The sequence below is a fragment of the Oncorhynchus nerka genome, unplaced genomic scaffold (assembly GCF_034236695.1).
Source record: "Oncorhynchus nerka isolate Pitt River unplaced genomic scaffold, Oner_Uvic_2.0 unplaced_scaffold_1146, whole genome shotgun sequence".
Lineage (NCBI taxonomy): Eukaryota > Metazoa > Chordata > Actinopteri > Salmoniformes > Salmonidae > Oncorhynchus > Oncorhynchus nerka.
The window spans coordinates 31,339-168,458 of record NW_027040179.1 but is presented as its reverse complement, the minus strand read 5'-3'; the positions used below and the strand labels follow the sequence as shown (position 1 = coordinate 168,458).

The window sequence follows — 137,120 nt, the reverse complement described above, 5'->3', positions numbered from 1 at the left end:
ACACAGACACGCCTGGCTCAGGCCGAGAGACAGAAAGGCCGGGTACAGCAGCACGCCTGGCCATCAGTCGTATATACTGTGATGTCCGGCATAGTGTAATGTGCCTACTACAAAATACAGAGACAGAGTACCGGGCGCAGCGGTGTGCATCGCCTCCATCACTCAGGCCGTGAGAGACAGAGATACCCGCATGGGGTAAGCACGCCTGGTCGGGCTCGCATAGAGCGTCCAGGCAAGGTAAGCACGCCTGCCATCAGTCGTGTCTCGAAATCCGAGGCAAACAAGCAGAAACTGGGAATACAGCACGAATCAGGCGGACGACGTCATCATACAGTGTAAACACCGTAATGAGGAGAGTCACACAGACACCAGATAAGAGCTCATAAATATAGATGGTAGACTGATTTTAAGACATGTGGATCGTTGCAGCATGTTTTGAATGAGCCGGGTTAGTCTTGGTCATGGAGTTGTAGTAGAGCAAGATAGCGGTAGAACCTGAGTCATACTGCAGATATAGGTTTTTACCAAGATTTGAAGAGGTTGTCGTTCGGCGACTTCCCCATAAGTCTGCTCGGCCTGGTTGTGAGGTTTGGTTCGCCCTGGCACTGGGTATACTCTATCTTGCCGCGGCGTAGTAAGGGAGAAAATAACATAATCGTGTTCATTATGGTGGCTTTCTATTCTTCGTACTCCCTAAATACTAATCTGTCGCTCACGCTGATCGCTCCCAACTCAACATCGCTTCGCGATCGACACGGGTGGTGCGGCTTGATTACATAACGATTTGCGATGCAAAGCCTTTGCTGTGGTGCTCTCCTGAGCGGCATCGCCACCTCACATCAACAGCGATGATCGCGACTCAGGAGCAGAGGAGCACTCCGCCATCCACGGTTTGGTAGTGAGTATACGCGCATCACGACAAACCGGGAATTGTCCACCTATCGCTGCCAGTTTGAGCAGCATCTCTCTCCAAGCCTCAGAGGCCGAAGAAATTCGCCCACACAAAGACTACGTCTCTATTAGATGCATGGTCGGCATTTGATCCTGCCTGAAATGTGACATCGCTCGGCTCTGCTCGCTCGCCACCGCATGTTTCCAGAAAGGTAATATAGTTCGCACAACGACACCGGGGAGGTTCTCCAGACAGCCTATTGATTACCCGCATGCCCTTGGTGAAGGCCATAAATATCATCAAGGATAAATTCAATTGTTAATTACCATCATCTACATCATCCAGAATATATAATAAAATATAAATGTTGATCGAGTTCGAAAAATGTTTGTTCCAAGTGTTAAATTGTTTCACAATTAACATTGAGATTGCGCTGCTAACACATTCGCTCATTGACATTCCAATTTCCAGCCAATTTAATAATGGGAAATGATGTAAAATGTGAATACTCAGCCACTTTAAACAATGCTGCTCTAATGTTTCATACTTGATATTACTTCAATTCCTATAATACTCTATATCATCTGTTAAATTTGCCATCTCTTTATAATACATAAATAATTAGCCACTTTAATTATGCCACTTTATACTTACATTACATCATTTCTTCATATGTGTTATATTGCTGGTACATCTACTGCATCTGCTCTATGCCGATTTGCTCTTATCATTCATTCATTATATTTTTATATGTACATATTCTTTTGTTCTCATAATTTGTGCGTATGCGTAAATAGTGGAAACTGCGATTGTCATCTTCGCTAACTATATGCGACTCACAAGCCACCATGCGTGCGTGACACACATCTGCTGATGTGTATGACAAATAACATTCGTTGACCATGTATGTGACACATATCTACACCATGTAGACATTGTCATACTACTGACCATGTATGTGATTAAATAATATCTGTATGTGACTCATAATACTATAACTATGTGTAGTGACAAATAATATCTGGCAGACAAATAATATTTTGATTTGATTTTTTTTGATTTGCGTAGGAGATGTTTATGTCCCAATATACTGTCATATCTAGATTCTTCTGATTTCTTCATATTGTTGTTATTTATTTCTGTGTCGGATAAATTGTTTTTTCTGATTTCAATCTAATAATACTTATATCGACATCACAATACTTTCATAATGACATCAATACCTCATAATGATATCACAAATTTCATAATTATTCATAAATAGCCTCATACGACATCACAATACTCACTAGCAAAAATAGTTTGCGTATTAAATCTGCAGAATGGAGCTCGCAGACATCGTCAGACATGTCAATTATCGAGCATGTTTGGGATGCCTGGACAAATAATGTAATGCATAGTTGTTCCAGTTCCCACGATCTTCATAGTCTCTCATTGAAGAGAGCATTCACAGACAGCTGCATCATAAGCTGATCACCCCAGTGAGTGACGCGTCACTCGTACGGTGTCACACAGATACCGGTTTTCATCACTTCCGCTTCCTACGTATCTGCATCAACAGATTTACAGCCCATATTCTTCCATGAAATTCATATTAGCCTAATTTATTTATTCTCAATTGATTCCCCTGATTTCAATATGAAATTGTAATTCAAAATCTTGAAATTGCTTTGCCGCTGCGCTTATATTTGCTCAGCTTATCTTGCTTTCCTGGTGCACAGTTGTTGAACCGCTAGAATCGTATTAAAGAGGGATTTTCCCCGTTACTTCAAGAGCCTTTCGTTGCGATGGCTTTGCCATGAAGGCCTAATCACTTGTGCGGCCAAATAAATGACTCTTCGATTTTACCCGGCATCATCCTTACCTGCCGCGATGCATGGTACCATTACCAGAGATGCTGTGGTATGGTTCTGCCTGATGTTTGTCCTATTTTCAGAGTTGTCGGCTGGTGAGCGATCAGACCTCACAAATTGCTGCGCGGACATAAGTCGTCCTCACTGCCCGCATTATTGCAGCGCCCCGGTCAAATGGCAATCTGGCATAAAAGGATTACTATATCCATGCGGAGGCCATTCCAGCGATGCGCTGCTTCAGCCAGGTGTATTCACAGGTATATTAGCTGATCTAAATCTGTCTGATTCTGCGCACAGCGTATCCTAAACAGTAACGACGTCAGTAGCAAAATTCATTACATGCTGGTTTGTCGAAACCGAGATTTTGCCATCTCTCCTCTCATTGTCATGGAGAGCCCACTCACAGAGTTTGTCTTCTTTGCACCGCGAACCCGGCGAGACTTATTCTAAGTCGTAAATTATATAGAATAGGCTCCTGCCCCAAAGTGAGTACAATATAGAATAGGGCCTTTGTTCGTGCAGGTACTATATAGGGAATAGGGCCTGGTTTTAAAGTAGTACATTCATATAGAATAGGCCTGCCCAAAGCGGTGCACTTTGAATAAAACGAGCGGCACTTAAACAGGCCTGGCCCAGCGGCGCACTTATAGGAATAGTTGCGCACTGCTAGAATCGTATTCCCGGTCTGTTAAAAGACCATAGAATAGCCTGCCCGTGCTTAGCGACCACATAGGAATAAATTTTGGCACCATACAGAACAGGCCTCCGGTGTCTATACACCCTGTCTATACACACCATGATATACTGTCTATACACACCATGATATACTGTCTATACACACCATGATATACTGTCTATACACACCATGATATACTGTCTATACACACCATGATATACTGTCTATACACCCTGTCTATACACACCATGATATACTGTCTATACACACTGGGTGAATCTAGTTGCCTTCCCCTGGTTGGCCACCAGAAAGTAGTTCAGTGTTTTCACTGTAGGCCATCAACGACCAGAGCCCTATTCCCTATATAGTGCACTACTTTAGTCCAGAGCCCTATTCCCTATATAGTGTACTACTTTAAACCAGAGCCCTATTCCCTATATAGTGTACTACTTTAGACCAGAGCCCTATTCCCTATATAGTGGACTACTTTAGACCAGAGCCCTATTCCCTATATAGTGCACTACTTTAGATCAGAGCCCTATTCCCTATATAGTGCACTACTTTAGTCCAGAGCCCTATTCCCTATATAGTGCACTACTTTAGACCAGAGCCCTATTACCTATATAGTGCACTACTTTAGACCAGAGCCCTATTCCCTATATAGTGCACTACTTTAGACCAGAGCCCTATTCCCTATATAGTGCACTACTTTAGACCCGAGCCCTATTCCCTATATAGTGCACTACTTTAGACCAGAGCCCGATTCCCTATAAAGTGCACCACTTTAGACCAGAGCCCTATTCCCTATAAAGTGCACCACTTTAGACCAGAGCCCTATTCCCTATAAAGTGCACCACTTTAGACCAGAGCCCTATTCCCTATAAAGTGCACCACTTTAGACCAGAGCCCTATTCCCTATATAGTGTACTACTTTAAACCAGAGCCCTATTCCCTATATAGTACACTACTTTAGACCAGAGCCCTATTCCCTATATTGTGCACTACTTTAGACCAGAGCCCTATTCCCTATATAGTGCACGACTTCAGAATAGCGTCTCATGGGTCCTGGTCTAAAGTAGTGTGGGAATAGGCTGCTGTCCCCAGATATGAGAGGTTACTAATCTGTCGACATTTTACATCAAATTAAAACACAGCCTTTGCCCACATTTCTACTAGGATCCTTGTTGCACAACTGTTTGCAAATGTGGTGATGAATAAACATGCCGGAGTCCTCTATTGTCCCAAATGGCTTCCTAAATAGTGCAGTAAATTGACCAAAGCTCTGTGGGGATTGGATGCCATTTGGACGAAGTCTCCATGATAAATGAGGGAGGGATCGTAAATCTCAGTTTGACTATTCGCATGCGTAATGGATTTTTCTTACTGGAGCCGGGCAAGGTTGCTGTTTCGGGATAAAACTGGTGACTAACGCAAGTCAGTTAGGTTTGAATCAGCTGCTTTCATACTGTGGATCAATACACCCTGGCTGAGCCAGCAGTAGCCATATCACTGGAATAACCTCCCACATGGTGCCATAGTCCTTTATATAGGGTACTACATTTGACCAGGGCCTGGTAGTAGTGCAGAATATACAGTGGGGCAACCCATGTCCCTTTATGGTTGTGAGGTCTGGAGTCCGCTCACCAACCAATAACTCACAAAAAATGGGACAAACACCAAATTGCAGAATTCTGCAACATCCTCTGTGTGAAACACCAAATAATGCATGCAGAGCAGAATTGGGATGATACCCGCGAATTATAAAATCCAGAAAGAGAGTCATTCAATTTTACAACCACCTAAAAGGAAGTGATTCCCAAACCTTCCATAACAAAGCCATCACCAACAGAAAGATGAACCTAGAGAAGAGATAACCTGGAGAAGAGTCCCCTCAGCCATCTGATTCCCCACAAAGCCCCAGGACAGCAACACAATTAGACCCAACCAATCTATTGGGAAAGCAAAAAGATAAACTGAGCAAAAATATAAAACGCAACGAGCAACAATTTCAAAGATTTTACTGAATTACAGTTCATATTAGGAAATCAGTCAATTGAAATAAATAAATTAGGCCCTAATCTATGGATTTCACATGACTGGGAATATAGATATGCATCTGTTGGTCACAGATACCTTAGAAAAAGGTAGGGAGTGGATCAGAAAACCAGTCAGTATCTGGTGTGACCACCATTTGTCTCATGCAGGGTGACACGTCTCCTTCACATAGAGTTGATCAGGCTGCTGATTGTGTCCTGTGGAATGTTGTCCCACTCCTCTTCAATGGCTGTGGGAAGTTGCTGAATATTGGTGGGAACTGGAACACGCTGTCGTACATGTTGATCCAGAGCATCCCAAACATGCTCAATGGGTGACATGTCTGGTGAGTGTGCACGGCTCCATGTCACAAGGATTTGTACACAAAACTTGTTTTTGCTTCGTCTTTATGGGGTATTGTGATGTCATTATGGGGTATTGTGATGTCATTATGGGGTATTGTGATGTCATTATGGGGTATTGTGATGTCATTATGGGGTATTGTGTGTAGATTGATCAGGAAAAAAACAATTTAATCCATTTTAGAATAAGGCTGTAACAACAATATGTGGAAAAAGTCAAGAGGTCTGAATATGTTTCAAATGCACAGTATGTTGAACCTAATAAACATCTCCCTACACTCAAATCAAAAATCAAATCAAATGTTATTTGTCACATACACATGGTCAGCAGATGTTATTTGTCACATACACATGGTTAGCAGATGTTATTGGTCACATACACATGGTCAGCAGATGTTATTTGTCACATACACATGGTCAGCAGATGTTAATGGTCACATACACATGGTTGGCAGATGTTATTGGTCACATACACATGGTCAGCAGATGTTATTTGTCACATACACATGGTCAGCAGATGTTATTGGTCACATACACATGGTTGGCAGATGTTATTGGTCACATACACATGGTTAGCAGATGTTAATGCGAGTTTCCACAACTACTACCTTATACACACAAGTGTAAAGGGATAAAGAATATGTACATATAAATATATGAATGAGTGATGGTACAGAGCGGCATAGGCAAGATGCAGTAGATGGTATCGAGTACAGTATATACATATGAGATGATGTAATGTAGGGTATGTAAACATAAAGTGGCATAATTTAAAGTGGCTAGTGATACATGTATTACATAAAGATGGCAAAATGCTGTAGATGATATAGAGTACAGTATATACATATGAGGTGAGTAATGTAGGGTATGTAAACATATTAGGTAGCATTGTTTAAAGTGGCTAGTGATACATTTTTTACATCATTTCCCATTATTAAAGTGGCTGGAGTTGGGTCAGTGTCAATGACAGTGTGTTGGCAGCAGCCGCTCAATGTTAGTGGTGGCTGTTTAACAGTCTGATGGCCTTGAGATAGAAGCTGTTTTTCAGACTCTCGGTCCCAGCTTTGATGCACCTGTACTGACCTCGCCTTCTGGATGATAGCGGGGTGATCAGGCAGTGGCTCGGGTGGTTTTTGTCCTTGATGATCTTTATGGCCTTCCTGGGACATCGGGTGGTGTAGGTGTCCTGGAGGGCAGGTAGTTTTCCCCCGGTGATGCGTTGTGCAGACCTCATTACCCTCTGGAGAGCCTTACGGTTGTGGGCGGAGCAGTTGCCGTACCAGGCGGTGATACAGCTCGACAGGATGCTCTCGATTGTGCATCTGTAGAAGTTTGTGAGTGCTTTTGGTGACAAGCCGAATTTCTTCAGCCTCCTGAGGTAGAAGAGGTGCTGCTGCGCCTTCTTCACAACGCTGTCTATGTGGGTGGACCAATTCAGTTTGTCCGTGATGTGTACGCCGAGAAACTCAAAAAACGTACTACTCTCTCCACTACTGTCCCGTCGATGTGGATAGACGGGTGCTCCCTCTGCTGTTTCCTGAAGTCCACGATCATCTCCTTTGTTTTGTTGACGTTGAGTGTGAGGTTATTTTCCTGATACCACACTCCGAGGGCTCTCACCTCCTCCCTGTAGGCCGTCTCGTCGTTGTTGGTAATCAAGCCCACTACTGTTGTGTCGTCCGCAAACTTGATGATTGAGTTGGAGGCGTGCGTGGCCACGCCGTCGTGGGTGAACAGGGAGTACAGGAGAGGGCTCAGAAAGCACCCTTGTGGGGCCACAGTGTTGAGGATCAGCGGGGTGGAGATGTTGTTACCTACCCTTACCACCTGGGGGCGGCCCGTCAGGAAGTCCAGTACCCAGTTGCACAGGGCGGGGTTGAGACCAAGGGACATCCCTGCCGGCCAAACCCTCCCCTAACCCGGACGAAGCTGGGCCAATTGCACCCCACCCCATGAGTCTCCCGGGCGCGGCCGGTTGCGACAAAGCCTGGACTCGAACTCAGCGGCTGCTAGAATCTTGACGAAAACTCCCCAAAATGTATCTCTACACTGGCTCCCTGTTGAGGCTAGTGCTGATTTCAAGGTTCTACTGCTAACCTATAAAGCATTACACTTGCTCCTACCTACACTCCATGACCAAAAGTATGGACACCTAACCCTAGAACAGCTCATTCCAAACTATGCTGCAACAGTCCATGTGCCAGGGTCAGTCTGTCCTATGTTGTGAAAGTCTTATCTGGTGTCCTGTGTGAACTTCTCTCTCAGCCCTAGGATCATGCCTCAGGACTACCTGGCCTGATGACTCCTGGCTGTCCCCGTTCCCAGTCCACCTGGTCGTGCTGCTGATACAGTTTCTGCTGTTCTGCCTGCGGCTATTGAACCCTGACCTGTTGACCAGACGTGCTACCTTGTACCGGACACTCTGTCTCTCTGACCTGTTGACCAGACGTGCTACCTTGTACCGGACACTCTGTCTCTCTGACCTGTTGACCAGACACTCTGTCTCTCTGACCTGTTGACCAGACGTGCTACCTTGTACCGGACACTCTGTCTCTCTGACCTGTTGACCAGACGTGCTGCTACCTTGTACCGGACACTCTGTCTCTCTGACCTGTTGACCAGACGTGCTACCTTGTACCGGACACTCTGTCTCTCTGACCTGTTGACCAGACGTGCTACCTTGTACCGGACACTCTGTCTCTCTGACCTGTTGACCAGACGTGCTACCTTGTACCGGACACTCTGTCTCTCTGACCTGTTGACCAGACGTGCTACCTTGTACCGGACACTCTGTCTCTCTGACCTGTTGACCAGACGTGCTACCTTGTACCGGACACTCTGTCTCTCTGACCTGTTGACCAGACGTGCTACCTTGTACCGGACACTCTGTCTCTCTGACCTGTTGACCAGACGTGCTACCTTGTACCGGACACTCTGTCTCTCTGACCTGTTGACCAGACGTGCTACCTTGTACCGGTCACTCTGTCTCTCTGACCTGTTGACCAGACGTGCTACCTTGTACCAGACACTCTGTCTCTCTCCCACCCCTCCTCCCAGACACCCTGTCTCTCTCCCACCCCTCCTCCCAGACACTCTGTCTCTCTCTCTCCTCCCAGACACGCTTTCTAATTGATATTGACTTGGTATAGTTTAGAATTTACATGGTATAGTTTATATGGACTTGGTATAGTTGACTTGCTACAGTTGATATGGACATGGCCCAGTTGATATGGACATGGCCCAGTTGACATGGACATGGCCCAGTTGATATGGACATGGCCCAGTTGATATGGACATGGCCCAGTTGATATGGACATGGCCCAGTTGACATGGACATGGCCCAGTTGATATGGACATGGCCCAGTTGATATGGACATGGCCCAGTTGATATGGACATGGCCCAGTTGATATGGACATGGCCCAGTTGATATGGACATGGCCCAGTTGACATGGACATGGCCCAGTTGATATGGACATGGCCCAGTTGACATGGACATGGCCCAGTTGATATGGACATGGCCCAGTTGACATGGACATGGCCCAGTTGACTATGTTCCAGCCTCAATTAGAAAAGGGGGCCATCTTAAACAGCTAAACCAAAGTGAAAGTTTTGGGATGTACAAACTACAGGCCACTAAGTACCCTGGTTTAAATTAAGATATGGATGTACAAACTACAGGCCACTAAATACCCTGGTTTAAATGGAGATATGGATGTACAAACTACAGGCCACTAAATACCCTGGTTTAAATGAAGATATGGATGTACAAACTACAGGCCACTACGTACCCTGGTTTAAATGGAGATATGGATATACAAACTACAGGCCACTAAGTACCCTGGTTTAAATGAAGATATGGATGTACAAACTACAGGCCACTACGTACCCTGGTTTAAATGGAGATATGGATATACAATCTACAGGCCACTAAATACCCTGGTTTAAATGGAGATCTGGATATACAATCTACAGGCCACTAAGTACCCTGGTTTAAATGAAGATATGGATGAACAAACTACAGGCCACTAAATACCCTGGTTTAAATGCCACTAAGTACCCTGGTTTAAATGGAGATATGGATGTACAATCTACAGGCCACTACGTACCCTGGTTTAAATGAAGATATGAATGTACAAACTACAGGCCACTAAATACCCTGGTTTAAATGGAGATATGGATATACAAACTACAGGCCACTAAGTACCCTGGTTTAAATGGGGATATGGACATACAACTACAGGCCACTAAATACCCTGGTTTAAATGGGGATATGGATATACAACTACAGGCCACTAAATACCCTGGTTTAAATGGGGATATGGACATACAACTACAGGCCACTAAATACCCTGGTTTAAATGGGGATATGGACATACAACTACAGGCCACTAAGTACCCTGGTTTAAATGGAGATATGGATATACAACTACAGGCCACTAAATACCCTGGTTTAAATGAAGATATGGATTTAAAACTACAGGCCACTAAATACCCTGGTTTAAATGGGGATATGGACATTGTATTATCATATCTTTGTACTCTCTGACGAAGGCCATGCAGCTGAAACGCAGAGTTTTTAAACTTTGTTTCCATTGAACATACCATACAAATAAAGGCATTTTAATGAAATATATTAAGAGTACCTTGGTCCTTCTTTCGTGTTGATGGTCTAGTATCTGTTGACATGTGTGGTGGTAATTCTAACCAAAAGGGAGAGACTATTCTGCAAAAACAACTTTTTTATTATAAGATTTGCCAAAATGAAGCAGTCAATAGTAAGCACTAAATCAGTGCATCGTTAGGAAAGATCAACGAACAGAATTGTCTCTCTCCACTTATAGAAAAGTACAACCTCTTTTTTTGTCTACGCGGCAGTTTAGCAGATGGTTGGAAACAGGGACGGACCATGGTGTGTAAAAGCTGATTTAGCTGGTCACCCCTACCTACCTGTACAACCTGACCTCTGACCTGTACCACCGTACACGGACTCGGTACATATAGCCTCGCGATTGTGTTACATTTTACTTTTAGTTTATTTGGTAAATATTTTCTTAACTCTTCTTGAACTGCACTGTTGGTTAAGGGCTTGTAAAGTAAGCATTTCAAATGTAAACACTTGTTGTATTCGGCGCATGTGACTGAAAGTTTGATTTGTTCAGATTAAGATGGCAGACGTTGCCACCATTGTCTGTTCCTTTCTGCATGTTTCCACATATCTAAGTTCCTGTAGATTGTGAAAACAGGACTTCACATACTGCGGTCGCACCCAAACATCTGTACGACTGATGACTGTCACACAAGACCATCCTGTATTACATTTACATTTACATTTAAGTCATTTAGCAGACGCTCTTATCCAGAGCGACTTACAAATTGGTGCATTCACCTTATGACATCCAGTGGAGCAGCCACTTTACAATAGTGCATCTAAATCTTTTAAGGGGAGGGGGTGAGAAGGATTACTTTATCCTATCCTAGGTATTCCTTAAAGAGGTGGGGTTTCAGGTGTCTCCGGAAGGTGGTGATTGACTCCGCTGTCCTGGCGTCGTGAGGGAGTTTGTTCCACCATTGGGGGGCCAGAGCAGCGAACAGTTTTGACTGGGCTGAGCGGGAACTGTACTTCCTCAGTGGTAGGGAGGCGAGCAGGCCAGAGGTGGATGAACGCAGTGCCCTTGTTTGGGTGTAGGGCCTGATCAGAGCCTGGAGGTACTGAGGTGCCGTTCCCCTCACAGCTCCGTAGGCAAGCACCATGGTCTTGTAGCGGATGCGAGCTTCAACTGGAAGCCAGTGGAGAGAGCGGAGGAGCGGGGTGATGTGAGAGAACTTGGGAAGGTTGAACACCAGACGGGCTGCGGCGTTCTGGATGAGTTGTAGGGGTTTAATGGCACAGGCAGGGAGCCCAGCCAACAGCGAGTTGCAGTAATCCAGACGGGAGATGACAAGTGCCTGGATTAGGACCTGCGCCGCTTCCTGTGTGAGGCAGGGTCGTACTCTGCGGATGTTGTAGAGCATGAACCTACAGGAACGGGCCACCGCCTTGATGTTAGTTGAGAACGACAGGGTGTTGTCCAGGATCACGCCAAGGTTCTTAGCGCTCTGGGAGGAGGACACAGTGGAGTTGTCAACCGTGATGGCGAGATCATGGAACGGGCAGTCCTTCCCCGGGAGGAAGAGCAGCTCCGTCTTGCCGAGGTTCAGCTTGAGGTGGTGATCCGTCATCCACACTGATATGTCTGCCAGACATGCAGAGATGCGATTCGCCACCTGGTCATCAGAAGGGGGAAAGGAGAAGATTAATTGTGTGTCATCTGCATAGCAATGACCATGTGAGGGCACTGCGTTCATCCACCTCTGGCCTGCTCGCCTCCCTACCACCTCTGGCCTGCTCGCCTCCCTACCACTGAGGAAGTACAGTTCCCGCTCAGCCCAGTCAAAACTGTTCGCTGCTCTGGCCCCCCAATGGTGGAACAAACTCCCTCACGACGCCAGGACAGCGGAGTCAATCACCACCTTCCGAGACAGCTGAAACCCCACCTCTTTAAGGAATACCTAGGATAGGATAAAGTAATCCCTCTCACCCCCCTTAAAAGATTTAGATGCACTACTGTTCCACTGGATGTCATAAGGTGAATGCACCAATTTGTAATTCGCTCTGGATAAGAGCGTCTGCTAAATGACTTAAATGTAAATGTAAATGTATGACAGAGCCAAGTGACTTGGTGTATAGCGAGAATAGGAGAGGGCCTAGAACAGAGCCCTGGGGGACACCAGTGGTGAGAGCACGTGGTGAGGAGACGGATTCTCGCCACGCCACCTGGTAGGAGCGACCTGTCAGGTAGGACGCAATCCAAGCGTGGGCCGCGCCGGAGATGCCCAACTCGGAGAGGGTGGAGAGGAGGATCTGATGGTTCACAGTATCGAAGGCAGCCGATAGGTCTAGAAGGATGAGAGCAGAGGAGAGAGAGTTAGCTTTAGCAGTGCGGAGCGCCTCCGTGATACAGAGAAGAGCAGTCTCAGTTGAATGACTAGTCTTGAAACCTGACTGATTTGGATCAAGAAGGTCATTCTGAGAGAGATAGCGGGAGAGCTGGCCAAGGACGGCACGTTCAAGGGTTTTGGAGAGAATAGAAAGAAGGGATACTGGTCTGTAGTTGTTGACATCGGAGGGATCGAGTGTAGGTTTTTCAGAAGGGGTGCAACTCTCGCTCTCTTGAAGACGGAAGGGACGTAGCCAGCGGTCAGGGATGAGTTGATGAGCGAGGTGAGGTAAGGAGAAGGTCTCCGGAAATGGTCTGGAGAAGAGAGGAGGGGATAGGGTCAAGCGGGCAGGTTGTTGGGCGGCCGGCCGTCACAAGACGCGAGATTTCATCTGGAGAGAGAGGGGAGAAAGAGGTCAGAGCACAGGGTAGGGCAGTGTGAGCAGAACCAGCGGTGTCGTTTGACTTAGCAAACGAGGATCGGATGTCGTCGACCTTCTTTTCAAAATGGTTGACGAAGTCATCTGCAGAGAGGGAGGAGGGGGGAGGAGGATTCAGGAGGGAGGAGAAGGTGGCAAAGAGCTTCCTAGGGTTAGAGGCAGATGCTTGGAATTTAGAGTGGTAGAAAGTGGCTTTAGCAGCAGCGACAGAAGAGGAAAATGTAGAGAGGAGGGAGTGAAAGGATGCCAGGTCCGCAGGGAGGCGAGTTTTCCTCCATTTCCGCTCGGCTGCCCGGAGCCCTGTTCTGTGAGCTCGCAATGAGTCGTCGAGCCACAGAGCAGGAGGGGAGGACCGAGCCGGCCTGGAGGATAGGGGACATAGAGAGTCAAAGGATGCAGAAAGGGAGGAGAGGAGGGTTGAGGAGGCAGAATCAGGATATAGGTTGGAGAAGGTTTGAGCAGAGGGAAGAGATGATAGGATGGAAGAGGAGAGAGTAGCGGGGGAGAGAGAGCGAAGGTTGGGACGGCGCGATACCATCCGAGTAGGGGCAGTGTGGGAAGTGTTGGATGAGAGCGAGAGGGAAAATGATACAAGGTAGTGGTCGGAGACTTGGAGGGGAGTTGCAATGAGGTTAGTGGAAGAACAGCATCTAGTAAAGATGAGGTCGAGCGTATTGCCTGCCTTGTGAGTAGGGGGGATGGTGAGAGGGAGAGGTCAAAAGAGGAGAGGAGTGGAAAGAAGGAGGCAGAGAGGAATGAGTCAAAGGTAGACGTGGGGAGGTTAAAGTCGCCCAGAACTGTGAGAGGTGAGCCGTCCTCAGGAAAGGAGCTTATCAAGGCATCAAGCTCATTGATGAACTCTCCGAGGGAACCTGGAGGGCGATAAATGATAAGGATGTTAAGCTTGAAAGGGCTGGTAACTGTGACAGCATGGAATTCAAAGGAGGCGATAGACAGATGGGTAAGGGGAGAAAGAGAGAATGACCACTTGGGAGAGATGAGGATCCCGGTGCCACCACCCCGCTGACCAGAAGCTCTCGGGGTGTGCGAGAACACGTGGGCGGACGAAGAGAGAGCAGTAGGAGTAGCAGTGTTATCTGTGGTGATCCATGTTTCCGTCAGTGCCAAGAAGTCGAGGGACTGGAGGGAAGCATAGGCTGAGATGAACTCTGCCTTGTTGGCCGCAGATCGGCAGTTCCAGAGGCTACCGGAGACCTGGAACTCCACGTGGGTCGTGCGCGCTGGGACCACCAGATTAGGTGGCGCGGCCACGCGGTGTGGAGCGTTTGTATGGTCTGTGCAGAGAGGAGAGAACAGGGATAGACAGACACATAGTTGACAGGCTACAGAAGAGGCTACGCTAATGCAAAGGAGATTGGAATGACAAGTGGACTACACGTCTCGAATGTTCAGAAAGTTGAGCTTACGTAGCAAGAATCTTATTGACTAAAATGATTAAAAATGATACAGTACTGCTGAAGTAGGCTAGCGGGCAGTGGCTGCGTTGTTGACTTTGTAGGCTAGCTGGCAGTGGCTGCGTTGTTGATTCGGGGGCTAGCTGGCTAGCTAGCAGTGTTGATTACGTTACGTTGCGTTAAAAGAACGACAATAGCTGGCTAGGTAACCTAGAAAATCGCTCTAGACTACACAATTATCTTTGATACAGAGACGGCTATGTAGCTAGCTATGTAGCTAGCTACGATCAAACAAATCAAACCGTTGTACTGTAATGAAATGAAATGAAAATGTGATACTACCTGTGGAGCGAGGCGGAATGCGACCCGGTTGTTGAGTTCTAATCGGTAGACGTTGGCTAGCTGTTGGCTAGCTAGCAGTGTCTCCTACGTTAAGGACGACAAATAGCTGGCTAGCTAACCTCGGTAAATTAAGATAATCACTCTAAAAACTACACACTCTAAACTACACAATTATCTTGGATACGAAGACAGCAAAGACAACTATGTAGCTAGCTAACACTACACTAATCAAGTCATTCAGTTGAGGGTAATAGTTTCTACAGTGCTGCTATTCTTATTGACTAAAATGATTAAAAATGATACAGTACTGCTGAAGTAGGCTAGCTGGCAGTGGCTGCGTTGTTGACTTTGTAGGCTAGCTGGCAGTGGCTGCGTTGTTGATTCAGGGGCTAGCTGGCTAGCTAGCAGTGTTGATTACGTTACGTTGCGTTAAAAGAACGACAATAGCTGGCTAGGTAACCTAGAAAATCGCTCTAGACTACACAATTATCTACACAATTATCTTTGATACAGAGACGGCTATGTAGCTAGCTATGTAGACGGTGGGCGTTAGCTAGCTGGCTAGCTGCTGGGCAGATAGCAGTGTAGACTACGTTAGGACGACGAAATACGATAATTACGCAATTATCTTTGATACAAAGACGGCTATGTAGCTAGCTAAGAAGAAATTGCTAAGATTAGACAAATCAAACCGTTGTACTATAATGAAATGTAATGAAAAGTTATACTACCTGCAGACCGAAGTGCAGACCGAAGTGCGGATGCGACTGCTCGCTCCAACCCGGAAGTTAGGGTTGAATGATGTAATTTATTGGAGGGCTGGAAGACGCACTCTCGAGGTTGTTTACTCAAAATATCAGATATTAAGATGATTTTTATAATGAATGTATACTGAAGTTGAGGTTCTGACTAGTGATTATTTACCCGGGGTTCAATACCTGCTATTGAGGCGCCCTGAAAATAATATTCAAAAGTTCGGTCCTTGGACACAGAGGGTTTAAACACTAAAGAAACAACCGGGGAGCTCCATCGGTCCACAAGAAATGCAGACAGCCGGTGATGATGTAGTGGTAGCTATGGTAACTAGGATGCTGCTGGTAGAGTACCTAGCTAACTTACCGAGCTGTACCGACTAGCTAGGATAACTAGGATGCTGCTGGTAGAGTAGCTAGCTAGCTTACCGAGCTATACCGACTAGCTAGGATAAATAGGATGCTGCTGGTAGAGTAGCTAGCTGGCTTACCGAGCTGTACCGACTAGCTAGGATAACTAGGATGCTGCTGGTAGAGTAGCGAGCTAGCTTACCGAGCTGTACCGACTAGCTAGGATAACTAGGATGCTGCTGGTAGAGTAGCTAGCTAGTTTACCGAGCTGTACCGACTAGCTAGCAGGTCGTTCGTCTGTCCCTCGTCTCGATGATGAATCCGGTGAACCACAAAATGAAACGAGGATAGAGAGTGAAAAGGATCTGGCTACACTCATAATGTCCCTGACCGTAAAGAAAAAAGCAAATTGAACAATAAACTTCGGTGTCTCAACACTAAAACAAACTCTGTCGTTATTCCCCAACATCACCTCAGAAGACAATTCTCAGAAGACAAAAAGACAATTCTCTACGTAGAACTGCATAGTAGGTCTGATTAAACACTAGAGTATGTAATTAATATTTCATTACCACCACACGTGTTATAGTTTACACCGACCTGGTCTATCTAGTTTACACCGACCTGGTCTAGTTTACACCGACCTGGTCTAGTTTACACCGACCTGGTCTAGTTTACACCGACCTGGTCTAGTTTACACCGACCTGGTCTATCTAGTTTACACCGACCTGGTCTAGTTTACACCGACCTGGTCTAGTTTACACCGACCTGGTCCTTCTAGTTTACACCGACCTGGTCTAGTTTACACCGACCTGGTCTAGTTTACACCGACCTGGTCCTTCTAGTTTACACCGACCTGGTCCTTCTAGTTTACACCGACCTGGTATAGTTTACACCGACCTGGTCTAGTTTACACCGACCTGGTCCTTCTAGTTTACACCGACCTGGTCCTTCTAGTTTACACCGACCTGGTCCTTTAGTTTACACCGACCTGGTATAGTTTACACCGACCTGGTATAGTTTACACCGACCTGGTCCTTCTAGTTTACACCGACCTGGTTTAGTTTACACCGACCTGGTTCTTCTAGTTTACACCGACCTGGTCCTTCTAGTTTACACCGACCTGGTCCTTCTAGTTTACACCGACCTGGTCCTTCTAGTTTACACCAACCTGGTCCTTCTAGTTTACACCAACCTGGTCTAGTTTACACCGACCTGGTCCTTCTAGTTTACACCGACCTGGTATAGTTTACACCGACCTGGTCCTTCTAGTTTACACCGACCTGGTCCTTCTAGTTTACACCGACCTGGTCCTTCTAGTTTACACCGACCTGGTCCTTCTAGTTTACACCGACCTGGTCCTTCTAGTTTACACCGACCTGGTCCTTCTAGTTTACACCGACCTGGTCCTTCTAGTTTACACCGACCTGGTCCTTCTAGTTTACACCGACCTGGTCTAGTTTACACCGACCTGGTCCTTCTAGTTTACACCGACCTGGTCCTTCTAGTTTACACCGACCTGGTATAGTTTACACCGACCTGGTCCTTCTAGTTTACACCGACCTGGTCCTTCTAGTTTACACCGACCTGGTCCTTCTAGTTTACACCGACCTGGTCCTTCTAGTTTACACCGACCTGGTCTAGTTTACACCGACCTGGTCTAGTTTACACCGACCGTTTACACCGACCTGGTCTAGTTTACACCGACCGTTTACACCGACCTGGTCTAGTTTACACCGACCTGGTCTAGTTTACACCGACCTGGTCTAGTTTACACCGACCTGGTCCTTCTAGTTTACACCGACCTGGTCCTTCTAGTTTACACCGACCTGGTCTAGTTTACACCGACTTGGTCCTTCTAGTTTACACCGACCTGGTCCTTCTAGTTTACACCGACCTGGTCTAGTTTACACCGACCTGGTCTAGTTTACACCGACTTGGTCTACTTTACACCGACCTGGTCTAGTTTACACCGACCTGGTCCTTCTAGTTTACACCGACCTGGTCCTTCTAGTTTACACCGACCTGGTCCTTCTAGTTTACACCGACCTGGTCTAGTTTACATCGACTTGGTCTAGTTTACACCGACCTGGTCCTTCTAGTTTACACCGACCTGGTCTAGTTTACACCGACCTGGTCCTTCTAGTTTACACCGACCTGGTTTAGTTTACACCGACCTGGTCCTTCTAGTTTACACCGACCTGGTCTAGTTTACACCGACCTGGTCTTTCTAGTTTACACCGACCTGGTCCTTCTAGTTTACACCGACCTGGTCTAGTTTACACCGATCTGGTCTAGTTTACACCGACTAGTTTACACCGACCTGGTCTAGTTTACACCGACCTGGTCCTTCTAGTTTACACCGACCTGGTCCTTCTAGTTTACACCGACCTGGTCCTTCTAGTTTACACCGACCTGGTCTAGTTTACACCGACCTGGTCTAGTTTACACCGACTTGGTCTACTTTACACCGACCTGGTCTAGTTTACACCGACCTGGTCCTTCTAGTTTACACCGACCTGGTCTAGTTTACACCGACCTGGTCCTTCTAGTTTACACCGACCTGGTCCTTCTAGTTTACACCGACCTGGTATAGTTTACACCGACCTGGTCTAGTTTACACCGACCTGGTCCTTCTAGTTTACACCGACCTGGTCCTTCTAGTTTACACCGACCTGGTCCTTTAGTTTACACCCCACCTGGTTAGTTTACACCGACCTGGTATAGTTTACACCGACCTGGTCCTTCTAGTTTACACCGACCTGGTTTAGTTTACACCGACCTGGTTCTTCTAGTTTACACCGACCTGGTCCTTCTAGTTTACACCGACCTGGTCTAGTTTACACCGACCTGGTCCTTCTAGTTTACACCGACCTGGTCCTTCTAGTTTACACCGACCTGGTATAGTTTACACCGACCTGGTCTAGTTTACACCGACCTGGTCCTTCTAGTTTACACCGACCTGGTCCTTCTAGTTTACACCGACCTGGTCCTTTAGTTTACACCGACCTGGTATAGTTTACACCGACCTGGTATAGTTTACACCGACCTGGTCCTTCTAGTTTACACCGACCTGGTTTAGTTTACACCGACCTGGTTCTTCTAGTTTACACCGACCTGGTCCTTCTAGTTTACACCGACCTGGTCCTTCTAGTTTACACCGACCTGGTCTAGTTTACACCGACCTGGTCCTTCTAGTTTACACCGACCTGGTCCTTCTAGTTTACACCGACCTGGTATAGTTTACACCGACCTGGTCCTTCTAGTTTACACCGACCTGGTCCTTCTAGTTTACACCGACCTGGTCCTTCTAGTTTACACCGACCTGGTCTAGTTTACACCGACCTGGTCTAGTTTACACCGACCGTTTACACCGACCTGGTCTAGTTTACACCGACCGTTTACACCGACCTGGTCTAGTTTACACCGACCTGGTCTAGTTTACACCGACCTGGTCTAGTTTACACCGACCTGGTCCTTCTAGTTTACACCGACCTGGTCCTTCTAGTTTACACCGACCTGGTCTAGTTTACACCGACTTGGTCCTTCTAGTTTACACCGACCTGGTCCTTCTAGTTTACACCGACCTGGTCTAGTTTACACCGACCTGGTCTAGTTTACACCGACTTGGTCTACTTTACACCGACCTGGTCTAGTTTACACCGACCTGGTCCTTCTAGTTTACACCGACCTGGTCCTTCTAGTTTACACCGACCTGGTCCTTCTAGTTTACACCGACCTGGTCTAGTTTACATCGACTTGGTCTAGTTTACACCGACCTGGTCCTTCTAGTTTACACCAACCTGGTCTAGTTTACACCGACCTGGTCCTTCTAGTTTACACCGACCTGGTTTAGTTTACACCGACCTGGTCCTTCTAGTTTACACCGACCTGGTCTAGTTTACACCGACCTGGTCTTTCTAGTTTACACCGACCTGGTCCTTCTAGTTTACACCGACCTGGTCTAGTTTACACCGATCTGGTCTAGTTTACACCGACTAGTTTACACTGACCTGGTCTAGTTTACACCGACCTGGTCCTTCTAGTTTACACCGACCTGGTCCTTCTAGTTTACACCGACCTGGTCCTTCTAGTTTACACCGACCTGGTCTAGTTTACACCGACCTGGTCTAGTTTACACCGACTTGGTCTACTTTACACCGACCTGGTCTAGTTTACACCGACCTGGTCCTTCTAGTTTACACCGACCTGGTCCTTCTAGTTTACACCGACCTGGTCCTTCTAGTTTACACCGACCTGGTCTAGTTTACACCGACTTGGTCTAGTTTACACCGACCTGGTCCTTCTAGTTTACACCGACCTGGTCCTTCTAGTTTACACCGACCTGGTCTAGTTTACATCGACTTGGTCTAGTTTACACCGACCTGGTCCTTCTAGTTTACACCGACCTGGTCTAGTTTACACCGACCTGGTCCTTCTAGTTTACACCGACCTGGTTTAGTTTACACCGACCTGGTCCTTCTAGTTTACACCGACCTGGTCTAGTTTACACCGACCTGGTCTTTCTAGTTTACACCGACCTGGTCCTTCTAGTTTACACCGACCTGGTCTAGTTTACACCGACTAGTTTACACCGACCTGGTCTAGTTTACACCGACCTGGTCCTTCTAGTTTACACCGACCTGGTCCTTCTAGTTTACACCGACCTGGTCCTTCTAGTTTACACCGACCTGGTCCTTCTAGTTTACACCGACCTGGTCTAGTTTACACCGACCTGGTCTAGTTTACACCGACCTGGTCTAGTTTACACCGACTTGGTCTACTTTACACCGACCTGGTCTAGTTTACACCGACCTGGTCCTTCTAGTTTACACCGACCTGGTCCTTCTAGTTTACACCGACCTGGTCTAGTTTACACCGACTTGGTCTAGTTTACACCGACCTGGTCCTTCTAGTTTACACCGACCTGGTCCTTCTAGTTTACACCGACCTGGTCTAGTTTACACCGACCTGGTCCTTCTAGTTTACACCGACCTGGTCTAGTTTACACCGACCTGGTCCTTCTAGTTTACACCGACCTGGTCTAGTTTACGCGGTTGTTGGTCCACGCGTTCACGGTGTGACGGCCCTGAAATTTTCTGAACCGTGTCAGTGCAGCTCCTTCCAATAGGGCGCTTTCCCTTTAATTCCCAATTAAATAGCCAGCATCAGCTGCGCAAAAGTGGGGTTGTGATGGAGACGTGAATGAGGATGTGTTCAACCCTCAGTTCCGAAGCTTCTCTATTCCGTTTGTTTTGTTGCTGTTAAACGTGTGTTTTGTAGCCTAATAGAGTTTACCCAGGATCGGATCCACTCTTTGAGTCCGTGGACTACACCTCTCCGTTCTTCCCGGCCTTTCTCCGCTGGAGATCTATTGGCTGATTGGATTGTCTGACTGACCGACAGACTGACTACAACCTTTTTGTATACGGTATTTCATTTGTTTTGATGTGAGGTATACTGTGATGATTTATGTAGGTAGTTGTAGTTGAGGACTTAGTAAGAGTTGATATGCTTTAAAGTTCTGTGGTAAAATAATTGTTATATTGATGGTATGTTTAATACTGGGTTTACGCTACACGGAATGAACGGACAAACATTGCGTGACAAAAGTCACTGGAGTTCCCTGAACTCCTTTACCGGGCTGGACTCTTTCTAGGCCCGAGGTACAGGACATTTCTGGAGGAACCAGATCTCATTGTGATATTATTATATGTGTGTGTAATCATTGATGTTGCTAATACAACCCACGCAAAAGAATATAGTTGTTTTGAAGTGATTTCCAATGTTAAGGGTTTATGAAAAGTTTATTTCCATCCTGACTTTTACATGAGTCCTTTGTATTGGTGTAGACTTGACGGACCAGATGGGACTCATTCCCTCCCAAACCAAAAGGAGAAACTAATGTTTTCTCTGGTAGGCACAACCTACCTGGCACCCCTATCAATAATAACCTCAAGTCAAAACCGTTACAACGGGTACATAATTCCTAGCTGCAGACTAGTAATTAGTATTGAAGATTTACTCTTATTCTGTCGGTATCGATAGTCTCAGAGTTTAACAACCATTACAACAGCTTATACTGAAGGTCCGCATGGGCTCTACTCAAACCTTAGCCCTCTTGGTAATCGAGGTACGCATGGGCTCTACTCAAACCTTAGCCCTCTTGGTAATCGAGGTACGCTTGGGCTCTACTCAAACCTTAGCCCTCTTGGTAATCGAGGTACGCATGGGCTCTACTCAAACCTTAGCCCTCTTGGTAATCGAGGTACGCATGGGCTCTACTCAAACCTTAGCCCTCTTGGTAATCGAGGTACGCATGGGCTCTACTCAAACCTTAGCCCTCTTGGTAATCGAGGTACGCATGGGCTCTACTCAAACCTTAGCCCTCTTGGCAATCGAGGTACGCATGGGCTCTACTCAAACCTTAGCCCTCTTGGTAATCGAGGTACGTTTGGTCTGAAGTGGGATTCTCCAGGTGGGGGTTATATTTCGAACAGCAGAAAAGGCTGACCCATGACGCCAGATCGATGCCTGTGCTCATGGGGGCGGGCCAATGACTTAGTGAAACTTTAAAGGGAATTGGATTCTCTTTCATTAAACAGTTTAAAATCACATGACATAATTTCACAAATAGTTTAATCTTTACTCATTCATTTTATACAATAATTAGATGCAAGCCTCAAAACAGAGGCTCCTGTATAAACAGAGTTATGGAAATGTCACAATCATAAAACAAAATGGCCCGGGTCGTAGCTGGATTCGCCACCGACCGTTTACACATTCTCCAAAACATGGACATTGTTCAGTTCTCCAGTTCTGTGAGGTAGAAGAAGGTCCTTTGTTCTACTGTGAACCCTCTCTCTGTACTGCATGGCCGGGAAGAGAATTTCCGACCTGAGATTTCAGAGCCTGGGTGTAGGGGGAAGAGAGAGAAAGTTGGTGCTTGTTATAGGCAAAGAGGGCCACGTCATGACGACGTTACCCAAACAAGCTGTTGCATGGAAACCTTTAGCCTATCATATGTACTTCACACTGGGCTGTGACTAGTTATAGTGGAGGTTATAGTGGAGGCCAGTAAGGAAGAGGACTGGGCTGTGACTGGTTATAGTGGAGGTCAGTAGGAAGGAGGAGGACTGGGCTGTGACTAGTTATAGTGGAGGTTATAGTGGAGGTCAGTAGGAAGGAGGAGGGACTGGGCTGTGACTGGTTATAGTGGAGGTCAGTAGGAAGGAGGAGGACTGGGCTGTGACTAGTTATAGTGGAGGTCAGTAGGAAGGAGGACTGGGCTGTGACTGGTTATAGTGGAGGTCAGTAGGAAAGAGGACTGGGCTGTGACTAGTTATAGTGGAGGTCAGTAGGAAGGAGGAGGGACTGGGCTGTGACTGGTTATAGTGGAGGTCAGTAGGAAGGAGGAGGGACTGGGCTGTGACTGGTTCTAGTGGAGGTCAGTAGGAAGGAGGAGGGACTGGGCTGTGACTGGTTATAGTGGAGGCCAGTAGGAAGGAGGAGGGACTGGGATGTGACTGGTTATAGTGGAGGTCAGTAGGAAGGAGGACTGGGCTGTGACTAGTTATAGTGGAGGTTATAGTGGAGGTCAGTAGGAAAGAGGACTGGGCTGTGACTGGTTATAGTGGAGGTCAGTAGGAAGGAGGAGGGACTGGGCTGTGACTGGTTATAGTGGAGGTCAGTAGGAAGGAGGAGGGACTGGGCTGTGACTGGTTATAGTGGAGGCCAGTAGGAAGGAGGAGGGACTGGGATGTGACTGGTTATAGTGGAGGTCAGTAGGAAGGAGGACTGGGCTGTGACTAGTTATAGTGGAGGCCAGTAGGAAAGAGGACTGGGCTGTGACTGGTTATAGTGGAGGTCAGTAGGAAGGAGGACTGGGCTGTGACTGGTTATAGTGGAGGTTATAGTGGAGGCCAGTAGGAAGGAGGAGGGACTGGGCTGTGACTGGTTATAGTGGAGGCCAGTAGGAAGGAGGAGGGACTGGGCTGTGACTGGTTATAGTGGAGGCCAGTAGGAAGGAGGAGGGACTGGGATGTGACTGGTTATAGTGGAGGTCAGTAGGAAGGAGGACTGGGCTGTGACTAGTTATAGTGGAGGCCAGTAGGAAAGAGGACTGGGCTGTGACTGGTTATAGTGGAGGTCAGTAGGAAGGAGGACTGGGCTGTGACTGGTTATAGTGGAGGTTATAGTGGAGGCCAGTAGGAAGGAGGAGGGACTGGGCTGTGACTGGTTATAGTGGAGGCCAGTAGGAAGGAGGAGGGACTGGGCTGTGACTGGTTATAGTGGAGGCCAGTAGGAAGGAGGAGGGACTGGGATGTGACTGGTTATAGTGGAGGCCAGTAGGAAAGAGGACTGGGCTGTGACTGGTTATAGTGGAGGCCAGTAGGAAGGAGGACTGGGCTGTGACTAGTTATAGTGGAGGTTATAGTGGAGGTCAGTAGGAAAGAGGACTGGGCTGTGACTAGTTATAGTGGAGGTTATAGTGGAGGTCAGTAGGAAAGAGGACTGGGCTGTGACTGGTTATAGTGGATGTTATAGTGGAGGTCAGTAGGAAAGAGGACTGGGCTGTGACTAGTTATAGTGGAGGTCAGTAGGAAAGAGGACTGGGATGTGACTAGTTATAGTGGAGGTTATAGTGGAGGTCAGTAGGAAAGAGGACTGGGCTGTGACTAGTTATAGTGGAGGTTATAGTGGAGGTCAGTAGGAAAGAGGACTGGGCTGTGACTGGTTATAGTGGATGTTATAGTGGAGGTCAGTAGGAAAGAGGACTGGGCTGTGACTAGTTATAGTGGAGGTTATAGTGGAGGTCAGTAGGAAAGAGGACTGGGCTGTGACTAGTTATAGTGGATGTTATAGTGGAGGTCAGTAGGAAAGAGGACTGGGATGTGACTGGTTATAGTGGATGTTATAGTGGAGGCCAGTAGGAAGGAGGAGGGACTGGGCTGTGACTAGTTATAGTGGATGTTATAGTGGAGGTCAGTAGGAAAGAGGACTGGGCTGTGACTAGTTATAGTAGGAGAGGACTTATGGTTATAGTGGAGGCCAGTAGGAAAGAGGACTGGGGTGTGACTGGTTATAGTGGAGGCCAGTAGGAAAGAGGACTGGGGTGTGACTGGTTATAGTGGAGGCCAGTAGGAACGAGGACTGGGCTGTGACTGGTTATAGTGGAGGCCAGTAGGAACGAGGACTGGGCTGTGACTGGTTATAGTGGAGGCCAGTAGGAAAGAGGACTGGGGTGTGACTGGTTATAGTGGAGGCCAGTAGGAAAGAGGACTGGGATGTGACTGGTTATAGTGGAGGTTATAGTGGAGGCCAGTAGGAAAGAGGACTGGGATGTGACTGGTTATAGTGGAGGTCAGTAGGAAGGAGGACTGGGCTGTGACTAGTTATAGTGGAGGTTATAGTGGAGGCCAGTAGGAAAGAGGACTGGGCTGTGACTGGTTATAGTGGAGGTCAGTAGGAAAGAGGACTGGGCTGTGACTAGTTATAGTGGAGGTTATAGTGGAGGTCAGTAGGAAAGAGGACTGGGCTGTGACTGGTTATAGTGGATGTTGTGACTGTGGGAGGTCAGTAGGAAAGAGGACTGGGCTGTGACTAGTTATAGTGGAGGTTATAGTGGAGGTCAGTAGGAAAGAGGACTGGGCTGTGACTGGTTATAGTGGATGTTATAGTGGAGGTCAGTAGGAAAGAGGACTGGGATGTGACTGGTTATAGTGGATGTTATAGTGGAGGCCAGTAGGAAGGAGGAGGGACTGGGCTGTGACTAGTTATAGTGGATGTTATAGTGGAGGTCAGTAGGAAAGAGGACTGGGCTGTGACTAGTTATAGTGGAAGTTATAGTGGAGGCCAGTAGGAAAGAGGACTGGGGTGTGACTGGCTATAGTGGAGGCCAGTAGGAAAGAGGACTGGGGTGTGACTGGTTATAGTGGAGGCCAGTAGGAACGAGGACTGGGCTGTGACTGGTTATAGTGGAGGCCAGTAGGAAAGAGGACTGGGGTGTGACTGGTTATAGTGGAGGCCAGTAGGAAAGAGGACTGGGATGTGACTGGTTATAGTGGAGGTTATAGTGGAGGCCAGTAGGAAAGAGGACTGGGATGTGACTGGTTATAGTGGAGGTCAGTAGGAAGGAGGACTAGGCTGTGACTAGTTATAGTGGAGGTTATAGTGGAGGCCAGTAGGAAAGAGGACTGGGCTGTGACTGGTTATAGTGGAGGTCAGTAGGAAGGAGGACTGGGCTGTGACTAGTTATAGTGGAGGTTATAGTGGAGGCCAGTAGGAAAGAGGACTGGGCTGTGACTGGTTATAGTGGAGGCCAGTAGGAAAGAGGACTGGGATGTGACTGGTTATAGTGGAGATCAGTAGGAAGGAGGACTGGGCTGTGACTAGTTATAGTGGAGGTTATAGTGGAGGCCAGTAGGAAAGAGGACTGGGCTGTGACTGGTTATAGTGGAGGTCAGTAGGAAGGAGGAGGGACTGGGCTGTGACTGGTTATAGTGGAGGTTATAGTGGAGGTCAGTAGGAAGGAGGACTGGGCTGTGACTAGTTATAGTGGAGGTTATAGTGGAGGTCAGTAGGAAGGAGGACTGGGCTGTGACTGGTTATAGTGGAGGTCAGTAGGAAGGAGGAGGACTGGGCTGTGACTGGTTATAGTGGAGGCCAGTAGGAAGGAGGAGGGACTGGGCTGTGACTGGTTATAGTGGAGGTTATAGTGGAGGCCAGTAAGGAAAGAGGACTGGGCTGTGACTGGTTATAGTGGAGGCCAGTAGGAAGGAGGACTGGGTTGTGACTGGTTATAGTGGATGTTATAGTGGAGGCCAGTAGGAAGGAGGAGGGACTGGGCTGTGACTAGTTATAGTGGATGTTATAGTGGAGGTCAGTAGGAAAGAGGACTGGGCTGTGACTAGTTATAGTGGAGGTTATAGTGGAGGCCAGTAGGAAAGAGGACTGGGGTGTGACTGGTTATAGTGGAGGCCAGTAGGAAAGAGGACTGGGGTGTGACTGGTTATAGTGGAGGCCAGTAGGAACGAGGACTGGGCTGTGACTGGTTATAGTGGAGGCCAGTAGGAAAGAGGACTGGGGTGTGACTGGTTATAGTGGAGGCCAGTAGGAAAGAGGACTGGGATGTGACTGGTTATAGTGGAGGTTATAGTGGAGGCCAGTAGGAAAGAGGACTGGGATGTGACTGGTTATAGTGGAGGTTATAGGAAGGAGGACTGGGCTGTGACTAGTTATAGTGGAGGTTATAGTGGAGGCCAGTAGGAAAGAGGACTGGGCTGTGACTGGTTATAGTGGAGGCCAGTAGGAAAGAGGACTGGGATGTGACTAAGGAGGACTTATAGTGGAGATCAGTAGGAAGGAGGAGGACTGGGCTGTGACTGGTTATAGTGGAGGCCAGTAAGGAAGGAGGACTGGGCTGTGACTAGTTATAGTGGAGGCCAGTAGGAAAGAGGACTGGGCTGTGACTGGTTATAGTGGAGGCCAGTAGGAAGGAGGAGGGACTGGGGAGGCTGTGACTGGTTACTGGTTATAGTGGAGGTTATAGTGGAGGTCAGTAGGAAGGAGGACTGGGCTGTGACTAGTTATAGTGGAGGTTATAGTGGAGGCCAGTAGGAAAGAGGACTGGGCTGTGACTGGTTATAGTGGAGGTCAGTAGGAAGGAGGAGGGACTGGGCTGTGACTGGTTATAGTGGAGGTTATAGTGGAGGTCAGTAGGAAGGAGGACTGGGCTGTGACTAGTTATAGTGGAGGTTATAGTGGAGGTCAGTAGGAAGGAGGACTGGGCTGTGACTGGTTATAGTGGAGGTCAGTAGGAAGGAGGAGGACTGGGCTGTGACTGGTTATAGTGGAGGCCAGTAGGAAGGAGGAGGGACTGGGCTGTGACTGGTTATAGTGGAGGCCAGTAAGGAAGGAGGAGGGACTGGGCTGTGACTGGTTATAGTGGAGGTTATAGTGGAGGCCAGTAGGAAAGAGGACTGGGCTGTGACTGGTTATAGTGGAGGTTATAGTGGAGGCCAGTAAGGAAGGAGGACTGGGCTGTGACTGGTTATAGTGGAGGCCAGTAGGAAGGAGGAGGGACTGGGCTGTGACTGGTTATAGTGGAGGTTATAGTGGAGGCCAGTAAGGAAGGAGGACTGGGCTGTGACTGGTTATAGTGGAGGTTATAGTGGAGGCCAGTAAGGAAAGAGGACTGGGCTGTGACTGGTTATAGTGGAGGCCAGTAGGAAGGAGGACTGGGTTGTGACTAGTTATAGTGGAGGCCAGTAGGACAGAGGAGGGACTGGGCTGTGACTGGTTATAGTGGAGGTTATAGTGGATGTTATAGTGGAGGCCAGTAGGAAAGAGGACTGGGCTGTGACTGGTTATAGTGGAGGCCAGTAAGGAAGGAGGACTGGGCTGTGACTGGTTATAGTGGAGGCCAGTAGGAAGGAGGAGGACTGGGATGTGACTGGTTATAGTGGAGGCCAGTAAGAAAGAGGACTGGGCTGTGACTGGTTATAGTGGAGGCCAGTAGGAAGGAGGACTGGGATGTGACTGGTTATAGTGGAGGTCAGTAGGAAGGAGGGACTGGGCTGTGACTGGTTATAGTGGAGGTTATAGTGGAGGTCAGTAGGAAGGAGGACTGGGCTGTGACTAGTTATAGTGGAGGTTATAGTGGAGGCCAGTAGGAAAGAGGACTTGGCTGTGACTAGTTATAGTGGAGGTTATAGTGGAGGCCAGTAGGAAAGAGGACTGGGCTGTGACTGGTTATAGTGGAGGTCAGTAGGAAAGAGGACTGGGCTGTGACTAGTTATAGTGGAGGTTATAGTGGAGGCCAGTAGGAAGGAGGAGGACTGGGCTGTGACTGGTTATAGTGGAGGCCAGTAGGAAGGAGGAGGGACTGGGCTGTGACTGGTTATAGTGGAGGTTATAGTGGAGGTCAGTAGGAAGGAGGACTGGGCTGTGACTAGTTATAGTGGAGGCCAGTAGGAAGGAGGACTGGGCTGTGACTAGTTATAGTGGAGGCCAGTAGGAAGGAGGACTGGGCTGTGACTGGTTATAGTGGAGGTTATAGTGGAGGCCAGTAAGGAAAGAGGACTGGGCTGTGACTGGTTATAGTGGAGGCCAGTAGGAAGGAGGAGGACTGGGCTGTGACTGGTTATAGTGGAGGCCAGTAAGGAAGGAGGACTGGGCTGTGACTAGTTATAGTGGAGGCCAGTAGGAAAGAGGACTGGGCTGTGACTGGTTATAGTGGAGGCCAGTAGGAAAGAGGACTGGGCTGTGACTGGTTATAGTAGAGGCCAGTAGGAAGGAGGAGGGACTGGGCTGTGACTGGTTATAGTGGAGGTTATAGTGGAGGCCAGTAGGAAGGAGGAGGACTGGGCTGTGACTAGTTATAGTGGAGGCCAGTAGGAAGGAGGAGGGACTGGGCTGTGACTGGTTATAGTGGAGGCCAGTAGGAAGGAGGAGGGACTGGGTTGTGACTGGTTATAGTGGAGGCCAGTAGGAAAGAGGACTGGGCTGTGACTGGTTATAGTGGAGGCCAGTAGGAAGGAGGAGGGACTGGGCTGTGACTGGTTATAGTGGAGGTTATAGTGGAGGTCAGTAGGAAAGAGGACTGGGCTGTGACTGGTTATAGTGGATGTTATAGTGGAGGTCAGTAGGAAAGAGGACTGGGCTGTGACTAGTTATAGTGGAGGTTATAGTGGAGGTCAGTAGGAAAGAGGACTGGGCTGTGACTGGTTATAGTGGATGTTATAGTGGAGGTCAGTAGGAAAGAGGACTGAGCTGTGACTAGTTATAGTGGAGGTTATAGTGGAGGTCAGTAGGAAAGAGGACTGGGCTGTGACTAGTTATAGTGGATGTTATAGTGGAGGTCAGTAGGAAAGAGGACTGGGATGTGACTGGTTATAGTGGATGTTATAGTGGAGGCCAGTAGGAAGGAGGAGGGACTGGGCTGTGACTAGTTATAGTGGATGTTATAGTGGAGGTCAGTAGGAAAGAGGACTGGGCTGTGACTAGTTATAGTGGAGGTTATAGTGGAGGCCAGTAGGAAAGAGGACTGGGGTGTGACTGGTTATAGTGGAGGCCAGTAGGAAAGAGGACTGGGGTGTGACTGGTTATAGTGGAGGCCAGTAGGAACGAGGACTGGGCTGTGACTGGTTATAGTGGAGGCCAGTAGGAACGAGGACTGGGGTGTGACTGGTTATAGTGGAGGCCAGTAGGAAAGAGGACTGGGATGTGACTGGTTATAGTGGAGGTTATAGTGGAGGCCAGTAGGAAAGAGGACTGGGATGTGACTGGTTATAGTGGAGGTCAGTAGGAAGGAGGACTGGGCTGTGACTAGTTATAGTGGAGGTTATAGTGGAGGCCAGTAGGAAAGAGGACTGGGCTGTGACTGGTTGTAGTGGAGGTCAGTAGGAAGGAGGACTGGGCTGTGACTAGTTATAGTGGAGGTTATAGTGGAGGCCAGTAGGAAAGAGGACTGGGCTGTGACTGGTTATAGTGGAGGCCAGTAGGAAAGAGGACTGGGATGTGACTGGTTATAGTGGAGGTCAGTAGGAAGGAGGACTGGGCTGTGACTAGTTATAGTGGAGGTTATAGTGGAGGCCAGTAGGAAAGAGGACTGGGCTGTGACTGGTTATAGTGGAGGTCAGTAGGAAGGAGGAGGACTGGGCTGTGACTGGTTATAGTGGAGGTCAGTAGGAAGGAGGACTGGGCTGTGACTAGTTATAGTGGAGGTTGTAGTGGAGGTCAGTAGGAAGGAGGACTGGGCTGTGACTGGTTATAGTGGAGGTCAGTAGGAAGGAGGAGGACTGGGCTGTGACTGGTTATAGTGGATGTTATAGTGGAGGCCAGTAGGAAGGAGGAGGGACTGGGATGTGACTGGTTATAGTGGAGGTTATAGTGGAGGTCAGTAGGAAGGAGGACTGGGCTGTGACTAGTTATAGTGGAGGTTATAGTGGAGGTCAGTAGGAAAGAGGACTGGGCTGTGACTAGTTATAGTGGATGTTATAGTGGAGGTCAGTAGGAAAGAGGACTGGGATGTGACTGGTTATAGTGGAGGTTATAGTGGAGGTCAGTAGGAAGGAGGACTGGGCTGTGACTAGTTATAGTGGAGGTTATAGTGGAGGTCAGTAGGAAGGAGGACTGGGCTGTGACTGGTTATAGTGGAGGTCAGTAGGAAGGAGGAGGACTGGGCTGTGACTGGTTATAGTGGAGGCCAGTAGGAAGGAGGAGGGACTGGGCTGTGACTGGTTATAGTGGAGGTTATAGTGGAGGCCAGTAGGAAAGAGGACTGGGCTGTGACTGGTTATAGTGGAGGTCAGTAGGAAGGAGGAGAGACTGGGCTGTGACTGGTTATAGTGGAGGTTATAGTGGAGGTCAGTAGGAAGGAGGACTGGGCTGTGACTAGTTATAGTGGAGGTTATAGTGGAGGTCAGTAGGAAGGAGGACTGGGCTGTGACTGGTTATAGTGGAGGTCAGTAGGAAGGAGGAGGACTGGGCTGTGACTGGTTATAGTGGAGGCCAGTAGGAAGGAGGAGGGACTGGGCTGTGACTGGTTATAGTGGAGGTTATAGTGGAGGCCAGTAGGAAAGAGGACTGGGCTGTGACTGGTTATAGTGGAGGTTATAGTGGAGGCCAGTAAGGAAGGAGGACTGGGCTGTGACTGGTTATAGTGGAGGCCAGTAGGAAGGAGGAGGGACTGGGCTGTGACTGGTTATAGTGGAGGTTATAGTGGAGGCCAGTAAGGAAGGAGGACTGGGCTGTGACTGGTTATAGTGGAGGTTATAGTGGAGGCCAGTAAGGAAAGAGGACTGGGCTGTGACTGGTTATAGTGGAGGCCAGTAGGAAGGAGGACTGGGTTGTGACTAGTTATAGTGGAGGCCAGTAGGAAGGAGGAGGGACTGGGCTGTGACTGGTTATAGTGGAGGTTATAGTGGATGTTATAGTGGAGGCCAGTAGGAAAGAGGACTGGGCTGTGACTGGTTATAGTGGAGGCCAGTAAGGAAGGAGGACTGGGCTGTGACTGGTTATAGTGGAAGCCAGTAGGAAGGAGGACTGGGCTGTGACTGGTTATAGTGGAGGCCAGTAGGAAGGAGGACTGGGCTGTGACTGGTTATAGTGGAGGCCAGTAGGAAGGAGGAGGACTGGGCTGTGACTGGTTATAGTGGAGGCCAGTAGGAAGAAGGAGGACTGGGCTGTGACTAGTTATAGTGGAGGTTATAGTGGAGGCCAGTAAGGAAGGAGGACTGGGCTGTGACTGGTTATAGTGGAGGCCAGTAGGAAGGAGGACTGGGCTGTGACTAGTTATAGTGGAGGCCAGTAGGAAGGAGGAGGGACTGGGCTGTGACTGGTTATAGTGGAGGTTATAGTGGAGGCCAGTAAGGAAGGAGGACTGGGCTGTGACTGGTTATAGTGGAGGTTATAGTGGAGGCCAGTAGGAAAGAGGACTGGGCTGTGACTGGTTATAGTGGAGGTTATAGTGGAGGCCAGTAGGAAAGAGGACTGGGCTGTGACTGGTTATAGTGGAGGCCAGTAGGAAAGAGGACTGGGCTGTGACTGGTTATAGTGGAGGCCAGTAGGAAAGAGGACTGGGCTGTGACTGGTTATAGTGGAGGCCAGTAGGAAAGAGGACTGGGCTGTGACTGGTTATAGTGGAGGCCAGTAGGAAGGAGGACTGGGATGTGACTGGTTATAGTGGAGGTCAGTAGGAAGGAGGGACTGGGCTGTGACTGGTTATAGTGGAGGTTATAGTGGAGGTCAGTAGGAAGGAGGACTGGGCTGTGACTAGTTATAGTGGAGGTTATAGTGGAGGCCAGTAGGAAAGAGGACTTGGCTGTGACTAGTTATAGTGGAGGTTATAGTGGAGGCCAGTAGGAAAGAGGACTGGGCTGTGACTGGTTATAGTGGAGGTCAGTAGGAAAGAGGACTGGGCTGTGACTAGTTATAGTGGAGGCCAGTAGGAAGGAGGAGGACTGGGCTGTGACTGGTTATAGTGGAGGCCAGTAGGAAGGAGGAGGGACTGGGCTGTGACTGGTTATAGTGGAGGTTATAGTGGAGGTCAGTAGGAAGGAGGACTGGGCTGTGACTAGTTATAGTGGAGGCCAGTAGGAAGGAGGACTGGGCTGTGACTAGTTATAGTGGAGGCCAGTAGGAAGGAGGACTGGGCTGTGACTGGTTATAGTGGAGGTTATAGTGGAGGCCAGTAAGGAAAGAGGACTGGGCTGTGACTGGTTATAGTGGAGGCCAGTAGGAAGGAGGAGGACTGGGCTGTGACTGGTTATAGTGGAGGCCAGTAAGGAAGGAGGACTGGGCTGTGACTAGTTATAGTGGAGGCCAGTAGGAAAGAGGACTGGGCTGACTGGTTATAGTGGAGGCCAGTAGGAAAGAGGACTGGGCTGTGACTGGTTATAGTGGAGGTTATAGTGGAGGCCAGTAGGAAGGAGGAGGACTGGGCTGTGACTAGTTATAGTGGAGGCCAGTAGGAAGGAGGAGGGACTGGGCTGTGACTGGTTATAGTGGAGGCCAGTAGGAAGGAGGAGGGACTGGGCTGTGACTGGTTATAGTGGAGGTTATAGTGGAGGCCAGTAGGAAAGAGGACTGGGCTGTGACTGGTTATAGTGGAGGTTATAGTGGAGGCCAGTAGGAAGGAGGAGGACTGGGCTGTGACTGGTTATAGTGGAGATTATAGTGGAGGCCAGTAGGAAGGAGGAGGACTGGGCTGTGACTGGTTATAGTGGAGGCCAGTAGGAAAGAGGACTGGGCTGTGACTGGTTATAGTGGAGGCCAGTAGGAAGGGGGACTGGGCTGTGACTAGTTATAGTGGAGGCCAGTAGGAAGGAGGAGGGACTGGGCTGTGACTGGTTATAGTGGAGGCCAGTAGGAAGGAGGGACTGGGCTGTGACTGGTTATAGTGGAGGCCAGTAGGAAAGAGGACTGGGCTGTGACTGGTTATAGTGGAGGCCAGTAGGAAGGGGGACTGGGCTGTGACTAGTTTTAGTGGAGGCCAGTAGGAAGGAGGGGGGACTGGGCTGTGACTGGTTATAGTGGAGGTTATAGTGGAGGCCAGTAAGGAAGGAGGACTGGGCTGTGACTGGTTATAGTGGAGGCCAGTAGGAAGGAGGAGGGACTGGGCTGTGACTGGTTATAGTGGAGGCCAGTAAGGAAGGAGGAGGACTGGGCTGTGACTGGTTATAGAGGAGGTTATAGTGGAGGTCAGTAGGAAGGAGGACTGGGCTGTGACTAGTTATAGTGGAGGCCAGTAGGAAAGAGGACTGGGCTGTGACTGGTTATAGTGGAGGCCAGTAGGAAAGAGGACTGGGCTGTGACTGGTTATAGTGGAGGCCAGTAGGAAGGAGGAGGACTGGGCTGTGACTGGTTATAGTGGAGGCCAGTAGGAAAGAGGACTGGGCTGTGACTGGTTATAGTGGAGGCCAGTAGGAAAGAGGACTGGGATGTGACTGGTTATAGTGGAGGCCAGTAGGAAGGAGGAGGGACTGGGCTGTGACTGGTTATAGTGGAGGTTATAGTGGAGGCCAGTAAGGAAGGAGGACTGGGCTGTGACTGGTTATAGTGGAGGCCAGTAGGAAGGAGGACTGGGCTGTGACTGGTTATAGTCAGACCCTCCACCACCACCACCACTACCAGTCAGATCCTCCTCCACCCCCACCACCCTCCACCACTACCAGTCAGACCCTCCACCACCATCCACCCCACCACCAGTCAGACCCTCCACCCCCACCAGTCAGACCCTCCACCCCCACCAGTCAGAACATACACCCCCACCAGTCAGACCCTCCACCCCCACCAGTCAGAACATACATCCCCACCAGTCAGACCCTCCACCCCCACCAGTCAGAACATACACCCCCACCAGTCAGACCCTCCATCCCCACCAGTCAGAACATACACCCCCACCAGTCAGACCCTCCACCCCACCAGTCAGACCCTCCACCCCCACCAGTCAGAACATACACCCCCACCAGTCAGACCCTCCACCCCCACCAGTCAGAACATACATCCCCACCAGTCAGACCCTCCACCCCCACCAGTCAGAACATACACCCCCACCAGTCAGACCCTCCACCCCCACCAGTCAGACCCTCCACCCCCACCAGTCAGACCCTCCACCCCCACCAGTCAGAACATACACCCCCACCAGTCAGACCCTCCACCCCCACCAGTCAGAACATACATCCCCACCAGTCAGACCCTCCACCCCCACCAGTCAGAACATACACCCCCACCAGTCAGACCCTCCATCCCCACCAGTCAGAACACACACCCCCACCAGTCAGAACATACACCCCCACCAGTCAGACCCTCCACCCCCACCAGTCAGACCCTCCACCCCCACCACCCAGACCATCCACCCCCACCAGTCAGACCATCCACCCCACCACCAGTCAGACCCTCCACCCCCACCAGTCAGACCCTCCACCCCCACCAGTCAGACCCTCCACCCCCACCAGTCAGACCCTCCACCCCCACCAGTCAGACCCTCCACCCCCACCAGTCGTACACCATAGCATCAGGTTCCATAACCCAGCAGCTCTTCTGTTCCAGGGGTCAAAAATGTCACCAAATATCGAATTTGATTAAATATACTATTTATTCCCTAGTAAAAAGGATACAAAATCACACCAATACACAGTCAGTGAATTTCATATTCACACATATCAAAAACATGGGCGCTATTGAACACAATGATTCACTTAAAGAGACTCCCTCTGTCCAACTCTGGAAATGGAGACGAACGGAAGAACTGACTGTTGAACGACAGTCTCCTCATCTGAAATGATGTGAAAGGATAGGTAGCAGTTCAAGAGATGCTAATGCTAGCAGTTCAAGAGATGCTAATGCTAGCAGTTCAGGAGATGCTAATGCTAGCAGTTCAGGAGATGCTAATGCTAGCAGTTCAAGAGATGCTAATGCTGGCAGTTCAAGAGATGCTAATGCTGGCAGTTCAAGAGATGCTAATGCTGGCAGTTCAAGAGATGCTAATGCTGGCAGTTCAAGAGATGCTAATGCTGGCAGTTCAAGAGATGCTAATGCTAGCAGTTCAAGAGATGCTAATGCTGGCAGTTCAAGAGATGCTAATGCTGGCAGTTCAAGAGATGCTAATGCTAGCAGTTCAAGAGATGCTAATGCTAGCAGTTCAAGAGATGCTAATGCTAGCAGTTCAAGAGATGCTAATGCTGGCAGTTCAAGAGATGCTAATGCTAGCAGTTCAAGAGATGCTAATGCTAGCAGTTCAAGAGATGCTAATGCTAGCAGTTCAAGAGATGCTAATGCTGGCAGTTCAAGAGATGCTAATGCTAGCAGTTCAAGAGATGCTAATGCTAGCAGTTCAAGAGATGCTAATGCTAGCAGTTCAAGAGATGCTAATGCTAGCAGTTCAAGAGATGCTAATGCTAGCAGTTCAAGAGATGCTAATGCTAGCAGTTCAAGAGATGCTAATGCTGGCAGTTCAAGAGATGCTAATGCTAGCAGTTCAAGAGATGCTAATGCTAGCAGTTCAAGAGATGCTAATGCTAGCAGTTCAAGAGATGCTAATGCTGGCAGTTCAAGAGATGCTAATGCTAGCAGTTCAAGAGATGCTAATGCTAGCAGTTCAAGAGATGCTAATGCTAGCAGTTCAAGAGATGCTAATGCTAGCAGTTCAAGAGATGCTAATGCTAGCAGTTCAAGAGATCGCGAAAGAGCGAGAGAAAAGGAGAGGGAGGTTTGAGTAGATTCACCTATTATGTAGATGTTAACCTAGATAGGGAGGTTGAGTACAGAACAGAAAATCATTTATAGAGCACGACCGATAGGATGAAAATCGACATTTGAAACATATTTTATTGGACAATTGCTAATTTTGGATGGCAATTTACGAGACTTCAGTGTGGAAAAATTACATCTTAATTTCTCCGATGTAAAACACTCAAATCAACATCAGTAAGTTGTGTGTTCCCCCCCCCCCCCCCAAAAGAAACCCCCATCATTCAGGCTCTAATCATTTCTAGCCAGAGCAAAGACAGAAATAAACAGACAAGTTGTTTCATCAGGAGACAGTCATTCCGTTCACACCGAGCATAGAGGGAGAGAGAACAAAAAGACATTAAAGAAGACATGTGGCTTAGAGTCCCACTGAGGTGATGATGAGGACGCCTGGGTCAGGACGCCTGGGTCAGGACGCCTGGGTCAGGACGCCTGTCATGCAGCAGTCCTGTGCTCCTGTCCCTGTGTACAATAGATAAGATTGCCCAGCCATTGTAGGGGCTCTGGCTCTGCCCCATGACCAGAGAGCTGCTCGCTCAGACAGAGCCGGGGCCAAGGTCATGTCATGGCTGTCACCTCTGTACTGAGGTCCTACTGGACCCCCCCAGGCTCTGCTTTACCCTACCCTGCCTCAACCTCTGACCTTTAGCCTCTGGCTCTGAGTCACTGAGTTCCAGGTCAGGGCAGTATCCATCCGTCTCCTTGTAGGGTGGTGATCTGGTACCACCGAGTCCCTGGGGGACTCCGGGAACTGGTTTGGCCCAGGGTCGGTCCTTGGCTGATCTGGTACCACCGAGTCCCTGGGGGCCTCCGGGAACTGGTTTGGCCCAGGGTCGGTCCTGGGCTGATCTGGAGCCTTTACCCCCCTGGGGGCCTCCAGGAGCTGGTTTGGCCCAGGGTCGGTCCTGGGCTGATCTGGAGCCTTTACCCCCCTGGGACACCTTGTCCCCCCGCAGGTCCTCCGTGGTCCGCACCAAACTGACCGTCGCCTCCTTGAACGACCGGCTGAAATGCTCCATGGTGGAATCACTGAAGCTGCCTGATTGGCTGGCCTTGACCCCTGAGCCCTCGCTGGTTTCCTGTTCGCTGGGGGTCTGACAAGAGCTGTCCTTCTGGGCCACGCCCACCACCTTCTCCATCACGCCGTTGGATCTAGGGACGGGGCCTGTCCGCTCTTGGTCCAGTTTGGATCTAGGGACGGGGCCTGTCCGCTCTTGGTCCAGTTTGGATCTAGGGACGGGGCCTGTCCGCTCTTGGTCCAGTTTGGATCTAGGGACGGGGCCTGTCCGCTCTTGGTCCAGTTTGCCGTTTCCATTGGAAGGGTGGCCATGTAGGGCAGGGTGGAGCGTCAACGGTTGACCCATTAGAGGCTTGCCAGTCTGTTTAATGGTCAGGGCTGAGCCCCTGGCAGAACGGTTAGTCAGTGTTGGTCCAGTGGCATTACTTCCCTCCCTACGTGACTGACCTGAAGCAGACAGCAGGCTGCCATTGGAGCACTCCTCTCTCTTGCCTCGCCCATGGAGCTGAGGCTTCCCTCCTCCTTTACCTAACCCTCCCCCCTTCCCCTTCCCCAGCCCCCCACCCTTCCCTAGCCCCTTCCCTCCCCCACTTCGTTGGTGAACGTTCCCGCTGTTATCTGGACACAGGGGGCCGTTGCCTGACTTGGAGCCAGTCTTCCCGTTACCCAGCGACACTTTGGGCATCTTCAGCGTCAGGGTGATTCTGGGAGGAGGCCGGAACAACATGCTGTCCACCGGCAGACCTGGAGAGAAAAGACCATGAGGGCCAATCAGAATGATGGGTTAGTCCCCATCTCCTCCCACACCATGAGGGCCAATCAGAATGATGGGTTAGTCCCCATCTCCTCCCACACCATGAGGGCCAATCAGAATGATGGGTTAGTCCCCATCTCCTCCCACACCATGAGGGCTAATCAGAATTATGGGTTAGTCCCCAACTCCTCCCACACCATGAGGGCCAATCAGAATGATGGGTTAGTCCCCAACTCCTCCCACACCATGAGGGCCAATCAGAATGATGGGTTAGTCCCCAACTCCTCCCACACCATGAGGGCCAATCAGAATGATGGGTTAGTCCCCATCTCCTCCCACACCATGAGGGCCAATCAGAATGATGGGTTAGTCCCCATCTCCTCCCATACCATGAGGGCCAATCAGAATGATGGGTTAGTCCCCATCTCCTCCCACACCATGAGGGCCAATCAGAATGATGGGTTAGTCCCCAACTCCTCCCACACCATGAGGGCCAATCAGAATGATGGGTTAGTCCCCAACTCCTCCCACACCATGAGGGCCAATCAGAATGATGGGTTAGTCCCCAACTCCTCCCACACCATGAGGGCCAATCAGAATGATGGGTTAGTCCCCAACTCCTCCCACACCATGAGGGCCAATCAGAATGATGGGTTAGTCCCCAACTCCTCCCACACCATGAGGGCCAATCAGAATGATGGGTTAGTCCCCATCTCCTCCCACACCATGAGGGCCAATCAGAATGATGGGTTAGTCCCCATCTCCTCCCATACCATGAGGGCCAATCAGAATGATGGGTTAGTCCCCAACTCCTCCCACACCATGAGGGCCAATCAGAATTATGGGTTAGTCCCCATCTCCTCCCACACCATGAGGGCCAATCAGAATGATGGGTTAGTCCCCAACTCCTCCCACACCATGAGGGCCAATCAGAATGATGGGTTAGTCCCCAACTCCTCCCACACCATGAGGGCCAATCAGAATGATGGGTTAGTCCCCATCTCCTCCCACACCATGAGGGCCAATCAGAATGATGGGTTAGTCCCCATCTCCTCCCATACCATGAGGGCCAATCAGAATGATGGGTTAGTCCCCAACTCCTCCCACACCATGAGGGCCAATCAGAATTATGGGTTAGTCCCCATCTCCTCCCACACGAGGGCCAATCAGAAAGAAATGCAGTGGCCATGACTGACTACAAATGAGAGTCAATTAGAGTAGCCTAGCTCTGGGGCTAGTTAGGGGCCGTCAATAAATTACACAATGGGAAGATATTTTTCATGTTGCACATCTTTTACTTGTCTTGTTAATATTATTTTTTTACTATTTATAGTTGGTTTGAAGTTAAGTCATTTTAAATTTGGAGCTATTGACATGTTATAACATTGTCCCATGTACTTTCATTTACTGATGGTCACTAACTATATCGCTCCCGAGTAGCGCAGCGGTCTAAGGCACTGCGTCTCAGTGCAAGAGGCGTAAATACAGTCCCTGGTTCGAATCCAGGCTGTATCACATCCGGCCGTGATTGGGTGCCCCATAGGGTGGCTCACAATTGGCCCAGCGTCGTCCAGGTTTGGCCGGGGTAGGCCGTCATTGTAAATAAGAATTTGTTCTTAACCGACTTGCCTAGTTAAAAAATATATATAATTTTTAAATGCCTAAATGAGTATGCCATCCTGGCCTTTAAACTAATTTCACATACTATAAAACGTTATTTTTTTCACATATCCAAAATACCTATTCTTTACAATGCAAGTATGGTTGTTCGGATACGGCCCCACACAAATCTTACCAGCGGAGATCTCCTGGCTGAGCAGTTTGACGTGGAGGTTGAAGATCTGCTCCTGGGCCTTGCTCTGAGACAGTTTCAGCTTCTCCCTCCGACTCACCATGTAACACAGGTTCCTCACCTGTAGGGGACACAACATGGCCGTCGGGTGAGCTAACAAACACTCACCCTAAGACACCCAGCAATCTGTCTCCATCTGGTGGCTGTTTTATAGTTTCCATCTCCCCTGGGATAAATTCATTGATTTAGAGGTCAAGCTACAGATCTATTGTACCCGTCATGATTATTATTGTCTTTTTGGATCCTTGTATAATTATTTTTACATTTGATTACTTGTGTGGATTTAGTAAAACTTGTGTGATGGAAACAATTCTTCATATGCCTATTTTAGCTTACATTTGAGGGAATATCTACAGGAACTGAATTTGTTTTCTTCCCTCAAGAGATTTGAGCTCTTCTGATTTGCACTCATTCCCCACCCCCAATTCCTGCTTTTTGAAGCACTTTTATATACCCTAACCTCTTTGGCCCCCAGGCCTGACCTCTAACCTCTTTGGCCCCAGGCCTGACCCCTAACCTCTTTGGCCCCCAGGCCTGACCCCTAACCTCTTTGGCCCCCAGGCCTGACCCCTAACCTCTTTGGCCCCCAGGCCTGACCCCTAACCTCTTTTGGCCCCCAGGCCTGACCCCTAACCATTCCAGAGACCTGAGCCCTAACCTCTGTCACCCTCCCCTCCCCTCCGTAACCCTCCCCCTCCCCAACACCGTAACCCTCCCCACCCCCTCCCCACCGTAACCCTCCCCTCCCCTCCCCACCCTCCCCTCCCTGTTACGGTGGCAGGTAGCCTACACCCATTCCTTGCTTAACTTTTTACATTCTGAAGGGAAGGTTACATTATGTACGGGCCCATAACCCAAATACCTTTTACATTCTGAAGGGAAGGTTACATTATGTACAGGCCCATAACCCGAATACCTTTTACATTCTGAAGGGAAGGTTACATTATGTACGGGCCCATAACCGAATACCTTTTACATTCTGAAGGGAAGGTTACATTATGTACAGGCCCATAACCCGAATACCTTTTACATTCTGAAGGGAAGGTTACATTATGTACAGGCCCATAACCCGAATACCTTTTACATTCTGAAGGGAAGGTTACATTATGTACGGGCCCATAACCGAATACCTTTTACATTCTGAAGGGAAGGTTGCATTATGTACGGGCCCATAACCGAATACCTTTTACATTCTGAAGGGAAGGTTACATTATGTACGGGCCCATAACCGAATACTTTTTACATTCTGAAGGGAACAACACGGTGACAGATTCGTCCTCTAAGACCCTGGATTGGAACCGGCAACCCCTGGCTACCTGCCATCCCATAGAAACACCCAACTCAGATCTTGATATGACAGAGCTCGGAGTTCATAGAACTATACTGAACAAAAATAGAAACTCAACATGGTAACAATTTTACAATTCATTCTGAAAGTATTCAGACCCCTTTTCTTTTTCCACATTTTGTTACATTACAGCCTTATTCTAAAATGGATTAAAATACAATGTTTTCCCCTTGTCAATCTACACACAACACCCCATAATGACAAAGCAAATACAGGTAAACATCGATTGCAAATTTATTCAATATAAAATACTGAAATATGACATTGACAGAAGTATTCAGACCCTTTACTCAGTACTTTGTGGAAGCACTTTTGGCAGTGATTACAGCCTCGAGTCTTCTTGTATGATGCTACAAGCTTGACACACCTGTATTTGGGAGTTTCTCCCATTTTTCCCTGCAGATCCTCTCAAGCTCTGTCAGGTTGGATGGGGAGCGTCGCTGGACAGTGATTTTCAGGTCTCTCCAGAGATGTTTGATCAGATTCAAGTCTGGGCTCTGGCGGGGCAACTCAAGGACATTCAGAGACTTTTCCCGAAGCCACTCCTGCTTTGTCCTGGTTGTGTGCTTAGGGTTGTTGTCCTGTTGGAAGGTGAACCTTCACCCCAGTCTGTGGTCCTGAGTGCTCTGGAGCAGGTTTTCATCAAGGACCTCTGTACTTTGCTCCATTCATCTTTCCCTCGATCCTGACTTGTCTCTCAGTCCCTGCCGCTGAAAAACATCCCCACAGCATGATGCTGCCACCACCATGTTTTCATCATAGGGATGGTGCCAGGGTTCCTCCAGACATGACGCTTGGCATTCAGGCCAAATAGTTCAATCTTGGTTTCAGACCAGAGAATCTCGTTTCTCATAATCTGAGAGTCCTTTAGGTGCCTTTTGGCAAACTCCAAGTGGGCTGTCATGTGCCTTTTACCGAGTGGCTTCCATCTGACCAGTCTACCATAAAAGCCTGATTGGGGGACTACTGCAGAGATGGTTGTCCTTCTGGAAGGTTCTCCCATTTCCACAGATAAACTCTGGAGCTGTCCGAGAGACCATTGGGGTTCTTGCTCACCTCCCTGACCAAGGCCCTTCTCCCCTGATTTGGTGACTCGGTGGTTCCAAACTTCTTCTATTTAAGAATGGAGGCCACTGTGTTCTTGGGGACCTTCAATGCTGAAATGCACTGTCAACTGTGGGTCATTACATAGACAGGTGTGTGCCTTTCCAAATCATGTCCAATCAATTGAATTTACCACAGGTGGACTCCAGTGAAGTAATAGAAACATCTCAAGGATGATCAATGGAAACAGGAGGCACCTGAGCTCCATTTCGAGTCTCGTAGCAAAGGGTCTGAATACTTATTTAAATGCCGTTTCTGTTTTTTAAGATAATTTTACACAAATGTCTAAAAACCTGTTTTTGCTTTGTCATTATGGGGTATTGTGATGTCATTATGGGGTATTGTGATGTCATTATGGGGTATTGTGATGTCATTATGGGGTATTGTGATGTCATTATGGGGTATTGTGATGTCATTATGGGGTGTAGATTGATGAGGATGCTTTGTCATTATGGGGTGTAGATTGATGAGGATGCTTTGTCATTATGGGGTGTAGATTGATGAGGATGCTTTGTCATTATGGGGTGTAGATTGATGAGGATGCTTTGTCATTATGGGGTGTAGATTGATGAGGATGCTTTGTCATTATGGGGTGTAGATTGATGAGGATGCTTTGTCATTATGGGGTGTAGATTGATGAGGATGCTTTGTCATTATGGGGTGTAGATTGATGAGGATGCTTTGTCATTATGGGGTGTAGATTGATGAGGATAAAAAAAAATGTGAATAAAGTCTGTAACGTAACAAAATGTGGAAAAAGGGGAAGGGGTCTGAATAATTTAGAACGTACTGTATATGGATATCAGTCCATTGAAATAAATATGGCTCTAATCTATGGATTTCACATGGGTGGGTAGGGGGGCCTGGGAAGGCATAGGCCCACCCACTGGGGAGCCAGGCCCAGCCAATCAGAATTAGTTTTTCCATCACAAAAGGGCTTTATTACAGACAGAAATACTCCTGAGTTTCATCAGCTGTCTGGGTGGCTGGTCTCAGACGATCCCGCAGGTGAAGAAGCCGGATGTGGAAGTCCTGGGGTTGAGGCCGGTTGGACATACTGCCAAATTCTCTAAAATGACGTTGGGAGGCGGCTTATGGTAGAGAAATGAACATTCAATTCTCTGGCAACAGCTCTGGTGGACATTCCTGCAGTCAGAATGTCAATTGCACGCTCCCTAAAAACTTGAGACATCTGTGGCATTGTGTTGTGTGATAAAACTGCCCATTTTAGAGAGTGTTCTTTATTGTCCCCAGCATAAGGTGCACCTATGTAAATGATCATGCTGTTAAATCAGCTTCTTGATATGCCACACCTGTCAGGTGAATGGATTATCTTGGCAAAAGGAGAAATGCTCACTGACAGGGATGTAAACGAAGTCATCCACAACATTTTAGCGACATTTTTTTGTGCGTGTGGAACATTTCTGGTATCTTTTAATTCCAACACTTTACATGTTGCGTTTATATTTGGGTTCAGTGTAGTATAATTTACAACGTATATAAAAGTATAGTCTGGGGTGCATGACCATCCATCCGTATGTGGATAACGTCTTCTAAAAAAAATAGAGTTGACCCCCCCCCCCCATTAGCCCTCAGAAGAGCCTCAATTCGTCGGGGCATGGACTCCACAAGGCGGTAAAGCGTTACACAGGATGTTGACTCCAACGCTTCCCACAGTTGTGTCCAGTTGGTTTGATTTCCTTTGGGTGGTGGACCATTCTTGATACACACGGGAAAGGGTTGAGTGTGAAAAACCCAGCAGCAGTGCAGTTCTAGACACAAACCAGTGCGCCTGGCGCCTGCAACCATTCCATTCACCCATATAGCACACATACTCTACCGTTCAAAAGTTTGGGGGTCACTTACAAATGTCCAAAATGTCCTTTTGAAAGAAAAGCGTATTTTTGGTCCATTAAAATAACTATTGTTGTTGGAAACGGCTGATTTTTAATGGAATATCTACATAGATATAGATAGATATAGATGTACATACATGTCCGCAACCATAACTCCTGTGTTCCAATGGCACGTTGTTAGCTAATCCACATTTCTGACATGAAACAGCCTTCATTTCTCAGAACAAGAATAGACTGACGAGTTTCAGAAGAAAGGTCCTTGTTTCAGGGCCATTTTGAGCCTGTAAGCGAACCCACAAATGCTGATGCTCCAGATACTCAACTAGTCTAAAGGCCAGTTTTATTGCTTCTTTAATCAGAACAACAGTTTTCAGCTGTGTTAACATAATTGCAAAAGGGTTTTCTAATGATCAATTAGCCTTTTAAAATGGTAAACTTAGATTAGCTAACACAACGTGCCATTGGAACACAGGAGTGATGGTTGCTGATAATGGGGCCATTTAGGAACACAGGAGTGATGGTTGCTGATAATGGGGCCTCTGTACTTGGATTAGCTAACACAACGTGCCATTGGATCACAGGAGTGATGGTTGCTGATAATGGGGCCTCTGTACTTGGATTAGCTAACACAACGTGCCATTGGATCACAGGAGTGATGGTTGCTGATAATGGGGCCTCTGTACGTGGATTAGCCAACACAACGTACCATTGGAACACAGGAGTGATGGTTGCTGATAATGGGGCCTCTGTACGTGGATTAGCCAACACAACGTGCCATTGGAACACAGGAGTGATGGTTGCTGATAATGGGCCTCTGTACTTGGATTAGCTAACACAACGTGCCATTGGAACACAGGAGTGGTGGTTGCTGATAATGGGCCTCTGTACTCCTATGTAGATATCCATTAAAAATCAGCCGTTTCCAGCTACAATAGTCATTTACAACATTGATGCTCCTGTATGGATGGAAAATACATCTACTATTGTTACTAATGCTACATTAACAATGTCTACACTGTATTTCTGATCAATTTGATGTTATTTTAATGGACAATTTGCTTTTCTTTCAAAAACAATTCCATTTATAAGTGACCAAACTTTAGAACGGTAGTGTACCCAAACCATGTTTCAACTGTCTCAAAGCTTAAACATCCTTCTTCAACCCGTCTCCTCTCCTTCATCTACATGTCTCCTCCCCTTCATCTACATGTCTCCTCCCCTTCATCTACATGTCTCCTCTCCTTCATCTACATGTCTCCTCCCCTTCATCTACACTGAAGTGGAATTAACAAGTGACATCAATAAGGGATCATAGCTTTCACCTGGATTGACCTGGTCGGTCTGTCATGGAAAGAGCAGGTGTTCTTTATGCTTGTATACTCAGTGTATATCTATATTAAATACAATATAAGTAATACTAACCCTCTCTAAGTCCTGTCGGAGGTGCATGAACATCCTCATCCGTGTGTGGATGCTGTCTTCATGAGGCAACAGCAGCAGGTTACCCTCCTCCTCACTAGGGGGCAGCAGAGCACGGTTGAAGTTGCTCTTCCTCTTCAGTTTCCAGTATTGGTAGATGAAGTCCAGCAGGCTGGGAGGGAGGCCCAGGTTCAGGGCCAGCTCCTCAGGGTGAATCAGAGTAGAAAACTCCTCCTCTAGTTCTAGCAACCTCTGGGCCCTCAGGCCTCCCCTCTCTGGGTCTACGGGGGGTTTGGGCCGGGCTGGACTGAGACCGGAGCCTGGCTCCCCTGCCTTGGACTGCTTGCTGTGGGCTGGCTGACAGGGGCTGAGGCCGGGGGCTGGTGGGTCGGAGGAGGCCTGGTTCTTGGGCTTGCTGTGCTTCAGGCAGTAGGACCTGAACTTCACCTCATCTCCTTCATCCAGGACAGTCTTCATCTCCAGGCTGTGCTCGAAGGCACACGTCACATGGAACGGAATGGTGCAGTTCTTCACTGAGCACTGAGGGATGCAGGAGGACAAGGTTCATTAACTCAGGGGTTGTCAAAGTGGGTGGGGTCCTGCAGGAGGTCAAGGTTCATTAACTCAGGGGTTGTCAAAGTGGGGTCCTGCAGGAGGACAAGGTTCATTAACTCAGGGGTTGTCAAAGTGGGGTCCTGCAGGAGGACAAGGTTCATTAACTCAGGGGTTGTCAAAGTGGGGTCCTGCAGGAGGTCAAGGTTCATTAACTCAGGGGTTGTCAAAGTGGGGTCCTGCAGGAGGTCAAGGTTCATTAACTCAGGGGTTGTCAAAGTGGGGTCCTGCAGGAGGTCAAGGTTCATTAACTCAGGGGTTGTCAAAGTGGGGTCCTGCAGGAGGTCAAGGTTCATTAACTCAGGGGTTGTCAAAGTGGGGTCCTGCAGGAGGTCAAGGTTCATTAACTCAGGGGTTGTCAAAGTGAGCTCCTGCAGGAGGTCAAGGTTCATTAACTCAGGGGTTGTCAAAGTGAGCTCCTGCAGGAGGACAAGGTTCATTAACTCAGGGGTTGTCAAAGTGAGCTCCTGCAGGAGGTCCGCAGGCAGATTTCAAAATATATATAACTTTTTTTTTTTTGCATGTAATTTTTTATGAATATTACTAAAAAATGAAACTCATTTTGGCCGAGGTTAGAGGTTGTGATACAATGGCATATTATTCAACTATAATGTCTGTTCTTACCCCAGAGCAACATGGGCCTTGGGGGCTCACACAGATATTGATATCCACAGTACCACAACAATGACACATTTTTCAACTCAATAGTTCTCGCCATGCACTGCCAGTGACACTCCTTATCTTATTTCTATCTCACTGCAGTTGTGTTCTCATTACGAGGGGGATCCCTGATTAATTAACTATCACAAAAGGGGTCTCTAAAAGTTTGAGAACCCCCCTGTGTTAATACACACTTCACGAGCCAATAGAAAAGTTAAACCACACAATACTACAAACTAAGACACTACGAGTGTGAACAAACCAAGAGACGTGTGATATCTAGTCACCTACATATGTTCAGAAATACACAGTCCAACCACCATACTCACCTGTATACAGGCTCCAGTCTTCAGTTTACAGAGGCTGCAGATGAGAGACCAGCGGGAGGGGGGGATGTGAGACACCTTGGTGATGGGCTCCATCCTCTCTGGACACGCGATGCTCACCTAGAGACACACGGGACCGTCAGTCAGCTAGAGACACACGGGACCGTCAGTCAGCTAGAGACACACGGGACCGTCAGTCAGCTAGAGACACACGGGACCGTCAGTCAGTCAGCTAGAGACACACGGGACCGTCAGTCAGTCAGCTAGAGAAACACGGGACAGTCAGTCAGCTAGAGACACACGGGACCGTCAGTCAGCTAGAGACACACGGGACCGTCAGTCAGCTAGAGACACACGGGACCGTCAGTCAGCTAGAGAAACACGGGACCGTCAGTCAGCTAGAGACACACGGGACCGTCAGTCAGTCAGCTAGAGACACACGGGACCGTCAGTCAGCTAGAGACACACGGGACCGTCAGTCAGCTAGAGACACACGGGACCGTCAGTCAGCTAGAGACACACGGGACCGTCAGTCAGCTAGAGACACACCGGACCGTCAGTCAGCTAGAGACACACGGGACCGTCAGTCAGCTAGAGACACACGGGACCGTCAGTCAGCTAGACACACGGGACCGTCAGTCAGTCAGCTAGAGACACACGGGACCGTCAGTCAGCTAGAGACACACGGGACCGTCAGTCAGCTAGAGACACACGGGACCGTCAGTCAGTCAGCTAGACACACGGGACCGTCAGTCAGTCAGCTAGAGAAACACGGGACCGTCAGTCAGCTAGAGACACACGGGACCGTCAGTCAGCTAGAGAAACACGGGACCGTCAGTCAGTCAGCTAGAGACACACGGGACCGTCAGTCAGCTAGAGACACACGGGACCGTCAGTCAGCTAGAGACACACGGGACCGTCAGTCAGCTAGAGACACACGGGTCAGTCAGTCAGCTAGACACACGGGACCGTCAGTCAGTCAGCTAGAGACACACGGGACCGTCAGTCAGCTAGAGACACGTGGGACCGTCAGTCAGCTAGAGACACGCGGGACCGTCAGTCAGCTAGAGACACACGGGACCGTCAGTCAGCTAGAGATACACGGGACCGTCAGTCAGCTAGAGACACACGGGACCGTCAGTCAGCTAGAGACACACGGGACCGTCAGTCAGCTAGAGACACACGGGACCGTCAGTCAGCTAGAGACACACGGGACCGTCAGTCAGCTAGAGACACACGGGACAGTCAGTCAGCTAGAGACACACGGGACCGTCAGTCAGTCAGCTAGAGACACACGGGACCGTCAGTCAGCTAGAGACACACGGGACAGTCAGTCAGCTAGAGACACACGGGACCGTCAGTCAGCTAGAGACACACGGGACCGTCAGTCAGCTAGAGACACACGGGACCGTCAGTCAGCTAGAGACACACGGGACCGTCAGTCAGCTAGAGACACACGTGACCGTCAGTCAGTCAGCTAGAGACACACGGGACCGTCAGTCAGCTAGAGACACACGTGACCGCCAGTCAGTCAGCTAGAGACACACGGGACCGTCAGTCAGTCAGCTAGAGAAACACGGGACCGTCAGTCAGCTAGAGACACACGGGACCGTCAGTCAGCTAGAGAAACACGGGACCGTCAGTCAGTCAGCTAGAGACACACGGGACCGTCAGTCAGCTAGAGACACACGGGACCGTCAGTCAGCTAGAGACACACGGGACCGTCAGTCAGCTAGAGACACACGGGTCAGTCAGTCAGACACACGGGACCGTGCCAGTCAGTCAGCTAGAGACACACGGACCGTCAGTCAGTCACCGTCAGTCAGCTAGAGACACGAGCTAGAGACACACGGGACCGTCAGTCAGCTAGAGATACACGGGACCGTCAGTCAGCTAGAGACACACGGACCGTCAGTCAGCTAGAGACACACGGGACCGTCTCAGTCAGCTAGAGACACACGGGACCGTCAGTCAGCTAGAGACACACGGGACCGTCAGTCAGCTAGAGACACACGGGACAGTCAGTCAGCTAGAGACACACGGGACCGTCAGTCAGTCAGCTAGAGACACACGGGACCGTCAGTCAGCTAGAGACACACGGGACAGTCAGTCAGCTAGAGACACACGGGACCGTCAGTCAGCTAGAGACACACGGGACCGTCAGTCAGCACCCCTAGAGACACACGGGACCGTCAGTCAGCTAGAGACACACGGGACCGTCAGTCAGCTAGAGACACACGTGACCGTCAGTCAGTCAGCTAGAGACACACGGGACCGTCAGTCAGCTAGAGACACACGTGACCGCCAGTCAGTCAGCTAGAGACACACGGGACCGTCAGTCAGCTAGAGACACAAGGGACCGTCAGTCAGTCAGCTAGAGACACACGGGACCGTCAGTCAGCTAGACACACGGGACCGTCAGTCAGCTAGAGACAGACAGATGAATGCATAAAAAGGTGTTAATTTTTACCTCAGGGATCCACAGAGCACAGCTGGTGCCCACTTGGTGCCCGCCCTTTATGGTTGTGAAGTCTGGGGTCCGCCTTCATCGAACCCCCCTTGATGGGGCACACCTGACACTGGGGAAGTCGGGGTGCCCAGGACACACGTCCTGCACAGCCAGTTACCATCTGGTACCTTCACTATACCATTGTCACGGTTGGGCGGGGGTTAGGATTACACATGGTACCTGGGGTCACTATACCATAACACGCCTGGGCAGGGGGGGTTAGGATTACACATGGTACCTTCACTATACCATAACACGCCTGGGCAGGAGAGACAGTAGGTTAACAGGGAGAGGAGACCTGAGGATGGGGGGAATCACTAAAACAATACTGAAATACACTTTTATGGGTGAGGAGGAACACCACGTCAGAAATCAGCTCAATGTAATTGAAGAATCCATAGACTACCACTTCTGGGAAAATTGGAAAACACTAAAACACGAAGAGTTATCTATCCAAAACATAGACGTATGGATAAACCACTTCTCCATTTTTTGGGCCCCTATAACAAAGAACAAACAGCAAAAACATAGACATGATCAAATACAAATCTTAGAAGAATCAACTATTATAGACGACCAGAACCAACTGGATTCTCTAATTACATTGAAATGAACTACAGGACACAATTACAAACCCTCCAACCCAAAAAGGCCTGTGGTGTTGATGGTATCCTCAATGAAATGATCAAATATACAGACCACAAATTCCAATTGGCTAAACTTAAACTCCTTAACATCATCCTCAGCTCTGGCATCTTCTCCAATATTTGGAACCAAGGACTGATCACCCCAATCCACAAAAGTGGAGACAAATTTGACCCCAATAACTACCGTGGGAATATATGCGTCAACAGCAACCTTGGGAAAATCCTCTGCATTATCATTAACAGCAGACTTGTACATTTCCTCAGTGAAAACAATGTACTGAGCAAATGTCAAATCAAAGAAACAAACCAAACCAAAACAAAGGCATTCTCATACATTGCTGATCTCAAAAAAGCTTTTGACTAGACTAGAACTGCAGCCTCCGGCCTCACCCTACTCCAACCTCCGGCCTCACCCTACTCCAACTGCAGCCTCCGGCCTCACCCTACTCCAACCTCCGGCCTCACCCGACTCCAACTGCAGCCTCCGGCCTCACCCGACTCCAACTGCAGCCTCCGGCCTCACCCTACTCCAACTGCAGCCCCCGGCCTCACCCTACTAGAACTGCAGCCCCCTGGCCTCACCCTACTAGAACTGCAGCCCCCCGGCCTCACCCTACTAGAACTGCAGCCCCCCGGCCTCACTCTACTAGAACTGCAGCCCCCCGGCCTCACTCTACTAGAACTGCAGCCCCCCGGCCTCACTCTACTAGAACTGCAGCCCCCCGGCCTCACTCTACTAGAACTGCAGCCCCGGGCCTCACTCTACTAGAACTGCAGCCCCTGGCCTCACTCTACTAGAACTGCAGCCCCTGGCCTCACTCTACTAGAACTGCAGCCCCCGGCCTCACTCTACTAGAACTGCAGCCCCCCGGCCTCACTCTACTAGAACTGCAGCCCCCTGGCCTCACCCTACTAGAACTGCAGCCCCCTGGCCTCACTCTACTAGAACTGCAGCCCCTGGCCTCACTCTACTAGAACTGCAGCCCCCCGGCCTCACCCTACTAGAACTGCAGCCCCCAGGCCTCACCCTACTAGAACTGCAGCCCCGGCCTCACCCTACTAGAACTGCAGCCCCCAGGCCCACTCTACTAGAACTGCAGCCCCCGGCCTCACCCTACTAGAACTGCAGCCCCCGGCCTCACTGCTACTAGAACTGCAGCCCCCTGGCCTCACTCTACTAGAACTGCAGCCCCTGGCCTCACTCTACTAGAACTGCAGCCCCCGGCCTCACCCTACTAGAACTGCAGCCCCCTGGTCTCACCCTACTAGAACTGCAGCCCCCCAGCCTCACCCTACTTTTAGAACTGCAGCCCCCGGCCTCACTGTCTACTAGAACTGCAGCCCCCTGGCCTCACTCTACTAGAACTGCAGCCCCCAGGCCTCACTCTACTAGAACTGCAGCCCCTGGCCTCACTCTACTAGAACTGCAGCCCCTGGCCTCACTCTACTAGAACTGCAGCCCCCTGGCCTCACTCTACTAGAACTGCAGCCCCCTGGCCTCACTTACTAGAACTGCAGCCCCCTGGCCTCACTCTTATAGAACCCATACTAGAACTGCAGCCCCTTGGCCTCACTCTACTAGAACTGCAGTCCCCGACCTCACCCTACTAGAACTGCAGCCCATGGCCTCACTCTACTAGAACTGCAGTCCCCGACCTCACCCTACTAGAACTGCAGTCCCCGACCTCACCCTACTAGAACTGCAGCCCCCTGGCCTCACCCTACTAGAACTGCAGCCCCTGGCCTCACCCTACTAGAACTGCAGCCCCCTTTTATGGTTGTGAAGTCTGGCCTCACCCTACTAGAACTGCAGCCCCCTGGCCTCACCCTACTAGAACTGCAGCCCCCTGGCCTCACCCTACTAGAACTGCAGCCCCCTGGCCTCACCCTACTAGAATCTGAAGTCAAACGTTTGCTGATGATCTGGTGCTTCTGTCTCCAACCAAGGAGGACCTACAGCAGCACCTAGATCTTCTGCACAGATTCTGTCAGACCTGGGCCCTGACAGACCTGGGCCCTGACAGACCTGGGCCCTGACAGTAAATCTCAGGACGACAAAAATAATGGTGTTCCAAAAAAGGGTAGCTGCCAAGACAACAAATACAAATTCCATCTGGACACCGTTGCCCTAGAGCACACAACAAACTATACATACCTGGGCCTAAACATCAGCGCCACAGGTAACTATACATACCTGGGCCTAAACATCAGCGCCACAGGTAACTATACATACCTGGGCCTAAACATCAGCGCCACAGGTAACTATACATACCTGGGCCTAAACATCAGCGCCACAGGTAACTATACATACCTGGGCCTAAACATCAGCGCCACAGGTAACTTCCACAAAGCTGTGAACCATCTGAGAGACAAGGCAAGAAGGGCCTCCTACTCCATCAAAAGGAACAACATTTCGACATACTAATTAGGATCTGGCTAAAAATACTTGAATCAGAACCCATTGTCTTTTATGGTTGTGAAGTCTGGGGTCCGCTCACCCAGTTATAGAACCCATTGCCTTTTATGGTTGTGAAGTCTGGGGTCCGCTCACCCAGTTATAGAACCCATTGCCTTTTATGGTTGTGAAGTCTGGGGTCCGCTCACCCAGTTATAGAACCCAGTTATAGAACCCATTGAACCCATTGTCTTTTATGGTTGTGAAGTCTGGGGTCCGCTTTTATGGTTGTGAAGTCTGGGGTCCGCTCACCCAGTTATAGAACCCATTGCCTTTTATGGTTGTGAAGTCTGGGGTCCGCTCACCCAGTTATAGAACCCATTGCCTTTTATGGTTGTGAAGTCTGGGGTCCGCTCACCCAGTTATAGAACCCATTGCCTTTTATGGTTGTGAGGTCTGGGGTCCGCTCACCAATCAAGAATTCACCAAATTGATATTCTGCAAAAATATCCTCTGTGTACAACGGAAAACACAAAATAATTCAGAGCAGGATTAGGCCGATACCCACTAATTATCAAAATCCAGAAGAGAGCAGTTAAATTCTACAACCACTTAAAAAGAAAGCGATTCCCAAACCTTCCATAACAAAGCCATCACCAACAGAGAGATGAACCTGGAGAAGAGTCCCCTAAGCAAGCTGGTCCTGGGGCTCTGTTCACAAACACACCCCACAGAGCCCCAGGACAACAGCACAATTAGACCCGACCAAATCATGAGAAAACAAAACGATAATTACTTTGACACATTGGAAAGAATTTACCAAAGAAACAGAGCAAACTAGAATGCTATTTGGCCCTACACAGAGAGTACACAGTGGCAGAATACCCGACCATTGTGACTGACCCAAAATTAAGGAAAGCTTTGACTATGTACAGACTCAGTGACCATAGCCTTGCTATTAAGAAAGGCTGCCGTAGCCTGTCTTCTCTTGAGAGCCAGGTCTGCCTATGTACCCACTGCCCACAAAATGAGGTGGAAACTGAGCTGCACTTCCTAACCTCCTGCCCAATGTATGACCATATTAGAGAGACATATTTCCCCTCAGATTACACAGATCCACAAAGAATTTGAATAACAAACCCAATTTTGATAAACTCCCATATCTACTGGGTGAAATACCACAGTGTTGCATCACAGCAGCAAGATTTGTGACCTGTTGCCACAAGAAAAGGGCAACCAGTGAAGAACAAACACCATTGTAAATTACAACCCATATTTATTTTCCCTTTTGTTACAACACTGTATATATAAATATGACATTTGTAATGTCTCTATTATTTTGGATCTTGTGTGAGTGTAATGTTTACTGTTCATTTTTTATAGTTTATTATCCATTTCACTTGCTGTGGCAATGTAAACATAAGTTTCCCATATGCCAATAAAGCCCTTAACTTGAATTGACAGTGGGTTAGATGTATTTATGATGAAGAAGGGTTCAACTGAGGGATGAGAGATGGTCAGAGAACTGGGTACGTGTAGAAAAAAAGTATTAATTAAGAGTTAATTAGCACTTAATCAAGAGCGACTTATAACCAGTGCATTTAACTAATGTATATAAAAACAACCACATGACTCTCATTGCAAGTAAAGCCTTCTTCAAAATAGCCGCTATGCGCAAAAATCAGTGCTTGTAGGTTCCTACCTGGTGAACACAGATGTTACATTTGTCACAGAAGACCATGTCGTTGCCTTCCTCGCTGTCGGGGGAGCGACACACGTCACAGATGACATCCTCGTCGTACTCGATGCCCAGCCCTTCTACCGTGTCGATGGCGTGGTTCATGTTGTCATGGCACTGACGCTCCAACGCCTCCATGGTACGCTCCAGCGTCAACTCGTCCACAGGCCCCTCCCCTGGGAGACAGAATAATACACCAATCAAAACATAGCTCCTCTACAGGTCTTGGGAATAGACCCAGTCAGAACACTGTTGCGAGAGCTCCAAGCCTCCCTCTTTTCTCTAAGGCCATACAGTGCATCTGGAAAGTATTCAGACCACTTGACCTTTTCCACATTTTGTTACATTACAGCCTCATATAGACAGGCCTTATTCTAAATGTATTAAATGTTTTCCGTCAATCAACACACAATAGCACATAATGACATCACAATAGCCCATAATGACATCACAATAGCCCATAATGACATCACAATAGCCCATAATGACATCACAATAGCCCATAATAGCCCATAATGACATCACAATAGCCCATAATGACATCACAATAGCCCATAATGACATTGCCAATGACATTTTATTTTTAATACATTTGTAACATTTTCTAATAACCTGTTTTAGGTTATTAGAAAATGTTACAAATGTATTAAAAATAAAATAAACAAATGACTTATTTCCATAAGTATTTAGACCATTTGATATGAGACTCAAAACTGAGCTCAGGTGCATCCTGTTTCCATTGATCATCCTTGAGATGTTTCTACAACTTGGAGTCCACCTGTGGTAAATGCAATTGATTGGACATGATTGGTGACCTAAATTGGGACATGCTTAAACTACCTGACCAAGTCCTAAACCAATGGGACTCCCTAAATCTTTCTCAGATTATCACCAATCCCACAAGGTCTGACTCCAAACACCCAGAAAAGGCTACTCTCCTTGATGTTATCCTCACAAATAATCCTGATCGGAGTCCTTACCCATGTGTTCCAGCTCAGCGTTGAGTCCTTACCCATGTGTTCCAGCTCAGCATTGAGTCCTTACCCATGTGTTCCAGCTCAGCGTTGTGTTCCTTACCCATGTGTTCCAGCTCAGCGTTGAGTCCTTACCCATGTGTTCCAGCTCAGCGTTGAGTCCTTACCCAGCTCAGCGTTGTGTTCCTTACCCATGTGTCCCAGCTCAGCGTTGAGTCCTTACCCATGTGTTCCAGCTCAGCGTTGTGTTCCTTACCCATGTGTCTTAGCTCTTACCCATGTGTTCCAGCTCAGCGTTGTGTTCCTTACCTATGTGTTCCAGCTCAGCGTTGTGTTCCTTACCCATGTGTCTTAGCTCTTACCCATGTGTTCCAGCTCAGCGTTGAGTCCTTACCCATGTGTCCTAGCTCTTACCCATGTGTCCCAGCTCAGCGTTGAGTTCCTTACCCATGTGTTCCAGCTCAGCGTTGAGTCCTTACCCATGTGTTCCAGCTCAGCGTTGTGTTCCTTACCCATGTGTTCCAGCTCAGCGTTGTGTTCCTTACCCATGTGTTCCAGCTCAGCGTTGTGTTCCTTACCCATGTGTTCCAGCTCAGCGTTGTGTTCCTTACCCATGTGTTCCAGCTCAGCGTTGAGTTCCTTACCCATGTGTCCCAGCTCAGCGTTGTGTTCCTTACCCATGTGTTCCAGCTCAGCGTTGAGTGCCTGCAGCCAGTAGAGGTCCATGTTATCCAGGTCATAAGAGCACATGGCCTCAGCCAGCTCCTTGATGTTAACGTAACCCGTCTCTGCCGAGGCCTGGCTCCAACACTGGATATACCTCTTCTGTAGGGTGAACAACACCTCCTTAGGCTTCTCCGCTATGTTCCTACAGACAGACGCACGCAGACACAATGAGAGGCTAGCAGTGGCTATTACTCAGAGAAATCGGCATCCTGAGGTACAGAGACTAGCGGAGGCGTGGTTACCTGATGGAGGGCTGTGGGATGGTTTCAGGGAAGGCCGGCACCTGCACCCCCTTCTCCCACTCCTGTCTCCAGGTGTCCCCCAACAGGTAATAGTCTTCAGGGGAGACATGGTGAGAGTCTGGCAGCTTCATGGCACTGATCAGGTCTTTCCTGAACACCTAGAGAGGGAGGAGAGGAGACACAAATACACGCATTACATTGTCTGTGTCCCAATTGATAACCTATTCCCTACATAGTCCACTACTTTTGACCAGAGCCCTGTGGGGAATAGGGTGTCATTTGGGACAAAACACACTGAGGTGTGCAGGACAGGAACGGCAGCATGGCGTACCTCTGCTGGTTTCTTGGGCACGGAGGCAGGGGTTCCAGGTTTACTTCCATACTTGTTAGAGGAGCAGAAGGAGGTGGAAGGACCTGGGGAGTACAAGGTAGAGGGGGGTTAGAGAGAGGTAGAAGAGGGTGTAGAAGGGTTATAGAGAGAGATAGAACGAGGTGGTAGAGAGAGGTGGTAGAACGAGGTGGTAGAGAGAGGTGGTAGAACGAGGTGGTAGAGAGAGGTGGTAGAACGAGGTGGTAGAGAGAGGTGGTAGAACGAGGTGGTAGAGAGAGGTGGTAGAACGAGGTAGAGGGGAGGGGGGTAGAGAGAGGTGGTAGAACGAGGTAGAGGGGAGGGGGGTAGAGAGAGGCAGAGGAGGGAGGGGGGGCAGAGAGAGGTTTAAGGCATTTGCCTTCTTCCCATCTGGAACAGTTCGTACAAATATTATGACATTGTGATGTTTTTATTCGATTTGGTCTTCAGCAAAGTTTTTCCCCCAGCCTGTATCCAAAGTCTACACCACCTTGTGATTGGTTAACAGGAGAGATTCTCCAATGAAGTGGGTGGTCATTCAACGAGACTCTAATCGTTTCCACTTGAGAAATACTGAACCAAACATCTGATGACTAAGAGCTCCTCGGCAACAACTTCAAAATGAATGACAGATTTCTTGAGATATCTTAGATTAATTCGGATTATTTTGAGAATTTGTATACTGGATACGGCGTCCCAAGATGGACAATTAGTACTATTGCAGTTTAATATCATTTTTCAAGCGAAGGTCTTTTAAAAGGGAGTATGTGACTGGTTCAGTTCACTCCGAACTCGGCGACATAAAGTACGCGGAAGGCTTTAGCGAGAGGAAGAGCGGTTCATGTTAAAAAAACATTGTTTACAGACAGCATGTTATTCTCAATGACTGTCGTGGGTTTCATCATGTCATGGACTGGTGAGAGCTGAAGGGAGGTGATTCTGGGGGCTGGACTGGTGAACAGAGGTGTTTCTGGGGGCTGGACTGGTGAACAGAGGTGTTTCTGGGGGCTGGACTGGACGTAAAGACAGTTGGAACTCACTCTCATTGTCAGAACTGTCACTGCTGCTTGAAGACCTGAGCCGTTTCATCCTGACGGATCCTACAGGGAGAAGAGGAGGGAGAAGAGGAGACATCAGAGGTAGAAGACATGACAGAGCTAAGAGCCAGAATAGCTTGCAGAAGGGGGCCTTTGTACTAGCGTCAACTTAGAAACATTCAGGGGAGCATTAGGCCTCCATCAGATCCGCAGCGTAAAATTCTGCAGTCAAACTTTCTTCATTATGTAATCAAACATAATGGATATGTGCAACTAAAGTTCAACATTCACCTTCTGATTCTATTTCTGTCAAGTCTACACATACAGTTTGATGCATAGGTTGGATTTATGCAACGTGGGCACCACACAGAACATACTGCAACTGCCTCTGAAAGGCACACGCTACAAGGCACACGCTACAGGACACACGCTACAGGACACACGCTACAGGACACACGCTACAGGGCACACGCTACAGGACACACGCTACAGGACACACGCTACAGGGCACACGCTGCAGGACACACGCTACACGACACACGCTACAGGACACACGACACACGCTACAGGACACACGACACACTCTACATTACGTTACATTACATTACTCTACTCTACGTTACGTTAAACCCCTACAACTCATCCAGAACGCCGCAGCCCGTCTGGTGTTCAACCTTCCCAAGTTCTCTCACGTCACCCCGCTCCTCCGCTCTCTCCACTGGCTTCCAGTTGAAGCTCGCATCCGCTACAAGACCATGGTGCTTGCCTACGGAGCTGTGAGGGGAACGGCACCTCAGTACCTCCAGGCTCTGATCAGGCCCTACACCCAAACAAGGGCACTGCGTTCATCCACCTCTGGCCTGCTCGCCTCCCTACCACTGAGGAAGTACAGTTCCCGCGCAGCCCAGTCAAAACTGTTCGCTGCTCTGGCCCCCCAATGGTGGAACAAACTCCCTAACGACGCCAGGACAGCGGAGTCAATCACCACCTTCCGGAGACACCTGAAACCCCACCTCTTTAAGGAATACCTAGGATAGGATAAAGTAATCCTTCTCACCCCCCTTGAAAGATTTAGATGCACTATTGTAAAGTGGCTGTTCCACTGGATGTCATAAGGTGAATGCACCAATTTGTAAGTCGCTCTGGATAAGAGCGTCTGCTAAATGACTTAAATGTAAATGTTAAATGTTACAGGACACACGCTACAAGGCACACGCTACAGGGCACACGCTACAGGGCACACGCTACAGGATACACGCTACAGGATACACGCTACAGGATACACGCTACAGGATACACGCTACAGGGCACGCTACAGGACACACGCTACAGGACACACGCTACAGGACACACGCTGCAGGGCACGCTACAGGATACACGCTGCAGGGCACGCTACAGGGCACGCTACAGGACACACGTTACAGGACACACGCTACAGGGCACGCTGCAGGGCACGCTGCAGGGCACGCTGCAGGGCACGCTACAGGACACACGTTACAGGACACACGCTACAGGGCACGCTGCAGGGCACGCTGCAGGGCACGCTACAGGGCACGCTACAGGGCACGCTACAGGACACACGTTACAGGACACACGCTACAGGGCACGCTGCAAGGCACGCTACAGGGCACGCTGCAGGGGAAGCTGCAGGGCACGCTACAGGGCACGCTACAGGACACACGTTACAGGACACACGCTACAGGACACACGCTACAGGACACACGCTACAGGGCACGCTACAGGACACACGTTACAGGACACACGCTACAGGGCACGCTACAGGACACACGCTACAGGACACACGCTGCAGGGCACGCTACAGGACACACGTTACAGGGCACACGCTACAGGGCACGCTGCAGGGCACGCTGCAGGGCACGCTGCAGGGCACGCTGCAGGGCACGCTACAGGGCACGCTACAGGGCACGCTACAGGACACACGTTACAGGACACACGCTACAGGGCACGCTGCAAGGCACGCTGCAGGGCACGCTGCAGGGCACGCTACAGGGCACACGTTACAGGACACACGCTACAGGACACACGCTACAGGACACACGCTACAGGACACACGCTACAGGGCACACGCTACAGGGCACGCTACAGGACACACGCTACAGGACACACGCTACAGGACACACGCTACAGGGCACGCTGCAGGGCACGCTACAGGGCACGCTACAGGGCACGCTACAGGACACACGCTACAGGACACACGCTACAGGACACACGCTACAAGGCACACGCTACAGGGCACACGCTACAGGACACACGCTACAGGACACACGCTACAGGACACACGCTACACGCTACAGGACACACGCTACAGGACACACGCTACACGCTACAGGACACACGCTACAGGGCACGCTACACGCTACAGGACACACGCTACACGCTACAGGGCACACGCTACACGCTACAGGACACACGCTGCAGGACACACGCTGCAGGACACACGCTACAGGACACACGCTACAGGGCACACGCTACAGGGCACACGCTACAGGACACACGCTACAGGACACACGCTGCAGGACACAAGCTACAGGACACACGCTACAGGACACACGCTGCAGGACACACGCTACAGGACACACGCTACAGGGCACGCTACAGGACACACGCTACAGGACACACGCTACAGGACACACGCTACAGGACACACGCTACAGGGCACGCTACAGGACACACGCTACACGCTACAGGACACGCTACACGCTACAGGACACACGCTACACGCTACAGGGCACACGCTACACGCTACAGGACACACGCTACAGGACACACGCTACAGGACACACGCTACACGCTGCAGGACACACGCTACAGGACACACGCTACAGGACACACGCTACACGCTACAGGACACACGCTACAGGACACACGCTACAGGACACACGCTACACGCTACAGGACACACGCTACACGCTACAGGACACACGCTACAGGACACACGCTACAGGACACACGCTACAGGACACACGCTACACGCTACAGGACACACGCTACAGGACACACGCTACACGCTACAGGACACACGCTACAGGACACACGCTACAGGACACACGCTACACGCTACAGGACACACGCTACAGGACACACGCTACAGGACACACGCTACAGGACACACGCTACATTCCATTGTAAATGTATTTACTTCCAGTGTACCAAAATGCAGTGACTCTGTCGGTGTCATCGAGGCGTTTGTCTACATAACGTATGTCTGAAATGAGATACAGTCCCTTCAGAATGTTGCACCCCTCGACTTTGAACACATTCTGTTGTTACAAGGTGGAATTAAAATGAATTTAAATTTGTAATTTTTCGTCAACGATCTACACAAAACACTATAATGTCAAAGTGGAAGAAAAAAGCTAAAATATTAAAAAACAAATATATCTTGATTAGGGAAGTAGTCAACCCCGAGTCACCATGTTGGAATCACCTTTGGCAGTGATACATCAGAGTGTTTCTGGGTAAGTTTAAGAGCTTTGCACACCTGGATTGTACAATATTTGCACATTATTCGTTACATTCCTCAAGCTCTGTAAAGTTGCTTGTTGACCATTGCTAGACCGCCCTTTTCAAGCCAACTAACAGGAACATTCGATGTCCAAAGTGCAATTAATAACTCTGTCATCATGAAGTGCTTTGAGAGACTAGTCAAGGATCATATCACCTCCACCCTACCTGACACTCTAGACCCACTTCAATTTGCTTTCCGCCCCAATAGATCCACAGACAACACAATTGCCATCACACTGCACAGTGCTCTGTCCCATTCGACATAAGGCACATCTATGTAACAAAGATTTTCATTGACTATAGCTCAGCATTCAACACCATAGTACCCTCCAAGCTCATCATTAAGCTTGAGTCCCTGGGTCTGAACCAGCCCTGTGCAACTGGGTACTGGACTTCCTGACGGGTCGCCCCCCAGGTGGTGAAGGTAGGAAACAACACCTCCACTTCGCTGATCCTCAACACTGGGGCCCCACAAGGGTGTGTGCTCAGCCCCCTCCTGTACTCCCTGTTCACCCATGACTGCGTGGCCAAGTACGCCTCCAACTCAATCATCAAGTTTGTATACGACAACAGTGGTAGACTTAATTACCAACAACGATGAGACAGCCTACAGGGAGGAGGTGAGGGCAGGAAAATAACCTCTCACTCAACGTCAACAAAACAAAGGAGATGATTGTGGACTTCAGGAAACAGCAGAGGGAGCAGCCCCCCTATATACATCGATGGGACTGCAGTGGAGAAGGTGTAAAGCTTCAAGTTCCTCGGCGTACACATCACGGACAAACTGAAATGGTCCACCCACACAGACAGCGTGGTGAAGAAGGCACAACACCGCCTGTTCAACCTCAGAAGAAATTTGGCTTAAAACCTAAAACGCTAACTTTCACAGATGCACAATCGAGAGCATCCTGTCGGGCTGGATCACCACCTGGTACGGCAACTACTCCGCCCTCAACCGTAAGGCTCTCCAGAGGGTGGTGCGTTCTGCACAACGCATCACCGGGGGCAAACTACCTGCCATCCAGGACACCTACAGCACCCGATGTCACTGGAAGGCCAAAAAGATCATCAAGGACATCAACCACCCGAACCACTGCCTGTTCACCCCGCTATCATCCAGAAGGCGAGGTCAGTACAGGTGCATCAAAGCTGGGACCGAGAGAATGAAAAACAGCTTCTATCTCAAGGACATCAGACTGTTAAACAGCCATCACTAGCAGAGAGGCTGCTGCCTACAGACATAGATTAGATAGACTGGCCACATTTATAAATGGATCACTGGCCACTTTAATAATGTTTCCGTATCTTGCATTTCTGATCGCATATGTATAAACTGCACTCCACACTATTCTACAGTATCTTAGTCACTTTTAAATTGTGTTTACATATTGCATCACCCATCTCATATGTATATACGGTATTGTATTCTACACCACTGACTGTTAAACAGCCATCTCCAGCACATCAGAGGCTGCTGCCTATAGACATAGATTAGGAATCACTGGCCACTTTAATAATGTCTCCATACCTTGCATTTTTAAATTTATTTTACTAGGCAAGTCAGTTAAGAACAAATTCTTATTTTCAATGACGGCCTAGGAACAGTGGGTTAACTGCCTGTTCAGGGGCAGAACGACAGATTTGTACCTTGTCAGCTCGGGGGTTTGAACTTGCAACCTTCCGGTTACTAGTCCAACGCTCTAACCACTAGGCTACCCTGCCGCCTCTACACTCTAACCACTAGGCTACCCTGCCGCCCCATACTCATCTCATATGTTTAAGCTGTACTCTATACTATACTGTATCTTAATCACTAATTGTTTGTAAATAGTGCATCTCCCAACTCATATACAGTTGAAGTCGGAAGTTTACATAAACTAGTTTTAATGATTCCAACCTAAGTGTTTCAACCACTCCACAAATCTCTTGTAAACAAACTATAGTTTTGGCAAGTCGGTTAGGACATCTACTTTGTCCATGACACAAGTAAGTTTTCCAACAATTGTTTACAGACAGATTATTTCATTTATAATTCACTGTGTCACAATTCCAGTGGGTCAGAAGTTTACATACACTAAGTTGACTGTGCCTTTAAACAACTTGGAAAATTCCAGAAAATGATGTCATGGCTCTAGATGCTTCTGATAGGCTAATTGACATCATTTGAGTCAATTGGAGGTGTACCTGTGGATGTATTTCAAGGCCTATCTTCAAACTCAGTGCTTCTTTGCTTGACATCATGGGAAAATCAAAAGAAATCAGCCAAGACCTCAGAAAAAAAAAATTGTAGACCTCCACAAGTCTGGTTCCTCCTTGGGAGCAATTTACAAAACTCCTGAAGGTACCACGTTCATCTGTACAAACAATAGTACGCAAGTATAAACACCATGGGACCCTGCAGCCGTCAATACCGCTCAGGAAGCAGACGCATTCTGTCTCCTAGAGATGAACGTACTTTGGTCTGAAAAGTGCAAATCATTCCCAGACCAACAGCAAAGGACCTTGTGAAGATGCTGGAGGAATCAGGTACAAAAGTCTCTATATCCACAGTAAAACGAGTCCTATATCGACATAATCTGAAAGGTCGCTCAGCAAGGAAGAAGAAAGGTCTTAGTTTCAGGGCCATTTTGAGCCTGTAATCGAACCCACAAATGCTGATGCTCCAGATACTCAACTAGTCTAAAGAAGGACTGTTTTATTGCTTCTTTAATCAGAACAACAGTTTTCAGCTGTGTTAACAAAATTGCAAAAGGGTTTTCTAATGATCAATTACTCTTTTAAAACGGTAAACTTAGATTAGCTAACACAACTTGCCATTGGAACACAGGAGTGATGGTTGCTGATAATGGGGCCTCTGTACGTGGATTAGCTAACACAACGTACCATTGGAACACAGGAGTGATGGTTGCTGATAATGGGGCCTCTGTACGTGGATTAGCTAACACAACGTACCATTGGAACACAGGAGTGATGGTTGCTGATAATGGGGCCTCTGTACGCCTATGTAGATATTCCATATAAATCAGCCGTTTCCAGCTACAATAGTAATTTACAACATTAACAACGTCTACACTGTATTTCTGATCAATTTGATGTTATTTTAAAATTGACTTTTATTATTATTTTTTATACACGTTTGTCTTTCAAAAACAAGGACATTTCTAAGTGACCCTAAACTTTTGAACGGTAGTGTATGTATATATATTTTTAATCTTAGATTTACATGTTTTGGGGGATATATGTTGTGAAACTGTTAAGATATTACTGCAGTTTCGGAGCTTGAAGCACAAGCATTTCACTACACCCACAATAATATCTACTAAACATGTGTATGTGACAATTAAAAATGGATTTGAAATTCACTGCTGGACTGAGGGACCTTACAGATAATTATATGTGTGGGGTACAGAGATGAGGGACCTGACAGATAATTGTATGTGTGGGGTACAGAGATGAGGGACCTGACAGATAATTATATGTGTGGGGTACAGAGATGAGGGACCTTACAGTATGTGTGGGGTACAGAGATGAGGGACCTTACAGATAATTGTATGTGTGGGGTACAGAGATGAGGGACCTGACAGATAATTATATGTGTGGGGTACAGAGATGAGGGACATTACAGTATGTGTGGGGTACAGAGATGAGGGACATTACAGTATGTGTGGGGTACAGAGATGAGGGACCTTACAGTATGTGTGGGATACAGAGATGAGGGACATTACAGTATGTGTTGGGGTACAGAGATGAGGGACATTACAGTATGTGTGGGGTACAGAGATGAGGGACATTACAGTATGTGTTGGGTACAGAGATGAGGGACCTTACAGTATGTGTGGGGTACAGAGATGAGGGACCTTACAGTATATGTGGGGTACAGAGATGAGGGACCTGACAGATAATTGTATGTGTGGGGTACAGAGATGAGGGACCTTACAGATAATTGTATGTGTGGGGTACAGAGATGAGGGACCTGACAGATAATTGTATGTGTGGGGTACAGAGATGAGGGACCTTACAGTATGTGTGGGGTACAGAGATGAGGGACCTTACAGTATGTGTGGGGTACAGAGATGAGGGACCTTACAGTATGTGTGGGGTACAGAGATGAGGGACCTTACAGTATGTGTGGGGTACAGAGATGAGGGACCTTACAGTATGTGTGGGGTACAGAGATGAGGGACCTTACAGTATGTGTGGGGTACAGAGATGAGGGACCTTACAGTATGTGTGGGGTACAGAGATGAGGGACCTTACAGTATGTGTGGGGTACAGAGATGAGGGACCTTACAGTATGTGTGGGGTACAGAGATGAGGGACCTAACAGTATGTGTGGGGTACAGAGATGAGGGACATTACAGTATGTGTGGGGTACAGAGATGAGGGACCTTACAGTATGTGTGGGGTACAGAGATGAGGGACCTTACAGTATGTGTGGGGTACAGAGATGAGGGACCTTACAGTATGTGTGGGGTACAGAGATGAGGGACCTTACAGTATGTGTGGGGTACAGAGATGAGGGACCTTACAGTATGTGTGGGGTACAGAGATGAGGGACCTGACAGATAATTGTATGTGTGGGGTACAGAGATGAGGGACCTTACAGATAATTGTATGTGTGGGGTACAGAGATGAGGGACCTGACAGATAATTGTATGTGTGGGGTACAGAGATGAGGGACCTGACAGATAATTGTATATGTGGGGTACAGAGATGAGGGACCTTACAGTATGTGTGGGGTACAGAGATGAGGTAGTCTTACAGTATGTGTGGGGGTACAGAGATGAGGGACCTTACAGTATGTGTGGGGTACAGAGATGAGGGACCTTACAGTATGTGTGGGGTACAGAGATGAGGGACCTTACAGATAATTGTATATGGGGTACAGAGATGAGGGACCTTACAGTATGTGTGGGGTACAGAGATGAGGGACCTTACAGTATGTGTTGGGGTACAGAGATGAGGGACCTTACAGTATGTGTGGGGTACAGAGATGAGGGACCTTACAGTATGTGTGGGGTACAGAGATGAGGGACCTTACAGATAATTATATGTGTGGGGTACAGAGATGAGGGACCTTACAGTATGTGTGGGGTACAGAGATGAGGGACCTAACAGTATGTGTGGGGTACAGAGATGAGGGACATTACAGTATGTGTGGGGTACAGAGATGAGGGACCTTAAAGTATGTGTGGGATACAGAGATGAGGGACCTAACAGTATGTGTTGGGTACAGAGATGAGGGACCTTACAGTATGTGTGGGGTACAGAGATGAGGGACCTAACAGTATGTGTGGGGTACAGAGATGAGGGACCTGACAGATAATTGTATGTGTGGGGTACAGAGATGAGGGACCTTACAGATAATTGTATGTGTGGGGTACAGAGATGAGGGACCTGACAGATAATTGTATGTGTGGGGTACAGAGATGAGGGACCTTACAGATAATGTATATGGGGTACAGAGATGAGGGACCTTACAGATAATTGTATGTGTGGGGTACAGAGATGAGGGACCTTACAGTACAGAGATGAGGGACCTTGTATGTGGGGTACAGAGATGAGGGACCTTACAGATATGTGTGGGGTACAGAGATGAGGGACCTTACAGATAATTGTATGTGTGGGGTACAGAGATGAGGGACCTTACAGATAATTATATGTGTGGGGTACAGAGATGAGGGACCTTAGAGATAATTGTATGTGTGGGGTACAGAAATGAGGGACCTGACAGATAATTGTATGTGTGGGGTACAGAAATGAGGGACCTGACAGATAATTGTATGTGTGGGGTACAGAGATGAGGGACCTGACAGTATGTGTGGGGTACAGAGATGAGGGACCTTACAGTATGTGTGGGGTACAGAGATGAGGTAGTCTTACAGTATGTGTGGGGGTACAGAGATGAGGGACCTTACAGTATGTGTGGGGTACAGAGATGAGGGACCTTACAGATAATTATATGTGTGGGGTACAGAGATGAGGGACCTTACAGTATGTTTGGGGTACAGAGATGAGGGACCGTACAGATAATTGTATGTGTGGGGTACAGAGATGAGGGACCTTACAGTATGTGTGGGGTACAGAGATGAGGGACCTTACAGATAATTGTATATGTGGGGTACAGAGATGAGGGACCTTACAGTATGTGTGGGGTACAGAGATGAGGGACCTTACAGATAATTGTATGTGTGGGGTACAGAGATGAGGGACCTTACAGTATGTGTGGGGTACAGAGATGAGGGACCTTACAGATAATTGTATGTGTGGGGTACAGAGATGAGGGACCTTATAGATAATTGTATGTGTGGGGTACAGAGATGAGGGACCTGACAGATAATTGTATGTGTGGGGTACAGAGATGAGGGACCTTACAGATAATTGTATGTGTGGGGTACAGAGATGAGGGACCTGACAGATAATTGTATGTGTGGGGTACAGAGATGAGGGACCTTACAGATAATTGTATGTGTGGGGTACAGAGATGAGGGACCTGACAGATAATTGTATGTGTGGGGTACAGAGATGAGGGACCTGACAGATAATTGTATATGTGGGGTACAGAGATGAGGGACCTGACAGATAATTGTATATGTGGGGTACAGAGATGAGGGACCTTACAGATAATTGTATGTGTGGGGTACAGAGATGAGGGACCTTACAGTATGTGTGGGGTACAGAGATGAGGGACCTTACAGTATGTGTGGGGTACAGAGATGAGGGACCTTACAGTATGTGTGGGGTACAGAGATGAGGGACCTTACAGATAATTGTATGTGTGGGGTACAGAGATGAGGGACCTTACAGTATGTGTGGGGTACAGAGATGAGGGACCTTACAGTATGTGTGGGGTACAGAGATGAGGGACCTTACAGTATGTGTGGGGTACAGAGATGAGGGACCTTACAGTATGTGTGGGGTACAGAGATGAGGGACCTTACAGTATGTGTGGGTACAGAGATGAGGGACCTTACAGTATGTGTGGGGTACAGAGATGAGGGACCTTACAGTATGTGTGGGGTACAGAGATGAGGGACCTTACAGTATGTGTGGGGTACAGAGATGAGGGACCTACAGTATGTGTGGGGTACAGAGATGAGGGACCTAACAGTATGTGTGGGGTACAGAGATGAGGGACATTACAGTATGTGTGGGGTACAGAGATGAGGGACCTTACAGTATGTGTGGGGTACAGAGATGAGGGACCTTACAGTATGTGTGGGTACAGAGATGAGGGACCTTACAGTATGTGTTACAGAGATGAGGGACCTTACAGTATGTGTATACAGAGATGAGGGACCTTACAGTATGTGTGGGGTACAGAGATGAGGGACCTTACAGATAATTGTATGTGTGGGGTACAGAGATGAGGGACCTGACAGATAATTATATGTGTGGGGTACAGAGATGAGGGACCTTACAGTATGTGTGGGGTACAGAGATGAGGGACCTTACAGTATGTGTGGGGTACAGAGATGAGGGACCTTACAGATAATTGTATGTGTGGGGTACAGAGATGAGGGACCTGACAGATAATTGTATATGTGGGGTACAGAGATGAGGGACCTTACAGTATGTGTGGGGTACAGAGATGAGGGACCTTACAGATAATTGTATATGTGGGGTACAGAGATGAGGGACCTGACAGATAATTGTATATGTGGGGTACAGAGATGAGGGACCTTACAGTATGTGTGGGGTACAGAGATGAGGGACCTTACAGATAATTGTATATGTGGGGTACAGAGATGAGGGACCTTACAGTATGTGTGGGGTACAGAGATGAGGTAGTCTTACAGTATGTGTGGGGGTACAGAGATGAGGGACCTTACAGTATGTGGGGTACAGAGATGAGGGACCTTATTGTGGGGTACAGAGATGAGGGACCTTACAGTATGTGTGGGGTACAGAGATGAGGGACCTTACAGTATGTGTGGGGTACAGAGATGAGGGACCTGTATGTGTGGGGTACAGAGATGAGGGACCTTACAGTATGTGTGGGGTACAGAGATGAGGGACCTTACAGTATGTGTGGGGTACAGAGATGAGGGACCTAACAGTATGTGTGGGGTACAGAGATGAGGGACATTACAGTATGTGTGGGGTACAGAGATGAGGGACCTTACAGTATGTGTGGGGTACAGAGATGAGGGACCTTACAGTATGTGTGGGGTACAGAGATGAGGGACCTTACAGTATGTGTGGGGTACAGAGATGAGGGACCTTACAGTATGTGTGGGGTACAGAGATGAGGGACCTTACAGTATGTGTGGGGTACAGAGATGAGGGACCTTACAGATAATTGTATGTGTGGGGTACAGAGATGAGGGACCTGACAGATAATTGTATGTGTGGGGTACAGAGATGAGGGACCTGACAGATAATTGTATGTGTGGGGTACAGAGATGAGGGACCTTACAGTATGTGTGGGGTACAGAGATGAGGGACCTTACAGTATGTGTGGGGTACAGAGATGAGGGACCTTACAGTATGTGTGGGGTACAGAGATGAGGGACCTTACAGATAATTGTATGTGTGGGGTACAGAAATGAGGGACCTGACAGATAATTGTATGTGTGGGGTACAGAGATGAGGGACCTGACAGATAATTGTATGTGTGGGGTACAGAGATGAGGGACCTGACAGATAATTGTATGTGTGGGGTACAGAGATGAGGGACCTTACAGTATGTGTGGGGTACAGAGATGAGGGACCTTACAGTATGTGTGGGGTACAGAGATGAGGGACCTTACAGTATGTTTGGGGTACAGAGATGAGGGACCGTACAGATAATTGTATGTGTGGGGTACAGAGATGAGGGACCTTACAGTATGTGTGGGGTACAGAGATGAGGGACCTTACAGTATGTGTGGGGTACAGAGATGAGGGACCTAACAGTATGTGTGGGGTACAGAGATGAGGGACCTTACAGATAATTGTATGTGTGGGGTACAGAGATGAGGGACCTTCCAGATAATTGTATGTGTGGGGTACAGAGATGAGGGACCTTACAGTATGTGTGGGGTACAGAGATGAGGGACCTTACAGTATGTGTGGGGGTACAGAGATGAGGGACCTTACAGTATGTGTGGGGTACAGAGATGAGGGACCTTACAGATAATTATATGTGTGGGGTACAGAGATGAGGGACCTTACAGTATGTGTGGGGTACAGAGATGAGGTAGTCTTACAGTATGTGTGGGGTACAGAGATGAGGGACCTTACAGTATGTGTGGGGGTACAGAGATGAGGGACCTTACAGTATGTGTGGGGTACAGAGATGAGGGACCTTACAGTATGTGTGGGGTACAGAGATGAGGGACCTTACAGATAATTATATGTGTGGGGTACAGAGATGAGGGACCTTACAGTATGTGTGGGGTACAGAGATGAGGGACCTTACAGTATGTGTGGGGTACAGAGATGAGGGACCTAACAGTATGTGTGGGGTACAGAGATGAGGGACATTACAGTATGTGTGGGATACAGAGATGAGGGACCTAACAGTATGTGTGGGGGTACAGAGATGAGGGACCTTACAGTATGTGTGGGGTACAGAGATGAGGGACATTACAGTATGTGTGGGGTACAGAGATGAGGGACCTTACAGTATGTGTGGGGTACAGAGATGAGGTATTCTTTCAAATTATTAAGCAAATGTTTACTCCAACTTATTTAGGCTTGACATATCAAAAAGGAGTTGAATGCTTATTGATTCAAGACATTTCAGCTTTTCATTAAATTTGTAATCATTTCTAAAAAACACAATTCCACTTTGACATTATGGGGTATTGTGTGTTCAGGCCAGTGACCCCAAAACATCTGAATGAATCCATTTTAAATTCAGGCTTTGACATTATGGGGTATTGTGTGTAGGCCAGTGACACAAAAGAAAGCTAAATTCAAATAAATTTTAAATCCAGGCTGTAATGTCACAAAATGTGGATAACGTCAAGGAGGTGTGAATACTTCCTCAAGACACTGTGTATTTTATGGTGCTATACTGTATATTATATATACTGTACTTAATCACATTCATAGAAGGTTCCAGAGACCGTCAAGTACATCACTCACCATAAATGTCAAGTCAAAAAACATGCTAGAGTTTCTCTGGTGACCTCCAACCAACCTCTTCTCATCCCTGTCTAGAACGGTAATTACAGAAACAGGACAGCGTAGCAAACACTGACTGGACACGGGAATGGAACCTTATTCTAGACTACTTCTTATCAGAGCATGGACCCTGATGAGTCACTGACTTGTTGTCTGGCTGGTTGTTAGATGAATATGTGCTCTGGCTGCTGGAAGCTCCCTGGGTGGAACAGCAGCAACACACACTGGTAGTATACAGGAGCTGTGGAACTGCAGCAACACACACTGGTAGTATACAGGAGCAACACACACTGGTAGTATACAGGAGCTGTGGAACTGCAGCAACACACACTGGTGGTATACAGGAGCTGTGGGACAGCAGCAACACATACTGGTAGTATACAGGAGCAACACACACTGGTAGTATACAGGAGCTGTGGAACAGCAGCAACACACACTGGTGGTATACAGGAGCTGTGATACAGCAGCAACACATACTGGTAGTATACAGGAGCAACACACACTGGTAGTATACAGGAGCTGTGCAACAGCAGCAACACACACTGGTGGTATACAGGAGCTGTGGAACAGCAGCAACACACACTGGTGGTATACAGGAGCTGTGGAACTGCAGCAACACACACTGGTGGTATACAGGAGCTGTGGAACTGCAGCAACACACACTGGTGGTATACAGGAGCTGTGGGACAGCAGCAACACACACTGGTGGTATACAGGAGCTGTGGAACTGCAGCAACACACACTGGTGGTATACAGGAGCTGTGGAACTGCAGAAACACACACTGGTGGTATACAGGAGCTGTGATACAGCAGCAACACACACTGGTAGTATACAGGAGCTGTGGAACAGCAGCAACACATACTGGTGGTATACAGGAGCTGTGGAACAGCCGCAACACACACTGGTAGTATACAGGAGCTGTGGAACAGCAGCAACACATACTGGTAGTATACAGGAGCAACACACACTGGTAGTATACAGGAGCTGTGGGACTGCAGCAACACACACTGGTGGTATACAGCAGCAACACACACTGGTAGTATACAGGAGCTGTGGAACTGCAGCAACACACACTGGTGGTATACAGGAGCTGTGGGACTGCAGCAACACACTGGTAGTATACAGGAGCAACACACACTGGTAGTATACAGGAGCAACACACACTGATGGTATACAGGAGCAACACACACTGATGGTATACAGGAGCAACACACACTGGTAGTATACAGGAGCTGTGGAACAGCAGCAACACACACTGGTGGTATACAGGAGCTGTGGAACAGCAGCAACACACACTGGTAGTATACAGGAGCTGTGGAACAGCAGCAACACACACTGGTGGTATACAGCAGCAACACACACTGGTAGTATACAGGAGCTGTGGAACAGCAGCAACACACACTGGTGGTATACAGCAGCAACACACACTGGTGGTATACAGGAGCTGTGGAACAGCAGCAACACACACTGGTAGTATACAGGAGCTGTGGAACAGCAGCAACACATACTGGTGGTATACAGGAGCTGTGGGACAGCAGCAACACACACTGGTAGTATACAGGAGCTGTGGGACTGCAGCAACACACTGGTAGTATACAGGAGCAACACACACTGGTAGTATACAGGAGCTGTGGAACTGCAGCAACACACACTGGTGGTATACAGGAGCTGTGGGACTGCAGCAACACACTGGTGGTATACAGGAGTTGTGGAACAGCAGCAACACACACTGGTAGTATACAGGAGCTGTGATACAGCAGCAACACACACTGATGGTATACAGGAGCAACACACACTGGTGGTATACAGGAGCTGTGGGACTGCAGCAACACACACTGGTAGTATACAGGAGTTGTGGAACAGCAGCAACACACACTGGTAGTATACAGGAGCTGTGATACAGCAGCAACACACACTGATGGTATACAGGAGCAACACACACTGATGGTATACAGGAGCAACACACACTGGTGGTATACAGGAGCAACACACACTGGTGGTATACAGGAGCAACACACACTGGTGGTATACAGGAGCAACACACACTGGTGGTATACAGGAGCAACACACACTGGTGGTATACAGGAGCTGTGGGACTGCAGCAACACACACTGATGGTATACAGGAGCTGTGGGACTGCAGCAACACACACTGGTGGTATACAGCAGCAACACACACTGGTAGTATACAGGAGCTGTGGGACTGCAGCAACACACACTGGTGGTATACAGCAGCAACACACACTGGTAGTATACAGGAGCTGTGGAACAGCAGCAACACACACTGGTGGTATACAGGAGTTGTGGAACAGCAGCAACACACACTGGTGGTATACAGGAGTTGTGGAACAGCAGCAACACACACTGGTGGTATACAGGAGCTGTGGAACAGCAGCAACACACACTGGTGGTATACAGGAGTTGTGGAACAGCAGCAACACACACTGGTGGTATACAGGAGCTGTGGAACTGCAGCAACACACACTGGTAGTATACAGGAGCTGTGGGACAGCAGCAACACATACTGGTGGTATACAGGAGCTGTGATACAGCAGCAACACATACTGGTGGTATACAGGAGCTGTGGGACTAATGATCAGTCAGGTACACACAGAGGTACTGAGCTGCTGCTACTACTACCGCTACCGCTACTGCTACCGCTACTACTACTACTACTACTACCGCTACTGCTACCGCTACTACTACCGCTACCACTACTGCTACCGCTACTACTACTACTACTACTACCGCTACTGCTACCGCTACTACTACCGCTACCACTACTGCTACCGCTACTACTACCACTACTGCTACCGCTACTACCACTACCACTACTACCGCTACCGCTACCACTACTGCTACCGCTACTACTACTACCGCTAACACTACTGCTACCGCTACTACTACCGCTACCAGTGCTGCTACTACTACTACCACCACCACCACCAGTGCTACTACTACTACTACTACCACCAGTGCTACTACTACTACTACCACCAGTGCTACTACTACTACTACTACCACCAGTGCTACTACTACTACCACCAGTGCTGCTACTACTACCACCACCAGTGCTACTACTACTACTATTGTTACTACTACCACTACCAGTGCTGCTACTACTACTACCACCACCACCAGTGCTACTACTACTACTACCACCAGTGCTACTACTACTACTACTACCACTACCACCAGTGCTACTACTACTACTACTACTACCACCAGTGCTACTACTGCTACTACTGCCACCAGTGCTGCTACTACTACTGCACCACCAGTGCTACTACTACTACTGCCACCAGTTACTACTGCTACTACTACTACTACCAGTGCTGCTGCTACTACTACTACTGCCACCGTGCTGCTGCTACTGCCACCAGTGCTGCTACTACCACCAGTGCTACTACTACTGCCACCAGTGCTGCTACTACTACCACCAGTGCTGCTGCTACTGCCACCAGTTAGCTGCTACTACTACTGCTGCTGCTGCTGCTGCTGCTGCCAGTTGCTGCTGCTGCTGCTGCCACCAGTTGCTGCTGCTACTACTGCTGCCACCAGTGCTGCTGCTGCCTGCCACTACTGCCGCCAGTGCTACTGCTACTGCCGCCAGTGCTGCTGCTGCTGCCACCACCAGTGCTGCCGCCGCTGCTACTGCTGCTGCCAGTGCTGCTACCGCCAGTGCTGCTGCTGCTGCTACCGCTGCCGCCAGTGCTGCTGCTACTGCTGCCACCAGTGCCGCTACTGCCACCAGTGCTGCTGCTACTGCTGCTACTGCCACCACCAGTGCTGCTGCTGCTGCTGCCGCCGCTGCTGCCACCAGTGCTACTACCACCAGTGCTGCTGCTGCCACCAGTGCTACTACTACTACTACCACCAGTGCTGCTGCTACTAGCTGCTGCTACCACTGCCACCAGTGCTGCTACTGCTACTGCTACCGCCAGCTGCTGCTGCCACCAGTGCTGCTACTACTGCTACTACTACTGCCGCTGCTACTGCTGCTGCTACTGCTGCCACCAGTGCTACTGCTGCTGCTGCTGCCACCAGTGCTGCTGCTGCTGCTGCCACCAGTGCTGCTGCTACTACCACCAGTGCTGCTGCTGCTACTGCCACCAGTGCTGCTGCTACTACTACCGCCAGTGCTGCTGCTGCTGCTACTGCCGCCAGTGCTGCTGCTACTGCCACTACTGCCACCAGCCAGCTGCTGCTGCTGCTCACCAGTGCTGCTGCTACTATCACCAGTGCTGCTGCTGCTGCTACTACTATCACCAGTGCTGCTACTACCACTACCACCAGTGCTGCTGCTGCTGCTGCTGCTACTATCACCAGTGCTGCTGCTGCTGCTGCTGCCAGTTGCTGCTGCTGCTGCTGCTACTGCCACCGCCGCAGCTGCTGCTGCTGCTGCCACTGCCAGCCAGTACTACTACCACCAGTGCTGCTACTACTGCCGCCAGCTGCTGCTGCTGCTGCTGCCACCAGTGCTGCTGCTGCTGCTGCTGTTGCTGCTACTGCCGCCGGTGCTGCTGCTGCTACCACCACCAGCTGCTGCCACTGCCGCCGCTGCTGCTGCTGCTGCTGCTGCCGCCACTGCTGCTGCTGCTGCTACTGCTGCCACCAGTTGCTGCTGCTGCTGCCACCAGTGCTACTACTACTGCTGCCAGCCGCTGCTACTGCTGCTACCACCAGTGCTGCTACCGCTGCCACCAGTTGCTGCTGCTGCTGCCAGTGCTACTGCTGCTGCTACTGCCAGTGCTGCTGCTGCTGCTGCCGCCAGTGCTGCTGCTGCTGCCACCAGCCTGCTGCTACCAGTGCTGCTGCTACTACTACTGCCACCAGCTGCTACTACTACTACTGCCAGTGCTGCTACTGCTGCCGCCGCCTGCTGCCACTGCTGCTGCTGCCACCAGTGCTGCTGCTGCTGCTGCACTACTGCCACCGCCGGTGCTGCTGCTGCTGCTGCTGCTGCCACCAGCTGCCGCCGGTTAACGTGCTGCTGCTGCTGCTGCTGCTGCGCCAGTGCTGCTACTACTGCTGCTGCCACCAGTGCTGCTGCTGCTGCTGCCCGCCAGTGCTACTGCTGCTGCCACCAGCTGCTACTGCTACCACACCAGTGCTGCTGCTGCTACTACTACTACCACCAGTGCTACTACTACTGCTGCTGCTGCCGCCGCGCTGCTGCTGCTGCTACCACTGCTACTGCTGCTGCCGCTGCTGCTGCAGTGCTGCTGCTGCTGCTACTGCCGCCAGTGCTGCTGCTGCTGCTGCTACCACCACTGCTGCTACTGCCACTGCCACCTGCTGCTGCTACTGCCATCAGTGCTGCTGCTGCTGCTGCACCAGCTGCTGCCGCCGCTGGTTGCTGCTGCTGCTGCCAGTGCTGCTGCTGCTGCTGCTGCTGCCAGTGCTACCACCACTGCTGCTGCTGTGCTGCTGCTGCTGCTACCACCACTGCTGCTGCTGCAGTGCCTACTGCTGCTGCTGCCTGTGCTGCTACTACCGCTACTACTGCTGCTGCTGCCCACCAGTGCTGCTGCTACTACTACCACCAGCCGCTGCTGCTGCTACTACTACTACCACCAGTGCTGCTACTGCTGCTGCTGCTGCCACCACCAGTGCTGCTACTACTACTATTGTTACTACACCACTACCAGTGCTGCTGCTGCTACTACTGCCACCAGTGCTGCTGCTGCTACACCAGTGCTAACTGCTGCTGCTGCTGCCAGTGCTGCTGCTGCTGCCCACCAGTGCTGCTACTACTACTACCACCACCAGTGCTGCTGCTGCCACCAGTGCTGCCACTACTGCTGCCACCAGTTGCTGCTGCTGCTGCTGCCGCCGCCGGTTGCTGCTGCCGCCGCCAGTGCTGCTGCTGCTGCCAGTGCTACCACCACCACCAGTGCTGCTACTACACCACCAGTGCTGCTGCTGCTGCCGCCAGTGCTGCTGCTGCTACTGCCGCCAGTGCTACTGCTGCTGCTACTGCCGCCACCAGTGCTGCTGCTGCTGCTGCCAGTGCTGCTACTACTGCTACTGCTACTGCCACACCAGTTGCTGCTACTGCTGTTCCCAACTGCTGCTGCTGCTGCCAGTGCTGCTGTGCTACTGCTGCTGCTGCTGCTGCTGCTGCCGCCACCAGTGCTGCTACTGCTGCTGCTGCCGCCAGTGCCTGCTGCTGCTGCCACTGCACCCACCAGTGCTGCTGCTGCTGCTGCTGCTGCCGCTGCTGCTGCTGCTACTGCCGCCAGTGCTGCTGCTGCCACCAGTGCTGCTGCTGCCGCCACCACTGCTGCTGCTGCCACTGCCGCCAGTGCTACTACTACTACTGCCACCACCGCTGCTGCTGCCTGCTGCTGCTGCTACTGCCGCCAGTGCTGCTGCTGCTGCTGCCACCAGTGCTGCTGCTGCTGCTGCCGCTGCTGCTACTGCTGCTGCTGCCGCCGCCAGTGCTGCTGCTGCTGCCGCCAGTTAACGCTGCTGCTGCTGCCACCCGGTGCTGCTGCTACTGCTACTGCCACCCAGTTACTGCTGCTGCTACTACTGCCACCAGTGCTGCTTACTACCACCAGTGCTGCTGCTGCTGCCACTACCACCAGTGCTGCTGCCACCAGTGCTGCTGCTGCTACTACCACCAGTGCTGCTGCTACTGCCGTGCTGCTGCTGCCAGTGCTGCTACTACTACCACCAGTGCTACTGCTACTGCTGCTACCACCACCAGTGCTACTGCTACTACTGCCCACCAGTGCTGCTACTACCACCAGTGCTGCTGCCGTGCTGCTGCTACTGCCACCAGTGCTACTACCAGTGCTGCTGCTGCCACCAGTGCTGCTGCCAGCTGCTGCTGCTGCCACCGCCGCCGTGCTGCTGCTGCTGCTGCTACCACCAGTGCTGCTGCTGCTGCTGCTGCTGCCAGCAGTGCTACTGCTGCTGCTACTACTGCCACCAGTGCTGCTGCTGCTGCTGCCACCAGTGCTGCTGCTGCTGCTGCTGCTACTGCCCCAGTGCTGCTGCTGCTGCTGCTACCACCACCTGCTGCTACTGCTGCCTGCCACCAGTGCTACTGCTGCTGCTACCAGTCACCAGTGCTACTACTGCTGCTGTCCAGTGCTACTGCTACTACCACTGTGCTACTACTGCCACCAGTGCTGCTGCTGCTGCTGCTGCTGCTGCTACTGCTGCCACCAGTGCTGCTGCTGCTGCTGCTGCTGCTGCCACTGCTGCTGCTGCTGCCACCACTGCTGCTGCCAGTGCTACTACTACCACTGCCAGTTCTGCTGCTGCTGCTGCTACCGCCACCAGTGCTGCTACTGCTGCCACTGCTACCACCGCTGCTGCTGCTGCTGCTACCACCAGTGCCGCCGCTGCTGCTGCTGCTGCTACCGCCAGTGCTGCTGCTGCTGCCACCAGTGCTGCTGCTACTACCGCCAGTGCTGCTGCTGCTGCCTGCCACCAGTGCTGCTACTGCTGCTACTACCACCAGTTAACTGCTGCTGCCAGTGCTGCTGCTGCCGCCACCAGTGCTGCTGCTGCTGCTGCTACGCCGCCAGTGCTACTGCTGCTACTGCCACCAGTGCTGCTGCTACTGCCACCAGTGCTGCTGCTGCTGCTGCTGCCAGTGCTGCTACTGCTACTGCTGCTGCCACCAGTGCTGCTGCTACTACTGCCACCAGTGCTGCTGCTGCCACCAGTGCTGCTACTGCCACTACCAGTGCTGCTGCTGCTGCCACCGTGCTGCTGCCGCCGCTGCTGCTACTGCTGCTGCAGTGCTACTGCTGCTGCTGCCCGGTTGCTGCTGCTGCTGCTGCTGCCGCCTGCTGCTGCTGCTGCCGGTGCCAGTGCTGCTACTGCTGCTGTTGCCACTGCTGCTGCTGCCGGTGCTGCTGCTGCTGCCACTACCACCAGTGCTGCTGCTGCTGCCAATGTACCACCGGTGCTGCTGCCAGCTGCTGCCGCCAGCTGCTGCTGCTGCTGCTGCTGCCAGTGCTGCTACTGCCTACTACCAGTGCAGCTGCTGCTGCTACTGCCGCCTGCCACCAGTGCTGCTGCTGCTGCTGCCACCGCCGCTGCTGCTGCTACTGCTACTGCCACCAGTTACTGCTGCTGCTGCTGCTGCCACTGCCACCAGTGCTACCGGTGCTGCTGCTGCTGCTGCCACCAGTGCTGCTGCTGCTGCCACCACCAGTGCTGCTGCTGCTGCTGCCACCAGTGCTACTGCTGCTACTGCCGCCAGTTGCTGCTGCTGCTACTGCCACCGCTGCTGCTGCCACCAGTGCTGCTACTGCTGCCACCAGTGCTGCTACTGCTGCTGCTGCTGCCACCAGTTAACGCTGCTGCTGCTACTACTGCCACCAGTGCTGCTGCTGCTACTACTGCCACCAGTGCTGCTGCTGCTGCCACCACCAGTGCTGCTGCTGCTACTACCCACCGGTGATGCTGCTGCTGCTGCCACCACCGCTGCTGCTGCTGCTGCTGCCACCAGTGCTGCTGCTGCCACTACCGCCAGTTGCTGCTGCTGCTACTGCTGCTGCTGCCACCAGTTGCTGCTGCTGCTGCCACCAGTGCTGCTGCCACTACCACCAGTTGCTGCTACTGCTACTGCCCACCAGCTACTGCTGCCGCTGCCGCCAGTGCTGCTACTGCTGCTGCTGCTGCCGCCAGTGCTGCTACTGCTGCTGCCACCAGTGCTGCTGCCGCCAGTTGCTGCTGCTGCTGCCAGTGCTGCTGCTGCTGCCACCAGTGCTGCTACTGCTGCTGCCGCCAGTTGCTGCTGCTGCTGCTGCCGCCGGTGCTGCTGCTGCTGCTGCTGCCAGTTGCTGCTGCTGCTGCTGCTGCTGCTACCAGTGCTGCTGCTGCTACTGCTGCTGCTACTACTGCTGCTGCTGCTGCTGCTACTGCCAGCTGCTGCTGCTGCTGCTGCTGCTGCTGCTGCCGGTGCTGCTGCTGCTGCTGCTGCCGCCGCTGCTGCTGCTGCTGCTGCCGGTGCTGCTGCTGCTGCTGCTGCTGCCGGTGCTGCTGCTGCTACTGCTACCACCAGTGCTACTACTACTACCACCAGTGCTGCCTAGCTACTACCACCAGTGCTACTACTACTGCCACCACCAGTGCTACTACTACTACCACCAGTGCTACTACTACTGCCACCAGTGCTGCTACTACTACTGCTACTGCTACTACTACTACTGCTGCTACTACTACTACCACCAGTGCTACTGCTACTACTGCCACCACTACTACTACTACTACCACCAGTGCTACTACTACTACTACCACCAGTGCTACTACTACTACTACCACCAGTGCTACTACTACTACTACCACCAGTGCTACTACTACTACTACCACCAGTGCTACTACTACTACTACCACCAGTGCTACTACTACTACTACCACCAGTGCTACTACTACTACTACCACCAGTGCTACTACTACTACTACTACTACCCAGTGCTGCTACTACTACTACTACCACCAGTACTACTACCCACCAGTGCTACTACTACTACCACCAGTGCTACTGCTACTACTACTACTACCACCAGTGCTACTGCTACTACTACCACTCTTCATATTTTACAGAAGTCAGGCGTCGTTCCATAAGGATCAATTAAACATTTAAGGGCCATTTGCCATACCAATATCCTCAAGCACTAGCTTGAAAATGGCGCCGGAGGAGATGGCCGCCGTTTTACGGTCTCCTAACCAATTGTGCTATTATGCGTTTTTATTTCGCGATATTTGTAACTTATTTTGTACGTAATGTTTCTGCAACCGTATCTTATGGAAGAAAAGAGCTTCTAGATATCAGGGCAGCGATCACTCACCTCGGATTAGACAAAAGATCTTTTCAACAACAACAGCAGCAGCAAGCAGGACTCACACGATATTCTCCAAACACCCCACAGGTCAGACATCCCAATTATTCGCAAAAGGAAGCGACGCAGAGGACGAAGAGCCGGATGCCTCGTCCGGACCCGCAGAAGAAAACTAGGAAAGCTGCCGTTAACCGTCAATACTACTCGCCGACGTGCAATCATTGGACAATAAACTAGACGAGGTACAATCACGAATATCCTACCAACGTGCAATCATTGGACAATAAACTAGACGAGGTACAATCACGAATATCCTACCAACGTGCAATCAATGGACAATAAACTAGATGAGGTACGATCACGAATATCCTACCAACGGGACATCAAACTGTAATATCCTATGCTTCACGGAATCGTGGCTGAATGACGACATGGATATTCAGCTAGCGGGATACACGATGCACCGGTAGGACAGAACAGCACACTCCGGTAAGACGAGGGGGGGCACGAGGGGGGGGGGGTCTATGCGTATTTGTAAACAACAGCTGGGGCATGAAATCTAAGGAAGTCTCTAGATTTTGCTCACCTGAAGTAGAGTATATTATGATAAATTGCAGGCCACACTACTTGCCTAGAGAGTTCTCAGCTATACTCTTCGTGGCTGTTTATTTACCATCACAAACAGATGCTGGCACTAAGACCGCACTCAGTCAGCTGTATAAGGAAATAAGCAAACAGGAAACCACTCACCTAGCGGTGGCGCTCCTAGTGGCCGGAGACTTTAATGCAGGGAAACTTAATTCAGTTCTACCAAATCTCTATCAACATGTTAAATGTGCAACCAGAGGGAAAATAATTCTAGATCACCTTTACTCCACACACAGAGACGCGTACAAAGCTCTCCCTCGCCCTCCATTTGGTAAATCTGACCACAACTCTATCCTCCTGATTCCTGCTTACAAGCAAAAATTAAAGCAGGATGCACCAGTGAGTCGGTCTACAAAAAAATGGTCAGATGAAGCAGATGCTAAACTACAGGACTGCTTTGCTATCACAGACTGGAACATGTTCCAGGATTCTTCCGATGGCATTGAGGAGTACACCACATCAGTCACTGGCTTTATCAATAAGTGCATTGAGGACGTTGTCCCCAGTACAGTACAGTACGTTGTCCCCTGTACGTACATACCCCAACCAGAAGCCATGGATTACAGGCAACATTCGCACTGAGCTAAAGGGTAGAGCTGCTGCTTTCAAGGTGCGGGACTCTAACCCAGAAGCTTACAAGATGCACTGTGACGAACCATCAAACAGGCAAAGCGTCAATACAGGGCTAAGATGGAATCATACTACACCGGGTCCGACGCTTGTCAGATGTGGCAGGGCTTGCAAACTATTACAGACTATAAAGGGAAGCACAGCCGCGAGCTGCCCAGTGACACGAGCCTACCAGACGAGCAAAATCACTTCTATGCTCGCTTTGAGGCAAGCAACACTGAGGCATGCATGAGAGCATCAGCTGTTCTGGACGACTGTGTGATCACGCTCTCCGTAGCCGACGTGAGTAAGACCAAAAACAGGTCAACATTCACAAGGCTGCGGGGCCAGACGGATTACCAGGACGTGCTGACCAACTGGCAGGTGTCTTCACTGACATTTTCAACATGTCCCTGATTGAATCGGTCATACCAACATGTTTCAAGCAGACCACCATAGTCCCTGTACCCAAGAACACAAAGGCAACCTGCCTAAAAGACTACAGACCCGTGGCACTCAGGTCCGTAGCCATGAAGTGCTTTGAAAGGCTGGTAATGGCTCACATCAACACCATTATCCCAGAAACCCTAGACCCACTCCAATTTGTATACTGCCCAAACATATCGACAGATGATGCAATCTCTATTGCACTCCACACTTCCCTTTCCCACCTGGACAAAAGGAACACCTGTGTGAGAATGCTGTTCATTAACTACAGCTCAGCGTTCAACACCATAGTGCCCACAAAGCTCATCACTAATCTAAGGACCCTGGGACTAGACACCTCCCTCTGCAACAGGATCCTGGACTTCCTGTCGGGCCGCCCCCAGGTGGTCAGGGTAGGTAGCAACACATCCGCCACGCTGATCCTCAACACAGGGGCCCCTCAGGGGTGCATGCTCAGTCCCCTCCTGTACTCCCTGTTCCCTCATGACTGCACAGCCAGGCACGACTCCAACACCATCATTAAGTTTGCCGATGACACAACAGTGGTAGGCCTGATCACCGACAGCGACGAGACAGCCTATAGGGAGGAGGTTAGAGACATGGTCGGGTTGTGCCAGAATAACAACCTGTCCCTCAAAGTAACCAAGACTAAGGAGATGATTGTGGACTACAGGAAAAGGAGCACCGAGCACGTCCCCATTCTCATTGACTGGGCTGTAGTGGAGCAGGTTGAGAGCTTCAAGTTCCTTGGTGTCCAGATCACCAACAAACTAGAATGGTCCAAACACACCAAGACAGTCGTGAAGAGGGCACGACAAAGCCTATTCCCCCTCGGGAGACTGAAAAGATTTGGCATGGGTCCTCAGATACACAAAAAGTTCTACAGCTGCAACATCGAGAGCATCCTGACCGGTTGCATCAATGCCTGGTATGGCAACTGGTCAGCATCTGACCGTAAGGCACTTCAGAGGATAGTGCGTACGGCCCAGTACATCACTGGGGCTAAGCTTCCTGCCATCCAGGACCTCTATACCAGGCGGTGTCAGAGGAAAGCCCTGAAAAGTGTCAAAGACCCCAGCCAACCCAGTTATAGACTGTTCTCTCTACTACCGCATATCAAGCAGTACCAAGTGCCAAGTCTAGGACAAAAAGGCTTCTCAACAGTTTTTACCCCCAAGCCATAAGACTCCTGAACAGGTAATTAAATGGATACCCAGACTATTTGCATTGTGTGCCACCCCCACCCCCCTCTTTTTACACTGCTGCTACTCTCTGTTTATCATATATGCATAGTCACTTTAACTATACATTCATGTACATACTTCCTGAAATGGCCCGACCAACCAGCGTTCCCGCACATTGGCTAACCAGGCTATCTGCATTGTGTCCCACCACCCACCTCCCCCTCCTTTTACACTATTGCTACTCTCTGTTCATCATATATACATAGTCACTTTAACCATATCTACATGTACATACTACCTCAATCAGCCTGACTAACCGGTGTCTGTATATAGCCTTGCTACTCTTTTTTCAAATGTCTTTTTACTGTTTTATTTCTTTACTTACACACACCCTTTCTCCACACTATTGGTTAGAGCCTTTAAGTAAGCATTTCACTGTGAGGTCTACTACACCTGTTGTATTCAGCATTTCACTGTGAGGTCTACTACACCTGTTGTATTCAGCATTTCACTGTAAGGTCTACTACACTTGTTGTATTCAGCATTTCAATGTAAGGTCTACAACACCTGTTGTATTCAGCATTTCACTGTAAGGTCTACAACTGTTGTATTCAGCATTTCACTGTAAGGTCTACTACACCTGTTGTATTCGGCATTTCACTGTAAGGTCTACTACACCTGTTGTATTCGGCATTTCACTGTAAGGTCTACTACACCTGTTGTATTCAGCATTTCACTGTAAGGTCTACTACACCTGTTGTATTCAGCATTTCACTGTGAGGTCTACTACACCTGTTGTATTCAGCATTTCACTGTGAGGTCTACTACACCTGTTGTATTCAGCATTTCACTGTAAGGTATACTACACCTGTTGTATTCAGCATTTCACTGTAAGGTCTACTACACCTGTTGTATTCAGCATTTCACTGTGAGGTCTACTACACCTGTTGTATTCAGCATTTCACTGTAAGGTCTACTACACCTGTTGTATTCAGCATTTCACTGTAAGGTCTACTACACCTGTTGTATTCAGCATTTCACTGTGAGGTCTACTACACCTGTTGTATTCAGCATTTCACTGTAAGGTCTACTACACCTGTTGTATTCAGCATTTCACTGTAAGATCTACTACACCTGTTGTATTCAGCATTTCACTGTGAGGTCTACTACACCTGTTGTATTCAGCATTTCACTGTAAGGTCTACCTACACCTGTTGTATTCAGCATTTCACTGTGAGGTCTACTACTACACCTGTTGTATTCAGCATTTCACTGTAAGGTCTACTACACTTGTTGTATTCAGCATTTCAATGTAAGGTCTACAACACCTGTTGTATTCAGCATTTCACTGTAAGGTCTACAACTGTTGTATTCAGCATTTCACTGTAAGGTCTACTACACCTGTTGTATTCGGCATTTCACTGTAAGGTCTACTACACCTGTTGTATTCGGCATTTCACTGTAAGGTCTACTACACCTGTTGTATTCAGCATTTCACTGTAAGGTCTACTACACCTGTTGTATTCAGCATTTCACTGTGAGGTCTACTACACCTGTTGTATTCAGCATTTCACTGTGAGGTCTACTACACCTGTTGTATTCAGCATTTCACTGTAAGGTCTACTACACCTGTTGTATTCAGCATTTCACTGTAAGGTCTACTACACCTGTTGTATTCAGCATTTCACTGTGAGGTCTACTACACCTGTTGTATTCAGCATTTCACTGTAAGGTCTACTACACCTGTTGTATTCAGCATTTCACTGTAAGGTCTACTACACCTGTTGTATTCAGCATTTCACTGTGAGGTCTACTACACCTGTTGTATTCAGCATTTCACTGTAAGGTCTACTACACCTGTTGTATTCAGCATTTCACTGTAAGATCTACTACACCTGTTGTATTCAGCATTTCACTGTGAGGTCTACTACACCTGTTGTATTCAGCATTTCACTGTAAGGTCTACCTACACCTGTTGTATTCAGCATTTCACTGTGAGGTCTACTACTACACCTGTTGTATTCAGCATTTCACTGTAAGGTCTACTACACCTGTTGTATTCAGCATTTCACTGTAAGGTCTACTACACCTGTTGTATTCAGCATTTCACTGTGAGGTCTACTACACCTGTTGTATTCATCATTTCACTGTGAGGTCTACTACACCTGTTGTATTCAGCATTTCACTGTGAGGTCTACTACACCTGTTGTATTCAGCATTTCACTGTGAGGTCTACTACACCTGTTGTATTCAGCATTTCACTGTGAGGTCTACTACACCTGTTGTATTCAGCATTTCACTGTAAGGTCTACTACACCTGTTGTATTCAGCATTTCACTGTAAGGTCTACTACACCTGTTGTATTCAGCATTTCACTGTAAGGTCTACTACACCTGTTGTATTCAGCATTTCACTGTAAGGTCTACTACACCTGTTGTATTCAGCATTTCACTGTAAGGTCTACTACACCTGTTGTATTCAGCATTTCACTGTAAGGTCTACTACACCTGTTGTAAGATAAGGCACACAGGTGTTTGGGCAGAACCCACTCCAGGTGGTATCCTGCTCCAACAGCTCCACAGGGAGGTATTCAGTGTACAAGTTCGGCAAACAGAGATTCATTATTACATTAAGAGCATAAACGTTATGTTACACATTCAGTATACTTATTAGGCTACATTATTGGAAAATGATTACATTATACATACGAAAGTTTACATTATTAGCTACTATTACATGTAGTGATGGGGAGGAAATGGATAGTTACACATCGGGATATTTAGTTGATGATATGACGTATTGCTTTGACAATCACAATATTATTTTCCTCTACATTTCCAATGTTGAACAGCGACCTGCAGTTCCAACGTCATGTGTTTTTATTTATTAAAAACTACTGGTTTCTTCATCACCCGAAGGATAGCCCACAATTGCACAGATTATCGTGTGTAATTGTGGGGTTATTATGTGGGTGCTAAATCTTATAGCTTAATTTTGTATTTGTATATCTAAAAACGTGAAAATGTATGTACTATTGGAACTCCCAGTCCGCTCACTCTAGTCGCTGCTCAACTCCGTCCTAATTCGTTGAATTAGATATAACTACCCCCAACCTCTGTCACTCAATAACATAGTAATGATAATAAAACCATGCATATTGCCTCGTGGTGGCGTTTCCTCTGTGGGTCATATGTGCAACAATAGTCCACCATTACAAAACACACATGTAGACTGGGACAAGATCCTGACGGCCTTGGCGCCAAACTCCAGCCTCGCTGCATGCTGGGGAATTACTCCACCATTCGGTCTGTTTGCTATGATAAAAATATCACTTCATTTAGTGGTCGAAGACATTTTTTCCAAGGGCTAAAATTAATTGAGACGTGAACGGGTTTCAGTATGGATGTGACCGAGCACCACATTCGTCATTTTAGCGACATACGAGGCTGAAGTCCTTGTGTGAGAGGAAGGCAGCAAGGCCCCACAGTCCGGCTTGTAGACTACATACTACTGGGCATGCCTTGCCACACTGAGACACAACACAAGCAGATTGTTCAGCGACCTTACCTTGGGATCCGCGGTAAATTACGCAGCTTATTGCGATACGTGAATGCTTTCACCAAATTCCTCACATATAAACACGGCACTCTTAGTAAAACTATTTGTTTTGTTCCTGTATTATTTCTTCTTTCCACACGGAATATTTCCCAGGGCTAGCTGCAATCTCTCCTCACCAACACACAACAGCCCTATTGAATACCAACAAAGATCTGTAGAAGAGAACCAAGATAGACCACAGCCCGTCGTTTCAAACGGGAACGAATGAGTCATAGTGGGCAGAGCCAAGCCCGAGCTAGCGAGATCCTATTGGCGCGTTCTAACTAACATTTGCATATTTCCATTAGGGAACGCCTACTGTGTGGAGTGCGCGTGTGCAATAATTCGCCTTTGCACTCCTAAACAATGCATTTTTTTCCGCCGTAACTTTGACAAAGACTAAAGTCTACATAAAGTAGTCCACTTTGTTCGTGACATATTTTAGTTTTGGAAACAGAAAACTATATTGAGGTCAAATGTGTAATCGGTGAGAAAATTAGCAGAATATCGGCCAAAATCCATCTCGTTCCATCTTCTCCCACTGCCGGCCACTAGGCTTCCTCGCTTCACGTTTATCCATCCAGTGAAATATATGTCTCATTGTTCTATCTGTGGTACCACCCTATCCAAGTATGGGTAGCTGCATCCAAATATGGCGACCAGAGAATGGAGAGTGGGTTTGTCGAAAGTTGTGGCTGCGTTGTATCCGCCTGCCGACATGAAGCTCCTCTTACTGAATACCACCAAGGATCTGTAGAAGAGAACCAAGATAGACCACAGGCCGTGGTTTCAAATGGGAACTAAATGAGTCATAGTGGGCAGAGCCAAGCACGATGTAGCAAGATCCCATTGGTGCGTTCTAAGCCAATATTTGCATATTTCAGTTAGGGAAAGCCTACTCTGATGTGCATTCAATTCGCCTTTGCACACCTTCTAAACAACGCATTTTCTTTTTAAAGCATTGACCAAAGGGTAAAGTCAACAGAAAATTTAGTCCACTCTGTTCGTAACAGATTATAGTTTTGTGATCAGAAAACTGTATTGAGATCAAATGTTTAATCGATGAGAATATTAGCAGAATATCGGCCCAAATTTATCTTGTCCCATATTTGGTAGTGAGTGGAAAACTCCAAGCGGATGCTTCACATTTCTACATCCGGTAAAATATCTAATTGTTCTGTCTGTGGTATCACTAACGTGTCGCTAGAGGTAGCTAACTTGGCAATTTTTTTTTTTTTTTATCTCACGCGATTTTATTTCAAGTAGGATAGCAGCCTACACAAGAAATAACTAATATTGATAACCGTCTAGAATGTTAGCTTGAAACATACAATCTACTACTCAATGGGGAGGGCATGAACGGCAACACTTTCTCTACTGTTTGACAAGCACTACTGTCCGGCAACGGCGTGGGAAGAAGTAGCAACCAAGTAGCCAATCTCAGGGTGGCAGTCACAGTAAACACAGGCATGACGCAACAGTAAATAACAGTCGTCAGATATATAAATGCAACATGTAAAGTGTTGGTCCCATGTTTCATGAGCTGAAATATAAGATCCCAGACATGTTTTATAAGTACCAAAAGTTTATAATCATTCCTCCTCTGCCAAAATAATCCATCCACCTGACAGGTGTGGCATATCAAGAAGCTGATTAAACAGCATGATCATTACACAGGTGCACCTTGTGCTGGGGACAATAAAAGGCCACTCTAAATGTGCAGTTTAGTCCCACAACACAATGCCACAGATGTCTCAAGTTTTGAGGGAGGGTGCAATTGGCATGCTGACTGCAGGAATGTCCACCAGAGCTGTTGCCAGATCATTTTATGTTAATTTCTCTACCATACGCCGTCTCCAATGTAGTTTTAGAGAATTTGGCAGTAGGTCCAACCGGCCTCACAACCGCAGGCCACGTGTATGGCGTTGTTTAGGAGAGCGTTTTTTCCTGATGTCAATGTTGTGAACAGAGTGGTGGGGTTATGGAATGAGCAGGTTTAAGCTACAAACACATTTGCATTTTATCAATGGCAATTTGAATGCACAAAAATAGTGACATCCTGAGGCGCAATGTGAGGCCCATTTTTTAAGGTACCTGTGACCAACAGATGCATATCTGTATTCCCAGCCGTGTAAAATTACATAGATTAGGGCCTAATTTATTTATTTCAACTGACTTGAGTTTTAAATGAACTGTAACTACGTAAAATCAATTAAATTGTTGCAGTATATAATTATCTGTGTAGAACTAACAGTGAAAAATGTCACAGACTAATCCTCTGGCAGAAAAACAGAGGTTCAATCTCTCGTGGTATAGTAGCTCATTGTACGATAGTTGCATGGTAATAAACTGAAGAGAGAAAAACACCACTCAATCAAAACCATCTAACCTATAGCAGAGCACTTTGAACACACACTCCTTTTCCACACCCACTACTTTCCTTTTGTCACACCCAACTCAGGTCGGCATATTGGGATGCAACTGCCCCTTCTAACTAGCTGTTGGGTCCTAGACTTCGCCCAGTTTAGGGCTGATCTGGGTTTCCCAACTGGCCCCCGGTGGTGAGTTGGCCCCTCCATTGGACATGACTGTAAAAACATCAAATAAGCTCCAAGTGATTTTAATTTTGGAAATATGTTCCAAAGCAAGGTTTGAAATAATTATGTTTTAGTCAAATTGTATATCTGTCTGTCAGTTTGCAGTCTAACAATTATGTTCCGGCCCCCTGACCACTCAAGAAAAAACAAAGTATGAATCATTTAAAATTCCTCATATTTAAACAAACCAGACGACAGCACATTTTTCTTTTATGGATAGCCAGGGGCACAATCCACAGTCAGACAATTTACAAATGATGCACGTGTTTAGACAAAATAACAGTGGTCAGTCACGTGGACATTCAGGAACTGGGCCCACGAGAGAGCGCGTCAGCAATGACGTTATCAGTCCCCCGGAAGTTCCGCACATCAAGCATTCCATCTCATTATCCTCTGATTAGGACACATGTACCTCAAAAAGGTGAGAGGGTTATGGTTGGTGTAGACCACAAGAGGTACTACTCCTGACCCGACATACACCTCGAAGTGTTGTAGCGCCCATATGAGTGCTAGTGCTTCTTTTTCAGTGACCAAGTAGTTCAACTGATAATGGTTAAACTTTTTGGAAAAGAAACTAACAGGCCTCTCAACACCCAGACACATCTGCTTGCAGCAAAACTGCACCTGCCCCCACATGACTAGCATCCGCTTGCAAGGTAAATGACAAATCCACGCGAGGAGCAGCCAGTACCGGAGTTGAGGTAAGAAACCTCTTTGCATCTTCAAAAGCCTGTTGACAATGAGAAGACCAGACGTAAACAGCCTTAGCTTTCAGCAAATCTGTCAAGGGAGCGACCACAGTAGAGAAGTTCCTACAAAAACTAACCAATCATTCCTTGAGAATTTCAATAAGCATTTTTCTACGGCTGGCCATGCTTTCCACCTGGCTACTCCTACCCCGGTCAACAGCACTGCACCCCCAACAGCAACTCGCCCAAGCCTTCCCCATTTCTCCTTCTCCCAAATCCATTCAGCTGAAGTTCTGAAAGAGCTGAAAAATCTGGACCCCTACAAATCAGCCGGGCTAGACAATCTGGACCCTTTCTTTCTAAAATTATCTGCCGAAATTGTTGCCACCCCTATTACTAGCCTGTTCAACCTCTCTTTCGTGTCGTCTGAGATTCCCAAAGATTGGAAAGCAGCTGCGGTCATCCCCCTCTTCAAAGGGGGGGACACTCTTGACCCAAACTGTTACAGACCTATATCTATCCTACCATGCCTTTCTAAGGTCTTCGAAAGCCAAGTCAACAAACAGATTACCGACCATTTCGAATCTCACCATACCTTCTCTGCTATGCAATCTGGTTTCAGAGCTGGTCATGGGTGCACCTCAGCCACGCTCAAGGTCCTAAACGATATCTTAACCGCCATCGATAAGAAACATTACTGTGCAGCCGTATTCATTGATCTGGCCAAGGCTTTCGACTCTGTCAACCACCACATCCTCATCGGCAGACTCGACAGCCTTGGTTTCTCAAATGATTGCCTCGCCTGGTTCACCAACTACTTCTCTGATAGAGTTCAGTGTGTCAAATCGGAGGGTCTGCTGTCCGGACCTCTGGCAGTCTCTATGGGGGTGCCACAGTGTTCAATTCTTGGACCGACTCTCTTCTCTGTATACATCAATGAGGTCGCTCTTGCTGCTGGTGAGACTCTGATCCACCTCTACGCAGACGACACCATTCTGTATACTTCCGGCCCTTCTTTGGACACTGTGTTAACAACACTCCAGGCAAGCTTCAATGCCATACAACTCTCCTTCCGTGGCCTCCAATTGCTCTTAAATACAAGTAAAACTAAATGCATGCTCTTCAACCGATCGCTACCTGCACCTACCCGCCTGTCCAACATCACTACTCTGGACGGCTCTGACTTAGAATAAGTGGACAACTACAAATACTTAGGTGTCTGGTTAGACTGTAAACTCTCCTTCCAGACCCATATCAAACATCTCCAATCCAAAGTTAAATCTAGAATTGGCTTCCTATTTCGCAACAAAGCATCCTTCACTCATGCTGCCAAACATACCCTTGTAAAACTGACCATCCTACCAATCCTCGACTTTGGCGATGTCATTTACAAAATAGCCTCCAATACCCTACTCAACAAATTGGATGCAGTCTATCACAGTGCAATCCGTTTTGTCACCAAAGCCCCATATACTATCCACCATTGCGACCTGTACGCTCTCGTTGGCTGGCCCTCGCTTCATACTCGTCGCCAAACCCACTGGCTCCATGTCATCTACAAGACCCTGCTAGGTAAAGTCCCCCCTTATCTCAGCTCGCTGGTCACCATAGCATCTCCCACATGTAGCACACGCTCCAGCAGGTATATCTCTCTAGTCACCCCCAAAACCAATTCTTTCTTTGGCCGCCTCTCCTTCCAGTTCTCTGCTGCCAATGACTGGAACGAACTACAAAAATCTCTGAAATTGGAAACACTTATCTCCCTCACTAGCTTTAAGCACCAACTGTCAGAGCATCTTACAGATTACTGCACCTGTACATAGCCCACCTATAATTTAGCCCAAACAACTACCTCTTTCCCAACTGTATTTAATTTATTTATTTTGCTCCTTTGCACCCCAATATTTTTATTTCTACTTTGCACATTCTTCCATTGCAAAACTACCATTCCAGTGTTTTACTTGCTATATTGTATTTACTTTGCCACCATGGCCTTTTTTGCCTTTACCTCCCTTCTCACCTAATTTGCTCACATTGTATATAGACTTGTTTTTTTACTGTATTATTGACTGTATGTTTGTTTTACTCCATGTGTAACTCTGTGTCGTTGTATGTGTCGAACTGCTTTGCTTTATCTTGGCCAGGTCGCAATTGTAAATGAGAACTTGTTCTCAACTTGCCTACCTGGTTAAATAAAGGTGAAATAAATAAATAAATAAAAATTCCCAATAAGCGTATCTGTTCTTTTTTAGTAGTTGGTGGTGGAAAAGAATCAATAGCTACCACTTTAGCCCAAACAGGACGCACTTCACCCTGCCCAACCACTTTAGCCCGAACAGGACGCACTTCACCCTGCCCAACCACTTTAGCCCAAACAGGACGCACTTCACCCTGCCCAACCACTTTAGCCCAAACAGGACGCACTTCACCCTGCCCAACCACCTTCCCAAGGTATGTAACGGTCACCTGAGCAAACTCACATTTAGCCAGATTGATCGTGAGGCGACCCGCAGCTAGGTGGTCGAATAAGTCTTGAATACGGGACAGATGTTCCTCCCATGCATCTCCATATTTCACTACATCGTCCAGATAAACAGCGCACCCGGCCAGACAGGAGACAACCCTGTTCATAAGTCGCTGAAAAGTGGCAGGTGCATTACGCAGGCCGAAACTCATAACCAAATACAGCCCAGAGGGTGTAATAAAGGCAGAGATGCCACATGCCCTACTCGTCAGTGGCACCTGTCAGTGGCACCTGCCTGCAGCCCTTTAACAGGTCCCAAACTTAGCTGCTCCGACCTGATCAATGCAGTCCTCCATCCGAGGAAGAGGAAATTTAATCTGGCTTAGTGACACTTTACCTTACAAAATCTGTTTGGTTTACTGACCAAGATACAGGGAGAAGCCCAACTGGATAAAGAAGGCTCTGCTATCTTACTCTCCAGCATGTACCTGACCTCTGCATCCAGACAATGCAGTTTCTCTGAAGAAACTCTATAGAACCGCTGACGAATGGGGTCAGCATTTCCAAGGTCAATATCATGTTCTATTAAGTTTGTACGTGTATCAGAAAACAAACCTGGAAATCTCTGAATCAGACCAACCGTCTCTTTCCGCCCATCAACAGGTAGGTGAGTGAGAAGACTGTCTAAAATATCCAGTGTCTCTGAATTTTTCAATTTACCCGGCAGTGTGCAATCGTCGGAACCAGGAACATCTTTCTCCACATGCACGGAACTAGCATGGCAAGAACCCAGCGGAATAACGGTGTCGGCCAAAAGAACAGGTTTATTGTCCTCTGTAGACTCCCACTGTTCGGCCTCAGAGGAACGTGCATAGTAGTGTTAACACATTTACATGGCACAGCTGGTGTGCTTTTCTCCTTTCTGGAGTGGCAACTAGATTGTTTTGCTCAGTGTACTGGCGCACCACCGTATATGGAACTTGGCTTGAAAAGGAGAACCAACAATTGGCAGCAGAGCAAGAACAACCTGGTCACCTGGACTAAAGTGACGATGCCGATCAGATATGCCCTTCATCCTCTCCTGTGAAGATGATAGCTTCTCTTTAGCCACTTCACCAGCGGTGTACAGGCATCACACATAAGATAGCAGGGACTGAGGGTAGTTACAGTAGTTACTGCATAAGATAGCAGGGACTGAGGGTAGTTACAGTAGTTACTGCATAAGATAGCAGGGACTGAGGGTAGTTACAGTAGTTACTGTATAAGATAGCAGGGACTGAGGGTAGTTACAGTAGTTACTGTATAAGATAGCAGGGACTGAGGGTAGTTACAGTAGTTACTGCATAAGATAGCAGGGACTGAGGGTAGTTACAGTAGTTACTGCATAAGATAGCAGGGACTGAGGGTAGTTACAGTAGTTACTGCATAAGATAGCAGGGACTGATGGTAGTTACAGTAGTTACTGCATAAGATAGCAGGGACTGAGGGTAGTTACTGCATAAGATAGCAGGGACTGAGGGTAGTTACTGCATAAGATAGCAGGGACTGAGGGTAGTTACAGTAGTTACTGTATAAGATAGCAGGGACTGAGGGTAGTTACAGTAGTTACTGTATAAGATAGCAGGGACTGAGGGTAGTTACAGTAGTTACTGCATAAGATAGCAGGGACTGAGGGTAGTTACAGTAGTTACTGTATAAGATAGCAGGGACTGAGGGTAGTTACAGTAGTTACTGTATAAGATAGCAGGGACTGAGGGTAGTTAGTGTACTTACTGTATAAGATAGCAGGGACCGAGGGTAGTTACAGTAGTTACTGCATAAGATAGCAGGGACTGAGGGTAGTTACAGTAGTTACTGCATAAGATAGCAGGGACTGAGGGTAGTTACAGTAGTTACTGTATAAGATAGCAGGGACTGAGGGTAGTTACAGTAGTTACTGTATAAGATAGCAGGGACTGAGGGTAGTTACAGTAGTTACTGCATAAGATAGCAGGGACTGAGGGTAGTTACAGTAGTTACTGTATAAGATAGCAGGGACTGAGGGTAGTTACAGTAGTTACTGTATAAGATAGCAGGGACTGAGGGGGCTCAGGAGACTTCCAGTCATCCTGGAGAACAGATAGAAGTCCACGCACCCTATGTCCAAACTCAATGTAATTTGGACTGAAACCCGTGCTCTCCTGTGAAACCTCCCTAGTGGCTAACAGTAACCGAGGCAACCACTCCTTCCAATCCTTATCCATCTCAGTACAATAAGCTCTCAAATACTTTAAGTGTTTGATGGAAACTTTCCAGTGCTCCTTGACTTTGAGCGTGATAGGCGCTAGACAAATTGTGTTTAATATGGAGCTGTTGAAGAACCTGACCAAACAGATTAGAGGTAAAATGACATCCTTGATCACTCTGAATGACCTTAGGGATTCCAAACAATGAGAGAAACTGAGTCAAAGCTTTTAGCACAGACTTTGTCGTGATAGACCGGAGAGGATAGACAGCAGGAAACCTAGTGGTCTGACACATCACAGTGAACGGGTAACCACTACCCTTTTTAGAACGAGGAGGAGGACCAACAGTCAAATCAGACACTCAAAAGTTTGGCTGGGTATAGGAATAGGAAACAGTGGTACCAGCTTAATAGCTTGATTAGGTTTACCAGTTAATTGACAGGTGTGACAAGTTGATGAACTCAGAAACATCCCTCTTTAACCTAGTCCAAAAGAAATCTTAATATGCTATTGTAGGTTTTCCTCACACCCATATGTCCAGCAACGTCGTTGTGGGAAGTTGTCAACACCAACTCACGAAGCTTAACTGGTACAACAACCTGACTAATCACCTCCCCAAGAAAACAACTACCATGAGACACCCACTTTCTCATCAGGACATCCTCTACAACAACCTGACTAATCACCTCCCCAAGAAAACAACTACCATGAGACACCCACTTTCTCATCAGGACATCCTCTTGGAGAAAAGAGCCATGGGCAACATCTCCCAACTGTTCCACAGGCACAATTTGGTCCCGCAGCTCTTCTAATGTGGGGTCAGTCCGTTGCGCATTGATTAGATCGGCGCGGGATACAGATAACGAGATAACAGTGAAAACAGTGAGAGACTTTTTTTGTGGTATTCTCGTTAGCTGGCGCAGTGACCAGGTTGCCACGGCTCATAAAATGCGTTACTGCACACGCAGAGAAAACCTCTGGGAAACTCTGCGCACTCTCATCAGAAATCCCTACAAATGACAGCTTAGTGGAAACCACTAGAGATGGAAACACGACAGACCATACACGCTCACCTGCCAAGTTATTCCCAAGGATAACGTCGATACCCTCAATAGGCAACGAAGAACGCTCCCCCACAACAACCTCACCTTTCACCAGTTCAGAATCCAACATCAGTTTACACAATGGAACTGACAGACTGTTCAAACCTATTCCCCTAATTAGAACACTATTCCCCGAATCAGTCTCAGCAGAGAAGGGTAACAGACTCCAACATAAACGATTCAGAGGCACCTGTGTCTCTCAGTATCTTCACTAGCACTAGGTTCTTACTTCCTAACATAGACACAAAACCCTCCGTAATGAAAGGTAAATAGTCTGGGTCAATATGGACATTCATATGCCCCTGGGCATGAGACAATGTGTCAGGAGTGAACTGATGTGGAACAGGTGCAGCTAAAGCCGTAGGCTTAGATTTAACGTAAGCACACGTACTGAATTTACCCCCAGCCCGGGGAACCGGACATTAGTTTTTCCAATGACCTGAACCTTGACAGTAGTGACACTCTTGACCAAAGTCAGCTTTACCACAGGAGTCAGGCTCAACCCCAGTTGAATGAAACTTTGCCTGTGAACTAAAGTATCTCGGTGAGCGAGGCCCAAATCTCACCGAACGCCCCCACTCACGCCGAATACGGGGCTCTGCAAAGACACCGCCGTTTCAGTGACAGTCTTCAGTTTTCGTTCGTTTAATGTGCGTGGCTATACGATCAGGGATTGTGTCCTTAAATTGCTCTAACATAATCAGATCACACAGCCAGTGGAAAGTCAACTGCAGAGGCAGAACACCAGCGATTAAACTGAAGATAATTCTCACTCAAACTCAACATGAGTCTGTTTATTATCCCTTTTTAAAAGTTCATATTGTTGGAGGTAAGTCTCAGGAACCAGTTCATATCGTTAGCAGTAAGCCTCAGGAACCAGTTCATATCGTTGGCAGTAAGCCTCAGGAACCAGTTCATATCGTTGCAGGTAACCTCAGGAACCAGTCCATATCGTTGGAGGTAACCTCAGGAACCAGTCCATATCGTTGGAGGTAACCTCAGGAACCAGTCCATATCGTTGGCAGTAAGCCTCAGGGACCAGTTCATATCGTTGGAGGTAACCTCAGGAACCAGTTCATATCGTTGGAGGTAACCTCAGGAACCAGTTCATATCGTTGGAGGTAACCTCAGGGACCAGTTCATATTGTTGGACGTAACCTCAGGAACCAGTTCATATTGTTGGACGTAACCTCAGGAACCAGTTCATATTGTTGGAGGTAACCTCAGGAACCAGTTCATATCGTTGGAGGTAACCTCAGGAACCAGTTCATATCGTTGGAGGTAACCTCAGGAACCAGTTCATATCGTTGGAGGTAACCTCAGGAACCAGTTCATATCGTTGGAGGTAACCTCAGGAACCAGTTCATATTGTTGGACGTAACCTCAGGAACCAGTTCATATTGTTGGACGTAACCTCAGGAACCAGTTCATATTGTTGGAGGTAACCTCAGGAACCAGTTCATATTGTTGGAGGTAACCTTAGGGACCAGTCCATATCGTTGGCAGTAAGCCTCAGGGACCAGTCCATATCGTTGGAGGTAACCTCAGGAACCAGTCCATATCGTTGGCAGTAAGCCTCAGGGACCAGTTCATATCGTTGGAGGTAACCTCAGGAACCAGTTCATATCGTTGGAGGTAACCTCAGGAACCAGTCCATATCGTTGGCAGTAAGCCTCAGGGACCAGTTCATATCATTGGAGGTAAGTCTCAGGGACCAGTTCATATCGTTGGAGGTAACCTCAGGAACCAGTTCATATCGTTGGAGGTAACCTCAGGAACCAGTTCATATCGTTGGAGGTAACCTCAGGAACCAGTCCATATCGTTGGAGGTAACCTCAGGAACCAGTCCATATCGTTGGCAGTAAGCCTCAGGGACCAGTTCATATCGTTGGAGGTAACCTCAGGAACCAGTTCATATCGTTGGAGGTAACCTCAGGAACCAGTTCATATCGTTGGAGGTAACCTCAGGAACCAGTTCATATCGTTGGACGTAACCTCAGGAACCAGTTCATATTGTTGGACGTAACCTCAGGAACCAGTTCATATTGTTGGAGGTAACCTCAGGAACCAGTTCATATCGTTGGAGGTAACCTCAGGAACCAGTTCATATCGTTGGAGGTAACCTCAGGAACCAGTTCATATTGTTGGACGTAACCTCAGGAACCAGTTCATATTGTTGGCGGTAACCTCAGGGACCAGTTCATATCGTTGGCAGTAAGCTTCAGGAACCAGTTCATATCGTTGGCAGTAAGTCTCAGGGACCAGTTCATATCGTTGGAGGTAACCTCAGGGAACAGTTCATATCGTTGGCGGTAAGCCTCAGGAACCAGTTCATATCGTTGGAGGTAACCTCAGGAACCAGTTCATATCGTTGGAGGTAACCTCAGGAACCAGTTCATATCGTTGGAGGTAATCTCAGGGACCAGTCCATATCGTTGGCAGTACGTCTCAGGAACCAGTTCATAGCGTTGGCGGTAACCTCAGGGACCAGTTCATATCGTTGGCAGTAAGCTTCAGGAACCAGTTCATATCGTTGGAGGTAACCTCAGGAACCAGTTCATATCGTTGGAGGTAACCTCAGGAACCAGTTCATATCGTTGGAGGTAACCTCAGGAACCAGTTCATATCGTTGGAGGTAACCTCAGGAACCAGTTCATATTGTTGGACGTAACCTCAGGAACCAGTTCATATTGTTGGACGTAACCTCAGGAACCAGTTCATATTGTTGGAGGTAACCTCAGGAACCAGTTCATATTGTTGAAGGTAACCTTAGGGACCAGTCCATATCGTTGGCAGTAAGCCTCAGGGACCAGTCCATATCGTTGGAGGTAACCTCAGGAACCAGTCCATATCGTTGGCAGTAAGCCTCAGGGACCAGTTCATATCGTTGGAGGTAACCTCAGGAACCAGTTCATATCGTTGGAGGTAACCTCAGGAACCAGTCCATATCGTTGGCAGTAAGCCTCAGGGACCAGTTCATATCATTGGAGGTAAGTCTCAGGGACCAGTTCATATCGTTGGAGGTAACCTCAGGAACCAGTTCATATCGTTGGAGGTAACCTCAGGAACCAGTTCATATCGTTGGAGGTAACCTCAGGAACCAGTTCATATCGTTGGAGGTAACCTCAGGAACCAGTCCATATCGTTGGCAGTAAGCCTCAGGGACCAGTTCATATCATTGGAGGTAAGTCTCAGGGACCAGTTCATATCGTTGGAGGTAACCTCAGGAACCAGTTCATATCGTTGGAGGTAACCTCAGGAACCAGTTCATATCGTTGGAGGTAACCTCAGGGACCAGTTCATATCGTTGGAGGTAACCTCAGGAACCAGTTCATATCGTTGGCGGTAACCTCAGGGACCAGTTCATATCGTTGGAGGTAAGTCTCAGGGACCAGTTAATATCGTTGGCGGTAAGCCTCAGGAACCAGTTCATAGTGTGGGCGGTAAGTCTCAGGGACCAGTTCATATCGTTGGAGGTAACCTCAGGAACCAGTTCATATCGTCGGAGGTAAGTCTCAGGAACCAGTTCATAGCGTTGGCGGTAACCTCAGGGACCAGTTCATATCGTTGGCAGTAAGCCTCAGGAACCAGTTCATATCGTTGGCAGTAAGCCTCGGGGACCAGTTCATATCGTTGGAGGTAAGTCTCAGGAACCAGTTCATATCGTTGGAGGTAAGTCTCAGGAACCAGTTCATATCGTTGGAGGTAAGTCTCAGGAACCAGTTCATATCGTTGGCGGTAAGCCTCAAGAACCAGTTCATATTGTTGGCAGTAAGCCTCAGGAACCAGTTCATATCGTTGGAGGTAACCTCAGGAACCAGTTCATATCGTTGGAGGTAACCTCAGGAACCAGTTCATATTGTTGGCGGTAAGTCTCAGGGACCAGTTCATATCGTTGGAGGTAACCTCAGGAACCAGTTCATATTGTTGGAGGCAACCTCAGGAACCAGTTCATATTGTTGGAGGTAACCTCAGGAACCAGTTCATATTGTTGGAGGTAACCTCAGGAACCAGTTCATATTGTTGGAGGTAACCTCAGGGACCAGTTCATATCGTTGGCAGTAAGCCTCAGGGACCAGTTGGTAAATCTGTAACAGCCATTTTAACCTTATCATAACTGACACTGTCGGCTACACTAAGAGCTGAATATGCTTCCTGCGCTTTACCAGTCAGCACACACTGCAACATTAAAGTGCAGTCAGAATCAGGCCAACTCCTAGCGTCAGCAGCACACTGCTACATTAAAGTGCAGTCAGAATCAGGCCAACTCCTAGCGTCAGCAGCACACTGCTACATTAAAGTGCAGTCAGAATCAGGCCAACTCCTAGCGTCAGCAGCACACTGCTACATTAAAGTGCAGTCAGAATCAGGCCAACTCCTAGCGTCAGCAACACGCTCAAACAACAAAAATAATGTATCAGGGTCCTTTTCATTAAACTGAGCCAACAATATCAAATGTGTCCGGGGCACGACCAAAAGAGGAACGAACCCTAGGTAAATCTGGGTCACCTTCCCAGAGCAAACTCTCTCCTGAGAGCTTTCCTTCCCTAACCAGCTCTAGCCGCTCTTGTTGCGTCCCACGATCATGCTCTTAGCGTCCCACAATCATGCTCTAGCGTCCCACGATCATGCTCTAGCGTCCCACGATCATGCTCTAGCGTCCCACGATCATGCTCTAGCGTCCCACGATCATGCTCTTAGCGTCCCACGATCATGCTCTAGCGTCCCACGATCATGCGCTAGCTGTAACAGAAGCAGAGCTAGTTAAAGGGCCAACCAGGGTGACTTGTTGCTCTAAAACACAGATTGATTTGGTGTTCAGTAATAAACCAGAGAGAGTGACTAAATCATTCAATATGGTTACTGGGCTGTCTGATCATAATCTGACACTTATAGCCAGAAAGCTGTCTAAGAGCAGGTTTAACCTCTCTACTGTTAGAAAGACGGATCAACTAAGAATACCCAAGAGTGAATTAAACAATTCTGAAAAAGCAATTAAGGGAATAAACTGGAATGATCTCTTGTCCTATACAGACGTGGAAGCTGATAGTCAGGTTTTTCTATCCACAATCCAGACTACAATAAATGGCTTCCTAAAGAAAATCAAATCCAAACCTGGCCAAAAGAGCACTCTTCCTTGGCTAAATGGAGAAATCTGATGAAAGAACGAGATTATGCTCTAAAAACAGCCCTAAGATTCAAATTAGAGCATGACAGACGTAGGTTTACCATGTTGAGAAATAAGGTGATGAAAGAAAATCAGACAGGCCAAGGCAAACTTTTTTTATTAACATAATTGGTGAAGCAAAGGGAAATTCTAAACGGATCTGGGAGAATCTAAAAAACAGGGAAAGACCATAGTAACACTGCAAAAAGACTAGAAATCATGGTGAATAACAATCTAACACAGGATGCAGTTGAAATAGCAATAGCCTTCAATTCCTACTTTATTGACTCTGTCAGGGTACTGACACAGAACCCCTCCACTGGTTTCTTGGGCTCAGTGCTAGTGAATGACACTCAACCTGTCTTCATCATAAGCGAGGTTTCTGAGTCAAAGGTGAACAAGGTGATTAGCTCACTAAAGAACTCTAAAGCCAAATATGTGTTTGGGCTGGACTCTACCTTTCTTAAAAACTACAAAGAGTCACTCATTGGCCCCATTACTAAGGTCACCAACACATCTATTGGTCTCGGTGTGTTTCCAAGGGTATGGAAGTCGGCCATAATAACGGCCATCTTTAAATCAGGCGACCCTGCTGACGTGAGTAACTACAGGCCCATTAGTATACTACCTGTGGTGTCAAAGGTTGCTGAAAAGTGTGTAGCAGAACAACTGATTGCCCACCTCAACAACAGCCCCTTCACATTACACTCCATGCAGTTTGGCTTCAGAGCGAAACACTCCACAGAAACGGCCAACTGCTTTCTTCTGGAAAATGTGAAGTCCAATATGGAAGGGGGCGTTGTTGGGGCTGTGTTTCTGGACCTAAGGAAGGGTTCTGATACTGTTAACCACAAAATTGTCCAAGTTCAACTTTTCCCCTGATGCCTTGAGATGGATGAAATCATACCTTGAAGGCAGAACTCAGTGTGTCAGAGTGAGCAATGAGCTGTCGCTCACTCTTAGCTATGATGTGGGCGTGCCCCAAGGGTCAATACTGGGGCCCCTCCTGTTCAGCCTGTGCATTAATGATCTACCTTCTGTCTGTACTGGGTCTGAAGTTCAAATGTATGTAGATGATAGTGATATATGTGCATGCAAAGAGCAAACAACAAGCTGCACAAGAACTCACTACTGTAGTCGGCTGGCTAAAACTGGCACTTTTACTGAAACGTTGATTAATGTGCACTGTCCCTGTAAAAATAAAATAAACTCAACTATTTCAAACTGGTAGTGTTCAGCAACCTTCAACAGTTGTTCTTTAGTACATAACTAACAGTTCCTCTGATGGAAAGTGAATGAACTCGTCTACATTAGACACCATAGTCAGAAGTAAATACCAAAAGAATTCTCGCTCTTCTCTGCTGAACACATCAGACTGGACCACAACCAGAGAAATGACAATGACACTGGGCACCACAAAAGACAGCTGATATATCTATGGTGCTTCCCCAAAACCTACAGTAACTCAACCCAAGGAAATAACCACCCAGCACACTAGCAGATTCCCCCAAGCCCCAGATGTGCCCCCGAAACAACTGCTCAGTCCAGACACCACACAAACAACAAAACGAAATAACCATGCCCAAAATGAAACATCACTAAGCCTAACAGGGGAAAAAAGGCTAAAGCTCCGGGTAGCAAGTGTCACTACCCTACCTACATCTCCCACTGAGGTACACAGCCGACTGTACTTGGACCGATGTCCCAACAGTGAGTAGAGCAAGAGTCTCCAGCCTGGGCAGGGGCCTGGAAACTAACCAATGTACTCTCTCCAACACAGCACACAACCAACTATCCACAGCAGTGGCAAGTTTACCAAACTAACAAAGGCAACCAGTACAACTCAAACAAAAGATGCAAACAAAGCCCCTACAGAGTTGAAGTTACCTCCACATTTTCTCCCAAACACAACACACATACTAGTAAGCCAAATGAAACTAGTATTAGTCCTTCATAAATCAACAAAGTTATTTTTGCCAAAATGTCGGATGAGCCCCACTTGTCACGAACCGGCTCAAAGTCCGTAACAAAAAGAGAGACAACATGGAGATAATATATTTATCTAAAGTAAACTAAATTTAATGAACAATGGTGTGTAATCAGTAGTGTACGTGAGTGGTTGCGTGCATTCATGGGATAATGAGGGGTGTTGAAAAGTGCCAATGCAAACAGCCACAAAACCCACTGCCACAAACAAAATCTGTGTCTGCATGGACAGAGTATCCTCAATGAATGGGGAAGAGGTGCATTTATCCCTGGACACACCTGGGCCCAGGTGTGTCCCATTTCGCTGACGACCCTCCCGGCTCCGCCCACTGACAGCCTATTAAGGAAAACAAGAGCAAAGAGAAAGAATTCGGCAGACAGAGTGGGAGGGGCATCACACTGACCAGAGAGGTTCTGTTGATAAGTGTGTGAATTGGACCATTTTCTGTCCTGCTAAGTATTCAAAATGTAACGAGTACCTTTGGGTGTCAGGGAACATGTAAGTAAGAAAGTACATTATTTTCTTTAGGAATGTAGTGAAGTAAAAATTGACAGAAATATTAATAGTAAAGTACAGATACCCCAAAAACGATTTTAGTAGTACTTTAAAGTAATTCTACTTCAGTACTTTACACCACTGGATATGGCACATCATACAACACTGTGGAAATATGTACTGCATGTTATGAAACGTAAAAGGACAGCAAAGTATCTGTTTCAGTCAACAAGTAAACATTTGCTTCTGACACAAAAAAATATAATTGTAGAGAAATGTCAACAGACTAGGTTTAATCAAGATGTCAAGGATGAAAGGTTAAGGGTTTCATTACAATATCTTCCAACCCGGTGAACCCCAGTTTATAATCCAGAAGTTACCTTGGGCATTATGAGTGAAAGAGAGACCCGGCTCTATATATTTGACTCGTTTTGACCCACTGACACCACCCCCGGTTAGAGGGGAATAAAGCAGCCCAAGAATTAACACACAGGAACCATACTGTATATGAATATACTGTACATACGATATGACAAGAGCTGTACCAACAGTAATAAAGGACTGTATAAAGGACATATCATCCCTGAACATGTTTACAGGTTACAAGCTATACAGAGGACATATCATCCCTGAACAATACAGAGGATATATCATCTCTGAACAATACAGAGGACATATCATCTCTGAACAATACAGAGGACATATCATCCCTGAACATGTTTACAGGTTACAAGCTATACAGAGGACATATCATCCCTGAACAATACAGAGGACATATCATCCCTGAACAATACAGAGGACATATCATCCCTGAACAATACAGAGGACATATCATCTCTGAACATGTTTACAGGTTACAGGCTATACAGAGGACATATCATCCCTGAACATGTTTATGGGTTACAGGCTATACAGAGGACATATCATCTCTGAACAATACAGAGGACATATCATCCCTGAACATGTTTACAGGTTACAGGCTATACAGAGGACATATCATCCCTGAACATGTTTATGGGTTACAGGCTATACAGAGGACATATCATCTCTGAACAATACAGAGGACATATCATCTCTGAACAATACAGAGGACATATCATCCCTGAACATGTTTACAGGTTACAGGCTATACAGAGGACATATCATCCCTGAACATGTTTACAGGTTACAGGCTATACAGAGGACATATCATCCCTGAACAATACAGAGGACATATCATCCCTGAACAATACAGAGGACATATCATCCCTGAACATGTTTACAGGTTACAAGCTATACAGAGGACATATCATCCCTGAACAATACAGAGGACATATCATCCCTGAACATGTTTATGGGTTACAGGCTATACAGAGGACATATCATCCCTGAACAATACAGAGGACATATCATCCCTGAACATGTTTACAGGTTACAAGCTATACAGAGGACATATCATCCCTGAACATGTTTATGGGTTACAGGCAATACAGAGGACATATCATCCCTGAACAATACAGAGGACATATCATCTCTGAACAATACAGAGGACATATCATCCCTGAACATGTTTACAGGTTACAAGCTATACAGAGGACATATCATCCCTGAACATGTTTATAGGTTACAGGCTATACAGAGGACATATCATCCCTGAACATGTTTACAGGTTACAAGCTATACAGAGGACATATCATCCCTGAACATGTTTACAGGTTACAAGCTATACAGAGGACATATCATCCCTGAACATGTTTACAGGTTACAAGCTATACAGAGGAAGCATAAATAAAGCAATAACTAAATATTGAGAACAATATGTACGTCACACAACTCACGTTGGGCATGTACACCATCCCACAAGTCCAGAGATATGAGTGAGTCCAGTTGTTGATGGGCAGAGACATGTTAATCTTAATGGTTGTACAGTCGTCTCAAATAAAACTGTGAAGGACCTCGGCGTTACTCTGGACCCTGATCTCTCTTTTGAAGAACATATCAAGACTATTTCAAGGACAGCTTTTTAACATTGCAAAAATTAGAAACTTTCTGTCCAAAAATGATGCAGAAAAATTAATCCATGCTTTGTCACTTCTAGGTTAGACTACTGCAATGCTCTACTTTCCGGCTACCCGGATAAAGCACTAAATAAACTTCAGTTGGTGCTAAATACGGCTGCTAGAATCCTGACTAGAACCAAATAATGTGATCATATTACTCCAGTGCTAGCCTCTCTACACTGGCTTCCTGTCAAAGCGAGGGCTGATTTCAAGGTTTTACTGCTAACCTACAAAGCATTACATGGGCTTGCTCCTACCTATCTCTCTGATTTGGTCCTGCCGTACATACCTATACGTACGCTACGGTCACAAGACGCAGGCCTCCTAATTGTCCCTAGAATTTCTAAGCAAACAGCTGGAGGCAGGGCTTTCTCCTATAGAGCTCCATTTTTATGGAACGGTCTGCCTACCCATGTCAGAGACGCAAACTCGGTCTCAACCTTTAAGTCTTTACTGAAGACTCATCTCTTCAGTGGGTCATATGATTGAGTGTAGTCTGGCCCAGGAGTGGGAAGGTGAACGGAAAGGCTCTGGAGCAACGAACCGCCCTTGCTGTCTCTGCCTGGCCGGTTCCCCTCTTTCCACTGGGATTCTCTGCCTCTAACCCTATTACAGGGGCTGAGTCACTGGCTTACTGGGGCTCTCTCATGCCGTCCCTGGAAGGGGTGCGTCACCTGAGTGGGTTGATTCACTGATGTGGTCATCCTGTCTGGGTTGGCGCCCCCCCTTGGGTTGTGCCATGGCGGAGATCTTTGTGGGCTATACTCAGCCTTGTCTCAGGATGGTAAGTTGGTGCTTGAAGATATCCCTCTAGTGGTGTGGGGGCTGTGCTTTGGCAAAGTGGGTGGGGTTATATCCTTCCTGTTTGGCCCTGTCCGGGGGTGTCCTCGGATGGGGCCAGTGTCTCCTGACCCCTCCTGTCTCAGCCTCCAGTATTTATGCTGCAGTAGTTTATGTGTCGGGGGGCTAGGGTCAGTTTGTTATATCTGGAGTACTTCTTCTGTCCTATTCGGTGTCCTGTGTGAATCTAAGTGTGCGTTCTGTAATTCTCTCCTTCTCTCTTTCTTTCTCTCTCTCGGAGGACCTGAGCCCTAGGACCATGCCCCAGGACTACCTGACATGATGACTCCTTGCTGTCCCCAGTCCACCTGGCCGTGCTGCTGCTCCAGTTTCAACTGTTCTGCCTTATTATTATTCGACCATGCTGGTCATTTATGAACATTTGAACATCTTGGCCATGTTCTGTTATAATCTCCACCCGGCACAGCCAGAAGAGGACTGGCCACCCCACATAGCCTGGTTCCTCTCTAGGTTTCTTCCTAGGTTTTGGCCTTTCTAGGGAGTTTTTCCTAGCCCCCGTGCTTCTACACCTGCATTGCTTGCGGTTTGAGGCTGGGTTTCTGTACAGCACTTTGAGATATCAGCTGATGTACGAAGGGCTATATAAATACATTTGATTTGATGTTGCTCTCTGCCACTGCTTGAGGGAGACTGACAGTTTTGTGTGGCCATGTTGCTCTGTTTTGTGTGGCCAGATGTCCGGCCCCCTAGCAACCTCTCAGAGCACTAGCCAGCAGCATACCACCTGCATCCCACTGCTGGCTCGCTTCTGAAGCTAAACCGTGTTTCTACTGGTCAGTTCCTGGATGGAAGACCAGATGCTGCTGGAGGGCCAGTAGAAGGCACTCTTTCCTTTGGTCTAAATAAAATATCACAATGCCCCAGGGCAGTGATTGGGGACATTGCCCTGTGTAGGGTGCCATCTTTTGTGTGTCCTGACTCTCTGTGGTCACTAAAGATATCACGGCACTTATTGTAGGGGGTGTCCTGGTTCTGGCCCTCATACCATCATGGCCACCTAATAAACCCCAGCTTCCAATTGGCTCCTTCATCCCCCCTGTAACTATTCCCCAGGTTGTTGCTGTAAATGAGAATGTGTTCTCAGTCAACCTACCTGGTAAAATAAAGCACCCTACAGTCCACCAACTCCTCACATCCTGTGGGCAGCAGGTAGCCTAGAGGTTAAGAGCATTGAGCCAGAAACCAAAAGGTTGCTGGTTTGAATCCTTAAGCCAACTAGGTAAAATAAAATAAAAACTGTAAATGTGCCCATGAGCAAGGCACTTAGCCATAATTGCTCTGGATAAGATGTGATAAATTACCACACTGTACAAAAAACATTCACCAAGAGTTCATAACATAAACCACATTTCCATCCACAGATTTTAGGAGTGTAGTCATACCGTATAACAAAATAACAGCTATATTGGAAACAGGAAGTTTCGGTACAATTGTATAAATGCAGACAGATAATTTGTCCACCATTTGACACGGTGAGACCTTTTAGTGTCGGTAAAATGTATTACCCAAGAAATAGCGGTGGAACCTCCTTTATGGGGAAATATTTATATAATCACCAGCATATCAAAGTAAAGTTGGAGTCACACGATGACATGGGGTTCTACCACGACTCAGGAAACCATGCAGTTTATTACAGATGAAAATCAATGATCAACTTCAGAAGGGTGGGTACGAAGCGCACAGTGATGCTCTTCTCCAATAAATGGAGGGTCTTATTCTGGTGACATGATGATCGATGGCAGTTACTGCCGTTTGACAATATTAAAATCGATAATAATCTCATCATGCAGACTAGCCCAGTGGTTCCCAAACCGCGGGGAACTCAGTCCGGCTGTGAACTTCCTCTTGAGAGTTGTAATGGTAGAAAGCACAAGGTGGTGCATCACCAGTTCCTCTTAGAGAGATATTTATAACATGTCAGAAATGTCCAGATCAACCCGCCTACAGATCAGTTAGGTTTTTTAGCACATAGATATCGTTCTATTTTTCTTGTCACTCAAATATCCCAGGAATACACATGAGACAGGGAATGTCACTCAAATATCCCATGAATACACATGAGACAGGGAATGTCACTCAAATATCCCATGAATACACATGAGACAGGGAATGTCACTCAAATATCCCATGAATACACATGAGACAGGGAATGTCACTCAAATATCCCATGAATACACATGAGACAGGGAATGTCACTCAAATATCCCATGAATACACATGAGACAGGGAATGTCACTCAAATATCCCATGAATACACATGAGACAGGGAATGTCACTCAAATATCCCAGGAATACACATGAGACAGGGAATGTCACTCAAATATCCCATGAATACACATGAGACAGGGAATGTCACTCAAATATCCCATGAATACACATGAGACAGGGAATGTCACTCAAATATCCCATGAATACACATGAGACAGGGAATGTCACTCAAATATCCCAGGAATACACATGAGACAGGGAAAACATGTATAGAATTCCAAGAAAATGTGCTTTAAAACAGCAAATTATTCTTTGCATCACAATGACAAGATGTGTAGAATTACAGGTAATAAACTTTAACACTGTGTGAACAGATGATGTCTTGAACAGATGATGTCTTGAACAGATGATGTCTTGAACAGGACTTGAACAGATGTCTTGAACAGGACTTGAACAGATGTCTTGAACAGGACTTGAACAGATGTCTTGAACAGGACTTGAACAGATGTCTTGAACAGGACTTGAACAGATGATGTCTTGAACAGATGATGTCTTGAACAGGACTTGAACAGATGATGTCTTGAACAGGACTTGAACAGATGATGTCATGAACAGGACATGAACAGATGATGTCATGAACAGGACTTGAACAGATGATGTCTTGAACAGGACTTGAACAGATGATGTCTTGAACAGGACTTGAACAGATGATGTCATGAACAGTTCTTGAACAGATGATGTCTTGAACAGGACTTGAACAGATGATGTCTTGAACAGGACTTGAACAGATGATGTCTTGAACAGGACTTGAACAGATGTCATGAACAGGACTTGAACAGATGATGTCTTGAACAGGACTTGAACAGATGATGTCATGAACAGGACTTGAACAGATGATGTCTTGAACAGGACTTGAACAGATGATGTCTTGAACAGGACTTGAACAGATGATGTCTTGAACAGGACTTGAACAGATGATGTCATGAACAGGACTTGAACAGATGTCTTGAACAGGACTTGAACAGATGATGTCTTGAACAGATGATGTCTTGAACAGGACTTGAACAGATGATGTCATGAACAGGACTTGAACAGATGATGTCTTGAACAGGACTTGAACAGATGATGTCATGAACAGGACTTGAACAGATGATGTCTTGAACAGGACTTGAACAGATGATGTCATGAACAGTTCTTGAACAGAAGATGTCTTGAACAGGACTTGAACAGATGATGTCTTGAACAGGACTTGATCTGCAACAAGTCCATCAGGTGCAAACATTCCACTGGTTGGAAAATGTGGATATTTTCATTACGCGGATTCTAGAATATTCCCATAGAAATCACATCGCCAATTGGATGGAAATCAAGCTACGGAGAAGGTAGTGTAAGTCAGAAACATCTCCCACAGTAAAATCTCAGACACAACACATACAAATGGATCTTTAATATATTAGTAATGACATGTTCATTTGATTCTACAGAGATAGGAATAGGAAACATTTAGCAATACAAAGTCCCAATCAGATCATTCCTTCAACAAATACAAAATGTTAAAGTATACCGTGCTTCCCAAACAGCACCCTAGTCCTTTTATAGTGCACTACCCTGGTCAATAGTAGAGGACTAGGGCGCCATTTGAGAAGCAGGAATTTCATCACAGGGATGAGGTTCTGTCCCAAAGAAAACAACATTACCACCTCTCTTCCTGTCTGGTCCCATAGAAAACAACATTACCACCTCTCTTCCTGTCTGGTCCCATAGAAAACAACATTACCACCTCTCTTCCTGTCTGGTCCCATAGAAAACAACATTACCACCTCTCTTCCTGTCTGGTCCCATAGAAAACAACATTACCACCTCTCTTCCTGTCTGGTCCCATAGAAAACAACATTACCACCTCTCTTCCTGTCTGGTCCCATAGAAAACAACATTACCACCTCTCTTCCTGTCTGGTCCCATAGAAAACAACATTACCACCTCTCTTCCTGTCTGGTCCCATAGAAAACAACATTACCACCTCTCTTCCTGTCTGGTCCCATAGAAAACAACATTACCACCTCTCTTCCTGTCTGGTCCCATAGAAAACAACATTACCACCTCTCTTCCTGTCTGGTCCCATAGAAAACAACATTACCACCTCTCTTCCTGTCTTCAATACATTCTAAATGCTTTCTAAGAACATTTATTTAGTTCACCCCCCCCCCCCCCCCCACAAAAAAAAAACATTAACTAAAATATGTGAAATAATTATTTACATAATAGGTGTAGTCTACATTGGTGTAACCAAAGTGTTGAGGTGTCTATTTGTGCACACCAACTGTAGCAAAACATTTGTTTTAGGTAAGTCTCTTCCCCATTTTGTCCCGCTTGCTTCTGTTTATTTCCTAGTGAATACACCCCTGTACTCAATCACAGCATTGTCCAATCAGCTATTTACACCAGTATCACCCTGACAACGTGTCTGGAAACAACACAGGTAAGTCAGGTAACCACTAAGGAAGTCACGGTGTCTTGCTGCTCAACCAAACACACAAACTAATGGGTTAGTGCTATTGGGAGTGGTTGGGACGTCCCTACCCTAAACCTAACTTGAAAGGCTTGCACATATGGGACCGAATGGGGATTTAGCGTTCGTCTGTCGATCGTTCAGCGCACTGTGTTTTAGGGACCACCGTTTATAGACGTCTGACCACAGACACATTTCACCTGATTCTACATGTAAAATCTGTGCGCACTCGGTTCACAAATTACGTTCAGAGGGGCCAAGTACTCTGGGCCAGAAAACACTACTGCTGTGTCTGAGCCCTTAACCTCGAACCGAACCTTAACCCTTACCTAGACTAGTTTAAATTTCAACTTGAATGGGATGACATTGTTGGGACGTCCCAAGCATCCCAAATAGCAAGGACCCTAACAAATACCGAAGAGAAAATACATGATGTACGAGGTAAAGTTTCCCCTAGGAACAGATCTTGGATCAGCTCTTCACCTCCACAAATCCTAACATAAAACAGTGGGGGAAAATGCAAAACTGATTCAAGATCAGAATCTAGGGGCAACTTCACTCTACACCGATCATTCACCACAATGGTTTCAATGTGTGTTACACACATACACACACACACATTAATTACCTAACAGAACAGCGAAGACCAAAATATACACAATATAAACAAGAGAATACTTTCTTGAATTTCAAGAAATCCGAATAGCCAAATAACTAATACAGCGTTCCCCCCCTGGCTGCTCGTTATAACTAATTAACCTGTCCTTCTCCGCTACCTACCATAAATATGTTGATTAACCTGTCCTTCTCCACTACCTACCATCACTATGTTGATTAACCTGTCCTTCTCCACTACCTACCATCATTCTGTTGATTAACCTGTCCTTCTCCACTACCTACCATCACTATGTTGATTAACCTGTCCTTCTCCACTACCTACCATCATTCTGATGATTAACCTGTCCTTCTCCACTACCTACCATCACTATGTTGATTAACCTGTCCTTCTCCACTACCTACCACCACTATGTTGATTAACCTGTCCTTCTCCACTACCTACCATCATTCTGATGATTAACCTGTCCTTCTCCACTACCTACCATCACTATGTTGATTAACCTGTCCTTCTCCGCTACCTACCATCACTATGTTGATTAACCTGTCCTTCTCTGCTACCTACCATCATTCTGTTGATTAACCTGTCCTTCTCCACGACCTACCATCACTATGTTGATTAACCTGTCCTTCTCCGCTACCTACCATCACTATGTTGATTAACCTGTCCTTCTCCACTACCTACCACCACTATGTTGATTAACCTGTCCTTCTCCACTACCTACCATCATTCTGATGATTAACCTGTCCTTCTCCACTACCTACCATCACTATGTTGATTAACCTGTCCTTCTCCACTACCTACCATCACTATGTTGTTTAACCTGTCCTTCTAAACTACCTACCACCACTATGTTGATTAACATGTCCTTCTCCGCTACCTACCATCACTATGTTGATTAACCTGTCCTTCTCTGCTACCTACCATCATTCTGTTGATTAACCTGTCCTTCTCCACTACCTACCATCACTATGTTGATTAACCTGTCCTTCTCCGCTACCTACCATCACTATGTTGATTAACCTGTCCTTCTCCGCTACCTACCATCACTATGTTGATTAACCTGTCCTTCTCCGCTACCTACCACCACTATGTTGATTAACCTGTCCTTCTCCGCTACCTACCATCACTATGTTGATTAACCTGTCCTTCTCCGCTACCTACTAGTATAAAAAATATAACAAATAAATGCTTGGTTGTGTAGTAAGTTGATTGTCATACAGTGACTCAATCACAAGCCCATCTGCATGTCAGCGAAGTTGAAGAAGTTGTCCACATCTCGAGAGGAAGTATTTCTGTTGTCTGAAACAAACACCTGCAGGGAATAGGACAGAGTTACTTCACATACAGGTACTATATTATTAGTTCGTACAGTTCTGACTAACACTTTCAGTACTATTGATCAAATCCTGAGATCTTTTTAAAATGGTATTTTACCAGGTTAGTTTCACTGACATTAAAACAATAAATGTAAAAAAATATATAAATGAGAACCCCTTTTTTCTCCCCAATTTCGTATTATCCAATTGGTAGTTACAGTCTTGTCTCATCGCTGCAACTCCAGTACGGACTTGGGAGAGGCGAAGGTCGAGAGCCGTGCGTCCTCCGAAACACGACCCGACCAAGTCGCACTGCTTCTTGACACAATGCCAGCTTAACCTAGAAGCCAGCCGCACCAATGTGTCGGAGGAAACACCGTGCACCTGGCGACCATGTTAGCGTGCACTGCGCCCGGTCCGCCACAGGAGTCGCTAGTGCACGATGGGACAAGGACATCCCTGCCGACCAAACCCTCCCCTAACCCGGACGACGCTGGGTCAATTGTGCGCCGCCCCATGGGTCTCCCGGTTGCGGCAGAGCCTGGACTAGAACCAGTAACACACTGAGATGCAGTGCCTTAGACCACTGTGCCACTCAGTAGGCCCAACAATAAATGTTTTGTCTAGAGATGTCAGGAATGCTGTTACCTTGGTTCCACTGAACATCTCACTGGCCATGCTCTTGCAGGCCTCCACTACCCCGTCCCCATTCAACTCCAGAGCTGTCACTGGGCCTGTGGCAACAAGAGATGCAGTTCAGAAATGCATGCCTAATCATCATAAGCACTAAACCAACTCATTAACACAATTCTTTCCTTCAACTATGAGGATCTTATCCCCCTTTCTCTTGGTTCAAAGGTCATCATACATCACAGAGAACCAGAAACAGCAAACCGATGTCTGCCCTGGCCTCAAACCGATGTCTGCCCTGGCCTCAAACCAGATGTCTGCCCTGGCCTCAAACCGATGTCTGCCCTGGCCTCAAACCGATGTCTGCCCTGGCCTCAAACCGATGTCTGCCCTGGCCTCAAACCGATGTCTGCCCTAGCCTCAAACCGATGTCTGCCCTGGCCTCAAACCGATGTCAGCCCTGGCCTCAAACCGATGTCTGCCCTAGCCTCAAACCGATGTCTGCCCTTGCCTCAAACCGATGTCTGCCCTAGCCTCAAACCGATGTCTGCCCTGGCCTCAAACCGATGTCTGCCCTGGCCTCAAACCGATGTCTGCCCTGGCCTCAAACCGATGTCTGCCCTGGCCTCAAACCGATGTCAGCCCTGGCCTCAAACCGATGTCTGCCCTGGCCTCAAACCGATGTCTGCCCTGGTCTCAAACCGATGTCTGCCCTAGCCTCAAACCGATGTCTGCCCTAGCCTCAAACCGATGTCTGCCCTAGCCTCAAACCGATGTCTGCCCTAGCCTCAAACCGATGTCTGCCCTGGCCTCAAACCGATGTCTGCCCTGGCCTCAAACCGATGTCTGCCCTGGCCTCAAACCGATGTCTGCCCTGGCCTCAAACCGATGTCTGCCCTGGCCTCAAACCGATGTCTGCCCTAGCCTCAAACCGATGTCTGCCCTAGCCTCAAACCGATGTCTGCCCTAGCCTCAAACCGATGTCTGCCCTGGCCTCAAACCGATGTCTGCCCTGGCCTCAAACCGATGTCTGCCCTGGCCTCAAACCGATGTCTGCCCTAGCCTCAAACCGATGTCTGCCCTAGCCTCAAACCGATGTCTGCCCTAGCCTCAAACAAACTATTGAATGATTAACCCAGATGATATGCAGATTGTCTGCAGGCCCTGGTCAAAAGTAGTGCCTTGTATAGAGAATAAGGAGGGACAGCCTGTGTTCCTTACCGTTGGTGATCCACTCGAGGAGTCCCTCTGCATCGTTCTGGAACACTCTGCTGACGTCCTCAGGGCGCATGGACACTTCCTTAGTCTGGATCAGCACAAACCCTTTCCCAGAGGCCTGGAGTTAATACATACAGGAAGCAATGACACCGTTAAACCCTAACCCAGAGGCCTGGAGTTAATACATACAGGAAGGAATGACACCATTAAACCCTTTCCCAGAGGCCTGGAGTTAATACAGACAGGAAGCAATGACACCATTAAACCCTTTCCCAGAGGCCTGGAGTTAATACAGACAGGAAGCAATGACACCATTAAACCCTTTCCCAGAGGCCTGGAGTTAATAAAGACAGGAAGCAATGACACCGTTAAACCCTTTCCCAGAGGCCTGGAGTTAATACAGACAGGAAGCAATGACACCGTTAAACCCTTTCCCAGAGGCCTGGAGTTAATACAGACAGGAAGCAATGACACCGTTAAACCCTTTCCCAGAGGCCTGGAGTTAATACAGACAGGAAGCAATGACACCGTTAAACCCTTTCCCAGAGGCCTGGAGTTAATACAGACAGGAAGCAATGACACCGTTAAACCCTTTCCCAGAGGCCTGGAGTTAATACAGACAGGAAGCAATGACACCGTTAAACCCTTTCCCAGAGGCCTGGAGTTAATACAGACAGGAAGCAATGACACCGTTAAACCCTTTCCCAGAGGCCTGGAGTTAATACAGACAGGAAGCAATGACACCGTTAAACCCTTTCCCAGAGGCCTGGAGTTAATACAGACAGGAAGCAATGACACCGTTAAACCCTTTCCCAGAGGCCTGGAGTTAATACAGACAGGAAGCAATGACACCGTTAAACCCTTTCCCAGAGGCCTGGAGTTAATACAGACAGGAAGCAATGACACCGTTAAACCCTTTCCCAGAGGCCTGGAGTTAATACAGACAGGAAGCAATGACACCGTTAAACCCTTTCCCAGAGGCCTGGAGTTAATACAGACAGGAAGCAATGACACCGTTAAACCCTTTCCCAGAGGCCTGGAGTTAATAAAGACAGGAAGCAATGACACCGTTAAACCCTTTCCCAGAGGCCTGGAGTTAATACAGACAGGAAGCAATGACACCGTTAAACCCTTTCCCAGAGGCCTGGAGTTAATACAGACAGGAAGCAATGACACCGTTAAACCCTTTCCCAGAGGCCTGGAGTTAATACAGACAGGAAGCAATGACACCGTTAAACCCTTTCCCAGAGGCCTGGAGTTAATACAGACAGGAAGCAATGACACCGTTAAACCCTTTCCCAGAGGCCTGGAGTTAATACAGACAGGAAGCAATGACACCTTTAAACCCTTTCCCAGAGGCCTGGAGTTAATAAAGACAGGAAGCAATGACACCGTTAAACCCTTTCCCAGAGGCCTGGAGTTAATACAGACAGGAAGCAATGACACCGTTAAACCCTTTCCCAGAGGCCTGGAGTTAATACAGACAGGAAGCAATGACACCGTTAAACCCTTTCCCAGAGGCCTGGAGTTAATACAGACAGGAAGCAATGACACCGTTAAACCCTTTCCCAGAGGCCTGGAGTTAATACAGACAGGAAGCAATGACACCGTTAAACCCTTTCCCAGAGGCCTGGAGTTAATACAGACAGGAAGCAATGACACCATTAAACCCTTTCCCAGAGGCCTGGAGTTAATACAGACAGGAAGCAATGACAACATTAAACCCTTTCCCAGAGGCCTGGAGTTAATAAAGACAGGAAGCAATGACACCGTTAAACCCTTTCTGAGGCCTGGATTAATACAAGGACAATGACACAAACCCTTTCCCAGGTTGACAGGCTCTTCCCTTTCCCAGAGGCATTAACAGACAGGAAGCAATGACACAAACCCTTTCCCAGAGGCCTGGAGTTAATACAGACAGGCTGACTTCCCTTTCTGAGGCCTGGATTAACAGACAGGACAACACACAGGTTTAATACAGACAGAAGCAATGACTTCCCTTTCCCAGAGGCCTGGAGTTAATACAGACAGGACAATGACACAAACCCTTTCCCAGAGGCCTGGAGTTAATACAGACAGGAAGCAATGACACCGTTAAACCCTTTCCCAGAGGCCTGGATTAACAGACAGGAAGCAATGACACCGTTAAACCCTTTCCCAGAGGCCTGGAGTTAGGTTGGAGGCCTGGAGTTAATACAGACAGGAAGCAATGACACCGTTCCCTTTCCCAGAGGCATTAACACAGACAGGAAGCAATGACACAGGTTGGACCTTTCCTGGAGTTAATACTGAGGCTGACACATTAACATGGACAATGACACAGGTTGGAGCTCTTTCCCAGTCCTGCATTAACAGACAGGAAGCAATGACACAGGTTAAACCCTTTCCCAGAGGCCTGGAGTTAATCTGACAGGAAGCAATGACATTAACCCTTTCCCAGAGGCCTGGAGTTAATACAGACAGGAAGCAATGACAGGTTGGAACCCTTTCCCAGAGGCTGGATTAATACAGACAGGAAGCAAACAGGTTGGAGCCCTTCTCTGTCTGCATTAACATGGACAACACACAGGTTGGAGCTCTTCTCTGTCTGCATTATCAAGGACAACACACAGGTTGGAGCTCTTCTCTGTCTGCATTATCAAGGACAACACACAGGTTGGAGCTCTTCTCTGTCTGCATTAACAAGGACAACACACAGGTTGGAGCTCTTCTCTGTCTGCATTAACAAGGACAACACACAGGTTGGAGCTCTTCTCTGTCTGCATTATCAAGGACAACACACAGGTTGGAGCTCTTCTCTGTCTGCATTATCAAGGACAACACACAGGTTGGAGCTCTTCTCTGTCTGCATTAACAAGGACAACACACAGGTTGGAGCTCTTCTCTGTCTGCATTATCAAGGACAACACACAGGTTGGAGCTCTTCTCTGTCTGCATTATCAAGGACAACACACAGGTTGGAGCTCTTCTCTGTCTGCATTAACAAGGACAACACACAGGTTGGAGCTCTTCTCTGTCTGCATTATCAAGGACAACACACAGGTTGGAGCTCTTCTCTGTCTGCATTATCAAGGACAACACACAGGTTGGAGCTCTTCTCTGTCTGCATTATCAAGGACAACACACAGGTTGGAGCTCTTCTCTGTCTGCATTATCAAGGACAACACACAGGTTGGAGCTCTTCTCTGTCTGCATTAACAAGGACAACACACAGGTTGGAGCTCTTCTCTGTCTGCATTAACAAGGACAACACACAGGTCTTTCTATCATTGTATGATTTTTTTGTGTGCAAATGAACTCAAGCTTACGGACAATGTCAAATGTGATATAGCGAAGCACCTGAGTGAGTTGGGTGTGCAATTATGCAGGTACTTTCCCGAAACGGATGACAACAGGATTCGTTTATCCCTTTCATGCCCTGCCTCCAGTCCACTTACCGATATCTGAACAAGAGAGACTCATCGAAAGACTCATCAGAAGCCACTGCCAGATTTCTGGATAGGGCTGCGCTCAGAGTATCCTGCCTTGGTAAATCGTGCTGTTAAGACATTGATGCCTTTTGCAACCACGTACCTATGTGAGAGTGGATTCTCGGCCCTCACTAGCATGAAAACTAAAAAAAAGGCACAGACTGAGTGTAGACTCTCTCCAATACAACCCAACATTGCAGAGTTACGTGCATCCTTTCAAGCACACCCTTCTCATTAATCTGTGGTGAGTTATTCACCATTTTTGATGAAAAAAAATAAGGTTTTATGTAAGATGGTTAAATGAAGAGCATAATTGTTGATTATTATCATTTGTGCCCTGGTCCTAGAAGAGCTCGTCACTTCCCTTCAGCCGGGAAGTGTACCCCCTCTAGCACCTTCAACTTCCCTTCAGCCGGGAAGTGTACCCCCTCTAGCACCTTCAACTTCCCTTCAGCCGGGAAGTGACAAAAACACTCATTTATATGTTTAATAAATGTGTTGTATAGTGTGTGTGTGTATAGTGTGTGTGTGTGTGTGTGTGTGTGTGTGTGTGTGTGTGTGTGTGTGTGTGTGTGTGTGTGTGTGTGTGTGTGTGTGTGTGTGTGTGTGTGTGTAGTGTGTGTGTGTGTGTGTATAGTGTGTGTGTGTGTGTGTGTATAGTGTGTGTGTGTGTGTGTGTGTATAGTGTGTGCTGCAGGCTTACAATGATGGCAATAAACAACATTTGAGAGTGCACTGACCCTGGTGTATAGTGGTGCTGACCCTGGTGCTTACAGCTGATGGTGATAGAAACAGCTGATTTGAGAGGGGTACAGCTGACCTTGGTGCTAGAGGGGTACAGCTGACCTGGTGCTAGAGGGGGTACAGCTGACCCTGGTGCTAGAGGGGGTACAGCTGACCCTGGTGCTAGAGGGGGTACAGCTGACCTTGGTGCTAGAGGGGGTACAGCTGACCTTGGTGCTAGAGGGGGTACAGCTGACCCTGGTGCTAGAGGGGTACAGCTGACCTTGGTGCTAGAGGGGGTACAGCTGACCCTGGTGCTAGAGGGGTACAGCTGACCCTGGTGCTAGAGGGGTACAGCTGACCCTGGTGCTAGAGGGGGTACAGCTGACCCTGGTGCTAGAGGGGGTACAGCTGACCCTGGTGCTAGAGGGGGTACAGCTGACCCTGGTGCTAGAGGGGGTACAGCTGACCCTGGTGCTAGAGGGGGTACAGCTGACCCTGGTGCTAGAGGGGGTACAGCTGACCCTGGTGCTAGAGGGGGTACAGCTGACCCTGGTGCTAGAGGGGGTACAGCTGACCCTGGTGCTAGAGGGGGTACAGCTGACCCTGGTGCTAGAGGGGGTACAGCTGACCCTGGTGCTAGAGGGGGAACAGCTGACCCTGGTGCTAGAGGGGGTACAGCTGGAGGTTGAATGTTTGAAGTGGTAGGGGACTGTAACAATGATGCCAAAAACAACATTTGAGAGTGCGCTGACCCTGGTGCTAGAGGGGGTACAGCTGGAGGTTGAATGTTTGAAGGGGTAGGGGACTGTTTGGGAACATCTGCTGTAGTGTATGTTACAGATGAGGTGTAGAGCTTACCACAGCTTACTAGTCAACAATGATGACCCCCCCAACAGACTAGTAAACAATGATGACCCCCCAACAGACTAGTAAACAATGATGACCCACCAACAGACTAGTAAACAATGATGACCCCCAACAGACTAGTAGACAATGATGACCCCCAACAGACTAGTAAACAATGATGACCCCCCCAACAGATTAGTAAACAATGATGACCCCCAACAGACTGGTAAACAATGATGACCCCCAACAGATTAGTAAACAATGATGACCCCCCAACAGACTGGTAAACAATGATGACCCCCCAACAGACTAGTAAACAATGATGACCCACCAACACCAGAAGGACCTTGAGTCACTTCCTCATCTGGAGGATGACCAGTAGTTTAGATCAGAAGGACCTTAATGGAAAGGCCAAAACTAGAACCATTGCAGCAAGGGAAGGAGACCTTTAACTGCATGACATAGGGTCTAACCTTCCCTCATTTTTTGTATTACTTTAAGTCATTGAACACACTCTCTTATCCTCCTCACCCTCCTCGACCTGCTCACCTCATCAATGAGTTTCCGGTACCGAGTTCCTCCCCTCGACCTCCTCCTCACCCTCCTCTACCTGCTCCTCACCTCATCAATGAGTTTCCGGTACTGACTTTCTCCCCTCGACCTCCTCCTCACCCTCCTCTACCTGCTCCTCACCTCATCAATGAGTTTTCGGTACTGACTTCCTCCCCTCTACCTCCTCCTCACCCTCCTCTACCTCCTCCTCACCTCATCAATGAGTTTCCGGTACTGACTTCCTCCCCTCTACCTCCTCCTCACCCTCCTCTACCTCCTCCTGTAGTCCCCAGAGAAGAACACAAACAGACAGGACTCGTCACCCTCCTCTACCTCCTCCTCACCCTCCTCTACCTCCTCCACCTCCTCCTCACCCTCCTCGTACCTCCTCTACCTCCTCCTCACCCTCTACCTCCTCCTCACTCTCCTCTACCTCCTCCTCACCCTCCTCTACCTCCTCCTCACTCTCCTCTACCTCCTCCTCACCCTCCTCCTCACCCTCCTCTACCTCCTCCTCCTCCTCCTCACCCTCCTCTACCTCCTCCTCACCCTCTTCTACCTCCTCCTCACCCTCCTCTACCTCCTCCTCTACCTCCTCCTCCTCTACCTCCTCCTCACCCTCCTACCTCCTCCTCACTCTCCTCACCCTCCTCTACCTCCTCCTCACCCTCCTCCTCCTCCTCACCCTCCTCTACCTCCTCCTCACCTCATCAATGAGTTTCCGGGCGTTAGCAGTGGTGTAGTCCCCAGAGAAGAACACAAACAGACAGGACTCGTCACCCTCCTCTACCTCCTCGTCACCCTCCTCTACCTCCTCCTCACCCTCCTCCTCACCCTCCTCTACCTCCTCCTCACCTCCTCTACCTCCTCCTCACCCTCCTCTACCGCCTCCTCACCCTCCTCTACCTCCTCCTCACCCTCCTCCTCACCACCCTCCTCTACCTCCTCCTCACCTCATCAATGAGTTTCCGGGCGTTAGCAGTGGTGTAGTCCCCAGAGAAGAACACAGACAGGACTCGTCACTCTCCTCTACCTCCTCCTCACCCTCCTCTACCTCCTCCCACCCTCCTCTACCTCCTCCTCACCTCATCAATGAGTTTCCTGGCGTTGGCAGTGGTGTAGTCCCCAGAGAAGAACACAAACAGACAGGACTCGTCACTCTCCTTGCGTCTGCCTCCTTTGGTCATGGGTACGATGCTGCGGGATGCCTCAGCTGAGATCCGGACTGATTTAAACTCTGACTCCGGGTCAGGGGCTGGAACGTGGTCCAACACCACAGTGTCCTCAGGCAGCAGGCTCCAGTTGGTCTCCCCTGAGACGGGCGTGAAGTCATGGACGTTGCTCCAGTTGTTGTTGAAAATGCTGAGGCCTGCGTCCTTGAAGTGGAAGGCCAGCTCGGGGTAGTAGTACTGGAAGCAGCCGAACTTCATCCCCGTGGACGCCTCGATGATGGGCTGAGTGGCGCAACACAGGAACACCTCCATCTTCTGACAGTCCCTGGTCCTGAACTGCTGGCAGGCCACCACACACTTGATGTCCTTACAGTCCCTGAAGAACACACTGCCCTTCACTGGCCCCATAACAATGCAGCAGTTAGTGCAGTCGTCGATGGTGATGGTGGCGGAGTGGTCCAACACGAAGATCTTACAGTTGTCACAGTCCTGGATGACAAACTGCTGTCCGTTCAGCTTGCCTGGCAGACGGCCCACCGTGGCATCCTTCAGCCCCGTTAGCATGAAGTCCTTCGGGTCAACCTGCAGGGGGACAGACATTAGTTCCTTAGGGTCAATCTGCATAGAGACAGACATTAGTTCCTTAGGGTCAATCTGCATAGAGACAGACATTAGTTCCTTAGGGTCAATCTGCATAGAGACAGACATTAGTTCCTTAGGGTCAATCTGCATAGAGACAGACATTAGTTCCTTAGGGTCAATCTGCATAGAGACAGACATTAGTTCCTTAGGGTCAATCTGCATAGAGACAGACATTAGTTCCTTAGGGTCAATCTGCATAGAGACAGACATTAGTTCCTTAGGGTCAATCTGCATAGAGACAGACATTAGTTCCTTAGGGTCAATCTGCATAGAGACAGACATTAGTTCCTTAGGGTCAATCTGCATAGAGACAGACATTAGTTCCTTAGGGTCAATCTGCATAGAGACAGACATTAGTTCCTTAGGGTCAATCTGCATAGAGACAGACATTAGTTCCTTAGGGTCAATCTGCATAGAGACAGACATTAGTTCCTTAGGGTCAATCTGCATAGAGACAGACATTAGTTCCTTAGGGTCAATCTGCATAGAGACAGACATTAGTTCCTGCATAGAGACAGACATTAGTTCCTTAGGGTCAATCTGCATAGAGACTGACATTAGTTCCTTAGGGTCAACCTGCATAGAGACTGACATTAGTTCCTTAGGGTCAATCTGCATAGAGACAGACATTAGTTCCTTAGGGTCAATCTGCATAGAGACAGACATTAGTTCCTTAGGGTCAATCTGCATAGAGACAGACATTAGTTCCTTAGGGTCAATCTGCATAGAGACAGACATTAGTTCCTTAGGGTCAATCTGCATAGAGACAGACATTAGTTCCTTAGGGCAGTGGTTCTTAAACTTTTTCAGCCCGGGACCCAAAAGAGAAATTTGTTTTCCTGGGACCCAAAAGAGAAATGTGTTTTCCTGGGACCCAAAAGAGAAATGTGTTTTCCTGGGACCCAAAAGAGAAATGTGTTTTCCCGGGACCCAAGCTTAGGAAGAGATGAAACCATACGTAAATTTGGGTACATTTCATTGCCTAAAACAAATGCAATATAGACAAAAACATTAAATATTCGTATAAATATATATTCATGTTCATTTCCCCCCCATTAAAAACACTAGTACATATCTGTCTAGGTTGGAAATGTTGCTGTTAAAATACAATAAATCATGTTTCATTCTGAACTGGAATAAACAGATTGATCACATCACACAGATGAATAACAGAACAAAGGCTTTATGATGGTGCAACACGAAGTAACATTACAGATGAAAAATGATCAGGCCTCCTCCTGCACATCCTAATGTATAAATTATTGTTAAAATAAAGTCTAGGTTGGAAATGTTGCTGTTTATTCTGAACTGGAATAAACAGATTGATCACATCACACACACACCTAATGAGAGCTCTGTGGCTGGTTCAAGTTCTCAACAAGCAGGTCTATTCTGGGCTCAGTTTGACAGTTTAACACTGAGGTCATACTCAGCAATGACACCGTTTCCGTACTTGAGAATCCTGCCGTCGGAGACTGTATGTGGTGCCAAACTGGACCAGAACAGCTACTGCTTTCTCAGTCAGGCAGGAGACCACTTCCTGCTGTAGAACCCAGAACTGTGCGAGTGTGTTTGAAGCAAGATGCTTTTTGAGACAGTTTATTCTAGTTCAGAATAACAATTATTACTTGCAAGTTAACAAACAGTTCCAACCGAGACTAGTTTTCAACAATAATTTCTACAGTAAGATGTAAAGTGGGCATGATCATGTTTCATCTGTACTGTTACTTAGGGTTGCACTATCAGTAGCTAGCTAGCTTGCTTTGGCTATCATTAGCTATTACATGTGTACAAGGCCAAGTTTTTTTTTTTTTAAAGATAAACTCACATCTACTACTATGAGAGTTAGTACTCCCTTATGCCTGCTCATCATCACCTGTTATAAAAATCACAAAAATGTCTTTGTTATGAGTCCCTTTGGCCCGGCAGTCTGGGGGGGGGGGGTATCCCAACTAAACTAAACTAACCCAACTAAATGACCGTTAAACACTCAGGGTTTATTGTAAAACACGCGGTAATGGGGGGAGCAGGAAAAGGGTCTGAGCTGGACCCAAGAAAAGAAACAATAAGTATTCAAAAACACCCCTGAGCTAGACTAGCCTACTTTAACAACAGCTAACTAACTAACCAAAAATACAGTGGGTGGTCCGCCCAGTTCTAACTAGTGTATTTATACAAAGTATTCCTACGGGTACTGTATGCCCATGGGAGACTTATCTTCGTACCCCCTCTTCCCACCGTCAAACAAACACCATAACAAAACCAATACTCACAGGTGGGGACAAAGTGACATGTAGATGCCAAAAACCAAATAAGAGATCTACAGACAGAGAGATCTACAGACAGAGAGATCTACAGACAGATGGCATTGACAAGAGATCTACAGACAGATGGCATTGACAAGAGATCTACAGACAGATGGCATTGACAGAGAGATCTACAGACAGAGAGATCTACAGACAGATGGCATTGACAAGAGATCTACAGACAGAGAGATCTACAGACAGATGGCATTGACAAGAGATCTACAGACAGATGGCATTGACAGAGATATCTACAGACAGAGAGATCTACAGACAGATGGCATTAACAGAGAGATCTACAGACAGAGAGATCTACAGACAGAGAGATCTACAGACAGATGGCATTGACAGAGAGATCTACAGACAGAGAGATCTACAGACAGATGGCATTGACAAGAGATCTACAGACAGATGACATTGACAGAGAGATCTACAGACAGATGACATTGACAGAGATATCTACAGACAGAGAGATCTACAGACAGATGGCATTAACAGAGAGATCTACAGACAGAGAGATCTACAGACAGATGGTATTGACAGAGAGATCTACAGACAGATGACATTGACAGAGATATCTACAGACAGAGAGATCTACAGACAGATGGCATTGACAAGAGATCTACAGACAGATGGCATTGACAGAGAGATCTACAGACAGAGAGATCTACAGACAGATGGCATTGACAAGAGATCTACAGACAGATGGCATTGACAAGAGATCTACAGACAGATGGCATTGACAGAGAGATCTACAGACAGATGGCATTGACAGAGAGATCTACAGACAGATGGCATTGACAAGAGATCTACAGACAGATGACATTGACAGAGAGATCTACAGACAGAGAGATCTACAGACAGATGGCATTGACAGAGAGATCTACAGACAGAGAGATCTACAGACAGATGGCATTGACAGAGAGATCTACAGACAGATGGCATTGACAGAGAGATCTACAGACAGAGAGATCTACAGCCAGATGACATTGACAGAGAGATCTACAGACAGATGACATTGACAGAGAGATCTACAGACAGAGAGATCTACAGACAGATGGCATTGACAGAGAGATCTACAGACAGATGGCATTGACAGAGAGATCTACAGACAGATGGCATTGACAGAGAGATCTACAGACAGATGGCATTGACAGAGAGATCTACAGACAGATGGCATTGACAGAGAGATCTACAGACAGATGGCATTGACAGACAGATCTACAGACAGATGGCATTGACAGAGAGATCTACAGACAGAGAGATCTACAGACAGATGGCATTGACAAGAGATCTACAGACAGAGAGATCTACAGACAGATGGCATTGACAAGAGATCTACAGACAGATGGCATTGACAGAGAGATCTACAGACAGATGGCATTGACAGAGAGATCTACAGACAGAGAGATCTACAGACAGATGGCATTGACAAGAGATCTACAGACAGATGGCATTGACAGAGAGATCTACAGACAGAGAGATCTACAGCCAGATGGCATTGACAGAGAGATCTACAGACAGAGAGATCTACAGACAGATGGCATTGACAGAGAGATCTACAGACAGATGGCATTGACAGAGAGATCTACAGACAGAGAGATGGATGACATTGACAGAGAGATCTACAGACAGAGAGATCTACAGCCGATGACATTGACAGAGAGATCTACAGACAGAGAGATCTACAGACAGATGGCATTGACAGAGAGATCTACAGACAGATGGCATTGACAGAGAGATCTACAGACAGATGGCATTGACAGAGAGATCTACAGACAGAGAGATCTACAGACAGATGGCATTGACAGAGAGATCTACAGACAGATGGCATTGACAGAGAGATCTACAGACAGATGGCATTGACAGAGAGATCTACAGACAGAGAGATCTACAGACAGATGGCATTGACAGAGAGATCTACAGACAGATGGCATTGACAGAGAGATCTACAGACAGAGAGATCTACAGACAGAGAGATCTACAGCCAGATGACATTGACAGAGAGATCTACAGACAGAGAGATCTACAGCCGATGACATTGACAGAGAGATCTACAGACAGATGGCATTGACAGAGAGATCTACAGACAGATGGCATTGACAGAGAGATCTACAGACAGATGGCATTGACAGAGAGATCTACAGACAGATGGCATTGACAGAGAGATCTACAGACAGAGAGATCTACAGACAGATGGCTTGACAGACAGATCTACAGACAGATGGCATTGACAGAGAGATCTACAGACAGAGAGATCTACAGACAGAGAGATCTACAGACAGATGGCATTGACAAGAGATCTACAGACAGATGGCATTGACAGAGAGATCTACAGACAGATGGCATTGACAGAGAGATCTACAGACAGAGAGATCTACAGACAGATGGCATTGACAAGAGATCTACAGACAGATGGCATTGACAGAGAGATCTACAGACAGAGAGATCTACAGCCAGATGGCATTGACAGAGAGATCTACAGACAGATGGCATTGACAGAGAGATCTACAGACAGATGGCATTGACAGAGAGATCTACAGACAGAGAGATCTACAGCCAGATGACATTGACAGAGAGATCTACAGACAGAGAGATCTACAGCCGATGACATTGACAGAGAGATCTACAGACAGAGAGATCTACAGACAGATGGCATTGACAGAGAGATCTACAGACAGATGGCATTGACAGAGAGATCTACAGACAGATGGCATTGACAGAGAGATCTACAGACAGAGAGATCTACAGACAGATGGCATTGACAGAGAGATCTACAGACAGATGGCATTGACAGAGAGATCTACAGACAGATGGCATTGACAAGAGATCTACAGACAGATGACATTGACAGAGATATCTACAGACAGAGAGATCTACAGACAGATGGCATTGACAGAGAGATCTACAGACAGAGAGATCTACAGACAGATGGTATTGACAGAGAGATCTACAGACAGATGACATTGACAGAGATATCTACAGACAGAGAGATCTACAGACAGATGGCATTGACAAGAGATCTACAGACAGATGGCATTGACAGAGAGATCTACAGACAGATGGCATTGACAGAGAGATCTACAGACAGAGAGATCTACAGACAGATGGCATTGACAAGAGATCTACAGACAGAGAGATCTACAGACAGATGGCATTGACAAGAGATCTACAGACAGAGAGATCTACAGACAGATGGCATTGACAAGAGATCTACAGACAGATGGCATTGACAAGAGATCTACAGACAGATGGCATTGACAGAGAGATCTACAGACAGATGGCATTGACAGAGAGATTGAGCTGTAGAGCAAACAACAGACAGGGTTTTTAAACCAAGGGAAAAGGAATGTGATAGGGTAATGGAAACAGGAGGTGTGTCTTCTGATTAGCGAATGATGATTGCCACCTGTGAGGAGGGGAGAAGGAGAGAAAAGAAACACACACACAGAATACCTGTATCCGTAAAAGTCTTGCTAGTTGACCTACTTTTCCACCATCACCGGCATGCTGTGGGTGTTTGGTCCCTGACCAAAAAACGTGGCGTTTTATTCATTTGTTCGCTTTTTGAGAGACTCATTACTAACGTTAAGCACTTCCCCACACAAAACACATTGTGGGCGCTCCTTCTTACTTCTCAAAGTTTGTATTAAAAAGAGAGAAACTCATCACTGTATTTGTGTTTCATGACAGCTCAGTCGGAACTGGTAGCTAGCATGAGTCCAGTTGGTGACAGCAGTGAGTGATGGCGAGTGGGAATGATAAGCTGACAGCACATCATCATCATCATCAACTGAACGACAGCACATCATCATCATCATCAGCTGAACGACAGCACATCATCATCATCATCATCATCAGCTGAACGACAGCACATCTGCTGCTGAACGACAGCACAACATCAACACAAAAAGGTGAACAGTAGTAGATAAATGGCAAGCTGGTAAAATAAAAGACTGCTCTTGGAACTTTTTGGAAAAATAGGGACATGTCTGTCTATTTCACCAAATATCTCAAAATGTATTTATTTGAATGGTTTTAAGTTCTACACCATTTTAAATCAGGATAAACGTATTTCTAATGAGTTTACCCATTTCTGGTAGCTAAAACGTCAAAAAACAAAAAAACTTATGGAACTCTGAAGTCGTCCCATTGTTTCCAGTAGGGGAAATATAGGTATGTTTGTTTTTACATAATATCTCGCAGTGTGTATATTTGAATTTTACAAGTCGGACACCATTTTAATCATGAAGCTCCTCTTTCTAATTGTGTAATGCTGGGCAGCGTACTCCGTTGTCATCAAACGCTAGCCCCGAAATACTTGTTTCCCTTGGAACGCTGAGCTCCCCCTTGTTTTCTTATAGAGAGGCATGCTGGTATATTTCGCAATGTGTATATATATTTTTTTAAGTCACCAGTATAAATCAGGATAATCATCTCTTTCTAATGACACAAGGTTGAGTAAACAGCGTACTCTGCTTTCATCGATCGCTAGACCAGAAATAGTCAAGTTACAATTTGTTTCCGACTTCCTCTTATACAGACATAAGCACACTTGGCACCATGGAGGTGCGGATGTTTACTTTCTATACGAGTTGTTATTTTTCAGTTTCTTCCTATGAACAGACTGTAGTGGTCAAATAAAAAAGGTATAATTTGTTTGGTGCCATTTAGGGAAATGGAATTCTAAGGATGATTCCAGTCAGAAGAGACCCAGCGAAGGTTTGTTTTAATTCATTTGCTATTGCCTGGCGCTAGTGTTCGTTCTCAACCAACGTTTTTTGGCCGTTTTTCAGCCTTGGGTGAATTTTGACTCGTTCTATCCCTAACCATGCATGCATCCTCAGCGATCCCCCCTAACCATGCATGCATCCTCAGCGATCCCCCCTAACCATGCATGCATCCTCAGCGATCCCCCCTAACCATGCATGCATCCTCAGCGATCCCCCCTAACCATGCATGCATCCTCAGCGATCCCCCCTAACCATACATGCATCCCCAGCGATCCCCCCTGGTCATACATGCATCCCCAGCGATCCCCCCTGGTCATACATGTATCCCCAGCGATCCCCCCTGGTCATATACATGCATCCTCGCCGCTAGTCTCCCTGCATCCTAGCCGCTAGTCTCCCTGGCCATGCATGCATCATCTCCACTAGTCTCCCTGGCCATACACGCATCATCTCCATACCTTTTCGCGTTTGTCCCAGCTGTATTGTTTAGGTGGGTCCTCTGTTGTATTGCTGCAGAGGTCAATGTTGTTGGCGTTGCTGCTGTTCGCCTTATCTTCCACCGTTTTCGGAGTAGGTTCCTTTTCGGGTGATTTTCTCTTGGATTTTTTGGAGAACCAGCAACCCATTTTGTCTTTTTAACAATAAACCAATCAAACGTGTATAGGAAAATATGATAAGAGTCTGTCCCCAGAAGATTTATCGCCTACTTTGTATAACATGTACAGGTATTTCGGTCTTCTTGCCTCCTCGGTTTCTGGCTTCTTATCACGTACTCGTAAACATGTCTTTCGTTTGAGCTTCCCTTTTCCTTACACAGTTCAACAGCCAATCAATACTTTGCAATCCGTTACTTAGTAACAGCGAATCACAGTACAACAACAGTCTGGGAGGGGGCAACGTGGACAATGTCAGCCAATCAAATCAGTGTTCTGCTTTTTGGGAGCTAGGCGTTGTTTTAGCCGCGCTCAGTATGCAGGGTGGTAAACAGTGAGGGTTTTCGATTATCTGGCCCGGTTTACCGCCGGTGAGAGCGGTTAAATCGGTGAAAGGTGATTGCATTCCTTTTGGAACCGGCTGCCTCCCGGGCACGAGCAAGGTGACGGTTCAAACCCCAAAACGAAATAATCTCAAAACAAATGTCTCGTAGTCTAGGCTAGATTAAGCACGTGGAGTAATGACTAAAATGGTGTTTTCACATGCAAAAGTGATTGTTTTGGATAATTACGTTTAATCTGCCTCAAATTAAAACTAGTTAAAACATTCGAACGTATATGTTATATAAAATATAAAGTGTATGTTTCTGGACGATGCACCATGCTGCCCTGTTGACAACATGACTGAGTGGCGCAGATTATTGTTCGACATGAGAAGAATGCTTTTTTTTCTGTTCACGTCACCGGGCCATAGACCCGTACACCGCGGCTCAGGTTAATAGAACTCCGTCAGATGTATATAAATCATTGGTAATAAAAATAAACATTCGTCCAGATATCGTACATTCTATAAAGTAAAACATTTTTAATACAATTTTACGTTTCTGTTTGTTTGTTGTAATGTCGGATTTTGACACGTGATGATGCATCATGCAATGCAGTCTGTTAAACTCTTTCCTGACGTACTATCCATGGGCGGATCAGTTATGCTATAATTTTATTTATGCGTCAAACAAAACAACATGCTTATTAGCTAACAACTTAAGCTACTTGTCCATTCTAATTATAGGCTGCGGCCTATGTATACACACTCACTGTAACACAACGGGGCGTGCTACTGCTTCTGAACTAAGGTGTATAACCTCTTATCATCACGATAAAACAAACGTTAATTCATGCTCCAGTCACAAACAACTAGGCTATTCTGTCTATCTGAACATTTCACATGATCATTTGGTATGGAGGCCTGTTTGACATTTACAAGAGAACAAACAGGTTTGCAGCATGTTTCCAACACCTCCTGCTGTACTGTGTCTGTACAGGCTACCGTATGTTCTGAATATGACCACATGTAGTTATTTTTAATCGCTTTGGTACTATTCTTCACAAGTATGTAGTCAAATTTCACCTGATCATCAAAAACTGAAAGCACATTTTCAATTGACTATATGTACAACACACAAAATCACACAGTAACTTTCTCACCAAACCTAATGAGTGTTTCATCTAGCAATTACCTTTCATATAAAGTAATTGCCTTTCACAGTGCAATGCTCACAATACTTTTCATATGATTCTACATTTACATTTACATTTAAGTCATTTAGCAGACGCTCTTATCCAGAGCGACTTACAAATTGGTGCGTTCACCTTAAGACATCCAGTGGAACAGCCACTTTACAATAGTGCATCTAAATCTTTTAAGGGGGGTGAGAAGGATTACTTTATCCTATCCTAGGTATTCCTTAAAGAGGTGGGGTTTCAGGTGTCTCCGGAAGGTGGTGATTGACTCCGCTGTCCTGGCGTCGTGAGGGAGTTTGTTCCACCATTCTCTTCTCATTTGTTTGAATACATTTGACCATCACTTAATCCAACTGTGGTTAATCACTTAACCGTTTGGTAAAACCTATAGATAAAAAATAATAAAAACAATTCTACTATATATGGATTAAGAGAACTACAGAAATAAAGTGTGTGTTTGTAAAGTATAAACATTTAAATGACACGTACTGTATGATACATGATAGCATTACATAATGACTACTCGTTATTGATCATTGATTTCACACGGACCACAATTACTCGTTATTGATCATTGATTTCACACGGACCACAATTACTCGTTATTGATCATTGATTTCACACGGACCACAATTACTCGTTATTGATCATTGATTTCACACGGACCACAATTGGTCAGCATATATTCAATCTCTCCCAGTCTGTTGTCCCCGCTTGCTTCAAAATGTCCACCATTGTCCCTGTTCCCAAAAAAAGCGAAGGCAACTGAACTAAATGACTCACTTCTGTCATCATGAAGTGCTTAGAGAGGCTATTTAAGGTTCATATCACCTCCATCTTACCTGATACCCTAGACCCACTCCAATTTGCTTACCGCCCCAAAAGATCCACAGATGATGCAATCGCCATCACCCTGCTCACGGCCCTATCCCATCTGGACAAGAGGAATACCTATGTAAGAGTGCTGTTCATTGACTATAGCTCAGCATTCAACACCATAGTACTCTCCAAGCTCATCATTAAGCTTGAGTCCCTGGGTCTGAACCCCGCCCTGTGCAACTGGGTCCTGGACTTCCTGACGGGTCGCCCCCAGGTGGTGAAGGTAGGAAACAACACCTCCACTTCACTGATCCTCAATACTGGGGCCCCACAAGGGTGCGTTCTGAGCCCTCTCCTGTACTCCCTATTCACCCACGACTGCGTGGCCATGTACGCCTCCAACTCAATCATTAAGTTTGCAGACGACACAACAGTAATGGGCATGACTACCAACAATGACAAGACACCCTACAGGGAGGGGGTGATGGCCCTGGCGAAGTGGTGCCTGGAAAGAAACCTCCCTCAACATCAACAAAACGAAGGGACAGCAGTGGAGAAGGTGGAAGGCTTCAAGTTCCTTGGCGTACACATCACAGACAATCTGAAATGGTCCACCCACGCAGTGTGGTGAAGAAGGCGCAATAGCGCCTCTTCAATCTCAATAGGCTGAAGAAATTTGTCTTGGCCCCAAAGACAAGCTTTTACAGATGCACCATTGACAGCATCCTGTCGGGCTGCACCGCCTGCAATCGCAGGGCTCTCCAGAGGGTGGTGCGGACTGTCCAATGCATCACCGGGGGCACACTGCCTTCCCTCCAGGACACCTACAGCACCCGATGTCACTGGAAGGCCAAAAAGATCATCAAGGACAACAACCACCCGAGCCACGGCCTGTTCACCCCGCTATCATCCAGAAGGCGAGGTCAGTACAGATGCATCAAAGCTGGGACCGAGAGACTGAAAAACAGCTTCTATCTCAAGGCCATCAGACTGTTAAACAGCCATCTCTAGGCGGCTTCCACCCGGTTAATCAACCCTGTACCTTAGAGGCAGCTGCCCTACACCAGAGGGAGGGAGGCAGATTGCAGGGAACTGTTTTGTCTAATGAAGTCCAGGCCATTGTCGTTGGCCATGTGGTAAACAGAGGCCTTACCATGGCAGAGGCTACTAGATTAGTGACCAGGGATGTTCTCTTGATAAGTGAATTGGACCATTTTCCTGTCGAAATGTAACGAGTACTTTTGGGTGTCAGGGAAAATGTATGGAGTAAAAAGTACATTATTTTCTTTAGGAATGTAAGTGAAGTAAAAGTTGCCAAAAATATAAATAGTAAAGTAAAGTACAGATACCCAAAAACTACTTAAGTAGTACTTTTACCTAAGTACTGTACACAACTGATTACACCACTGATTGGTACATTATATTAGGTAACATCCAGACCAGAAAGTGAAAAAACAAGATACAATACAGCAATGACACCACTTACTTAAAAGAACACACAGAACTACAGTAAACTTAACACAACAGTAAACTTAACTGAGGCTTGGACTGGAAACTTTGTTCCAGCTACCTACTGCTTATTCAGCCCTAAATCTGATGAGTTGTCATTTTCTAAAGGAAAACATCCTTTAAGAAGAAATGACAAAAGGAAATCTAAATTTCCTGTTTTGTGACGTGGTGGAACTGTCAAACCGCAGCACTAGGATTAGGAAGTTTGATAAACTATAAAACAATAGTGAAGTCTCGTGAAAATATGTCTGGATTAAATTGATGAGTATGAGTTTATTTATTCTTCTCCCTATTAAACCCAAATGAACCGTGGGGATTTTGATTTTCATCCAAGGGGACTCTTTAGCTGTAGTGTGTCCTCAGAAAGGTGCAGTGTTCCTTTAAAACATTGAACTACAGTTCAGGGTTTCTCTGCTCTAAGCTATGTTCATAACTCAATGGGAAAGTGGTAATTACCAGTTGTGAAGTTGTAAATATGAGTTGAGTACATTACCATTTTGAACTTGGAAAAACCATCAAACAATGCTTCGTGGGTGACTGTTGTTGATGTGTGCAGAGGGTCCCTGGTTCGCGCCCGGGTATGGGCGAGGGGACGGTCTAAAGTTATACTGTTATATTGTGTTGTTGATGTGTGCAGAGGGTCCCTGGTTCGCGCCCGGGTATGGGCGAGGGGACGGTCTAAAGTTATACTGTTATATTGTGTTGTTGATGTGTGCAGAGGGTCCCTGGTTCGCGCCCGGGTATGGGCGAGGGGACGGTCTAAAGTTATACTGTTATATTGTGTTGTTGATGTGTGCAGAGGGTCCCTGGTTCGCGCCCGGGTATGGGCGAGGGACGGTCTAAAGTTATACTGTTATATTGTGTTGTTGATGTGTGCAGAGGGTCCCTGGTTCGCGCCCGGGTATGGGCGAGGGGACGGTCTAAAGTTATACTGTTATATTGTGTTGTTGATGTGTGCAGAGGGTCCCTGGTTCGCGCCCGGGTATGGGCGAGGGGACGGTCTAAAGTTATACTGTTATATTGTGTTGTTGATGTGTGCAGAGGGTCCCTGGTTCGCGCCCGGGTATGGGCGAGGGGACGGTCTAAAGTTATACTGTTATATTGTGTTGTTGATGTGTGCAGAGGGTCCCTGGTTCGCGCCCGGGTATGGGCGAGGGGACGGTCTAAAGTTCTACTGTTACACCAACCGCCATTAAACAATGGAGGAGAAGAAGGAGGAAAAGGAAAATAAGTGTAGCATATTATGAATAAACACGGAGTGGGAGATTACACAGGCCTTCTGGAAGAACAAGATGATGGACAAGAAAAATAAACTGGAAATGTTTACGAGGGAATGTGGGATGAGGTATTTCACAGAACCGTTTGGAAGACCTTGAGGAAACTGAGAGTGACGAGAGTGAGAATCAATTAGATGTGGTGGCGAGTGCAGTGATGACTGTTGAGAAGAAGATGAGTGTAGAGGGAAGCAGTCTGTCGAGGAAGGTTGGCGTCAAGTGCCAAAAGCAGAATACGTTCTCAAGTAGCTCAGAGATGGAACCGGACGATAGTGTGGATGAAATTCCTGCAGTGAGGACCGCCGAGATCGGGCCTCTGTCCGAGGATGTAAAGGATGATTCTGGCCCAGCACAGAAAATGTTGTATGCCGAAGCAGTGAAGAAGAGGGTGGTAGAGGAAGATGGGTACGGGGTGGGGGATCC

At 47.7% G+C, this 137,120-nt stretch overlaps 1 protein-coding gene and 1 pseudogene across 1 annotated transcript; both read right to left on the bottom strand.

Moving 5' to 3' along the window:
- Positions 1-35,676: 35,676 nt before the first annotated feature.
- LOC115124467 (protein Jade-3-like) lies at positions 35,677-87,360 on the bottom strand (annotated as a pseudogene).
- Positions 87,361-111,617: 24,257 nt separating this feature from the next.
- On the bottom strand, positions 111,618-131,718 carry LOC115124425 (protein XRP2-like). Its single transcript, XM_065016092.1, has 5 exons — positions 131,380-131,718; positions 123,157-123,825; positions 116,481-116,595; positions 115,278-115,363; positions 111,618-114,625 (listed from the first exon to the last, which is right to left on the bottom strand). Exons 1-5 carry the CDS (start codon positions 131,545-131,547, stop codon positions 114,542-114,544), a joined length of 1,122 nt encoding a protein of 373 aa, XP_064872164.1. The 5' UTR covers positions 131,548-131,718; the 3' UTR covers positions 111,618-114,541.
- Between the last annotated feature and the right edge of the window lie 5,402 nt (positions 131,719-137,120).

Coding starts and splice junctions, on each gene's coding strand:
- LOC115124425 (XM_065016092.1), bottom strand. CDS start 131,547: ATGGGTTGCTGGTTCTCCAAAAAATCCAAGAGAAAATCACCCGAAAAG. Junction 116,596..123,156: donor CCAGGAAACTCATTGATGAG/GTGAGGAGGAGG, acceptor TATTAACTCCAG/GCCTCTGGGAAAGGGTTTGT. Junction 115,364..116,480: donor CCTCGAGTGGATCACCAACG/GTAAGGAACACA, acceptor TTGTTGCCACAG/GCCCAGTGACAGCTCTGGAG.